This window comes from Eschrichtius robustus, chromosome 16 (assembly GCF_028021215.1).
Source record: "Eschrichtius robustus isolate mEscRob2 chromosome 16, mEscRob2.pri, whole genome shotgun sequence".
Lineage (NCBI taxonomy): Eukaryota > Metazoa > Chordata > Mammalia > Artiodactyla > Eschrichtiidae > Eschrichtius > Eschrichtius robustus.
Window position 1 is genome coordinate 1713949 of NC_090839.1, and position 137126 is coordinate 1851074.

At 60.2% G+C, this 137126-nt stretch overlaps 4 protein-coding genes across 8 annotated transcripts in view; 2 read left to right on the plus strand and 2 right to left on the minus strand.

Moving 5' to 3' along the window:
* The first annotated feature begins 10863 nt into the window (after nucleotides 1-10863).
* Nucleotides 10864-64504, plus strand: LAMA5 (laminin subunit alpha 5). Its single transcript, XM_068524934.1, is given in 81 exon segments — nucleotides 10864-11056; nucleotides 11058-11180; nucleotides 15633-15785; nucleotides 25421-25538; nucleotides 26295-26413; nucleotides 26504-26674; nucleotides 26786-26883; nucleotides 31065-31180; nucleotides 31575-31693; nucleotides 31863-31953; nucleotides 32170-32304; nucleotides 32501-32563; nucleotides 39114-39254; nucleotides 39336-39473; nucleotides 39564-39698; nucleotides 39782-39916; nucleotides 40002-40139; nucleotides 40638-40690; nucleotides 40917-41022; nucleotides 41168-41220; nucleotides 41311-41416; nucleotides 41817-41916; nucleotides 42078-42234; nucleotides 42387-42525; nucleotides 42698-42840; nucleotides 42922-43028; nucleotides 43125-43278; nucleotides 43837-43997; nucleotides 44099-44207; nucleotides 46013-46110; nucleotides 46198-46399; nucleotides 46587-46713; nucleotides 47320-47459; nucleotides 47999-48114; nucleotides 48193-48404; nucleotides 48730-48934; nucleotides 49137-49281; nucleotides 49472-49612; nucleotides 49722-49883; nucleotides 50048-50149; nucleotides 50254-50337; nucleotides 50932-51162; nucleotides 51683-51796; nucleotides 52019-52146; nucleotides 52366-52446; nucleotides 52550-52764; nucleotides 53198-53298; nucleotides 53572-53752; nucleotides 53837-53986; nucleotides 54369-54520; nucleotides 54590-54700; nucleotides 54894-55005; nucleotides 55494-55664; nucleotides 55840-56036; nucleotides 56216-56332; nucleotides 56450-56604; nucleotides 56898-57039; nucleotides 57138-57240; nucleotides 57856-57966; nucleotides 58774-58953; nucleotides 59053-59201; nucleotides 59280-59450; nucleotides 59550-59686; nucleotides 59772-59925; nucleotides 60089-60222; nucleotides 60296-60458; nucleotides 60530-60652; nucleotides 60747-60895; nucleotides 60983-61115; nucleotides 61189-61335; nucleotides 61439-61569; nucleotides 61663-61827; nucleotides 61914-62052; nucleotides 62132-62277; nucleotides 62362-62554; nucleotides 62641-62805; nucleotides 62913-63075; nucleotides 63203-63336; nucleotides 63410-63503; nucleotides 63672-63791; nucleotides 63951-64504. Coding segments are annotated over 81 exon segments (11061 nt in total). The 5' UTR covers nucleotides 10864-10903; the 3' UTR covers nucleotides 64082-64504.
* Nucleotides 64505-64777: 273 nt separating this feature from the next.
* On the minus strand, nucleotides 64778-70756 carry ADRM1 (ADRM1 26S proteasome ubiquitin receptor). Of its 2 annotated transcripts, none has more exons than XM_068524364.1 (10): nucleotides 70672-70756; nucleotides 69670-69883; nucleotides 68828-68944; nucleotides 67416-67539; nucleotides 67018-67104; nucleotides 66338-66419; nucleotides 65985-66106; nucleotides 65480-65637; nucleotides 65231-65333; nucleotides 64778-65016 (listed from the first exon to the last, which is right to left on the minus strand). In XM_068524364.1, exons 2-10 carry the CDS (start codon nucleotides 69880-69882, stop codon nucleotides 64910-64912), a joined length of 1113 nt encoding a protein of 370 aa, XP_068380465.1. In that variant the 5' UTR covers nucleotide 69883; nucleotides 70672-70756; the 3' UTR covers nucleotides 64778-64909. The 2 variants fall into 2 exon arrangements, with proteins under 2 accessions (XP_068380465.1, XP_068380464.1); XM_068524363.1 differs by having other exon boundaries at nucleotides 65874-66106.
* A 7084-nt stretch (nucleotides 70757-77840) lies between these two features.
* OSBPL2 (oxysterol binding protein like 2) lies at nucleotides 77841-118468 on the minus strand. Of its 4 annotated transcripts, none has more exons than XM_068565614.1 (14): nucleotides 118390-118468; nucleotides 102673-102844; nucleotides 97921-98029; nucleotides 95720-95795; nucleotides 91257-91391; nucleotides 90538-90635; nucleotides 88011-88193; nucleotides 86192-86299; nucleotides 85409-85498; nucleotides 83551-83674; nucleotides 81590-81718; nucleotides 80069-80192; nucleotides 79379-79469; nucleotides 77841-79142 (listed from the first exon to the last, which is right to left on the minus strand). In XM_068565614.1, the coding sequence occupies exons 2-14, from the start codon at nucleotides 102707-102709 to the stop codon at nucleotides 79040-79042; spliced, it is 1407 nt and encodes a 468-aa protein (XP_068421715.1). In that variant the 5' UTR covers nucleotides 102710-102844; nucleotides 118390-118468; the 3' UTR covers nucleotides 77841-79039. The 4 variants fall into 4 exon arrangements, with proteins under 4 accessions (XP_068421715.1, XP_068421714.1, XP_068421716.1 ...); XM_068565613.1 differs by having other exon boundaries at nucleotides 97921-98065; XM_068565615.1 differs by lacking the exons at nucleotides 97921-98029; nucleotides 118390-118468 and having other exon boundaries at nucleotides 102673-102841.
* Nucleotides 118469-134384: 15916 nt separating this feature from the next.
* HRH3 (histamine receptor H3) overlaps nucleotides 134385-137126 on the plus strand; it is a 3444-nt gene continuing 702 nt past the window's right edge. The window contains exons 1-3 of the mRNA XM_068524193.1: nucleotides 134385-134634; nucleotides 135678-135844; nucleotides 136893-137126. The exon at nucleotides 136893-137126 is cut by the window's right edge and continues 702 nt beyond it. Of these exons, the coding sequence (XP_068380294.1) occupies nucleotides 134385-134634; nucleotides 135678-135844; nucleotides 136893-137126 (651 nt within the window). The remainder of the gene's footprint in view (nucleotides 134635-135677; nucleotides 135845-136892) is intronic.

Genomic DNA, 137126 nt, shown 5'->3' on the forward strand with positions numbered 1-137126 from the left:
AAAGCCCAGGTGGAGAGTGACGGAGTCCAGATTCCTGCCCCGCGTGAGCGGGCCCGGCCCGGGCTTGTCTGGCACAGCCCGGCCCCACAGCTCCTCTGGGCTCTGGGCAGCTTCTCCGCTCCCCGCCCAGCTCCACAGGCGCTCTGGGACTCTGAGGCCCCGGGATGTCCAGCAGGGCCCGGCCAGGAGGTGCCGCCCCCCACCTGCTGTGACCTCGCGCAGGTGGCTGTCCTGGCCCCCGGGCAGGATGGGTGATCCCCGTCCTCAGGGAGCTCCTGGCCTGGGGGAGACGACAATAAGCGCCTCATCTCGGGAAGGTCTGGGGCAGTGGGTCTCATCCAGGGACGGTTCCCCCAGGACATACTGACTGTCTGGCTGACTGTCATGCCTGGGGGAGGGGAGGGTGCTACTGGCCACTCGTGGGTGGAGACCAGGGATGCCGCTCAACACCCCACGGTGCCCAGGAGGCCCTGCAGGGAGGCGTCCGGCCCAGGATGCCAGCGGGGCGTGGTGCAGGGCTCTGAAGGGCAACGGCCCGTCTGAGGGGGCCGTAGGTCGGGTGGTCAGGGAAGGCCTCTCTGAGGAAGGGACGCTGTCACGCAGGGACCAGCCCTGGGAGGTGCCACCCCTTCACACTGGTCACCCCAGAGCCCCTGCAGCCTGCGGAGAGGAAGACCAGGGGCTCGCTCTGCGGTGGGGGCAGGGAGAGGCAGGCGGGGACCTGGTGCCAGGCCTGGGATTCCAGAAGGCGGAGGGAGGCCTCTTACCCACCCCCCAGGCTCCCTGCTCCCCCTAACCTCAGCCACATTCCTCCCCCTGGGCGGGCAGGGGATGGGGGCTCGGTGCATTCCGGTGGAGATACAGGAGGCCCTGAAGGCAGCCTGTGCCAGCCTCCTGCAGGGCCCAGACAGCCTCCTGGCAGGCTCTGCCCCGCTCGGCTTCCCGGGGCTGGGGCCTCGCTGAGGATGCCTGGGGTCAGCTGTTGCTACAGAGCATGTGGGCACATGTCCAGCCAGGAGCAAGCCCTCGGGATGGGGACTGAGCACCTTGCAGATAAGGTCAGGACTGACCAACCCGGCAGCCTCCTGACCCCTGACCAGCGGGCTGGGTCGCACAGTGCCTCAGGGTCACAGCGCTGGTGACAGGCAGCGTCCACATAGCCCCTCTGACCCCTAGTCTCCTGTCTGTAAAATGGGCTTTTGTGAGCATCAGATCAGGCGCCCGCCCAGCGCCAGCGCAAGGGCACCAGAAACGGCAGCTCCCTAAAGCCCCACTGGGTGTGTGGCACAGAGACATGGTGGCGCTGAGGGACTGGGGCCAAAGACAGGCAGGCGAACACGATCAGCCCCATCGGCTCGGGCCCAGAGAGGTTGTGCCTCTGACCTGAGATCACGCAGCAAGCCCCGGATGGAGCACGGAGGCAACAGGAGACCGGGCTCCGAGGGAGGGGAGGACTCTCAACGCCCAGGCTTCACCTCCCTCACTACCACCCCCGCGGGGAAACCCAGCCACAGACCCCCCCAGGGCCCCTCTGAGAAGGAGACTGGGTCCCTCACTACCACCCCCGCGGGGAAACCCAGCCACAGACCCCCCCTGAGCCCCTCTGAGAAGGAGACTGGGTCCCTCACTACCACCCCCGCGGGGAAACCCAGCCACAGACCCCCCCCGAGCCCCTCTGAGAAGGAGACTGGGTCCCTCACTACCACCCCCGCGGGGAAACCCAGCCACAGACCCCCCCAGAGCCCCTCTGAGAAGGAGACTGGGCTCTCCGGAGACCCTACCACTGCCGTGCTCACGAGCCTTCCAAGTCCCACGTGTTTACATTCCTCTAGGCAACGTCTCCCCAGAGGAGCCGAGGACCAATGTTTTGTAAATGTTGAAACTTGAGGCAAACAGAGGCCTGGAGCTGAGCCCGCCCGCCGTCCCTACCTCTCCACACGGGCAGAGGAGGCCCCAGCGGGGGTCCTGGAGGGGACCGCCTCAGCTGGCCCACCGCCTCTTCCCCGCCAGCCAGAACGGAGCCCTGGGTGGGCGGGATGGAGGCCCAACCGGTGGTCCCTCTGCGGCCCCACCTTTCCATACTCTCAAGCCCTCCTTTTATGAAATTGGGGTGACAGGAGACGGAGGTGGTTGGGTGTCACTTGTATCTGAAGCACTGGTGGCCCTGGGGGAACCCCAGTACTTGGCGGGTTTCGCGGTCAGGCCCTGAGGCACGAGCCTGCAGGCTGAGCCGTGTGTGACCCAGGGCCGCGTGTGACCCAGGGCCCCGTGGACTCTCGGGGCAGACAGGGTGAGTCAGTCTCTCGTTTAAGGTTGAGTGTCTTGGGCTCACCGCAGCCCTAAACACGGGCCTGCGCCTCCCCGGTGCTCACGGGAAGCACGGGACCAGCTGGCTGTGTGGTGGGAGCGGCCCGGCACCCAGAGGCAGCCCTGCCTCCACCATCTCCACCTGCCGTCACCCACTCCCGCCTCCGCTGCGCTCTGCCCGCTCAGCCGAGCCTCGTGGCCCAGGCGCACCCCAAACTGCCGGCTCCTGGTTCCAGCGGCTTCTTCAAAGAGTCCGCCTGCCAGGCTCGGAGTTGCAGCGGGTGTGGACCACCTCACTCCCGCTCACCCACTGATGGGCACTGGGCTGCTTCCGCCTTTTGGCTGCTATGGAAAGTGCCGCCACAGACATTCGTGCACGGGATCGGTGTGGATGCACCCCCAGAGGTGGGGGTGTGGACCCGCAGGGACGCCGTGTTTCCCCTCAGGAAGCACCACGCTAGGTCCACAGGCGCTCTGTCTGCGTCCCCGCCAGCAGCGTAGGGGACCCGACTCCCTTCATTCTGGCCCGCACTTGTTACTGTCTGATGCTTTTACTCTGCGCTGTGGCCCTCAGGCCGCACGAGAGAAGCAGGGGCCTGGGCGCTGAGCCCTCTCCCCGTCGGCCTGCCCTCCCCCACCCGGGGCCTCCAGGCCAGTGTGAAGGCGACGCGACGGGGCACAGGTGTCCCAGCATCCAGCCACAACTGCCCAGCACCTGCTCGGCACGGGGCTCGGGACATAAGGTAAATAATAAGATAATGAAATGAAATAAATAAAAATATTAAATAGTCGTTGAAGGAAGGAAGGAAGAATGTACCCCCGGAGCTGGGCTCTGTACGGTGGCCCAGAGCTGGGTGGGAGAAGATTCCTAGTGGAAGGTGTGGCTCGTGCAAAGGTCCTGTGATGCGAGGGGGCACTTAGACTTTGTAAGGAGGCCAGTGAGGCTGGAACGCTGGGGGCAACAAGGGGGCGAGGGGCAGCTGGACGCCCTGGAAGCTGCAGGGGCGGGGGGGCACTGGAGAGTCTCCAGCAGAGGCACAGCAGGGCAGTTTGCCTCTGAAAAGCCACCTGAGGTGACGGAGAGAGGAGGGACCCCTTGTCACAGCTGGGGGCCCCAGAGTGGGTGGTTCTCAACCCCCGGGCAGCGTCCAGGCCAGGGCTCCCCGGGGCCCCACCTCACCCCCTCCCGCTCGGCGCTGGGGGAGATGTCGCGGGCTCCCGCCAGCCCGGGGGACGTGCCAGTCTGGACCACAGAGGACGGACAGGGCAGGTGCTGCCCCAGGCCTCCTGCCCCAACCCAGCCCCGCTGGCCTGGCAGCCCTTGCCCTTCCACTGCATCCCCTTGGAGCACATCCTGGACAGACAGACAGCTGTCGACCCCTCACCCTGTTGCCTCACCCTTCCTGGGCCACAGCACCACCCGAGCCTCAGTTTCCCCGAGAGCCTGCCGGCAAGGTGCGCGCACGTGGCAAGGGCCAGGGGCCGCCACGCTGTCCTCGGGCCTTTGGCTCAGGGGAGGCACAGAGGGTGGTCTGGGCCCACCCCGCCTCCTCTGCTCACCTGAACAGCCGGGTGACAAGAGTCCCTGCCCTCCCACGCTGGTCTGAGGAGTGGCTACACCCAGCGCCATGTGGGCCCTTGTCCCCCTCTGCCCGTGGCCTGGGGCCTCCCCAGGCTGCAGCCCTGACGTGCAGGCAGTGGACCGTGGTGCCCCCTGGACGAGGTAGACTGCACCTCCACTTGCCGTGTCCCAGGGCCGTGTGGCAGCTCAGGAGCCCAGGAGAGCTGTGTCCTCCCCAGCCCGGCCCGCAAGGGCCACCGGGACCCTGCGGCCAGAGCTTCCCAGGTGGGCAGACAGGCCTGGCAGGCAGGCAGTGGCTCTGCCACCACTGCTGCTGCAAATCCTTCTCCAAAGGCCCCAGGAGACACGGGGGAGGGGTGCCCTCGGGCTGCCCAGAGTAGCGGAGCTCAGCAGATCTAGGGCAGCAGATGGCAGGAAGAGAGACAGAGACACCGAGAGACCCAGACAGACGGACAGAGGCAGGGAGACAGACGGACAGAGACGGAGAGAGGGTAGCCAGAGAATGAGAAGCCCAGAGGAGAGAGTCAGAAGAGAGAGAGGTAGGGGTGGTGGAGGGAGAGGAGGAGGGCTGGGGAGCGGAGTCAAGGCAGGGAGGTTGAGTCCCAGCGGGGGCCCGGGTGCGGCGCGGGGACCCCGGTGCTGCTCTGGGTGGCGGGGGGCCGCTGATGCCGGGCCGGGCCGGCCCGGGAGGAGGAGGCCACTTGCTGAGGGCCAGTGGCCTGGCTGGTCAAGGGCAGAGCAGGGGCTGCTGGCCTTAAGCCCCAAGGGCAGGGAGAGGGCCGTACCTGGTGCGGTTTGGGTGGTGCCGGGCAGGGCAGGCTGCCCTCGAATCTCACGGCTCTTGCCAGGGCCCCCAACCAGATGTCCCAAAGTTGGCGAGGGGGTCGGACTCATGTGGCTCCCTTTTGGGACTGTGGGCCCAGGAGGCTGCGGCCATTCGAGCCACTCCCCGTGGTGGGCCTGCTCTGGCCCAGGGCACAGCCCCGCACCCCTGCCCTTCCCATGGGATCAGTTTCCGCCTGGGCAGTGAGTCCTCCTGGCCATATAAGGCCGTCTGTGGGCACCTCTTGGGGAAGCTGCAGAGCCTTCACCCCGCGGGAACAATTTGGCCAGGCCGCAGGGGAGGGGCCTGCTGGAGATGGGTCCTGTGAAGGAGGAGGGCAGTGGCGGCCCAGGCCTGCAGGTGCCACCCCCTCCCTCTGTGCTGGGCACCCCCCCCCCCCGCCCCTCACCTGTTTCCCCCGAGGGCTGCCCAGTCCGGAGTACAGAACAGGGAGGTGGTGAGCATGGGGGCAGGGGAGTACTAGGGGCCAAAGGTCAAGTAGGATAAAAAATGACACTGCAGAAATGTCGGCCCCATGGGTTTCCGATGTGGACGCTGCAGTCCCGTGTGGAGGATGCCGTGATTGATGCAATCTGTCGTTACCGTCTTCCGGGGTCCCCCCACGTGCTCCCCACCACACATCTGGGATCAGGAAGCCCGGACCCCCAATTTCTCACCCCAGCAAGGTGCTGGGCGGTGCCCTGATGGTGTCCTTCCTCAAGCGAGGTGCCTGGGTCTGGGGTCCTAAGAGCAACCTCCTGAACCAGCCCCTCCCTTTGCTCTCTGGAGATGGTTGGATCTCCAGGGAGGTCCCAGGCCCCCTCCCCGGGGGTTCCTAGGGCCCCCTCCCCGGCCCACCCCCTCCACTGAGGCTGGGGCCTGAGATTTGCTGCTGAGCTTTGCCCCTCAAGCCCAGGGCTGGGTTGGGGGTGTCCGGTGAGCCAGGGAGGGGAGTGATGTCTTGCAGGGCTGCAGACACCTGGGCGCATCACACTCGGCAGCCCCTCCCTACACCTCCTTCCCCAGCAGGCGCTGCCTCTCCTTCCAGCTCACAGACCCTGGGCTGGGAAGGGGCCCTGGGGCACAGCCGGGAGGCTTCTCCTGGGAACCCGAGGCTTCCTCCAAATGCCTCCCAAATTCACAGGGCCCTTCACAGCCTGGACGGACCTGTGGGGGGTAAACCCCAGGGGCCATTCCCTCAAGCAGTGGGCAGTCTCTGGGCACCTCCTCTTCGCCAGGCCTGGGGCTAGGGAAAGGCAGGACACAGGTGGGATTGGATTTAATAAAATGAATGCACCTGAGAAAGCAGGCCAGGCGCATACCTGATGGCTCTCTGGGGCAGTGCCTAGAGGCCCAGGTGGTCAAACAAAGGGGCAGGGGCTCTGTTGTGTCCTGGGCAGAGGGAATAAGGCCAAAGTCCCCATGAGACAGAGGGGGAGGGAAGGCTGGAGGCTCTGCCGACTGGCCAGACAGGCGGGGCGTAGTTGGGAGGCCCCACAGGGCCCGGGGAGCTGCGGTAAGGGGTCTGGCTCTTACCCTAAAACAAGCAGAAGCAAGTTTGGCCTAGGAGGAGGCAGGGGGAGGCACGTGTGCCAGCCAGCGCCCAGCCCCAGCAGGCACCCAGCACCCGTAGCTGTTACCGCAAGGGTTCCAGCCCACAAGGTGACTGGCCGGTTCCTTCCAGCTTGTGGTGTACTTCACAAAGCCTGGCGTCCCCATGTCGGCGGGGCGGGGGTTCCCCTACGCTCAGCGGGAGCCCCATCAGGGCTCTCTGCTCACTGACAGCACGCTGACCGCCCCAGGGGGAGCCACGAGGCCCCACGTTTCTAAGCATCCTGGGTTCATGTGCTTTTTATAGGGCCAGGCCTGCCTGTCTAGGACACCAGTTGGGAAGGAGGTGAGCTGAGTGGGAGACAGGAGCTTTGGGGAACCTCCGTGGAGAGCCCAGGACCCGGGGGGCTGGCCAGCCTGGGTCTCATGACACTGGGCACACCTAAGCCTGTCTGTGCCCCCTCCAGGATGCAGTCCCCCCATCAGGACACCCGAGGCTCAGGCCTGCAGTGGGCACCCTGGGGGCTGGCCTGTGAGCTGGGCACACAGCAGGCAGAGGTGGACCCTCCGGAGCTCCAGGCTCAGAAGGCTCCCAGAGGGGGGCCCTTGGCTGGGCAGCATGGGGGTCAAAAGCATCCATTCCTTGTTGGTGTCAACCCAAAGTCTGGTGGCCTCCGAGCTTCCCCAGAGCTCATGCCCTAGAGGCCTGGAAGAGCCCAGAGGTGGCCCCGGCCTTCTGGTGCGCGTTCAGCTCATCGAGGCCTGTCCTCTGCCCCCCGGCCTCCAGCCCTTCCAGGGGACCGTGCCAGCCCAAGGCCGGGGAGGGTTCTGGGCTGAGCGATGGCCCAGAGGCCCGGGAGCTCTCCCGGCCCCAGACCTGCTGGGTTTACAACCGTCTAATGAGCCCTCCTCTCAGCTGTGGCGCCCAGATGTGTGGTGGGGAGCTCAGGGCGCCCAGCTGGGCTGCGTCCTCCCCTCCGCAGGACTGGGCTAGACCGGGGCTGCCAGGGCCCCCAGCGTCAGCCTTGCCGCCTGCCCCGTGGATGGACGGATGGGGGGACACGTTCTCACCAGCTGGGCTCCCTGGAAGGTATCAGAGCAGCCCTGGGGGAGGGAATGCAGCCTCAGATATTCCAAACCACAGCCTAGCTTCTCCTGAAACCTCTTCCTGCTGAGACAAACCCTCCCAGTCACGAGCAGAGAGCTCGGGGCTTCTTCCTCCCACGTGGCTGCACAGACCCACTTCCACGGCGCCGCTTCTCCCAAGAGAGCGGGCTCCGGGACAGGCGGTCAGGCACAGCCATCGGTTATGATTGTGACACGAAGATGAGGCTTGAGTGCAGCGAGGGGTGCCCCACGCAGCTGCTCCCCGAGAGGTTACAGTTAGGGCTGAGGCAGGTGTGCCCATGACCTGGCCTGCTGGTCCCCACAGCTGCCCCGCAGATGGGGCTGAGCAGGGGCTCCTGGGGATGCCGTAGGAGTCGGGGCAGCGGCTCAGGTGAGGGCCGCTGTCCTGAGGGCAGGCTCCCCTGGCCCAGGCCACACCGCAGAGGCCATATCCCTGGGCTCAGGGGGAATTGGCCAGACCCCCTACCTAGGTCCAGGAGCACCTCTTCTGCTGCCACCTGTGCCCGACCTCCCACAGGTCCTGGGGCTCCTGTTACCCTGGGGCTGGGTGGGAAGGGGCTCTGGGTCTGGGGTCCGCCCGTGGGGCATGTCCAGAGCCTAGTAGGACAGAGGCGGTCAGGCTGCCTCCATGGCCCTCCCCCATGAGCTGATCCCACCCACTACCCACCTCCCACCTCCCAGGACTGAGCATCCCTCTCCTGGATTCAGGACACAAGGCTGGGGCAGCCTGCTTGGGGGCGGGGGGCACTACATCAGGGACCCATACCCAAAAGGTGCCCAACACGTGTGGGAGGAGAAAATGAATGCCAGTCCAACTCCCTCTCCCTTGCTAACCAGAGGCTCTTGACTGACCCCCGGATGTTGGAAACTGACCCCCAGTTTCCTAATTCATAAGTAGGAAAGGCAGCTGGGTGGCCCAGGAGTCAGAGCAAGATGGGAGACGCACTCGCTAGGCCATTTGGAAATGACTGGCTGGAAATGTGACGTGGGAAATGGGTCTCCCCCTCCAGACCCGCTGACGACCTTCCCCTAGAACCACCACCTGCCAAGAGGTCAGTGTGTAGCCCGGCTGGAATAACACCTCCATCCTCCATGCCGCCCACTCCTGCCCCAGCTGGGACACATAAGCTGGCCCAAGGTGGGGGCAGAGTGGGCACCTCACCCAGCCCCTTTCACCACATTCTCCTCTGCCCACTTCACCCACCCCCTCCCCCCAGGCCCGAGCCACCAGTTGCTCTGGGGCAGCTGTCTGCCAGGAAGCAGCTCGCCCAGGATTAACCCTCCTCGTGCTGGGCGGTCAGGCTGACTCAGCGCATTCTCGGGCAGCAGCCCCTTCCTCCCGCCTGCTCTGCGCCCTCGACGGCGGAGGCCTGGTCCCTAGAGGCTCAGAGGGCCCCCACCCCTCACCTCTGCCCGCTGGTCCCTCCACGGGGGTTGGGAAGCCGACCTGGGGGGGGTGGAGGGTGGGAGGTTGCCAGCCCCAGTCCCCAGGCTGACAGGTCCCCAGCTGTCAAGGGGGTGCCGGGGGCCAGAGTGCACTGCTGTGATGTGTGTGACAGGGGACCTCTGGGCAGTAGGGAGGGTGGGGCGGGGGCAGGTCAAATCCCCCATCTGGAAACCCTGCTACTGCCCAGAGGCGGCTCTCCGGCTGCTCCTCCCACGGGATCATAAATTAGCTGGTGAGCTGGCCCGTCTGCGTGGGGGACTCAGGATTCCAGCATGGCCTGTCGCCCCTCCCCCACCATCTAGGCCAGCCCCTCCCCCACCCAGAGCCTCTCCAGCAGGGAACCACCTCTCCTCCCCCTCCCCCAGGTGGAGTTACAGAATTGCCCGGGAGCAGAGGGACAGGAGAGGGGAGAGGGGAGGGGAGAGGGGAGAGGGGAGAGGGGAGGGGAGAGGGGAGAGGGGAGAGGGGAGAGGGGAGAGGGGAGGAGAGAGGAGAGGGGAGGGGAGAGGGGAGAGAAGAGGGGAGGGGAGAGGGGAGAGAAGAGGGAGGGTCATCTTGCTGCATATTTCTCAACTCCTAGAGAAGCGGCAGTCCAGCCCCTTGGGATTCGGATTCGCAGGAGGCCAGGGACAGCCAGGAAGATGTGGCTAGTGGCGCAACCTTCCGGGAACAGCTGCTGGGGCAGAACGCCCACCAGGACCAGCTGGCTGCCACCCCACACATTTACTCAGCTCCCCAGGACTGTCCAGGGGGTCTCAAGTGGGACAGACACCCAGCTGGCCTGGCTCACAGACCAGGGGGAGCTGCCAGCCTGGCAGCTGCGCCTACCCCATCAGGGCTTCCCTTGAGGCCGATTTGGGCCAGGAGCTGGAGGGGAGGAGACCCAGTGGCCGAAGCCACCCAAACGCAGAATCAGCTGGGACACAATCCTGAGCTCAGGCCTCTACGTCCAATCCCATTTCCCCAGTGTCCTTGAGTGCCTGCCCTGAGCAGGAGGGTTCGACTGGCAGACAGAGATGGTGGGGTCCACAGTGCCCCAAAGCAGGGACCCCCCAGGCACAAGGGTTAGCGCACACCTGGCCCTGCGGCCCCAGCCCCCGTAGGTGCTCAATAGATGTCCTCCTTCACAGGCAATCTTCCTGGCACCGGCGGAGCCCTGAGTATCCTCCCTTCACTGCAGGGGGCCCCATGGGTCCAGTCCCTCCTCACCCACTTCCCTATTTTAGAGTATTTTTAAGCCAAACCCTGGGTAGGTGGGAGTCAGGTGGGATGGAATCTGACATGGCCCCCCCAGGGGGTCTCCCTGTCCCTCTGCAGATCGGATTCCCCCGCTACCACCGCCACTCACAGCTGACAGAGCGCACCTTCCCACACACCTGCTGGATGGCGCAGATATGGGGGGCCAGTATGAGGGGTGAAAAACCAAAAACCGGCCGGGGAGAGGCGGCGAGGCTGCGCTGCGCTCCGAAGTTCACCCCCTCAATCCCGGGGGGACCCCAGCGACAGGGCTCCCAGGCTGCGGTCGCTCGGGTCGCTCTGCTAGTTCTGGGGTTGCGGGTGGGGCCGGGCCGTGGATGGGGCAGATGCCGGGGCTGGACCCGGGGCGAGCGTGCCTGACTCCCGGCCGCGGCGCCAGACCCGGGGCAGCCGGGGGCGCTCGGCCGCCGAGAGGTGCCCGAAGTTAGGGAAACAAAGAGCGGAGCCGCTGGACGGGGAAGAGCGGGCCGGCGCGCCCGGGGCCTGGGTGCCCGAGGGCGCGAGGGGGCCGCTTTGGACCGGGAGCCACGCCCCGGGGGCCGCCGCGGCGTCGCGTTCCCACGGCCCGGCCCGAGGCCAGCAGGTGTCCCTTCCGAGAGGCCGGCCGGGCCGGGGTCCCAAGGGTTAAGGCGGCCGGCCGCCCCTCCCCCCGGCCTCCCCCGCCCCCTCCCCGGGGCGCGGGGCTCGGGCGCCCAGGCGGGCCGGGGCGGGGCCTGACGTCCGCAGGCGGAGCGAGCCGAGCCGGGCCGGGCGTCGCGCTGCAGACCCGCCAGGCTGCAGCCTCGCCCGCCGTCCCCGGAGCTGGAAGATGGCGAAGCCGGGCGCGCGGCCCCGCGGTTCCCGGGGCCCAGCGCCGCTGCTGCTGGCCGGGCTGGCGCTGCTGGGCGCGGTGCGGGCGCGGGCGGCAGCGGGCGGCAGCTTCAGCCTGCACCCGCCCTACTTCAACCTGGCGGAGGGCGCCCCGCATCGCCGCCTCCGCCACCTGCGGCGAGGAGGCCCCGGCGCGCGGCGCCCCGCGCCCCACCGAGGACCTCTACTGCAAGTTGGTGGGGGGAGCCGGCGGGGACCCCAACCAGACCATCCAGGTGAGCGCGGGCCGCGGGTCGGGCGGGGCGGGCCGGGCCGGGCCGGGCCGGGGTGGCGGGGCCGCCGGCGCAGGGCACGCACCGGGCTCGGACTCCGGAACTCCAGCCCGACTCGGCGAGGAGCCCCAGGGGCCGCGGAGAAGCCAGGTACGGACCGCGGCCCCCGCCGCCCGTCTCTACGCCCCGGTTCCGCCTTTCGGCGGACGGAAGGGGACCCCAACTCGGCCCTTCGGGCTCAGCCAGAGAAGTGCGCGTGCCTCCGGGAAGGCGGCACGCAGCGGACCCGGGCGCGGCCGGCACCGCTCGAGTTCGGCGGCGGTGGCTGGCCGGAGGGGAGCGGCCGGTGCCTGGTCCCCGGCGGCCCCAAGTCCCGGGATCCCGGCGAGGGCGGGACTTGGCCTCCCCGGCCGGCTGCCTGTGAGGTGGGAGCGGACCACTCCGCCTTCCCCCGGGACAGGCTGGAACCTGCTGGCGACGGGATGGGACGGGGACGGGGAAGGGGATGGGGCGGGAGGGGCCAGATACAGCTCTCTCTCCCGCGGGTCTAGGGAGTCGGTGGGACCCTCAAGGTGGGAGGGGGACAAACGGAGGGATTTTTAACTGAGAATGGGAACACAGACCGGCCGCCGCTCTGCCTGGGGCGATAGGGTCTGCTCCAGAGGCTACCTGACACCCCGTGCTAGGCCCATCCTCCCACCCCTGCCAGACCTGAGGGAGAGTCTGGGGGCCCCAAGGCTGTTGTAACCTGAGCCTCAGCCTCCGGGGACTTGCTGCCACCTTCCCGGTAGGAGAGGCTGGGGGAGGGAGGAGGTAGTTGGAGAGTAGAGTGATGGGGTGGGTGATGAATGAGGGAGCCTCAGCTGGGGCCCCTTCACTGCCACCTGCCCACTCCCCTTGCCCCCCCCCCCAGGGAGGGAGGAGTGAGAGGGGGCCCTGGTGCAGCAGAGCCATCCGGGACAGAAATGTCACCTCCCGCCGGTTCCTGGACACACTTCTCTGCACCCATGCTCTCCTCAAAGCCCTGTACAGCTGAGCAGGAGGTCTCAAGCCCACGTTTCAGGTGGGGAAACGGAGGCCTGTAAAGCCCCAAAGCCAGACTAGGATCTGGCTGGGGTGAGCGGGGGCGACCTGAGACCCCACTACGGGCCCTTAGTGCCTCTGGGTGACATCAAAGGGGACAGGTGGAGGGGAGGAGCTTGTGGGGGGGGGGTCTCCAAAGCTGCTCAGAGGGCCTGGCTCAGCCCTGGCCACCCCTCCTAGATGCTCAGCTGGGATTCCGCAGCTAATCGGCCCAGGCTCCAAGCCATCTCCCTGTTGGAGAGAGGCTCCGTGTTGCTCACCTGTGCTGCCTGGCCCAGGCCCTTGAGGAGGGGCAGCTGCGTGGATCCTTGAGGGAGGGGCCATTTATTACCACCTCCTAGTGCTTAAAGGAGCAGCACAGGAGCTGGTGGCCTGGGGTCAAAGGCCTTCTCCTTAGCTGTGTGGCTCCGCCGCCCCAGCCTCAGGCTCCTCATCTGTAAAATGGGAACAACACGAGGGCCGGCCTCACCCGAAGTTGTGAGTTTGGCCTGAGGGGCCGGGGAAGCTGTCTGTCACACAGTGACCACTTGGCAAGTGGCAGTGGCTGTGCGTTGCAAGTGAGGGGGCCCTGAGTGAGAACTTCAGCCCTGCCCTCCCAGCTCACAGTTTAGCAAGTTAGAGCTGAAGCCTCTGTTTGAAACTCTGTAGCGCTCAGCCATTGCACCCCTGTGCTGAGGCTGCCAGGGCAGAAAGACCAGCCAGAAAGACTGAAGGCCAACCTTGGTCAGGTTGCTGGACCCACTGGAGCCTCTGCCCTGTCCTCTTGGGGGATGGGATCTGCTCACCGCCCTGCCTTCCTGCTGGGTTGGTGTTTGGGCCTTGCCCACAGACACTGGAGCTGAGTGGCCAGGCGCACCTCTCTGTCCCAAGAACCCAGGCTTGTGGGTGGGTCAGGGAGGACGTGGGCCCAAGGCTGCAGGCCAGCAGCTCCCAGGGCCCCCTGGGGGAGATAGGACAGAAGCTGGCCGGGGGCATGCCACCCGGGGTGTGGGGTGAGCCATGCTGGGCATCGGGGCAGCTAGGGCAGGCAGAGGGCACCTTGGGAGTCCGGCCCTGCAACTTCAGGTGGGCAGCGGAGGAATTCTGGGCTGGCCCCAGCCCCGCAGGGGAAGTCGGGGGCTCGGCTGCCAGCGTGGTGACTCACTGGGAGGGGAAGTCCTTATCACTGCTCCTTGCTTCCTTGCTCTGTTCCTGGCAGGACCCTCTGCAGCAGAGGGGCGGAGAGAGGCTGCTTTCCCCAGCCCCATCCGCCAGGCAGGGAGGTCGGCAGTGACCACGTCACTGAGTGGTCCCGCTGCGGCCACGTGGGGAGTAGAGTCATCTTCCCCCGATTCTCTGGGTGGACCTGAGCAGACACGTCCCTTGGCTCCCTTGACCTTTGACCAAGGGAGCCTTCTTTGGAAGGCCCACCCCAGCCAGATGGCCCTACCCACCACCTCTGAGAAGCCGCCCGGCTCCGCCAGGCCCCAGACAGCCCACACGCACGTGCTTAGCGCTCTCGGTGAGCCTCTCTGAGCCCCTGCTCTGCTCTCCCTCTGGCAGCTCCCACAGGTCTGGGAGCCAGAGCCCAGGTTCCAGTTTGGGGTTCAGCATTTGAGCTGGTAGTATGGCCTGCACAGATGGTGCCCCTTTTCTGGGTGTCGTCCATTGCTCCAGCCCCTCGGCGTGGCACCTCTGGTTGGTGGCCTCAGGGATGCAGTTAAGAACGAGGCAGGTGCGCCTCCCCCCACCCCCCAGGAGGCAGTAAATGGAGAATTGCTAATAGCCAGACAATTCCACGTCTCCTGTGGTAGAATAAATAAAGCACAGTGATGGGGCGGGGGTTGTCAGGTCAGCCTCTTGGGTGGTCTGGAGCTCTGGGGCTCTGCTGAGGAGGTGACAGCTGAGCTGGAGGACAAGAGATCAGGGTGCCAAGGCCCCAGGCAGGAACAGGGTGGAGATGGGGTCAGCCAAAGCACCCAGCACGAGGGGTCCTGGGAGCCCGCTGGATGGGAGGTTCGGTGCCTGGGTCTGCTGCCTTCTGGTCTCGCCATCCTGGGCGCACCGTGGAAGCCAGGAGCACGTGTGCCCGCGCCATGCGTATGTGGAGGCTTGGGGGCTCTCTGGCTGCCGGGCCTGGGAGTGGGGCAGGGCATCTCCCACGCTCCCACCTCTGACTCCTAGGACAAGGTCTGGCCCCCTGGGAGGCTGGGAGGGGTGGAGCGGCCGCATTTCCCAGACGTGGCCTCTCTGGGCCTCAAACAATGCCAAGTCTCCGAGGGCCGCCTTTGTGTGCAGAGGGACAGCAGGTCTGGTTTCCTCTGGGGTGGGAGGTTGGGCCTCCAGTGGGCCAGCAGCCAGGGCCCAGCTCTGCCTCTACCCCCGCCCCCAAAGCTTTCAGCACCTATTCCTCCCCCACGGGGACAGCAGGCCAGGATGATGCTGGGAGCCCCCTCTCCCCCCAGAGGACAGGGCCCCGGCAGGTGGCTGGGCCGTGACAGAAGCAGCTGCCAGGCCCCGTGTGGGATCCATTAATCCTACAGTGGCCGAGGCAGGTGCCAGCGTCGCCCCCACTCTTCACACCGGGACGCTGAGGCTCAGCCGCTGCCATGACCTGGCCCAGTCCCAGGGCTCGGAAGTGGCAGAGCCAGGAGGTCCAGGCCTCGTCTGCTGGCTGCCCATGTGCCTCCACTCTGGGGCCTGTCCCCACAGGCCGCCGAGATGGCTTAATTCCGCCTCTCTGGAGACCCTAATCCAGATGGCTCTGGGTGAGAGCCTGGTGGGGAGGTTTGGGGGATGAGCTGGTGGAGGTGGCGAGGGGCTCATGTCGCGCCTGGGCCTTCCGGCTGTAGCCCCACCTTCCTTCCTCTTTAGATCCCCCCCAGGCCCCATCCTGCAAGAGCCCTTCTGAAGCCCCCCGCAGTGGCTGGTGGTTGGGGGGCAGGGGTGGGTGAGAAACGTGTGACTTGCCCCTTGACCGGGCTCTTAACCCCTCAGCTCCAGCTACATTGGCCTTCTTGCTGTTTGCTCCTTGTTTGCTCTCCCTGCCCCAGGGCCTTTGCACAGCCAGCCCCTCTGCCTGGAGCACACCCCCCCCCTTATGGTGTAGGCCTCAGATGCCACCTCCTCAGGGAGGCCCGCCATGTTTTCCCACCTGCAGCGGGTGCCCTGCTCCCTCCTTGCTCTCCTGTTTCCTCTGTAATGGGTGTGCTCATCTCTCACATGAACCGTATCCCAAGTTGAGAATGTGTATTTGCTCTCAGTGTGTATTTGCCAGGTGAATGAGTGACTGGCGCACAAGGGTCCACCGATCGGGGGTGCGGCCAGTGTGATGGGGTGGGAGGGTGACCAGAGGGGGTAAGGGGTCCCATCTGACCGCCCCCTCCCCTACAGGGCCAGTACTGCGACATCTGCACGGCTGCAAACAGCAACAGGGCGCACCCTGTGAGCAACGCCATTGACGGCACGGAGCGCTGGTGGCAGAGCCCACCACTGTCGCGCGGCCTGGAGTACAATGAGGTCAACGTCACCCTGGACCTGGGCCAGGTAGAGTCCCTTTTTCGCCTGCTGCAGCCTGACCCCTATGTCCCTGGCCAAAGGGCTCACCGTGGGGCGAGGACCAGAAGGCGAGGTGTCCACCCAGAATGAGCTCGGGAGGCTGGGCAGAGGCTGGGCACAGACGGGCTGCTGGCGGCAGGCCCATACGGACGGAGGCGTGGCACTGGGCACCTTCCGTTTGTTTTCTCAGCATCCTCGTGGTGCACAGGGAGAGAGGGGTGCCGGATGGGGGGCTTACCAGAGGTCACGTGGAGAGTTAGGGTGAGGGGCGCTAAGGGGACAACACGGAGGTGGGGCTGAAATGCTGTGAGCCCTGGTGTTTACTCTGAGGAATTCCTCTGCAGGGAGCCAGGCTCCACTGGTGGGAGTGGGAGGGGCTCCAGGAATGCAGAGGAGGCCAGAGGAAGTGGACATTCCTAGGATACCTGTGCTGCAAAGGCCACCGAGGGGTTAGGTGTGCCCGCCCAGGCCCCTGCACAGGCAGGGGTGGGGGGTGGGAGCCAGGCGTTTCGCAGTGACAAACGAGCCCCCCCTTGGTGGACCTGGGCTGCGTCCCACTCCCCATGTGACATTGTTAGGTGCCGGGCCTTGGTATCCTGGCCTGTGAAATGGGCCAACAGTCCTGATGCCTCCTTGGATGGGGTTGGGGGAGGGGGAGGTAGATGAGGCCAAGCCCAGAAGCGGCCAGCTCTGGGCCTGCCTGGGAGTTGGGCTACAAGGTCGATCCTGCTAGACCTCACCTCCACCCGCTTCCCTGTTCATGGGGCCAGGGAAGGAGCACTAGACCGTGAGTCCAGGGACCTGAGTTCAGGCCGGCTTTGCCACGGTCCCGGTGTGTGACCTGGTGGGTCTCTGCTCCTTGCTGAGCCTCCATCCCGCTGTCGTCCTGAGGGCATTCGAGGAGAGGTGGTGAAGCATCTCCTGTGAGCCTGGCTGGAGGGGCGGGCCCTGCGGGCAGGTTCAGGGGACAGTGTTGGGTGCCTCTTGCCCCAGCCCGGAAGCCTGCCGGCCTGGCCTGGTGGGCAGGTGGGCAGTGAGGGTGTGGGTTCGAGTCCCAGTAAGTGGCCGGGGATTTCCGGGGGGGCCATGGGTTATCTGTTAGGCCCTGGGAGGGGCTGCCCATCGGGCCCTGCCTGCGGCTCCAGGGCTGGTGGTGCTGCCTGGCCCAGGTCTGGGTGGGGCTGGGCCGATTTCGCTTCAGCTCACTGGGCTTTCACCGCATCTGTGCTCTCCTTCCCCCTCGAGGCTGGGAGGGACCTCAGCAACCCTGTGTGCCCCCCGGGTGCCCCTCTCTCTGGCACTGCCACGGGTGGGGGGGGGGTGCCCGTGGGAGGGGGAGGGGAAGTGGGTTCTGCCCCTGCCCCAGGGTCAATCGGGGGAACTTGTGCTGAGCCGCTGGGCCCTTCTCGCCCCTCCTCCCCCGTGGACAAGCCTGGCCAGACTAGGTCAGGGCAAGGGCCCTTGCTGGGGCACAGTGGCCTGGTCTCCGTGACAACCCCAGGGTGGCCCGGAGCAGGTGGGCACAGCGCCCTCCCGAGGTGCAGTGGATGGGGCCGAGGAGGAGCTCGGGTGGCGCTCAGCTCCCCCGGCTCTGTGGCCCCTGAGGCTCGGTGTCCACAGGTAGGAAGTGGGCCAGCGAAGCAGGCGGCACGCGGCACGTCTGCTTGGTAGACCGGGCCTGGGCCGGGGAGAGGGTTTCACCATGTACACCCTGGTCCTCCAAGCCGCGGTTTCCCCGACTGTAAAATGACGCAAGTGTGAAATGACTCAAATGACTTTGTAGACTGGGCCTGGGCCGTTTCCAGCCCAGTTTGTGGGGGAGATTGACCCATCCATCCGCCTAGCCATTCTTCCTCTCTCCCTGCCCCCCATCCTTCCTTCCTTTTTGCCACCCACCCATCCACTCATCCATCCACCAGCCCATCCACCTAACATCCATTCATCCACCAACGCTTCTTTCAATCTGCTCAACCCTCCCTCCTCCCTTCTCTCTTCCTTCCCCCCTTTACTGACTTCCCAAAGCCCCCATCTTGGTTGGGCCAGGGGGCTGCCAGCCTTGGTTGGGGTGGGAGCTGGTGAGCATGGGGGGTGCCCACCAGTGTGCTTTAGAGTTGGGTGGAGCGGCAGGGCCCAGTTTCCAGCTCTGTGGGCGAGAGAGCTCTCTTTCCGGGGCATGTTTCTGAGCCACTGTGGAATTTCAGGGGAGACTTCCGCATTCACCAACTTTCCCTTTCGGAAAAGGAGCTTGTTGCCCCTTCCTGCTTTGGCCACTGTGTGACGACTGGGTCCCTTCAGGGTGCCCTGCGCACGGGGCTCGGGGACAGAGACGAGGTCCTGCGTTGGCCGAGGAGCCCCACGTGGGGTAGGCGGTAGGGGAGGACAGAGGTGGCGCGGGCTGGAGCACTGGGCGGGAGGCGTCTCGGAGGAGTAGGCCTGACTCGTCCGGCTGGCCCTCATAGGGGCCCCGGGGCCTGTATCCTCAGGGGCCCCCAGGTCTGGTGACGGCAGCAGCTGGGCCCCGCCGTCAGACAGGATGTCCCCAGGCAGGGCGGGACCCTCTGAGCACACCCCTGGGGCAGATGGGGAGAGAGGCCGAGCGGGAGGGGCCTGGCTAAGCCAGTTCAACCCTGGGAGCTCCCTTGCTTTGGGGCTGGGCCGTCGCTCGAGGCGCAGGTCCTGGGGTGGGGCTGGGGCTTCTGTGAGGAAGCGGGCTGAGTGGGCAGTGGGGCTGGGCACTCCCAGTGCAGTGGCTGCCAGGGGCCTTTGTTCTGGGAGCTGGAGCGGATGCCCCAGGAAAGCGGGGCGGGGCGGGGTGGGGCGGTGGGGGCAGCTGGCCCTGGGCATCAGGAGGACTTCCTGCCCCGGGGAGGACAGAGAGGGCTGCGTGCAGCTCCTCCTCACCCCTGGTGGGTGGAGCAGGGCTGGGGCCTGGTCCCTGCGGCGTCCGCCTGTGCTGGGGCCTCGGCAGCCTGCTTGCTCTCTCTTCCGGTCATGCCTCATCCCGTTCTGACCTTCCCCGTTCCAGGGTGGGTGAGGGCCGTTGGACCCTCTTCCCCCCATTTTGCAGATGGAGAACCAGGCCCCAGGAGCAGAGACCTGGCGGGAAGGGCACGGAGAGGTCTAGGCCTTTGCTCTTGCCTTGCTCGCCATGTGGGTCTCGTCTGGGAACCCTCAGACCTGAGAGAACTGAGCTGTAGGTCTGAGGTTTGCGGGATGCTGGCCTCGGAAGGGGGTTCTCCAGAGCGGGAAGTCTCCACGGCTGGTGACTGAGGGGACACTTGCCCGAGTCCCAGCAGTGGCCTGTCCTCCTGGGGGGCGCAGCGGGTTCTCGCTTCTCTCCTGAGTCCTGCCCGCCTCAGCCTCCCCATCGCGGAGCCTCACCTGTCCACGTAGCCCGGTGGTCTTAAGGAGCTGGGCAGGGCTAGGGCTGGCCCTGGGGGGCGTCCCCCACCCTCTCCAGACACCCGCTTCCTGGCTTGGCCATGGGGAGGGGCTCTCCCCAGCAGCCCCCGCCCCTCACCTGCGGGGGGCCGCAGCCCTCATTCCCCAGATGCAGGTGAGGAATGCAGATCCCCTGCCGACGGACCCTGGGCTGTGTTTTCTCCTTGCGCCCTGGGTGGGGTGGCCCCTTGTCCCAGCCCTGAGAGGCCGGGGCTGGAGGGGAGTGGCCTGGAGACCAGGTTGGGGGATACAGCGGGGGTGGAGGGGGTGAGATGCGGAGCCCGGCTGGGCTGGCGATGGAGTGTAGGCTGGGGGAGTTGGGTGTGAGTCCAGAAAGTGTTGGTTGGGGAACTCTAGAAATGCCAGGGTCGGGGGTCTGCCCTCCCTGGGGGACAGCGGGGAGGCAGGCGGGCGCCAGCTGCCCCCCAGCACGTGGGGGTGTGCGCAGCGCCTGGGGAGACAGCGCCAGTGTGGAGGAGAGGCCGGGCTTGGCAGGGCCAGGCCGTCTGTGCCTCGGTTCCCTCTTCTAGGTGTGGGCGCAGAGAGCACCTGCTGGGGCCTTGGCGCTGCGCCGAGGGCCCTGGACGTGCTGGCTGTTTTATGGCCGGGATGCCCCGTGCAGGTCCGCCCTGCCCGCCCCGGTTCTGGGCCACGCACCCTCCAAGCTGGCCTGCTCGGTGCTCCCCGGGCGGGTCTCCTGGTCCTGGCATGCCCGCCAGTCTGCTGGGTTATGAGGTCATGGTCACTGGCCTGGCTGTCCAGACCTAGCTGGGCACTCGGCCACGTGGCCAGTGCCCCAGGACGGTCAGTGGGGTGGCTCGAGGGAAGCGGCAGGAAGTGTGGCTGGGCTGGCCAGGCTCTAGCTGCAGGGCCCGGCAGCCAGGACAGGTGCAGGGGCTGGGCCGGAGGTGGCCCCTTGAGCTGGGCTCCCGTGGTGGAGAGGGCGGGGTGTCTGGGAAGGCCTCCCCACCGAGGGTCCTGGGGCCGGCACAGGCCCCACCTCTCCTCGTGGGAACCGCGAGACCCTGCCTCTCTCTGCTTGTCGCTTTGCTCGGAGGATGCAGGGCCGGAGGGGCCACCCATGCCCGGGGTGGGGGGCCGTTCGTCCTCGGTCCCCTGGCTATCCTGGCACACTTGTCTGCTCACGCTGGGCAATACACAGACACCCCCGCCACCCCACACTGACTCCCCCAGGCTCTGGTGGCCCCCAAGGCTTCTGTCCTCTGCTTTTTTTTTTTTTTTTAATTTATTTATTTATGGCTGTGTTGGGTCTTTGTTTCTGTGTGAGGGCTTTCTCCAGTTGTGGCAAGTGGGGGCCACTCTTCATCGCGGTGTGCGGGCTTCTCACTATCGCGGCGCGCAGGCCTCTCACTATCGCGGCCTCTCTTGTTGCGGAGCACAGGCTTCAGATACGCAGGCTCAGTAATTGTGGCTCACGGGCCCAGCGGCTCCGCGGCATGTGGGATCTTCCCAGACCAGGGCGCGAACCCGTGTCCCCTGCATTGGCAGGCAGATTCTTAACCACTGCGCCACCAGGGAAGCCCCCTCTGTCTGTTTTTAAACAAACGCCATGGCGTTGGTTTCTGGCCATACAGCTCACACCTGAGACTAAACTGTTTGGGTGTCGGGGTCCCCTTGGAATAAACTCCACTTCCTGCGGCCTGGGACTGACCATCTGGCCTGACCTGGGCCAGGCTGTAGGGAGGATGGGGTGGGGGCAGGGCCTAAAAACCCCCCTTCAAGGCAGGAGGCCCAAGACAGCCCCTGGGCGATCGTGGCGGGGGGGGGGTCTCTGAATCTCCCCAGGCCCAGCTCCGTTGAGGTGCTGGGCCACATGGGCATTTGCCCTTCACTCTAGCTGGTGAACTCCTACAGAGCCGCCGGAGCCCTTCCACCCCCACCCAGCCCCTGAAAGTCCCCCTGCTCTGCTCCACACACCTGTGTGTTGGGCTCCCGGCCCCGCAGTCAGGGTCCCTGGGGCCTCTGCCTGCCCTCTCTACATTTCAATGTTTTATTTTTCTTTCCAGCAGTGGCTCTTCCACTCCGGGAGTTGCATCCACATGTGGCCTGTTTTCAGGTTCCCATCGTGTGGGTGGCCATTCTTATTTACCCAGTTGGGGGCCTGAGTAGACACGCCTGCCCAGCCGGCCCCCCTGCTGCGGCGTTCCTCTTTATCGAGGCTTCCAGATGGGGTCTCTGCAGAGAGGGCCAAACCTGGGGGTGCCGGGTCAACTGGATTCAGCACACAGGGCCCTGAAGGCCAGCCCAGCAGTCTGGGGTGGGGGGGTCCAGGAGGGTGGGGAGCCGGCCCGGACGCCTCATCTAGGAGGGGCTTCCTGCCGCCGCCCAGCCACGGCCTGGGACCCTGGCCCGTCCCCGGGAATCGGCACGGGGCCCTGCTTCCTGCGGGGCCAGGGCTGAGTCACACGCTGCCTGGTGATTCATGCCGCCTGGCCCAGTGGTTGGGGGCTGGGCCCCTCCTTCCCCAGGCAGGGGCACAGGGCCTGGCCTGGGGCTCCCCAGCCCTGAGATGGGCCAGGGCAAGAGGGGGCATGTGCTGGCCCTGATGACCTTGTGCTCCCAGGTGCTCCAGCCCCAGCCCAATCCCTGGGACGTAGGTGTCTGAGCCCAGGAGGCTGCCGACCAGCGGTCACCTCCTGCACCCCCATCCCTGGGGCTACAGAGACCCTCACGGGGTCTGCAGCACCGGTTTCCTCTCTAGCCCTCCCTGTATTTTCTGACTCCAGCCCCGCCCATGTTCGCTCCCCTCCCCACACCTCTGCCTCTGGGCACCAGTGTGTGTGGTGTGGCTCTGGGTGGTGCCTCTGCGGCATCCCTGCCAGGTGGCTGCCAGCTTCTGCTGGCCTCTTCCCTTTCAAGACTTTCAGAGCCTTCACACCATTTTGAAAGGGCCTCACCCTGAGCCCTGGTCTCTGACTTCTGCTGTGTTTGTCCCACTGCCCCATGCCCACCCAGGGCCATCTAGCCACTGAGGCCTGGGACCCACCCTGGGCCCCCAGCTCTGGCCCCAGGGCTCTGCAGCCTCCTGCCACCCCGCCCCCGCCAGGCAGCGGCCACGGGGTGGATCCACTCCCGGCGAGCCCTGGCCCTCCGAGGTCAGGCTGCGTGTGGGGGCCGTCAGGGGAGCCGTGGCCGAGAGGCGGGTCCGGCTGCTGTCCTGGAGACGTGCCTGCCCCAGAATAGCCAGATTTTTAAAAATAACTCAGGAGGCTTTTGTTTGGCTTTTGCTTTAAAAGACTTTTTTTCCTTTTGCACAGAACTCTGTAGCAGCGGGAAAGGTCAGCCGGCGTTGGCAGCCGAGTGGAGCCGAGTGGAGCCGAGCGGGCAGGGGTGGCATGGGGAGGGCCGTGTCCAGGGAGGCCAGGGGTCTGCTCCCGCTCCCGGGTCACGCCCAGGGTGGCTGTGTGGCCCTGGGAACCAGGACCAGGTTGGGGACAGATGGGGAGAGCTGAGCGCATGCCTTCCCGTCACTCCAGCCTGGGCCGGGGCCCCTGTGTGACAGCCAGATGACCAGGTGGACAGATGGAGAGAAGGCAAGGGTCTTCCTTGGAGCACACCCAGCGTGCCGGCCTGGGGGCGGAAGTTTCCATACTGCCCGTGTCCTGCCCGATTAGCATCTCCGAGTCAATATTTGTGCAAGTGCTCTCAGCTGGGAAAAATGCGACCGGCCCGTCGACCTGGGGGAGGGACAGAGCTGGCCAGCGGAGGGTGCAGCCTGGTGGCCTGGCTCAGGGAAAGGCGGGGGTGGGCCCCAGGAGGCTTGGCAGGAGGCTTTAATCTCCTTGGGGGCCTTCAGTGCGGGCCATGCTGCCGCCCCCAGAGCAGCCTGTGTCCACGTCCACTGCACACCCAGGCCCCCCATGCCGCCATGCCCCCCTTTCTCACGAAGACCCCTCCTGGCACAGGGGCCATCTGAGATCCCCAGGGCTCCCTGGAATGCCTGAGAGTTGGCCAAATTGCCTGCCGGGTGTAGGGTCCATCCCCCCAGAGGCTCGAGCCCCTCCCCTGACCGGGCAGGGCAAAGGGGAAGGTGACCTCAAGGCCTGGCAGTGGGTGAATAGGCGCTCATCCCCCCCAACACCCAGGGAAAGGCCACTCTTGGCCTGACTTGGGCCCCTTCCTGTAAACGCCAGGCCTTCCGGGAAGGGCAGGACTCAGACTGGGCGTGTCTCAGGGTCCCAGGACCTTACGCCCCGTGCCCCCCGCCCCACCCTGCCACGCCTGGATTCTTAGCAGGCTGGCCTCCAGGGGGATGGGGCCACGAGGTGTCCATGCTCCCTCCACTGTCCCTCGAGGGGGTCGTCACAGCGGCTTCAGGCTGACCAGGGGTAGGGGGTGACTGTGTGCCTTGGGCGGCCCTGGAGGGGATCCCCGCTCTGCCCCATGTGGCCATAGGCTCGGGGCCTGGCTGGCTGACCGAAGATCAGCTGGTCCGGGGCAGAAGTCCAGAGCAGTGGACACCAGGAGGGAACCTGCTCGCCTGGGCTGGGCACTGAGGGGACGGTGGGCGGCCGGAGGCGTGACGTTGCCCTCAAGGCTGGTGGGCAGTTCAGAGCCCACCTGGGGGTGCCCCTGTGAGCAGGTCTGGCATGGGGGTGTGAGCTGGGGGTCTCCAAGGGGGGCACAGGCGCCGTCCACGGATGGCGTGCTCACTAGCTGTGTCTCTGCCCCTCATCTGGGGCCCCCACTCTGCCCGTGTGCAGGGCGGGTGCCCGGGTCTCCCACTGGCTCTGCCCGGGTCTCCTTGGAGCCCAAACTTCACGCACAGAGACCAGCCTGGACGATGGCCCTGTCCTCGGCTTTGGGGCGGGGGAGGGGTTCACTGGCCCTCAGAGCTCTTGAGGTCTGGAAACCACAGTCCCTACCCTGTGGTCACCGTGTAGGGCAAGCTGAGCTGGGTGGGCACCAGGGTGCTACCCCCAGATGTGTTGGGGGGGGGGCACAGCCGATGTGCGCTCTGCTCACGTGCCCACCCTCTCCGGGGTCTCAGTGGCTTATCATCGAGGCCACAGGCAGGGCAGGTGCTTCTGCCTGAGCCCATGGGCTGTTCTCAGCGGCCCCAGAGCCCTTTCCTCGGGCCTGTGCCAGGTGGGGCTGGGGGCCCCAAGGCTAAGACCTGCCAGGCTGCAGGGCCGGGGGGCAGTCAGCCAAGGAGGGGCCCCACCAAGCCCCCAGGGGCACAGGACACGGGGACATCCAGGGATGCTGACCTCTGGCCAGGAGGAGAAGAGAGACGAGGGATGGGCCCCTCCCTGGGAGTGAGGTCAGGCCGGGACCCAGGGAGAGAGCAGCAGGTGGGCCCTGGGGGGTTCTGGACGCCTCTGGAAGCGCAGCCTCCCCGCTCCCTGGCCAGGTGCGCCCCCAGCAGGCCGGGGCTGAGTTGGCAGGGTTTCCCCACGCCAGCTTTGGGAGGGTCCGTGTTCGTCTCTCCCCCCGCTGGGGGCTCCTGACAGCTGGGGGCTGCTGACAGCGGCAGGCAGAGGCTGGGCCCTGGTTGCTCCATGCTGGCTGCCCCTGCAGGCCGGTCAGCGGGTGAAACGGGCGGGTCCTGAGTTGGCTCTGAAGATGATGGGGGTGGTGGCCAGGGTGAGGCCGTGACGGGGGCCCCCCCATCCCAGGACAGGGGTTCACTGGCCTGCTGTGCGAGGAGGCCAGGCTCCTGGGAGCTTGGGACACTGTCTGGCCATCTTCCCAGGCCGGCCACCAGAGCTCTGGGGACAGTGGGATGAGCTCCTGCCTCGGCCTTGCCCAGCCCCACTGCCCGGGCCCAGGAGACAGGCTGCCCGCGTGTGCCCCGTCTGACTCCAGCTGCTGTCAGGCCTGTGTGCAGCCTCACAGCAGGGCTCTCCGAGCTCCTGGGGTGGGGCTGGGCCCTAAGGCACCCCCAGGCCCAAGAGGGGAGCCCTCCGGAAATGCTGGGTTCCGCCGGTCACTTCTGTGTCCTGGTGCAGGCCTCAGTGGCCAGGGGCCGGCCACTAAGCGAGGGGCTGTGCCCTGAGCCAGCCGGCCCTCTCACCTGGGTGTGCCTGGCCCTTGAGGGCAAACACACAGATGTCCACTGTGAGCCCCGCCTCACGGGGTGGGCCTGGCCCTCCAGGTATGGGGGGCCCAGGTGGCATGGAAGGGATCTCAGGGGCGTCCATACACTCACTGCCCCGCAGGTTTTCCACGTGGCCTACGTGCTCATCAAGTTTGCCAACTCGCCTCGGCCAGACCTCTGGGTGCTGGAACGGTCCACGGACTTCGGCCACACCTACCAGCCATGGCAGTATTTCGCCTGTGAGTCTCCCGGGGCCAGGGGTGTCCCCTGGGGTGGGCCGCATGCTCTCTCAGGGCTGTCGGGTGCATGTCCCCGAAGGCTGGTGGGGGTTCGGTGGCTTGTGTCCCTGAAACGGGCATGGCTGGGTCCAGGGGCCCTCGGTACCGGGAGTCTCTCGTGCCATCTCCAGGTTCACTCTGGACTGGCCTTATGCTCCGGCAGCTCCTGAGGTGACAAAGGCGGCCAGCTGAGCTGCCCGCTCAGGAGAGCACGGGAGCCCTGCACCCCTGCTCACTGGCTGGCCGTTCCATGTGCCACCCTGACAGATCATGTCTATGGGGACGCTTCGATTGGGCGGGGCTGGGACACGTGTCCCCCCCAAACTCCAAGGCCCGAGAGTGAGTGCGGGGCGGCCAGTCCTATAAAGGACAGTCAGGAATGGTCCCCCAAGGATGGGGATGGCAAGGGCCACCCAGGGAACACACTTGTTCTCTGCAGAGGGAGGGACAGGCAAGGCAACCCGGGCTTGGGGCAGGGGCAGGCTGAGCCCTGGCCTTGCCCTCCTGAGGAGCTCCGCTGTCCTCCCAAGTGCCACAGTCGTCAACAAAACCTCGCGGGTGGGCGGCGTTCCCGCCTCAAGGTTGATGCTGCCTCCCGGTTGAGGCCGTGAGGCCCCGGGGAAGTCCGGGCACGCAGGGCAGCCGGGCGCTGCCGTCGGGCCTCCTCCGAGGGCTTCCCTGGAGCCCTGCGCCCTCACCCTCCGGCGGTTCCCGCAGCCTCCAAGAGGGACTGCCTGGAGCGGTTTGGGCCGCGGACACTGGAGCGCATCTCGGGGGACGACGACGTCATGTGCAGCACCGAGTATTCGCGGATCGTGCCCCTGGAGAATGGCGAGGTGGGCGGGGCGGCGCGGGGGCGGGAAGGGGGTGCGGCCGGGCGGTCCCTGCTGGAGCCACGCCCACGCCTGACCCGCGCCCCTCCGCAGATCGTGGTGTCCCTGGTGAACGGGCGCCCAGGTGCCATGAACTTCTCCTACTCGCCGCTGCTGCGTGATTTCACCAAAGCCACCAACATCCGCCTGCGCTTCCTGCGCACCAACACGCTGCTGGGCCACCTCATGGGCAAGGCGCTGCGGGACCCCACGGTCACCCGCAGGGTGAGCAGGCAGGCGGGGCTTTGGGGGCTGGTGTGGGCGGGGCCACGTGGGCTCGGGGCTGGGATCTGGGGGCAGGTGTGGGCGGCCGCTGACTTACCCGGGCCGGCGCAGTACTATTACAGCATCAAGGACATCAGCATCGGCGGCCGCTGCGTCTGCCATGGGCACGCGGATGTCTGTGACGCTAAAGACCCCACAGACCCCTTCAGGTGAGACCTGTAGCTCCCTACCCATACCCCACATCCCCTGCCCAGCCTGAAGGAGAGGAGGGCTGGTTCCATTGCCCACCATGTCCCCTGCCCTTGTGACTTGCACTGGCCCCTCACTGCTCGGCCTCAGTTTCCCCGTGTGCACTGTGAGGTGGAAGGGCAGTGCCTGGAGCCTGGCTTGGGCCTGTTTGCTGTGCTGCCGGCAGAGGTGGAGCCTTGCCTGGACCTGCAAGCCAGCTGCCCCTCCACCCAGCTGCCCCCAGCAGAAGCCCCCGGCCCTGAGAGAGGTAATCCGCCTGAGGCTGCATGTTTCTGTTCTCCGGGATAGGGGAAGCTCCCCCGCCTTCCTTGAGAACGCAAACAATAACACTCCCTGCTGCCCCCAGCCTTGATCACACCCCATCGCAGGCAGGGGCCAAGGCTCAGGACAGGGAGTAGCCCAGAGACCCCCATCTGACATGGCCAGTGCTCCTGCAGCTGGGACAGCTGAGGGCTCTGAGCCCCACCCAGAGTCGGCCAATAAGGCAGGGCCCAGGAATCTGCATCTTTAACAAGCTGCCACTAGACGCTACGTGCCCAAGTGGCTCCAGCCGCCCCAAATTCAGCGGTGAGCACGCGGCTCAGTTATCAGCTGGAGCCTGGCGCTGAGCCAGCCCTCCTCCTGGCTCGCAGCCTCGGCGGCGGCGGCGGGGTTTGTTCATTTGCTCGTTCCTCCCTCCCTCCTTTTTCCCTTCCCTCCCTCCTTTTTCCCTTCCCTCTTTCCTTCCTTCCTTCCTCTCTCCCTTCCCTCCTCCTTTCCTTCCTTGCTCCCATCCATCAGCAGCTGTGTGTGGCGCTCACACATGCTGCCCCAGGAGCACCTGTTCTGGGCAGGCCTGTGCCCAGCGCAGAGGTCCCGGTGGGGCTGAGTGCGCTGGGGGTCTTAAAGCAGGTCCAGGGCTGGACCCGAGGTGCTGGGAGAGGAAGCAGAGCCTGCGATGGGGGGCCCGTGACCAGGCTCTCCCAGCCCCCGCCCCCCAGGGGCACCTCCAGCAGGGAGCGGGCGAGACCCTCCTGCTGCTTCCCTCGCCTCAAGATCATGCAGCTCCCACTTCTGCTGGGGTTTTATTGCTGTGTCCACACCCCAACTGATAGGGGAGGCAAATGAAGCCCGGACAGGGTAGGAGCTCACCCCCGCTCTCACTGTCAGAGCTGCACCAAGAGGTGAGCCCCAGACCTCTTCAGGCATGGCTGATGGGTGTGAAGGTGGAAGAGGTGTGATCGCACTCCCTAGAGGACTCAGGCAGGCCCTCAGGACCCACCTGGCCTGTCCAGTCTCCGCACGGGCCCCAGGCATGGGTTCCTGCCCGCAGCTTCAAGCACTGAGCTCGGGCGCAGCTAATTGCTCTGGGAAATGAAGTGCCAAGTGGGAACTCGTGATGGTTGGGAAGGGCGCCTGCCGGGTGGCCAAACTGGCTTCAGAGGAGAGGTGGGCCTGCCCTTGCCTGTTGGGAAGGCATTGGCATCCACCCTGACTCACCTGCACCTGGACGTGGACGGAGCTCAGCTCACCCTGCAGGTGGGGCGTCTCCCCCAGAACCATAAACGCTGACACCCCTCACACACAGTGTCCTGCAGTATCAGCCTGCCCTGCCGCCTCTGCCCCTTCTGTGAGGGCTCTGCCCCGCCCACTGGCCTGCCTCTGTCCCTCTGCTTCCACCCCGCAACCCCGGAAGCTCTCTCCCACCTCCGTCGCCACGGCCATCGTTCTGAGTGCTGACTACCTGCCCAGTCTGTACTGAGTCCCCCATTCATTCTCCCCCATCCCTTGGTTTGGAAGTTGCATGTTTTGTTTCTGTTGGTGTTTTAGTTGAGTCAGGCTAACAAAATGCCAGAGGCTGGGCGACTTACAAACAACAGAGATTTACTTCTTGCAGTTCTGGAGGCTGCTGAGGGCCCCCTTTCCTAGTTCATAGATGGCTGTCTTCTGGCTGTGTCCTCACAGTGGGGAAGGGGTGAGGGAGCTCTCAGGGGTCTTCTTATAAGGATGCTAGTCCCATTGACGAGTGCCCTACCCTCATGACCTAATCACCTCCCAAAGGCCCCGCCTCCAAACACCATCGCTTCCGGGGTTGGATTTCACATGTGAATTTTGGGCAGACACGAACGTTCAGTCTGTGGCAATTGGTGATCCCCCTTACATTTCTTTTCTAGTTCTGTTGATTGCAGTGGTAGCCCTCGCTCTTCAACAGGCATACTTGACCTCGCCAAATGCAGATTTAACTAGTTGTCTCCCTGATGACCCAGGGCCCCGGAACACTAACCCCAGGCACGGTACCTGCACCCAGCAACGGCTCCATCACCTTGACTCACAGTTCCTGTTCTCTGTCCTTCCTTGGCTCCCAGTGCATCCCTGGGGACTCAGTTTCCTTTAGTACTTTCCATGAGAGTCTGTTAGTCACTGAATGGCTGTTGTGCCCTCACTCTTGGGTGATAGTTTAGCTGACTGTAGAATTCCTGGTTGATGGCCGGCCGTGTCTCTCAACACTTGGGAAGTGTCATTTCAGTCTCTTGGCGTTTTTCGGTGGTTGGGAGAAAGTGCTGTCATCTGCACCATTGTCCCTCTGTGGGTTTTGTGCCTCTTCTTGGTGTTTCTGTGATCTTGCCTCAGTGCTCTGCAGGTTTACTCTGCATTAGTGAGTAGTGGACATATTTCCTGTTGCTCAGGGGTTGTGCTTTTTGAATTTAAAAATATGTCTGTTACTTTAGGACCATTTTTGGCCGTTGGCTCCCTAGGACTCTCAGCTCTCCCCTCGCTCCCTCTTTTCTCTTTCTGGAATTCCTGTTATACAGATGGGAACGTGGGTGGTTTCCTTCAGTCTCAGGACTTCTCGTATTCCCACCTCTGCCTCCTGAGCTGCTCTCTGGATGGCTTCTTCAGTTCATTGAATCTCTCTTCAGCTGTGTCTGATCTGCTGTGTAGCCCATCCTTTGAGTCTTTAATTTCAATCATTTTATTTTTCATTTATAGAAGTTCTGATTGGTTCTTTGGTCACATCTGCCTCTTTTTCGTAGCATTGTGGTTTTTATTATGTTTTAGATTCTTTGGGTTATAATCTTTAAACACTCTCTTTTTATGGTTTCTACTCAGTTGCTCCATTAAGTGAAGCTCCCGGGGTGCAGCCCTGCTGTTGGTTGCGTCGGCTGACGCTCTTGGGTCGTTTCTCTGCAGGCTCTTCAGCAGGGCTTCATCCGTGTGATGGCCGTGTGCCCTGGATTGGGAAGAATCCCTCCAGCGTAGCTTTTCAAGGGCTTTTGACAAACACCCCACTTTTTGTGTTAATTTCTTGGTTTTGGGGTGCCCTGACTATGTAGATTCTTGAAAAACCAAACACCGGCCACAGGCTCTCGGTTACAGATCCTCGGCGCTTCCTGTGATGATCTCTCTGTGGCAGGTTATTCCTGCTTCCTTCCTGAACACCAAGGAGCAGTGGGGCCGAGTCCCAGGGCCCTGCAGCCCCTTGTGGGGGAGGGGCTAGAGCGTGATTTGGAGCTCTGGGTCTCTTCTTCTTGGACTGGCTCCTGGGGGCTGCTCAGGACCTGCACAGCACCGCAGCTGTGGTGCTGACCCGGGACCGAGGGGCACACGGCCCGGGGACGGGGCTGTGGTTCCTGCTCCCCCCTGGCTGAGCTGTGGAGGTGTGTGCCGGAGATGGGGTTCTGTGCAGTAGGTGGCTGCAACCTCGGCCCTCAGCTGCGGCCAGCCGTCCCCCCGCCCACTGAGCCACCGGGAGCTGCTCTCCAGGACAGCAGGCAGGATTCCAGCTCTCTGACTGGTGTCCACTCCCGGCTGGAAGAGGAAGCCGTTCTTGGCCACTCGCTCCTGGGCAGGTGCCCTGGATACATGGGGGCGTCTGGCTGAGCCCAGGGCTGCCTGCTGAGCGAGACCTGGGACTCAGAGCTGGCCCAGGAAAGCCGTAGACTTGGCCTTGGGTCCTGGCCGTGGTGGAGAGGGCATAGCTAAATCCTGAAGGGCCCAGGGCTCCAGGCTGACCTGCGGACAGGGGCCACCTGCGCTGACCACTCAACACCCTGCCCCAGCTCCCACCCTCCGTGAAGGCCCTGCACAGCCCCGCCTTTCTCATGTCCCTGTGGGTCCACGGCGGGTCTGAGTGCTTTCCGTGCCCGCGTGCCCCCCACAGGCTGCAGTGCGCCTGCCAGCACAACACGTGTGGGAACTCCTGTGACCGCTGCTGCCCCGGCTTCAACCAGCAGCCGTGGAAGCCGGCAACCACAGACAGCGCCAACGAGTGCCAGTGTGAGTGCCCCCGCGCGTGCTCACACGTGCGCTCACACACGCACACACGTTCACACAGGCTCTTGCATGCACGTGCTGACGCCCACACGGAATGCTCACACGCACACACGTACTCACGTTCACACATGTACACTCTCGATACTCAGGTATACGTGCATGTGCTTGCACACGTGTATGTGTGCATGTGTGCTAACAATACGTACAGGGCTCACGCGCATTCACACACGCTTAAACACGCTCACATGCATGCTGTTGGCACACGGGCAGTGTGGCACGTTCTGTCCCCTGAGCCAGGCCACGTTTGGGGTCGCCCATGGCTTGCGGGACGTGCCCCAGGGGTCCCAGTCGGGCGGGGTCACGGAGGCCGCCTGACAGCTGAGCCCCCGCTCTCCAGCCTGCAACTGCCACGGCCACGCCCACGACTGCTACTACGACCCCGAGGTGGACCGGAGCAACGCCAGCCAGAACCAGGACCGCGTCTACCGGGGCGGGGGCGTGTGCATCGATTGCCAGGTGGGCCGGGGCTGCTGCCAGGCCGGCGGTGGGGACGGGGGCTCCGGAGACCCAGGTCTCTCGGGTGGGCGGGTCCGTGTGAGGTCAGGCGTGGGACTCAGGGTGCGGTCGGGTCCCTGGGGCTGGGGACGGGGCTGCCGCTGGACTCCGCGGCCCTGCCCCAATGCAGCATCACACCACCGGCATCAACTGCGAGCAGTGCCTGCCCGGCTTCTACCGCTCCCCAGACCACCCGCTCGACTCGCCCCACGCCTGCCGCCGTGAGTGGGGCCGGCCCGGGTGGGGTGGCCTGGGCGGGGGCATTCCAAGGGGTGTCCAGGGGCAGGGTCTGCCCAGGTCGGGGTGTCCCGGGGCCTTCGCGGCTCTGGGAGGCCCCGGCTCTCGTCCCACCTCCCAGGCTGGGGAGGCAGACGCTGCCCCTTCGCGGGGCCCGCAAGCCCTGGACTTGGGTTCCCCTGACTTCCCGCCCCGCCCAGGCTGTGACTGCGAGTCAGACTTCACGGACGGGACGTGCGAGGACCTGACGGGCCGCTGCTACTGCCGGCCGAACTTCACGGGGGCGCGATGCGATGCGTGTGCCGAAGGCTTCAGCGGCTTCCCGCGTTGCCACCGTGAGGGCGCGGCCTGGGGGTGGGGGCAGGCCCTGAGGCCCTGAGCATCCCTGCCTGCTGGGCTTGGGGCCAGGGCGGGGGGCGGGGGACCCCAGGGGGGACTCTTTCGTCCTGCCCGTACCTCCGGTGATGCCGAGAGACACGGGCGGCTGGGCACTGAGCCAGCCTGGCTGACGCTTGCTGTCTCCTTCCTCAGCGGTGCCCTCCTTCTCTCACAATGACACGGGGGAGCAGGTGCTACCGGCCGGACAGATTGTGAGTAAGTGTCCCCCGAGGTCTCCATCCTGGCCTGGGCCCCACTGGAGCTGTGGGGCAGGAGGGGCCACACCCAGGCCCACAGAGAGCGGGTATTTCCGTTTTGTTCACCATGTCTTGGCTTCTTTTAATTTTGTGCAAATGTTACGTATTTATGTTAGAAAACCTTCAAAAACATAGGTGAGCGGAAAGCTAAAGAAGAGAGTTGTGCAGAATTGCACCTCCTGCTAACAACCCCTCCTCCCTCTGTGTGCGTGCTGTTTTTATAAACATCCATGTGCGCTGTGCACGCTGTTGTGTAATTGCGTTTTCCACCCACACCATCCTGTAAACACATCATTTCGTGTCCTGCATTGTGCAGACAGATGTAGCTCTTGCTTAACCTGCTCTCAATTCTTGGAAATTTAGGTTCTTTCCAGATTTTATAAAAAATAACACTACAGTAAACCTCCTTGCAGCTAAAGCTTTCCATGAATTCTTAACTACTTCTGTAGCACACTTTCCTAGAAGAAGGCTCTGGGTCACTAGACATGCATGTTCAGGGACATTCTTGGCTGCAGGTTGCCAAACCGCTCTCCTGACATAAAATCGTCTACCGGGTGGAATGGCAACGGCCGTGTCACGTGTGTTAGGCGTTGCTGTCACTACAGGGCAACATTCTTTATCGCAGAAATCTTCTCATTGGTTCACTTTCCCCCTTTTCGGTTTTCCTGGAATTGGGATGCGCCTTTCAGTTGACGGCTTATTGATGTCTAATTGGCCGGCGTTTTCCTTTCACAGCAGCACAAAATAGTGGTGTGTCCTATAATTGGTTGTGTCTTAGATCAGATGGCATTTGGCATTTCCTTGGTTTTAGCTGTGTTTCTTTGCCTCGTTTGCAAGGTTGAATCTTCCTTTCTTTTTAAACAGGTAAGTATTTACTTAGGAATATATTTTGTTTATTTATTTATATATATATTTTTTTCGGCCGCACCACACGGCATGTAGAGAACTTCCCCAACCAGGGACCAAACCCGCAACCCCTGCAGTGGAAGCACAGAGTCTTAACCGCTGGACCGCCAGGGAGGTCCAAGGTTGAATTTTCTCTTGCGTTTCTTGACTCCTGTTGCTTTCGCTTGTGAATTTCCCATCCGAGGTTGTGGCTTAGTTTTCTTTTCACTTGTTTGCTGCTATGAGATCTTTCTGTATTAACTATATTATGTGTTCCTCATGCGTCATGTGCTTTTCTCCCAGTGGGTAATTTGCCCTTCCTGTTTTTTTTTTTTTTTTTAATTTATTTATTTATTTATTTTTGGCTGTGTTGGGTCTTCGTTTCTGTGCGAGGGCTTTCTCTAGTTGTGGCGAGTGGGGGCCACTCTTCATCGTGGTGCACGGGCCTCTCACTGTCGTGGCCTCTCTTGATGCAGAGCCCAAGCTCCAGACGTGCAGGCTCAGTAGTTGTGGCTCACGGGCCCAGTTGCTCCGCGGCATGTGGGATCTTCCCAGACCAGGGCTTGAACCCGTGTCCCCTGCATTAGCAGGCAGACTCTCAACCACTGCGCCACCAGGGAAGCCCCGCCCTTCCTGTTTTTTCACGTGAATCTGTTGACCTGGTTCTTCTGGTGTCTGACTCAGTCATATCTCAGTGGAGGTCCCTAAACCCAACTATTCACATATCTCTTGGTTCTTTGGCGGTTTTCTTTTTGACATTTAAATGTTTAGTTTTTAATCATGGGGTAAACCAGGGGTCAGCAGATTTTTTCTGAAAAGGGCTGGACAGTAAATGTTTTAGACTTAGAGGGACGTGTGTTCCCTGTTGCAAAGCTTCATCTCTGCTGTTGTACGTTGCAGCTTGGAAGTGGCCATGGAACGTGTGCAAGTGAATGGGCGTGGCCGTGTTCCAATAAAACTTTATAAACCATGCACAGGCGCCTTGGACTGAAGTTTGCCAATCCCTGGTATAAACTGTTGAAAATCCCTCCTTTCTCCACTGGCCCTTGGTGAGCACTCGGTGATTGTGCTGGTGCGGCATTTCACTTTTAATCTGTGAACTGTAGGATGAATTCTACTAATATCCTTCCTACTGTGGAGCCAGCATTGAACATAAACATTTTGTGTCTATATTCGTGAGTGAGGCTGGGTGAAAGCCTTCTTGTTGTTTTTTTGGTACTGTCTTGTTTTGGTTTTGTAATTCATCTTGTAGAATACTTGAAAAACAATCCAGACTTTGTTATGCTCCAAAGCAGTTTAAAAATCACAGGAATTATCGGGCTTCCCTGGTGGCGCAGTGGTTAAGAATCAGCCTGCCAATGCAGGGGACACGGGTTTGAGCCCTGGTCCGGGAAGAGCCCCCATGCCGCAGGGCAACTAATCCCGTGCGCCACAACTACTGAGTCTGCGCTCTAGAGCCCGCGAGCCACAACTACTGAGCCCGCGTGCCACAACTACTGAAGCCCATGCGCCTAGAGCCCGTGCTCTGCAACAAGAGAAGCCACCACAATGAGAAGCCCATGCACCACAACAAAGAATAGCCCCCTCTCGCTGCAACTAGAGAAAGCCTGCGTGCAGCAACGAAGACACAGTGCAGCCAAAAATAAACATATAAATTTATTTATTTTTTTAAAAATCACAGGAATTATCAATTTCTTAAAAGCTTGTTAGAAGTTACTTAAAAAACCATCTGGTCCTGATACCTGTTTTCCCACGGAGAGCTTAGATGATGGTTTTCTTTTCTTTTATTATGTGTGTTTATTTTCTACGTCATTGTAAATCAGTTTTGATTATTTATATTTTCTTAGCAAATTGTTTGTCATTTGGATTTTAAAAGGTATTGGCATAAAGTTATGCACGACATTCTGTACATGATTTTTAAATTTCCTTTCATTCCTTTTGTCTATTTTTATTTTCTTTTTTCTTTTCTTTCCTACCTTTATTACACCTAACAGAAGTTTGTTGAATTTATTGGTGTTCTCAAAGTGCAGCTTATTGATAAGACCCGCTGGAGTTTTTCTCTGTTTAGTTTGGGAGAGAGATTTTACTTCCTAATACGGAAAAAAAAAAATTTTTTTTAAGATTTTTTTTAAAATTAATTTATTTTTTGGCTGCGTTAGGTCTTTGTTGCTGTGTGCGGGCTTTCTCTAGTTGCGGCGAGTGGGGGCTACTCTGCGTTGTGGTGTGCGGGCTTCTCATTGTGGTGGCTTCTCTTGTTGCAGAGCACGGGCTCTAGGTGAGCGGGCTTAGTAGTTGTGGCTCGCGGGCTCGAGGGCACAGGCTCAGTAGTTGGGGCGCATGGGCTTAGTCGCTCTGCAGCATGTGGGATCTTCCCGGACCAGGGCTGCAACCCGTGTCCCCTGCATTGGCAGGTGGATTCTTAACCACTGCGCCATCAGGGAAGTCCTAATATAGAAAATTTTGAACTAAAACCATCTTTCTTTCTTTTATTCATTGCAGTATAACTGGCATACGTTATTATATTAGTTTCAGGTATATAACACCACGATTTGGTTTTTTTTTTTTTTTAATAAATTTATTTATTTATTTATTTATTTTTGGCTGTGTTGGGTCTTTGTTTCTGCGCGAGGGCTTTCTCTAGTTGTGGCAAGCGGGGGCCACTCTTCATCACGGTGCGCGGGCCTCTCACTGTCGCGGACTCTCTTGTTGTGGAGCACAAGCTCCAGACGCGCAGGCTCAGTAGTTGTGGCTCGCGGGCCTTGTTGCTCCGTGGCATGTGGGATCTTCCCAGACCAGGGCTCGAACCCGTGTCCCCTGCATTGGCAGGCGGATTCTCAACCACTGCGCCACCAGGGAAGCCACGATTTGGTATTTTTATATATTGTGAAATGATCACCACAGAAAGTCTAGTTAACATATGTCACCACACATAATTACTGTTTTTTTCTCATGATGAGTACTTTGAAGATCTAATCTCTTAGCAACTTTGAATTATGCAGCACATTATTATTAATTACTGCCGCCATGCTGTACATTACATCGCCATGATTTGTTTATTTTATACCTGGAAGTTTGCACCTTTTGACACCCTTCACCCATTTCACCAAACCCCCAATCCCCACCTCTGGCAACTACCAATCTGTTTTCTATATCCGTGAACTCGATTGTGTGTGTGTGATTTTTTTTTGGGGGAGGGGAGGCGGGGGGTTTAAGATTCTACATATAAGTGATATCATACAGTATTTGTCTTTCTGTACATTTTTTTGATTTATTATTTTTATAGCTTCTTGAATTAATTATTATTTTTAGTCTCTCTTAATTATCCACAAAAGGTTTAAAGGGTTTTCTCTCAATCAGGGGTGATTTTATTCTGCAGGAAAATGTCTGGAGACTTCTTTGGTTGTTATAACTGGGGGATGCCACTGTCACCTAATGGGTGGGGGCCAGGGATCGTGCTAAATATCCTACAGTGCACAGGACAGCCCCCATCTGCACAATAAAGAGTTATCCAGGCCAGAATGTTACTGGTGCCAAGGTTGAGAAACCCTGGGTTAAAGCTATAAATTTGCTTCAGAGTGTAGCTTTGGCTAGCTGTCCCATAGGGTTGATATGCTGGGTTCTCACAGCTGTTCCTTTCTAAACAGTGTATCATTTCAGTTTTCATTTTCATTTTTTTGTTAACATCTTTATTGGAGTATAATTGCTTTACAATGGTGTGTTAGTTTCTGCTTTATAACAAAGTGAATCAGTTATACATATACATGTTCCCATATCTCTTGCGTCTCCCTCCCTCCCACCCTCCCTATCCCACCCCTCTAGGTGGTCACAAAGCACCGAGCTGATCTCCCTGTGCTATGCGGCTGCTTCCCACTAGCTATCTATTTTACATTTGGTAGCGTATATATGTCCATGCCACTCTCTCACCCTGTCACATCTTACCCCTCCCCCTCCCCATATCCTCAGTCCATTCTCTAGTAGGTCTGTGTCTTTATTCCGGTCTTACCACTAGGTTCTTCATGACCTCTTTTTTTTTTTTTTTTTTTTCCTTGGATTCCATATATAGTGTTAGCATCATTTTCCTTTTGATCCGAGTTGTTTAGAACAGCGTTTGTCATTTCAGGTGGTTAGGTTTCCATTCCATCCTTTTTTTGATGGTTCAGTCCTAGTTTTACTGCATCATGGTCAGATTTTATTTATTTATTTTTAACTATTATTTTTTAAAATTTTATGTATTTATTTTTGGCGGCATTGGGTCTTCATTGCTGTGCATAGGCTTTCTCTAGTTGCGGCGTGTGGGCTTCTCTTCGTTGTGGTGCGTGGGCTTCTCTCTCGCTGCGGTGGCTTCTCGTTGCGGAGCACAGGCTCTAGGCGCACGGGTTTCAGTGGTTGCAGCACGCAGGCTCAGTAGTTTCAGCACTCGGGCTCTAGAGCGCAGGCTCAGTAGTTGTGGCGCATGGGCTTAGTTGCTCCGCGGCATGTGGGATCCTCCCAGACCAGGGATTGAACCCATGTCCCCTGCACTGGCAGGTGGATTCTTAACCGCTGCACCACCAGGCAAGTCCAAACCCACTCTGCTGTTAATTTTTGTCACATTCTGGGAATAGTGTATTCAGTTTTTCTATGACAATGGTTTTGCCAAATTCTCCTCCCAATTACAATAGTTTTAGTTTTCAGCACCCCCTGGACCATATGTATCCTGCTCTTCGAGCTTTGCGCATGCTGCATCTCTTGGGGCAGGTCCTTTTTCTCAACACACAACATCCCTCTTTGTCTCCGTGAATGCTTGTGCCTTGGGCTCACCGCGCTCCGTGCTCCCCTTCTCTGTGTCTGTGCCACCCACTCTCCCTTCTGGAAGCTCTTTGTTTCCTGTCCAAATCCTTGGTTCAAGGTGCATTCTTTCAGAAGGACATGACTGGATTCTCCTTCAAGAGTCCAGCCGATGCCTTTGGGTTTATCTCGTGAGAGGAGATGTGGCCTGGCAGAGGGACTGTGTCAATTTGGGCTCACAGCTGCCCCAGTTGTACCATTTCTCACATTCTGCTTAAATTTTTCCTTTCCCGACTTTTGCTGGATTTACCAACAAAACGTGTTGTGGTTGGTTTGTGTTTTCTTCTCCAAGGGTTTGCAAGTTCTGTTTCTGTCTTCTGGTCTGGCCCGAGGTTACCCTTATGCTTTGACAAATACTGAGCCATTATTCCATGTCAGTAACAAAAATTAAATAGTATTACCCCCTTTTTGTGCATCAGTTAAGACATTTAGCACACTTTTTCTTTCTTATTCCTAATCCCCAGAATTATTTATAAAGAGTAGAATTTTCTTTTCACCTTGTTATGATTTTTTTGCATTTTCTCTGGTTGAGTCAATGCCTGCAGTTGACTTGGTTGCTACATTATGCACAACTAATTATGTGTAGTGGTCCTGATTTCACCACATGCCACTGTTTTCCCAAAACATCAACTTTCCCTTGTTGGGATTTTTAGTCTTTTTTGTTTTGCATGAGTGCAGTGTCAAGTGTAAGGAAAGGAGTTTTGTGGAGAAGGGAGGTTTTTTTGGGGGGGAGAGGGTGGGTGGCTGGGGTCCACGGGGCCTCTGAGACTCCTCCCCCCCCCCCCCCCCCCCCACAGACTGTGACTGCAGCGCCGCCGGGACCCAGGGCAACGCCTGCCGGAAGGACCCACGGGTGGGGCGCTGCGTGTGCAAACCCAGCTTCCAGGGCACGCACTGTGAGCTCTGCGCGCCGGGCTTCTACGGCCCGGGCTGCCAGCGTGAGTCCGTCCCCGTCCCCGTCCCCGTCCCCTCGTGTGTCCCAGGAGCCCAGCCCCTCTGTGACCACCTCCTCCCTGCAGCCTGTCAGTGCTCCAGCCCCGGCGTAGTGGACGGAACCTGTGACCGCGACTCGGGCCAGTGCACGTGCCGGACGGGATTCGAGGGGGCGGCGTGCAACCGCTGTGCCCCTGGCTACTTCCACTTCCCCCTCTGCCAGCGTGAGAGCAGCGCCCCCGGTGGAGGGTGGGAGGGGGGCCGGGGTCCCGGCCTGCCTGGCTCAGGACCCCGTGCGCCTCTCGGCCCTGCAGTGTGCGGCTGCAGCCCCACGGGGACCCTGCCCGAGGGCTGCGATGACGCTGGCCGCTGCCCGTGCCGACCCGAGTTTGACGGCCCCCACTGTGACCGCTGCCGCCCGGGCCACCACAGCTACCCCGAGTGCCACGGTGAGCAGAGGGCCTCAGGGGCCCCGGGCGGGGTGGGAGGGCCACCCGCAGGCCCCCAGGGCCTGATCCTGAGTCCTCTGCAGCCTGCGCCTGCGACCCCCGGGGTGCCCTGGACCAGCTGTGTGGGGCGGGCGGGGTGTGCCGCTGCCACCCCAGCTACGCGGGTGCCACCTGCCAGGAGTGCAGCCCAGGCTTCCACGGCTTCCCCGACTGTGCCCGTGAGTGCCCTGGCGGGAGGGGGGGGCGGGGGAGGGCGTGTGCCCACCGCGTGCTCACACCCCGCTCTCCTCCCCCCTCCCCCAGCCTGCCACTGCTCCCCCGAAGGCTCCCTGCACACAGCCTGCGACCCCCACAGCGGGCAGTGCAGCTGCCGACCCCGAGTGACGGGGCTGCGCTGTGACATGTGTGCGCCCGGTGCCTACAACTTCCCCTATTGCGACGGTGAGGCTGGCGCCGTGTGTGTGTGTTGGGTGCTGTGCATGTCATGTGCTGCGTGTTCCCGTGACCGTCTCTGTGCTCTGTGTGCGCTCGCGTGTGTTCATATGGTTCACATGAGTGTCCGTGTGTTGTGCATGTGCGTTCACGTGCTGTGAATGTCCACGCATGTCTCCACATGGTTCTTGGATGTGCCTGTTTACTCGCATGTGGTCATGTGCTGTGTGTCGGTTCATGCTTGTTCACGTGCTTTGTGCATGTGTGCTCACATGACTGTTCACACGTGTGTGCCTGTTGTGTGTGCTCACTGCATGTTCATAATCACGTGCTGTGTGGTGGGGGACTAGGGCATGTAGGCACACGTGGTGTCTTGCCTGTTCACACGTGTGGGAGGCGTGTGTGTTGGCTCCCATGGAGCCTCGGGTCCTGGCCAGGCCTGGGGAAGCCCTTGGCCGTCAGGGTCAGTGACCGAGTAATGACGGCGGCCTGGGCATCTCTCCACAGCTGGCTCCTGCCACCCTGCTGGCCTGGCCCCAGCCGATCATGATCTTCCTGAGGTGAGCCCAGGTCAGCCCTCTGGGGCCGAGACCATCACTTCCAGAGGGACCATCACTTCCTCAGCTGCTCGGTTGCCACGGCAACCTCAGAGCCCATTTGTTCGCTTGGCTGCTCCTCTGTCCTCACTGCAGGGTCATGCCAGAGACGGGACAGGGCTCCAGGGTTGAGGGTTTGCGGGTAGGAGGGCAGGGACCCACTCTGACCCTCAGTCTCATCCTTTCCCAGGCACACATCCCCTGTAGGTGCCGGGCTCACGTGGAGGGGCCGAGCTGCGATCGCTGTAAACCTGGGTTCTGGGGGCTGAGTCCTAGCAACCCTGAGGGCTGCACCCGTGAGTCTGCCCGGAGTGGGTGTCGGGGTGCTGGGGGAGACCCCTGGGGAGGGGGAGGGCTGGCTCCACAGAGCCGGCGCGGGGATGGAGTCCAGGGCCTCCTGCCCCCTGCTCTGATCTCAGGCCCACTCTGCCCCTCCCCCAGGCTGCAGCTGTGACCCCAGGGGCACAGTGGGTGGAGCTGCTGAGTGCCAGCCGGTGAGTCTGAGGGCCCAGATATTGGGGGCTGTGGGAGCCGCACGTAGGGACCCTCCCCTGCCTGGTCCCACCTTCTCCCTCGGCCCCCAGGGCAACGGCCAGTGCTTCTGCAAGCCCCACGTGTGCGGCCACACCTGCGCGGCCTGCAAGGACGGCTTCTTCGGGCTGGACCAGGCCGACTACTTCGGCTGCCGTGGTAAGCGGCTGCTTACGCGGCCCTCGGACCACATCCCGGGGGATGCTGAGGCCCAGAGAGGAACAGATGGGTCAGGGACCCAGCCAGGGCCTGGGCACGGCATGGCACTTGCCGAGCTGCTTCTAGGTGCCCGGCCAGACCCGTGCTGGGCGTGGGAGTGAGGAGGCAGGTTTCACCCCTCGGTGCTCCTCCCCTCCATCCCTTGCCCCTGGCGGCAGGCGTCACTGACTGATCCCAGGGCCGTTGCCCCTGGACTCAGAGCCTCTGTTGTCCAGGGACCCAGGCAGCCCCTGGGGGAGGTGAGGCGGCCTCCCAGCCGAGCCGCTCTTGGCAGAGGGTGGGTGGAACACTGAGGCCGGGTGGGGGCCAGGCCGCATTGACTCGCTCCCTCCCGCCGCAGGCTGCCGGTGCGACGTTGGCGGAGCTCTGGGACAGGGCTGTGAGCCGAGGACAGGCGCCTGCCTGTGCCGCCCCAGCACCCAGGGCCCCACCTGCAGCAAGTGGGTGCCCCCGCCCCGGCTGGGCGGGCGGGCGGGCAGGGGGCTGGGGCGGCAGCTTGTCCCCCGGGCTTCTCCCTGGGGACCCTGGTGAGCGGGCAGGGCCAGCGCCCGCCCTGCCCAGACCGGATGCCAGCCGCCCTGACCGGCCCTGCCGTGGCCAGGCCGGCGCAGGACCACTACCTTCCCGACCTGCACCAGCTGCGCCTGGAGCTGGAGGAGGCGGCCACGCCCGAGGGCCGTGCCGTGCGCTTGGGCTTCAACCCTCTCGAGTTCGAGAGCTTCAGCTGGAGGGGCTACGCGCAGATGGCACCCATCCAGGTGGGTGCGGTGCTGCCGCATTCTGGGGCTGGGCTGAGTGCCCTCCGTGGCCGGCGGAGTGGGTGGGCAGGCCCCTGCGGTGGCAGGGCCGGGCTGGGGATGGCCAGGGAGGAGCAGCCCCGACTTCCCACGCCCACCCGTACCCACCGCAGCCCAGGATCGTGGCAAGGCTGAGCGTGGCCTCCCCTGATCTCTTCCGACTGGTCTTCCGATACGTCAACCGCGGGCCCGCGAGCGTGAGTGGGCGGGTCTCCGTGCACGACCAGGGCAAGTTCGCCACCTGCGCCAACTGTGAGTGCGGGGGGGCTACCCCCTGGGCCCCGCCCCACTCACGCCTCGCCCCAGCCAACCCCACCTCGTCCCCGCACGTGGGTGGGAGGCCCGGCCCTTCCCGCTGGCCCTGGGGGAGGTGCGGCCTGGGTGGGCATGCTGCGTCCAGGAGGCTTGCCGTCCCCGCCCCCAGGCACAGAGCAGAGCCAGCCCATGGCCTTCCCGCCCAGCACGGAGCCTGCCTTCGTCACCGTGCCCCAGAGGGGCTTCGGGGAGCCCTTCGTGCTGAACCCTGGCGCCTGGGCCCTGCTCGTGGAGGCCGAGGGGGTGCTCCTGGTGAGGCGGGGCTGAGCGGGCTGGAAAGGGCGCGGGTCGGGGGCCACGGCACCTAACCTCCCCCCCCCCCCCCGCCCCCAGGACTACGTGGCTCTCCTGCCCAGCGCCTACTACGAGGCGGCCCTCCTGCAGCTGCGGGTGACCGAGCCCTGCACGTTCCGGCCCGACGCGCAGCACTCCGGGGACCAGTGAGGGCCGGCCGGTGGGAGAGGGGGCGGGCCTGACCCTCGCTGTGCTCAGGCCGCCTGCCCCGTGCTGACCAGACTGTGCGCCCTCCCCCCCAGCTGCCTCCTCTACACCCACCTGCCCCTGGACGGCTTCCCCTCCGCCACTGGGCCTGAGGCCCTGTGTCGCCATGGCAACAGCTTACCCCGGCCCTGCCCCACGGAACAGCTCAGCCCCGCTCACCCGCTGCTGGTCGCCTGCCAGGGCGCAGATGTGCGTGTCCCCGGGACCCCACGGGGGTGGGCGGGGTCAAGACTTGTGGAGACGTGCCCATGGCCTGGGGGGAGGGGGAGTCCACGTTGCAGTGACAGGACCCAGGCGCAGGGCAAGAGTGATGGTGGGCAGAGCATGGGCGGCACAGCTGGGTGCTCAAGGCCAGCCTGCCGGCTCGGGCAGCACCTGCTGCCTTCTGGGCCTCTGACCTTGGGAGTCGGTGCCTCGGGGCCTCATCCGTACACGGGGTATGGATGGCCCAGCCCTCCAGCTTATTGTGAGGAGGTGGCAGGTCGCTGGTTCACTTCAGGCACCAGACACTCTACAGTGATGAAGCTGGCGGGCCACGGGTGGGCAGGGGGGGGGGCTCGGAGCGAGCGGAGGTTGGAAGCCGAGTGGCCGCGGGAGTGCCCCAGGCAGCAGGGACGGTGGGCACACAGGCCCTGAGGTGGGGGACGAGGCTGTGCGGGGAGGGGATAGGAAGGGCCGTGTTCAGGAGCGGCCTGTTCTCTAGGGGGGGCGCTGGGGCGGGGGCCTCACCTCGCCCTGTCCCCCCAGGTGGACGTCCAGCTTCAGGTGGCGTTGACGCAGCCAGGCCCCTATGCCCTGGTGGTGGAGTACGCTAATGAGGACGCCCGCCAGGAGGTGGACGTGGCCGTGCACACCCCCCGGCGGGCCCCCCAGCAGGGGGCGCTCACCCTCCACCCCTGCTCATACAGGTGTCTGGGGAGTGGGGAGAGGATTCACACCTGGGGGGCCGGTGGAGGGCTCCGGGCTCCAGGGCTGCCCTACCCACTGACCACCCCTGCCCGTCCCCCAGCACCCTGTGCCGGGGCACCGCCCTGGATGCCCAGCACCATCTGACGGTCTTCCACCTGGACACGGAGGCCAGCGTCCGGCTCACGGCCGAGCAGGCACGATTCTTCCTGGTAAGGCCCCGACCCCCTCACCTGCACGGGCCCCAGGACCCCACTGTGGGGTTAGGTCTTTGCGAAGATTTTAAACACACGAAAAAGTAGAAGAATGTGATGAGCCTGGGTACCCATCACCAGTGCCATCTTCAGCTGACATCGGGTGGAGGTTCTTCCAGAACCCTCCTCCTGCAGGGTTTGTTCCCTGTGGGTATGAAATGTAAATTTGTTTGTAAATAATGCTCACGGTCACATAAGGGGGCTGTGATGTGCTGGAGGCAGAGTAGGAAGAACAATCTTAACGAAAGGCTGCTTTTTGGTATAATTTACAAAAACACAACACCTTGTGGACCCGAATTAGGAAGCGGTCCACACAGCGTGGGTTCTGAAGCTTGGGATTCACTATCGTTGTGGTAACTTGCTTCTTTTTTTTTTTTTTTTTAATTAATTAATTTGTTTATTTATTTTTGGCTGTTTTGGGTCTTCGTTGCTGCACGTGGGCTTTCTCTAGTTGTGGCGAGTGGGGGCTACTGTTCGTTGCGGTGCGCGGGCTTCTCATTGCGGTGGCTTCTCTTGTTGTGGAGCACGGGCTCTAGGCACGCGGGCTTCGGTAGTTGTGGCACGTGGGCTCAGTAGTTGTGGTGCACGGGCTTAGTTGCTCTGCGGCATGTGGGATCTTCCTGGACCAGGGATCAAACCCATGACCCCTGCATTGGCAGGCGGATTCTTAACCACTGCACCACCAGGGAAGCCTGTAGCTTACTTCTGTGTCAACTTCACAGAGTTGAAAATTAAATCCCAAGGCTAAACATTCTGGGCAATATTAATCGTTAGTTTGATGCCCGGAACCAAGCATACGTATTTATTCAATAAGTGACAGAATGGATGACGTTGTTCTCATCAGAGTATTACCTAGTCTCACTGTTACGTTTCCCTAGGTCTTTAAAAGTTTTATCAGAGTATCATACGCACATATTTTTATGAAAGCGTCAAATATTGAAAACAGACTTGCAACAACAAAGCGTAATCGCATGCCCCATCTGCGCGTCTTCTCATTCTACTTTCCGGAGTCAGTCCGTTTCTTCCACGTTGCTAAGTAACGCACGCTACGTTGCTTCCTCCTAATTTTCCGACGTCGCAACCCCCGCGGTTCTGTCCTCATGCACACGCGGCGCTGTAGTCGTGGGCTGGGACACTTTAGACTCTCCATGGAGCTGTACCCACAGCCCAGTACCCAGGCCAGGAAGCAACATGGCCCCACCCCCGACGCCACTCAGGCCCCCCGCCCACCGGGGTAACCGCCTCCAGACACTGACAGCACCGCCTAGTTTGCCTGTTCCGGAACTTTCTATAATTGGAGTCACACAGGTGTTCCTTTGCGCTGCCTCTTTGGCCGACGCCATGGCAGGGAAGGATGGAGCTGTCGCTGTGGTCACGCGGTATTCTGTCTTCGCTGTCGGGTTTTTCTAGACACCCTGAGATATCATGTTTTACCGTATCCGTCACACACGTTTCTTCGCCGTGGTAGACGGTACAGGACGGAGATGCCTGCTCACGAGCCCCCGCTCGCTGAGCGCCTGCCTGTGCTGGCTCCCCGGCCCTATGACCACAGACGGCGGTGGAGTGCAGTGGGAGGAGGAGTGGCCTCGGGGGGAGCTGGGAGGTGCTCCAGGCCCAGAATCCACAGCCGAGGGCTGGGGTCTGTGCAGCCGGAGGAGAGGCAGGCGGAGTGGGGGTCAGGGGCTCGGTGCAGAGAGCAGGACCGGCCTGGGTGCGGATGGGCTGCTCCTGCCGCCACACCCACACCTGTCCCCTGCCTGCAGCACAGTGTCACCCTGGTGCCCGCGGAGACCTTCAGCTCAGAGTTCGTGGAGCCCCGCGTCCGCTGCATCAGCAGTCACGGTGCCTTCAGCCCCAGCAGGTAGCGGGGCCGGGGGCGGGAGCCCAGAGTGGCGGCAGGGCGGTGGCCGGGACTCGGGGACTCACCTCTGTGTTCCCCACCCCCCAGTGCCGCCTGCCTGCCCTCCCGCTTCCCGAAGCCGCCGCAGCCTGTGGTGCTCAGGGACTGCCAGGTGCTGCCGCTGCCGCCCGGCCTCCCGCTGACCCGCTCTCGGGAGCTCACGCCGGATGCACCCCCGCCCGGGCCCCAGCCCCGGCCCCCCACCGCTGCGGACCCCGACGTGGAGCCTACCCTGCTGCGCCACCCGCAGGTGCGGGCCAGGGGTGGGGGGGGGCCTGGAGGGGCCGGGAGGGGCCTGGAGGGGCCGGGGCCAGGAGGGGCTGGGGCAGGAAGGGCCGGGGGGGGGCGGGGGGGGCCGGGGGCGCTGGGGTGGGACTTGCAGCCCCTGGTACCCCTGCATGTCTGCCCACTCACCGGATCCGCTCCCCCCGGCGCAGGGCACCGTGGTCTTCACCACCCACGTGCCCGCCCTGGGCCGCTACGCCTTCCTGCTGCACGGCTACCAGCCGGCCCACCCCGCCTTCGCTGTGGAGGTCCTCATCAACGGGGGTCGTGTCTGGCAGGGTAAGCGGAGGGGCGGACCCCGGGGCGAGGAGGCTCTCGGGGGTCTCGTCCACACGGCCCGTCGCGTGATACCACACGTGAAGTGGATGGGGCACGTGCTGGGTCCACAGCTCACAGGGGCCGTGGCTCGGTGCCCGCTGCCTGGCTGTGACGGGGCCACGTGCCCCATCCTGCCCTCAGCTCTCACATGAGGTGCCCCAGGGCCCACTGTGGGTGGCAGGCCCTGCCCCTCACATCTGTGCTGTGACTCAAAGTTCACCCCGTCCTGCGCTCGGGTGATCGAGGGCTCGCTGTGGGACCCGGGTCCGCACACGTCTATTTCATTCTGCTCTGACGAGCCCGGGGACCTGCGCCTCGTGGGGCCTCGTGTGTGACCACGGCCGATTCACGTAGCACAAGTGGGCCCAGCCACGTGGGTCTCTGGGCGGGTCACACACGCGTGTCGTGTTCAGGGATGCACGGTCCTCGGTGGTGGGTGCTGCCGTTGGGATCCTCTCCTCCCTGGTGACTCCAGGAGTGTCCCAAGCCCGGGGTGAGGCCGTGAGGCCGTGGGGCGGGGTGCTGTGCGTGTGCTGGGGGCACTGACCTGCCTTTCCTCACCTCCAGGCCACGCCAACGCCAGCTTCTGCCCGCACGCCTACGGCTGCCGTGCCCTGGTGGTGTGTGAGGGCCGGGCCGTCCTGGACGTGACCGACAGTGAGCTCGCTGTGACCGTGCGTGTGCCCGAGGGCCGCTGGCTCTGGCTGGTGAGTCCTCGGGCTGGTAGCCGTCCTCCACCCGTCGTACCGCTATTGGTCGCTCTGCCAGTGTGTACCCTGCTTGCCGCGGCCCAACCCCGAGCTAGGTGCCAGGGGCGGCAGCCTCTGGGGACCTCCAGGCCCGTCACGAGAGGCTCCTGAGGGGTCCAAGAGCCAAGATGTTGCCCAGCAGCTCCCTGGGGCCCTGCTGGTCAGAGTGGCCTTCCTGGAGAGGGAGGCTTCCGGCAAAAAGGGATGGACGGGGCGCCAGGAGCCTGGGCCCCTCCTCGCACTCCCCAAGCTTCCGTGTGGCCACAGAGGCTGGCCTCCCCTCTGAGTGGCCCCGGGAGGGACCCAGCACCTGGCAGCCTGGCTGGGGCCCCGGACCAGGGTGTGATGTCACCACCGCTGTCTTAGCTGCCCGGCCAAACCCTGGCCTGTGGCAGAGAAGCCCTGGCGTTGGCCCCTGCCGGGGGGCTCCGGCACCCACCCCCGACCTGGACTCTTCTCTGGGCCCACGGGAAGGTAACCAGGCCTTGATGCTCTAGGAGTACGTGCTGGTGGTCCCCGAAGACGCCTACAGCCCCAGCTACTTCCAGGAGGAGCCCCTGGACAAATCCTACGACTTTATCAGCCAGTGTGCCACCCACGGTTACCACATCAGGTGGGCTGGGCTCAGGGCCGGGGGCAGCAGGGTAGGGGCCAGGCTGGGAGCTGGCCTCACCACCTGCCCTCACCCCAGCCCCTCCAGCTCGTCGTCCTTCTGCCGCAACGCCGCCGCCTCCCTCTCCCTCTTCTATAACAACGGGGCTCGGCCGTGCAGCTGCCACGAGGTGGGCGCCACGGGCCCCACGTGTGAGCCCTTCGGGGGCCAGTGTCCCTGCCGCGCCCACGTCATAGGCCGTGACTGCTCCCGCTGTGCCACTGGCTACTGGGGCTTCCCCAGCTGCAGGCGTGAGTACCCCAGTCCACGGGAGCTCCGGGGGGTGCCTCCAGTAGACAGTGGTCAGGAGCACGTCCTGGAGCCTGGTGGACCAGCCCTGCCGTGTCCTGTCTGCGGCAGCCCGGGCCTTGCAGGGTTGTCCAGGAGGTTCCGGGGACTAGACAGCAGTTCTGACCAGCTGACGCCACATCAGAGGAGCTGCCTGGGGCTTGGGGCCCGGAGCTGGGTGGAACCAGGCTGGGGGTAGGGTGGCCTCGCCCCCCACCCCCCACCCATGCAGTGTCCCCAGGTCTGCTGTCGGGTCCCCTGACCGGGGCCTGTGCACGCGCCCCACAGCCTGTGACTGCAGCGGCCGCCTCTGTGACGAGCTCACGGGCCAGTGCATCTGCCCGCCGCGCACCGTCCCGCCCGACTGCATCGTCTGCCAGCCCCAGACCTTTGGCTGCCACCCGCTGGTCGGCTGTGAGGAGTGTAACTGCTCGGGGCCTGGCGTCCAGGAGCTCATGGACCCCACCTGCGATGTGGACAGCGGCCAGTGCAGGTGAGCACCAGGGTGCGGGTCCCCGTGGCCTCGGGGCAGTCCCGGGTCACCTGCCAGTGAGCCCTGAACCCACCCACCCCCTGGCAGTGTCCCCGGCGCTCAGGGGGGCACCACCTTGGTGGGGGGCACCTCTGGCCTCTTGTGTCAGTGTGAGGGGCCAGGTGGAGGAGAGGCCCAGCCAGCTCCTGATCCCTCACGGCAGGTGCAGACCCAACGTGGCCGGACGCCGCTGTGACACGTGTGCTCCCGGGTTCCACGGCTTCCCCAGCTGCCGCCCCTGCGACTGCCACGAAGCAGGCTCTGCACCTGGAACATGCGACCCCCTCACAGGCCAGTGCTCTTGCAAGGTGAGGGCGGTCCGGGGCCAGACCTGCCGACCCCACCCCGTCGCTCGTCTTGCCTTCTCAGCGGACCTTCGTTCTCTCTGGGAGGTTGGAGCTTCCTGGCACCTTTGAGCCAGTCAGCCCAGTTGTGGGGTGACAGCCAACACGGGCACACGGCTGACCGCCCTGCCCTGTCGTGCCCTCCTGCCCCCAGGAGAACGTGCAGGGCCCGCGGTGTGACCAGTGCCGCCTCGGGACGTTCTCCCTGGACGCCGCCAACCCCAAAGGCTGCACCCGCTGCTTCTGCTTCGGGGCCACAGATCGCTGCCGGAGCTCGGCCTACGCCCGCCGGGAGGTGTGCGGGCAGGACGGGAGGGGACTCAGGGAGGGGGTCTGAGACGTAGGACGGGGCCCTGTGATACGCGAGGGCATGCGCCTGTGTTACCCACCCACGTGCCCTGCAGTTCGTGGACATGGAGGGCTGGACGCTGCTGAGTGGTGACCGGCAGGTGGTGCCCCACGAGCGGCAGGCGGAGGCAACACTGCTTCGCGCGGACCTGCGGCGCGCGCCTGAGGCCTTCCCCGAGCTGTACTGGCAGGCCCCGCCCTCCTACCTGGGGGACAGGGTGAGCAGGCCGATCGGCCCCTGGGAGGGCACCTGGAGGCCTGGGGGGGCTGGCAGTGAGGATGCTGGTGTCCAGGGAGGGATAGGGTGCCTAGAACCACTGCCGTCGACTCTGGGCCCGTGAACGGGGTCTGGCCAGGTCGCATCCCTCTGTCCGGCCTCCAGGTGTCGTCCTACGGCGGGACCCTCCACTACGAACTGCACTCAGAGACCCAGCGGGGAGACGTGTTCATCCCCACGGAGAGCAGGCCAGACGTGGTGCTGCAGGTGGCCCACCGGGTGGTCTTGGCAAGGGCGGGCAGCGGGCACAGCCGAGCCGGGACCGTGGGCAGCCCGATTCCCGGCCCTCATCCGCCCACACGCCTCCCCAGGGCAACCAGATGAGCATCACGTTCCTGGAGCCAGTGTACCCGGCACCCGGCCACGTTCACCGCGGGGAGCTGCAGCTGGTGGAGGTGAGCGGTCGTCTCTGGCCCCCGAAGCTACAGGGGCTGCTCTCCGTGTCAGAAAGCAGGGTCCCGGAGCAGGATGGGGCGGGCCCCTCATCAGCACGCCTCTTCCCTGGTCCCCCGTGGGGGTAGTGCTCCTGGGCCGAGTGCGGGCTTGCAAACCCCTGATCCCTGACGGGTGGGCAGCTCCTCCAACGCCTGGCCCTGGGGTTCCCTCTGCAAGCCACCAGCTTGTGTCTTTCGTCCATTTCCTTTCCAAGGGGTTTCGTGTTCTTCTTGACGTTCACCCTGTGTCCTGGCTTTAGAGCTGCGATCGTCTTCTCTTAGTCTGTACTCTTGTAGCCTGTGTGTTTTTCTGTAAGATCTTTTCTGATGAACAGACGTTCTTGCATTTGATGTACTCAAGTCATTCATTTTTCATTTGCAGTTAGTGTTTTCGCGTGTTAAAGTCTTTGCCTCTCAGATCAGAAATCACTCACCTGTACCGCGTGTCCCCCCCACGTGCCCTGCGTGTCCCCATCCCCCACGGGAGGGTCTGTCCTGGGCTCCTGCTGCGCCCCATGGCGGCGGCCGCACTGAGGCCCTGTCGTGGCCGCGCAGGGCAATTTCCGGCACGTGGAGACCCACAGCGCCGTGTCCCGCGAGGAGCTCATGATGGTGCTGGCCGGCCTGGAGCAGCTGCACATCCGCGCCCTCTTCTCACAGACCTCCTCGGCCGTCTCCCTGCGCAGGGTGGCGCTGGAGGTGGCCAGCGAGGTGGGCGGGGGACCTCCGGCCAGCAACGTGGAGCTGTGCATGTGCCCTGCCAACTACCGCGGGGACTCGTGCCAGGTGAGGTGGCGGGGGCAGACACCGGGCTGCCGGGCTGCCGGGCTGCCGCCGGCCGGTCAGCCTGCCCCGCGCGCGCACGTCCACCCTCCCCCGAGCATCCACGCCTGGCCTCCGTCTCCGTCTCACCCCACCCGTCCTCCTGCCAGCTGGGTGTCACGCTCCCGGCAGCTGACCTTCCCGCCACAGGCTGAGCCGGCCACGTGCTAATCCGCTGTCACCTGCCCCCTGCCCGGCCCCCCGTGCACACAGCTGCTCTTCATCTGTTCAGTGCCCAGCGCGTCCCACGTCCACGGTTTACCCAGACAGCATCCACCGAACCCCCCTCCCCTCCCTCCGCCCGCTTGGAAGAGGTGTTTGGAGGAGAACAGGAGGTGGTCCCCTGAGCCGAGGCATCTGCGTGGCTTTGTGGGCTGGACTTTGTGCCTTAAGCGGTCAGGCTCAGGAGCATGGTCCCCGGCCTGCCCCCATACCAGGCTGGCCCCGCCTCCTTTCCTGACCGCTGATGCCCACCCACCCCTAGGAATGTGCCCCTGGCTACTACCGGGACGTCAAAGGTCTCTTTTTGGGTCGCTGCGTCCCCTGTCAGTGCCACGGCCACTCAGACCGCTGCCTCCCTGGCTCGGGTGTCTGCGTGGTGAGTGGGGCCCCACAGGGGAAGGCAGCCACCAGAGGCGCAGAGTAGGGAAGGCCGGGGGCCTTTGGTCAGTAGTTACGGGTACGCTGAGGTCTGGGGGAGGGGAGGTGCCCTGGGCAGGGCGCCCGCTGGCAGTGGGCAGAGTCCTGCAGGGCTGGGGTGGGGGAGCTGGCGGGAAGCGAGGCCCCCGCCGTCGGTGCTGATCTGTCCCCTCTGCCCCAGGGCTGCCAGCACAACACCGAGGGTGACCACTGCGAGCGCTGCCAGGCCGGCTTCGTGCGCGGTGGATCTGAGGACCCTGCGGCCCCCTGCATCAGCTGCCCTTGCCCCCTGGCTGTGCCTTCCAACAAGTAAGCTGGGCCAGCCCCTCCAGGGCCCTGACCCTTGACTGGTGGACCAAAGTCCTTAAAGACCCGGAATGGAATACCACCACCCCCTACCTGGTTGGGTCAGCACTGCCCTCTGTGGAGGCCGGGGCATCCGGGGTGGGCCCATGAGGTGGCGACCCGCCCTTACCTGGTGCTCACCTGGAGCGTGCTGGGGTGTAACGGCCACCTCCGTCTCTGCAGCTTCGCCACGGGCTGCATCCTGCGAGGTGGCCGCACCCAGTGTCTCTGCAAACCCGGCTACGCTGGGGCCTCCTGCGAGCGGTGAGCTGGGCGGGCGGGTGCCTGACTGGGGCGGGGTCTGCGTGCGTGGCCCCGGGGACGCTGCGTTGCCTGCCAGCACCAGCCACTGATCCCGCCCCACCAGGTGCGCACCCGGCTTCTTTGGGAACCCCCTGGTGCTGGGCAGCTCGTGCCAGCCCTGCGACTGCAGCGGCAACGGCGACCCCAACATGCTCTTCAGCGACTGCGACCCCCTGACGGGCGCCTGCCGCGGCTGCCTGCGCCACACCACCGGGCCCCGCTGCGAGAGCTGCGCCCCCGGCTTCTATGGCAACGCCCTGCTACCCGGCAACTGCACCCGTAGGCAGGGCGGGCGGGGCTGAGGGGCCTCTGGGTGTCCCCCCCAGAGCAGGCTGTGTCCCGGGCCGGGCCCAGCGTGGCCAGGGTGGACCCGACCAGGCCCCCAGGACTCACGGTCGGGCGACCCCACGGCCAGGCTGAGGGTCATGTGGGGACTCTGGCCTCTCCTGGGGGAGGGCGCCCCGCGAGGGCTCTGGCAGGTCCTCTGGCTGAGCCCAGGCTGCAGGGGAGGCGGACACGATGGGCCGGTGAGGCGGCTGCATGGTCTGGACCTCGGTGGAGCAGGGAGGTGACGAAAAGCGAGGGTCTGGGGGCTTCACTTGGGGCAGGATGGAGATGCATGTGGAGTAGGAGCCCAGCAAGGGCTTCCCAGGGTGGGAGGGAAGAGGCCGGGGTCGGGGTCGGGGCTACTGTCACAGCCACCCTTCTGCAGGGTGTGACTGCTCCCCATGTGGGACGGAGGCCTGTGACCCCCACAGTGGGCATTGCCTGTGCAAAGCGGGTGTGACCGGTCAGCGCTGTGACCACTGTCAGGTAGAGCTGCCTGGATGGGGCGGGGCCTTGATTTTGTGGGTGGGGCCTCGGTGTGGGGGCGGGGCTTTGTGGTTGTAGGGGGGGCCTTGGTGTAGGGGTGGGGTTTGTGGCTGTAGGGGCGGGGGCCTTGGTGTAGGGGCGGGACTCGGAGCCAGAGGGGTGGGGTATGGGTGTAAGGGCAGGACGTCGTGGCTGGAGGTGCAGGCTCTCAGGGCTGAAGGAAGCTGGGTCTTGAGAGCTGTGCAGAGCCCTGACTGCAGTTTGTGCCCCCAGGAAGGACACTTCGGCTTTGAGGGCTGCGGGGGCTGCCGCCCATGCGCCTGTGGACCAGCTGCCGAGGGCTCCGAGTGCCACCCCCAGAGTGGGCAGTGCCACTGCCGGCCAGGGACTGGGGGTCCCCAGTGCCGCGAGTGTGCCCCCGGCCACTGGGGGCTCCCTGAGCAGGGCTGCAGGCGTGAGTGCGGGCCGATGGACACCTCGGGGCAGCGAGTACCCCAGGGCCCTCAGCCGGCCACTCACCCCACCCCTCCCACCCCAGGCTGCCAGTGCCAGGGCGGCCACTGTGACGTGCACACGGGCCACTGCACGTGCCCCCCGGGGCTCAGTGGGGAGCGCTGTGACACCTGCAGCCACCAGCACCAGGTGCCCATGCCAGGAGGGCCTGGGGGCCACGGCGTGCACTGCGAAGGTGTGTCCCTGCCCTCCCCACTGCCCCCAGCCGCCTGACCACACCCGGCTCCCCCGACCCTCCCGACGCCACCTGGGGTGGTGCCGGTCCCGGTCCCGTGCTGACTTGGTGACCCCGACGTTCACCTCCACTTCCAGATCAGTTCTCTGGTCCCAGCTCTCCTTCTCAATTTTCTGAGAGACCCCACGGCTGTCCTCCTGTTGACCCTGAGACCCCCACATTGACCTCTGACACCCACTAACCTCGTCACCCTCAGCCCAGCTCAGTACCCCGTTCCATCTCCGTGACCCCTAGTGACCTGCTTCTAGCTCGCCGACCCCATGACTCCCCGGTGGCCTCAGGCCCACCCCTCACCCCACGCCCACCTGCCCCCTGCCCACAGTGTGTGACCACTGTGTGGTCCTGCTCCTGGACGACCTGGAGCGGGCTGGCACTCTCCTGCCCACCATCCGGGAGCAGCTGCGTGGCATCAATGCCAGCTCCGTGGTCTGGGCCCGGCTGCACAGGCTGAACGCCTCCATCGCCGACCTGCAGGTACTGCCCGGCCCGGCCCCCCAGCCTCCCCTTCCCAGGTCGCAGGCTCTCACCTTCCCCTCCCCGCAGAGCCAGCTCCGGAAACCCCCTGGCCCCCGTCATGAGACTGCACAGCAGCTGGAGGCGCTGGAACGACAGACCTCAAGCCTCGGGCAGGACGTGCAGCAGCTGGATGGCCAGGCAGGCCCTTGGGGAGCCCTGCCCCAGAACCCACCCTCTGGAATGCTCCTCCTCCGGGAAAGCCCTTCCCCGGGACCTCGTCCTTTCAGCAGATCCCTCCCCAAGAGGCCTCTCTCCCCAGGCCCCAAACCATCCAGCGTCACCCCTGACCCTCAGCTCAGGCTCGAGGCCTGATGGGGTACTTCATCCACAGGCCACAGGGGCCCGAGCCCAGGCCGGCCAGCTTCTGGGCAGCACTGAGACCACACTGGGCCGGGCACAGACACTGCTGGCAGCCGTCCGGGCTGTGGACCGCGCCCTGAGCGGTAGGGGCTGGCCCACCTGGGCAGGGCGGGGAGAGTCAGAGCAAGGGGCCTGCCTCCAGGGGGCTCGGCCTTGAAGAACTGGCACGTTTGGATGTTTAGACAGGGAGATGGGCCTCAGCCGCGGAAACAGCGGGTCCGGGTTGGGCGGTGGGAGAGGCGGCCCATGTGGCCAGAGCGAGAGGGCAGGTGGGCCCCGCAAGACAGGCCAGTGCCCCCCACACACAGGTTGAGCAGACGGCAGTGGTGGGGATACCGGGGTGGGGGGCGCCCTGGGAGGTGAGGGGGTGTGGGCGAGAGGGCCGGGCAGGCCTGCAAGTCGCGGCCTGGAGCCAGGAGCTCTGGGGGCCATCCAGGGCACGCCCGGTTACATGGGGGTTGTCTGAAGATGCTCGGCTGGGCGTTTCTGGCTCGGAAGCTAGTGGGCAGAGGTGTGCCCGGGCAGCAGGCCAGCCCTGGGCCCTGACAGCCCGCTCCCCAAACCCACACAGCGCTCGAGTCCCAGACGGACCGCCTGTCACCAGCCAACGCCTCAGCCCTCTCGGGTGAGCTGCTGCGCCGGACACTGGCCGAGGTGGAACGGCTGCTCCGGGAGATGCGGGCCCATGACCTGGGCATTCCGCGGGCAGCCGCTGAGGCCGAGCTGGGGGAGGCCCAGAGACGTGAGTGGTGTCAGCCCCGGTAGGGCGGAGACAGGAGGGGTGAGGACCCGGCTGGGGGCTCTGGGGCTGAGGTCGGCCTGGAGGGGCATTTCATCAGCTTGGGAGGGTGGGTGGGGACTGGGAGGCACCAGGAGCCACTGCCCAAGTGACCGTTCCTACGCGGGGTCTCGGCCAGTGCTGGCCCGTGTGCAGGAGCAGCTGACCAGGCGCTGGGAGAGGAACCAGGCGCTGGTAGCACGCACCCGAGACCAGCTGGCCCAGCACGAGGCCGGACTCATGGACCTGCGGGAAGCCCTGAACAGGGCGGTGGGCACTACGCGGGAGGCGGAGGAGCTCAACAGCCGCAACCAGGAGCGGCTGGAGGAAGCCCTAGTAGGGAGCCTGCCCCGCCGGCCCCGCTGGCCCCCCCAGCCCCGCCCCCTCCTCCCCCCTGCCCCTCCCCCTCCCCTTTCACCCTCATACTCATCATCCGCTAGCCTGTCACCCCACCCCTTTATTTTCCTGCCTCATCCTTGTTCTGTCACCTCCTCCTCACTCCCCATCGTCTCCAGCAACAGAAACAGGAGCTGTTGCGGGACAACGCCACTCTGGGGGCCACTCTACAGGCCGCCAGAGACACCCTGGTCCGGCTCTCTGAGCTTCTGCGCAGCATGGACCAGGCCAAGGAGGTAAGCAGCACCCCCTCCCAAAGGGCTGCACGCTGGGCGCGGGCAGGCACTCCCAGATCAGGTGGGGGTGAGTAGGGGACGGGGACGAGGGTCCCACCTAAGCCCACCCACCCCCAGGAGTACGAGCGCCTTGCTGCCAGCCTGGACGGGGCCCGGACGCCACTGCTCGAGAAGATGCGGGCCTTCTCCCCCGCGAGCAGCAAGGTGGACCTGGTGGAGGCCGCCGAGGCCCACGCGTGGCAGCTGGACCAGCTGGCGCTCAACCTTTCCAGGTGCGGGGCCCAAAGAGGGTGCCCAGGGCGGGGTGGGCGGCAGCCAGGGCCTGGAGGTGGCATAGCTGGTCTGGGAGGGCTCTTAGAAGGAGAGGCCATTGTCCCTGCAGGGGCCGGGCGGAAGTCTGGGCCCGGGTTGGCAGGAGGGAGCAGGAGAGGCACACAGGGCGGTGCAAGGCCGGGCGTCTAGAGCCGCCAGGCAGGCCATCCCGGCAGCCAGGCAGGCGGAGGCCCGTGAGGTGGGCGGACCCCCCCCACCCCCACCCTTGGATCCTGCCCGCTTCCCCTCACAGCATCATCCGGGGAGTCAACCAGGACCGCTTCATCCAGCGGGCCGTCGAGGCCGCCAACGCCTACAGCAGCATTCTGCAAGCCGTGCGGGCCGCCGAGGGTGCCGCCGGCCAGGCGCAGCAGCAGGCGAGCCGTACATGGGCGGTGAGGCCCTGACGCCCCCCACAGCCCCGGCAGGAGCACCTGTTCCCTTGCAGCTCCACCGGGCAGGTGTGAACCGCGTCCTGTTCCTGTGTCTGCAGGTGGTCGTGCAGCGGGGCCTGGCGCCCCGAGCCCGGGAGCTGCTGGCCAACAGCAGTGCCCTGGAGGAGGCCGTCCCTGGGGAGCAGCGGAGGCTGGGCCTCGGTGAGTGCCGGGTCCAGCTGGGTGTCCGGGCTCTGTGGGGACCCTCACCCTCCGGCCATGTGGGTTGTCACCGTGTGAGTCAGGGTCGCGGCTGCCCTGTGGGGGCATTTTCCCCACTGCTGAGCAAGTCCGTCCCTGGGAGCTCTGCAAAGGCCCGCCACCCACCCTGGCTTCGTGACAGGCCCCCAGGACGTGGAAGGGCCTGGGGAAGGGGACGTGGGGACCGGCTGACGGTTTGCCTGCTGTCCTGGCTGGGGGCCGTGTGTTTGCCAGGCCGTCGCGGAGGAGCAGGTGGGGAGCGGGGAGTGGGGTGCGCCCTCTGCCGCTGGCACCTCAGGGCACTGGTGGCCGTGAGCAATGGCTCGGCTTTTCTGAGCCTCCATTATTTCACCTGTAAAATGGGAATCATTGCCTTGGCTGTGGGCCCAGGAGGCTGCCCCAAGACTTGGGTGCCAGTGCCACCACCTGAGCCGAGGGCCCTCGTGTCCAGATGTCTCCATCTGACTGTGTGTGTGTGAGCCTTAATCCTCCCTGGTCAGGAGGGAGGACTGAAATGGGCTGCACCTGTACCCTGGGGGCGGGGGCTCCTCGGGACTGAGGCTGCCTGCCCCGCAGCGTGGGCCACCCTCCAGGGCACCGGGACCCAGCTCCGCGATGCCCGGGCCAGGAAGGAACAGCTGGCGGCCCGAGTCCGGGAGGTGCAGGCCATGCTGGCTATGGACACAGGTAGGGTGGGTCTCCTTCCTGCCCCCGCCCTCACTGCTTGTCCCCAGAGCTGAAGAGACACCTGCCCGGATAGACATCAGCCAGCCTGTCCCGTAGGCTCTGATGGGGGACATGTTCACACTTGCGCCGTCCAGAGCGGTGGCCGGGGCAGCTGAGGGGGGCCCCTGTGTGGGCAGCTCCAACCCTGGGGACCCTCCCCAGCCCTGGGGATCCGCTTCTGGTCGGAGACAGACGCCAAGCGAACGTAGCCCCAGGCAGCAAGTGAAAACGGGAAGGGGCAGGGAGCGCGCGGAGAGAGGTGGCGCGGGGCAGGCGGGAGTGTGCGGCAGGGACCGTGGGGCATCTGGGGGAGGGGGGAGGTGGAGGCAGCAGCAGAGGCCAGAGTGGCTGGAGCTGAGGGCTCAGGGGCCAGGGGGGCGGGAGGGCTCAGGGCAGAGGAGGGATCCCTGCCGACTCGAGAGTCGACCTTCCCTACAAGCCTGGGTTGGGGCCACGGGGACTCTGGGAAGGGGGGGCGCTCGGGAGAGATGGTGTTGGCGGGGGTGGGGGGTGGCCATGGGGAGGCGGGGCTGAGCCGACACTGGGTGACCCAGCTGTGGCGAGAGAGGCTGGCGCAGGAGGGGCCGCCTGGGAGAGGACGGAGGGTGCGTTTCCACCGCCCTGAGGCTCTCACGAGATCGGGGGCAGGAGTGACATCCGTGTTGCTGGTCTTGGCAGGGGGGTCTTAGTGGTCTCCCCAGATGGGGATGAGGCCCCCCCGATGGTCCTCGCTTGCCCCCCGCTGAGCCTGCACACGGCTCGCCGCAGACGAGACAAGCAAGAAGATAGCCCACGCCAAGGCCGTGGTCACCGAAGCCCAGGACGTGGCCGCCCGCGTGCACTCCCGGCTTCAAGACATGCAGAAAAACGTGGAGCGGTGGCAGGGCCAGTACAAGGGGCTGCAGAGCCAGGACCTGGACCGGGTGGTGCTCGACGCAGGCCGCTCAGGTGGGCCCTGGCGCGCGGTGCCCTGACAGAGGGCGGGCCGCGGTGGGGAGGCCAGGGGCTCAGGGCTGCCTCCCCCCATCCGCTCCCCCCCCCCCGCAGTGTCCACCCTGGAGAAGACGCTGCCGCAGCTGCTGGCCAAGCTGAGCCTCCTGCAGAACCGTGGGACGCACAACGCCAGCCTGGCCCTGTCGGCCAGCATCGGCCGCGTGCGGGAGCTCATTGCCCAGGCCCGGGGTGCTGCCAATAAGGTGGGTGCGAGTGCCAGGGCCAGGTGGGCGTCTGGGAGACCAGGAGGCAGACGCTGATGGGCTGTGCACCCCCCACAGGTCAAGGTGCCCATGAAGTTCAACGGGAGCTCAGGGGTGCAGCTGCGCACCCCTCGGGACCTCGCCAGCCTCGTCTCTTACACCGCCCTCAAGTTCTACCTGCAGAGCCCGGAGCCGGCGCCCGGCCAGGTCGCCGGGGACCAGTTCGTGCTGTACATGGGCAGCCGGCAGGTAGCGGGCGGGCTCGGTGGGCTGGGTGGAGCCGGGCGCCAGGTCGGAGCGGGCGGCCCACACCGGGTCCCTGTCCCCCTGAGTCTCCTGCCACTACAGGCCACCGGCGACTACATGGGTGTGGCTCTGCGTGGCCAGAAGGTGCACTGGGTGTACCGCCTCGGGGAGGCGGGCCCCACGGCCCTCAGCATCGACGAGGACATTGGTGAACAGTTCGCAGCCGTCAGCATTGACAGGTGGGAGGCCCGGCCCCCACGGTGCTCCCCCCCCTGCCAGGCGTGGCCGCGTGTCCACACCTCCCTCTCTTATCTCTGCCCTCAGGACCCTCCAGTTTGGCCATATGTCTGTCACAGTGGAGAATCAGATGGTCCAAGAGACCAAGGGTGATACGGAGGCCCCTGGGGCCGAAGGGCTGCTCAGTGTGCAGCCTGATGACTTTGTCTTCTACGTGGGAGGCTACCCTGGCAACTTCACGGTGAGCCCGGTGCGGCCTGGGTGCGCGGCCACCCTGCCCTGCACCCCTGTCCGAGGAAGTCCTGCTCAGGGTCTGGCTTCAGTCCATCGCGCTGTAGCCCGAGTTCCTCCCCTTGGGTCTGTCCTGGGCGGGGAGGCTCCCTGACCGTGGGCTGTGCCCGCAGCCCCCCGAACCCCTGCGCTTTCCCGGCTACCGGGGCTGCATCGAGCTGGACACGCTGAACGAGGAGGTGGTCAGTCTCTACAACTTCGAGAAGACCTTCCAGCTGGACACAGCCGTGGATAAGCCTTGTGCCCGGTATGTACGGCCTGAGCCCCCCTCACCCCGACTCAGCCCACCCTCGGCTGACCCTGCCCGCTCTGACCTGCAGCTCCAAGTCGACCGGGGACCCCTGGCTCACGGACGGCTCCTACCTGGACGGCTCCGGCTTCGCCCGCATCAGCGTGGAGAGCCAGCTCAGCAACACCAAGCGCTTCGACCAGGAGCTGCGGCTTGTGTCCTACAGCGGCATCATCTTCTTCATGCGGCACCAGGCACGTCCTCCGTCCTCACGGCCCGGCCCGCCAGCCCGCCCGGCCCACGCTGACCCTCCCCTCCTCCCCAGGACCAGTTCCTGTGCCTGGCCGTGCGGGAGGGCAGCCTCGTGTTCCTCTACGACTTCGGCGCGGGCCTGAAGGAGGCCGACCCGCTGCAGCGCCCGCCGCCTCTGACCACGACCAGCAAGGCGGTAGGGCCGGCCTCGGGGTGGGGGCCCGGCGTGGGAAGGGGCAGGGGGGTCGCAGCTCGCCCTGAAGGTACCAGCCCGCGCTGGCGCTTCCCAGATCCAGGTGTTCCTGCTGGGGGGCAGCCGGAAGCGCGTGCTGGTGCGCGTGGAGAGGACCACGGTGTTTAGCGTGGAGCAGGGCCACGCGCTGGAGCTGGCCGGTGCCTACTATCTGGGGGGCGTGCCAGCCCCCCAGCTGCCCCCGAGGTGAGCCCCGGCCCCGGCGGGCGGGCGTGGCGGGCAGGACCCGGGGGAGGCCGCCCCTGACGCTCGTCCCGCGGACCGTCCCCGCAGCCTGCGGCGGCTCTTCCCCTCCGGAGGCTCGGTGCGCGGCTGCATCAAGGGCATCAAAGCTCTGGGCAAGTACGTGGATCTCAAGAGGCTGAACACGACGGGTATCAGCTCCGGCTGCACCGCCGACCTGCTGGTGAGCCCCTTCCCTCCCCCAGCTGCGCGCCCTCTCCGGCCACCGCGGGCCCTCACGGTCGCCTTGCCCGCAGGTGGGACGGGCCATGACTTTCCATGGCCACGGCTACCTGCGCCTGGCGCTCCCCAGCAACGCCGTGCCCGTCACGGACAACGTCCGCTCCGGCTTCGGCTTCCGCAGCAGCCAGGACAGCGCTCTGCTCTTCCACCGAGAGTCCCCGGTGCGTCCGCCCGCCCCCTCTGGGGCAGCAGGGCGGGGCTGGTGGCCCGAGGGAGGGAGTCTGGGCCCCCAGCCTGGCCCGCTGACCCAACCACTGTCCCCAGATCGGGCCATGCGAGGTGTCCCTGCAGCAGGGCCACGTGACCCTCCGGCTTGCGAGGACTGAGGTGAAAACGCGACGGGGCTTTGCCGATGGGGCCCCCCATTATGTCACTTTCTACAGCAACGCCACGGGGTGAGTCCGGCTTACCTGGCCTCTCCAGGGAGGGGGCGCAGTAGAGCCGGGGGGTGGGGGGCAGGGTGGGGGAAACACTGCTCTCCCCGCCAGGGTCTGGCTCTACGTGGACGACCAGCTTCAGGAGATGAAGTCCCACCCGGAGCCGTGGCCCCAGCTCCAGCGTGAGGGGTCGAGTCAGCTCTTCCTGGGGGGCTTGCCCAAGTCCGACGCTCTCCGTAACTTCAGTGGCTGCATCAGCAACGTATTCGTGCTGCGGTGAGCTGAGTGGGCCTCGGGAGGGCTGGCGACGACCCGCTGGCCCGGCCCAGCACTGACCCGCGTGTACCCCCTGCCCTCCGCAGGCACCTGGGGCCGCAGCGCGTGCTTGACCTGCAGCAGAACCTGGAGAGTATCAACGTGAGCTCAGGCTGCGTCCCGGCCCCTCACACCCAGGCCCCAGAGCAGAGCCCGCGAGGACTGCGGGCCACGGTGTCTCGGAAGGTGGGGGCATGGGGCTGGGGTAGGCAGAAGGTGGCCTCCATGCATTCCTGCATTCCCTCATCCCCATCCGACCCCCCAGGCCTCCCGCCGCAGCCGGCAGCCCACCCAGGACGCTTCCTGCTCGCCAGTCTCGCCCCTCAGGGCCGTACGAGACGCCTACCAGTTTGGGGGTCCCCTGTCCAGTTACCTGGAGTTTGCACACATCCCGCCCCCCACCAGTGACTGGTAAGGCCAGGGGCGGCGGTGGGGAGAGGGGGCTGCTGGGGGGAGGGGGGCAGCCCGAGGCTGATGCCCCCGCCTGGCTTCCAGGTCGCAGCTTTCCATGCTCATCCGCCCGCATGCCCCCCGAGGGCTCCTGCTCCTCGCTGCCCCGCTGACGGCCAGCAGCCCTTCCCTAGCCCTCTTCCTGAGCCACGGACGCTTTGTCGCTCAGACCGAAGGCCCTGGGCCCCAGCTCCGAGTCCAGAGCCGCCAGCGTTCACGGACTGGCCGGTGGCATACGGTGAGGGGCTGGGGAGAGGGGACGCAGGGGCGGGGCGGGGCGGTGGCCCTGGGAGCTCCCATCCTGATGTGCCTTCCCACTCCCAGGTGTCTGTGCGTTGGGAGAAGACTCGGATCCAGCTGGTGACGGACGGAGTCTGGGCCCAGAGCCAGGAGGGGCCGGGCCAGAGGCACCAGGGGGAGGAGGGCCCCCGGCCACACACTCTCTTTGTGGGGGGCCTCCCTGCTGGTGGCCACAGCCCGCAGCTCCCGGTGAGAACCACCTCGCCCCAGCTTCCCACCCCTGCCCCGCTGGACACTCTCCGCCCTCCTCAGCACCCCAGGGACCTGACCCAAGTCACCCCTCTGTGCCCACACAGGTGGCCATCAGGCGCTCCGGGTTCAGCGGTTGTGTGAAGAGACTGAGGCTGGACGGGCAGCTCCTGGGGGCTCCCACCCGGGTGGTGGGGGCCACACCCTGCTTCTCAGGTCCCCTGGAGAAGGGCCTGTTCTTTGCAGGCAGCGGAGGAGCCATCACTCTAGGTCTGTCCCCTGCTGGCGTCCCCCAGTCCCCTACGTGCCTGGGCTGGGGTGGGAGTGATGCCCAGAACGGGGTGGGTGGGGGCGCCTGGGGCCGAGGCCTTCCTTCTCTCACGGCCCCTCTCTGCAGACACCCTGGGGGCCACACTGCCTGACCTGGGCCTGGAGCTGGAGGTGCGGCCCCAGACAGCCACCGGCCTCGTCTTCCACTTGGGTCGGGGCCTGGCGCCCCCCTACCTGCAGCTGCGGGTGCTGGGGAGGCAGGTAAGCAGGTTGGGCCGCAGCCTCAGGGTGAGATTGGGGTTGGTAGGGCCCTCCTGACCCCCTGCCGCCCCAGGTCCTGCTGCGGGCAGACGATGGTTCAGGCGAGTTCTCCACACTGGTGACGCTCCCCGAGGCACTGTGTGATGGGCAGTGGCACCGCCTAGCAGGTGAGCTGGGCCCTCCTGACCCCACCCCCGCTGGGGGCAGCTGCAGACCCCTGGGGTTGGGGGTGCGGGCAGGGACTCAAAAGCCGGAGCAAAGGGGCAAAGGGCCCCTGGCCCTGTGGCTGGTGAGGGGTCCCCCCGCCCCGGCCACAAGGAACCTGTGCCCGGCAGTGACCAAAGGCGGGAACAGGCTGCAGCTGGAGGTGGACCTGCAGAGCAACCACACCCTGGGCCCCGCGCCGGCCACCTCGGCTGACGCCCCGGTGCCGCTGTACCTCGGGGGCCTGCCTGGTGAGTGTGGCCTTGGCCTGAGGGCAGGGGGAGGGAGGAAGGCTGCCCCTGGGGACCGGACACCGGGGTCACCCTGCTTTCCAGCCCAGCGGGGAGACCGAGGCCTGGTGGGATGCCGGCCTCTGCTCCGACCCATCTCCCTCCCTCCCCCACCCCCAGATCCCTGGACGCGGCCTCCCGCCTACCGCGGCTGCATGCGGAACCTGGTGGTGAACCAGGCCCTGGTCTCCTGGCCTCGCGCTGCGGGCGTGCAGGGGGCAGTGGGGGCCGGCGGCTGCCCAGCCACGTAGCACAGCTGCCCCTCTGGGACCCCAGCCACCAGCTGCAGCAGCCAGGAGAGAGGGTCTTCAGAGCCCCCAGGCCCGGAGCCCCCAGGCAGGCTGCCCCATCGGGCAGGGTCCTGCCCCCGGAACCCCCAGCCCCTCCACACAACTTGCTGACAACACCGCCCTCGGCCGACTTTTTAGATCAAGTTTATGTATGCTTGTTTATGTAGACTCCAGATTCTCCGGGCGATGAGTCTTATTTCTGGGAATGGTTTAAATTATGTCTGACTTTCTAAGGGAAAGGGTAAAACACTGCAAAATGGGGGTTTTATACTTTTTATCTTTCAGTTTAATTATGAAATTTCCCTTCCACCAATTTTTAATGGGAGATCTGTAAGTCATTCGTCCCTGCTTCTTGAAACAAAAATTAAAGTCACTTCTGTGTAACCGAGTGTCGACTTTAACTGGAGGAAAAGCAAAGCAGTCCAGCGGGTCTGGAGGCCCGAGGCGAGCAGGGCACTCACGTGGGGAGCCCCTCCCTCAGCACGGCTGTCCCTCAAAGTCAGTCAGTCAGTCAGAACCGGGACCTGGAGGGGCTTCCCGCACCAGCTCCCGTCTGGCTGATGGCTGACTGACTGATTGATGATTGACTGACTGATGATTGCTAGGGGGACGGACGGGGCCGTCGCACCCCACCCCGGGCACGCAGACAAACCAGAGTTGGCAGATAAAAGAAAAGACTTTTATTGATTAGCAAGTTGGGACAGAGGGGAGCGGGGTGCGATCACTAACGCCGCTACCGAGGCCGCACGAGCTGGAACGCCGCCCTTCCGACAGTGGCGACCGAACCTCTTAATCTAAGCTCATGTCCTCCTCCTCCTCCTTCTTGCCCTTGCCGTCGCCCTCCTGCTGCTCGGGGCTGGCACTGTTCTGCATGGCTTTGGCAAAGGCTTCCACGTCTAAAACGAAGTGAAAAGCACGGGGTGACCTTCCTAGACCCTGGCTTGGCCCTGCTGACCGGGGGGGCTGGGAGGTGAAAACCAGATGGAGGCCAGGGCCAGCGGGACAAGCCGCCTCGCGCTCCACAAATGGGGAAGGCCTTTGCTTTCAAATGCAAGGAGAAAACCACCTCTGCCTCAACGGTGGCAGAGAGGCGGAGGGGCAAGTACTTACCGCCCTTGTTGGCGGCCTCCACGGCCTCTGCGGGCAGCCCAAACTGGCACATGAGGGGGCCCAGCTGCCCCGAGGCCAAGGCCGCGCTGAACATGCCCAGGGCCTGCAGGGGAGAGCCAGGCGCCTGAGTCCATGCAGAGAACTGGGGGAGCCGCAGGGGCAGGGGCGCTCAGCGCTGGGGGACCGTGCTGCAGTGGGCAGTGTCCCCCACTCCGAGCGCACAGCGGGGCACCCGGGCCACGCGTCTACCTGCTGGAACTGGGGCGAGGTCAGCGTGTTTTGGATCTCCTCCGCGGTCTGCGGCAGCGACTCCCCGGACGGCAGGTAGGGCAGCAGGCGCTCCTGGACATCCGCGTTGGCAAGGATGGGGGCCATGATCTCGGGCGTCAGCACGCTGGCCAGGTCCACTAGGGCACAAGCAGGCGGCCATCAGCGGCTGGGGGCCAGCCCAGATGCCCACTCAGGAGGACAGTGACAGACTCCAAGCTGCAGAACTGCCGGGCGTGGCGAGGTGAGGTGAGGAAGAGGTGACACGTGCAGGGCAGCAGCTCGGCCCGGGGACATGCTTGGGCCCGTGCCTTGGAAGGGCAGGGGGCAGCAGGCACCTTCACCCCCCAGCCTGGAGCCGAGGAGCACGTGTTACCTTGCTGGCCGCCTCCTGGCCCGGCCGGCACGTTCATAGTGGCTAGAATGCTCTGAAGGTCGCTCAGCTGGATGGGCTGGGTTGGGCTGGCTGCCGTGCTGGTTCCATTACCTGAACTGGGCGCGGGGCTCGGGCTGGTCGTTGAGGCAGCTGCTGGAGCGGAGGGGGCTGGGGTGGCGCGGGTGGAAGAGGTGGTGGAGGACGGGGTGACCGCTGCCGACTGGCTCCGGGAGCTGGGAAGAGCGAGGCCAGCACTGCAGCGGCTACGCGCCCACCAAGGCGCCACAACGCGTCGGTCCTGCCCCAGACATCCTCGTGCTGCCAGGACCCCAGGAAGAGCCTGAACCACGAAAAAGGATGGACCCTCCCCAGATGCCTATTTTGTCCTTCGGCACCTCCTACGTCCGGCCCCCGTGAAGGAGGGGACACTCGGCCACGCCAGAGTGCGCGGGCGTGAGGCTCACCTGGACGAAGAGCTGCTGGCTGGAGGCCCTCCGCTCCCCAGTAAGCTGGCCAGGCCCGGCCCCGTCAGCGCCCCCAGGCCACCTACCAGGAGCAAGGAGACGCAGCTCAGACACCACGCCCAGCCGGAGAGCCCTGCACCCCCGCCAAAGAGCAGAAAGGCCCCGCACTAAAGCCAGCGGGCGAGCAGGGGAGGTGGTGACCACAGCGGGCCTGCGGGGGCCCAGGAGCAGCGACTACTCAGGTGCGTCCTGGCCGCTGAACCTGCTAAATCAGATCAATTCTCCATCCCGTGACCCTACTAACGCACCTGGGTTCAAGGTAACATGGAGTTCAAATCCCGTACAAAGTAACCAGCGTTTCCGAAGTGTCCCAGAAACACAACCCGAGCCCGACAGGAGCTGGCGCAGGCAGGCCAACCCAGGAGACCAGGGCCCCGAGCACGCGTCCTCAGGCCCGGCACCTCAGCCAGCCGTGCTCCCCTGAGGTACGGAACTGGCTCCTCCCCGGGGGTCCTGGAAGGCCTTGCCCACCCAGCTCCCAGGTCAAACCCTAAGGCAAACCAGCCCCCTCCCCAGGGAGGCCAGGGCACAGAACATTCACAGGCGTCGCTCAGAACCGATCAGAAGCTGCAAGTTGCCCAACTGCTAACAGAGGCTCCCGCGGGCCCTCGGCTCCTTACCCAGCCCTCCGAGGCCGGCGGGTCCGATGAGCTGCATGAGCTGGCTGTGGCTCATGTTCCCCAGCAGGCTCTGCAGGCCGCCCTCGCCTGGAAGACACGAGGCGCTCAAGCCCGGGCCTCCAGCCGTGCGCACGCCCGCCGCCACGGTCCAGGCGCCGGCCCCCGTCTCGGCTGCCCCGGACTGTGCGGCGAGCGTCCCCCGACACGAGCCAGCACAGCAGGGCTCGTACACCGCTTCACCACGTGGAGATGGGAGCACCGAGGGGGAACTGCCGAGAGGAGCTTCTAACCTGGACACCTCTACGTCCGTTTAAAAGCCACCGGCCCGCACCACCAGGGATCCACGCGGGCGGAAACCTACTCTGCCCTCACCGCACATCCGGGAAGGTGACCATTACCGCCCAGCGCAGACAGCTCGTGGCCTCCGCTCCCACTCGCCCCCAGGGCTCCGGGCATCGGCGGGTTGTTCAGATACTCGTTGACCTTCCGGCAGTGCTCCTCGTCCTGGTCCGTCTTGGGCTCCTGTGGGGAGGACACGGCAGCAGGCGCAGCTGAGCGGCCCACCCAGCAACAACCATGCTGACGAGGGGCCTGAGGCCCGGAGAGGTGGCCACCCGTCCGCGGTCACAGCAAGGAGAGGCCCCGGCGGGGTGCACGGGGGCAGCAGCCCGATGTGCCCGCTGGGGCTGTGCTAACACCCGTTTTACAGGTGGGGAGACGAAAGCACTAGGAGCGCTCAGCACAGGGCAACGCCCTGACCCTCCAGACGCGGTCCTTTCCGCGACGCTCTAAAACCGCAAATCCTTCAGCACGTGTACTGCCGTGAAATAACCCTGCTACCACGCCGCTGTCCACCGGCCAGCCCGTGGCCCTCCAGGGTTAGCTGGGCACTGACTACGGGCACCCCCAGAGCTGCGAGACGAAGCACCCACCACTCACTTCTCCAAGAGTCACCGAGCGTGTGTGCAGGGGGCCTGCAGGGTCACGGGGCGGGGGCCGGGGGAGGCACACAGACACAGCCCTACGCTCAGGGCAGAGGGGAGCAGAAGATGCAGTGGGTGGTGTGAGTCTGACAACTTTTCTTGGCGAAACTGTGGAGAAACAAGCTCTACACCAGCGACTGGCAAACCACGACCCCATCTGTGTTTGCAAATAAAGTTTTACTGGAACATCGCTGCGCCCATCCATTTCCTTCCTGCCCAGGGCCACCGTCACACGACTTCAGCAGGCGCGACACAGCCCATCCAGCCCACAAAGAGGAAAACCTTTCCTGCCCTGTTCTAGAAGGTGCTGGCGGGAGGGCAGCAGTTCAACCTCTGTCAAAACTACAAACGCAGGTGCATACCCACTGCACGAGCAAGTCCACTTCCAGTGGGTACGAGGACGGCCTGGTGCACTGCCACCCAGAGACCCCCAGAGCACACCACGGGAGAAGAGGCAGGACAGGGACACCACACGGGCTCACCCCTGCCTTTGGTCCAGGCTGCTCATGACCCTGGGGGGAGGGGCCGCTGGGAGACGAGCAAACCACAGGCAGAGACAGGACCCAGCTCGGACATTACTCCTGGCGGTCAGCCAGGGAATTCCATCCTCGAAAGGGCACCCAAAGCCCAGCTACAAGTGTCCGGACTGGGGAGCCTGTCCCCAGTGCCCCGCACCACAAGGCGATACGCTGGAATCCTTAGGTTCCATGGCAAGCGAGGTCAGCACCAGCTGGTCTGTGAAAGCCAATTCTACCATCCGGTGAACAAGCTTCTAACCTAATTTTATGACAGGAAGAAAAGACAAAATGCAAACAAAACCTACTTACCTGCATCCAAAAGAAGAGCCGTTTGGACCCTGCCTTGAACTTGAGCACGTAGACCCTCCCGCTGGGGCACTGAGGCACGCGCTTGAACTCACAGTCGTCGGGGAAGATGATCAAATCCTACAGAGAGCAGCAGACGAGCAGAGTCAGCTCCACGAAAACAGCACTGCGGAGCCCCAGAACCTCCAGGAAAACAGGCTGGACCCTGTGCCTAAGCGCGTGCGGGTGGGGGGAGAGGACACGGGACACAGACGGCAGCAAGTCGCCAAGCCCGTCACCAGCAGGGTCTCTGCAGGGCAGACAAACGAGGACCTGAGGCACCGCACGAAGGTCATGAGGGCCAGGAGAGGGGCTCGGTGCTGAACAGGGAAGGAGGGCTTCTGGCGCCTGAAGGATTTTTAACAGAGACGTTTTGGGAGCAACATTCCAAGATGAATTAAAAAGTCAACTCTGACCTGCTCTCGAACCTAACGAGAAACGATTTAGTCTGCAGAACAAAGAACACTAAATAAGATGACTGCTAAAGAAAGCTTTCTGGAGGGCTGTAATAAAGGTTAGGATTTTTACGTGGTTTCTCCAATTCTAAGCACCTAATCTTCAGTTTTAAACATACATACACAGACGGGAGAAATCTATATAATCATTGAGACTAGGAAGCCCCACAGGCAAAAGAAAACAGCTGATGAGGGCACTAAACTAATGGATCCACGCATCCCACCAACACACTCCAAAGTGTGAAACAGCTGCTCTGTGCCCAGAGCATGGTGCCCTCCTGTAAGAACCACGCTGTCCTGACGACCCGGACGGGAGTCCTTAGGACGAGGTTCAGGCTCCCAGACACTTACGTCTTCCACATTCCCCGATGTCCTGTCTTTCCAGCAAAAGTGAATGAGGGAGTCATCCGTCTGCTGAATGTACACAAGCCCTTTCCGTTTATCTGGGGTGACCGTAGTTCCTTTCAATGACATTTTTCCGGCCCGAAACTCCACCAAATACTTGTTGGAGGACCCACGGGAGCCTGGCACCAGGCTTGGAAACAGAGCGCCTGAAGTCGTCATCCTGAAAGAGGGACCAGCATGCAGAGCCGGTCACTACCGTGGACCTCCTAACTACGGTCGCTACCGTGGCACCTCCAGATGCTACGCTGGAACTGGAACGGGCAGAGGGAAAGGGCCTCTCTCTGAAGCCCAGGCTGTCCCCTGCTGGGAGCAAGGGGACAGGCCTCAGCCGCCCAACAGCTGCTGCCGAACTCCTCCTGGGGTGGACCGACCCCACGGTACCTGAGCCCGTGGAGCCAGGTCCCCAGCTTCTCGTGGTCCTCAAACAACGAAATTTACCTCTGCATCTAGACCCCATCACAGTGGCAGACCCTCGCCAACACCACCTTCCGTACTTTTTAAATAAACTGTCCTTTAACCTGCGGCTCCGAAAGATTCAAAACCTCTAGCTGGGCAGGCACACCACTAACACACTGAATGGGAGACCACACTCGGGCCTAAACCTAGTTTCCATCGGACACACCGCCGGTAAACTGCAGCGCGGCCGGCTCGCTCCCTTCGGAGAGAAAACCCGAGCACCTGGGGAAACGCAGACCCGCGGCCGGCCGACCCGCTCCCACCCGCAGGCCCCACCGCCCGACGCCCTCGGCTACGGCCGCGGCAGGCCCGGGGCGGCGGCTGAGCTGCCCGAGAGTCAGGCCCCTAGAACGCCCGCCCGCGCTCGGCCCCCGACCCGGTCCCCAGCCTCTCCGGCCCCCGCCGACCCGGCACCCGCCCGGGGGCCGCCGAAGGCACAGGCCCCGCCCCTGGCCGCCTCCGTAACCGTCCCCGCCCCCGGCGACCCCGCACCTGGGCCGCGCCGAGACTCAGCAGAGAGGCGCCGTCACGGATTGCTCTTCCTCCTCGGCGCCTGCCGGGCCCCGCCGGAAGCCCCCGCTTGCCCCGCCCCGCCTACCGCTCTCGCCGCCGATTGGGCCCCTTCCGGTGAGGGACGGGCGCTGGCCCGCGGGCGATTGGCGAGGGTGGCCGCCCATCGCGCCGCCAGACCCGCCCCCGTGCCGGCGGCTCTCTTCCGGCGGAAGCGCGGGCCGGCAGCGTGCGGGCCAGAGCGGCCTCTATTGTTGCTGTGTCATAGGGGCGCGGCGGCGGCCCCTGGCGGCGGCGCCGGGAACGGCGAGGCGGGCGCGGGCCGAGCGGTGGGCATTGGACCCGGGACCCCGGGACCGCGGGACTGGCCGAGCGGGGGCACCTGCGGGGAGCGGGGCGGGGTCTCTCAGGTTCGCGTCCCGGGGGGAAGGTGACCGACTGCAGTCCCGGACGCTGCCGCGTGGGCCCAGCGCCCTCCGGACGAGCGGTGGACTCGTGGGGGCGCGTGCGGCGCACAACGCGGGGCTTAGGCAGTGGTCCGGCCCCGCGCCCCCAGACCCCGCTCAGTAACTGCCCCCCATCCTCCCCGGGTCCTGGGGGTCCCCCAGACCCCCTATAACGGTGACGACATGGCTGCCCCCCTATCGTCCCCTGGGCCCTGGGGGGGGGGGGTCCCCCAGCCCTCCCCCACAGAAGTGATGACATTACTGCCCTCCATCCTCCCCAGACCCACCTATAACAGCGCCGTCGCGGCTGCCCGCTCATTCCCTGTCTGATGTGTGCAGTCAGAACAGAGTGAAGGCAGCTGCCCTCCACAAACCTGGACTAGATAAATGTAAGGCGCTGCCCTCCCACTGCTTTTGTTTTCCCCATCATTTACATCTCTGTACATTTCTGCAGAGCAGAACACACACACCTGGAGCAATGTGCCCTCCCAGCCCCACACTGACAGTGACACGTGACTCCCTGCTCCAGGAGTGCCTGATTTACTATCAATCTGTGTGTACGTAAAATTTGTTTTTAAGCTTTTTATGAAAGGTATAAAAGTGAAAAGTATTCTTTTATGCAACATTGTTTTTTTTATTCATGTTGACACATGTAGCTCTAACCCATCCATTTTAACTCCTGTATGATATTCTGATGGATGGAATACCACAAGTTCTGTATCCATTGTTTTGTGATCTAAAGACTCACTAATTTTTTTTTTTGTTACAGAAAATCGAGCTGTTTTTCATTTTAAAATATTACTTGTGTTAATAAGAAATGCGTTTGTTATTTTTAAATTAGTTAATATTTATTTTAAAATGTCTAATGTGGTAAATATCCATAGATAAAACCCACATAACACAAAAGCTCTGTGGGGTTCTTGATAATTTTTGAGAATCTAGAGGATTCCAGAGACCAAAGCGGTGGGAACGGTGAGCGTGAAGCAATTCTGTGACCTGTGACCACGGTCACCACCCCCGCAGCAATACCGTCCTGGGCCTTGTGAAACCAGGCAAGAAAACAGTAAGAAAACCAATCTGGCTTCCCTGAGAAGGGGCCAGCAGGCAGGTGTCACTTGTCCAAAGTGTTGAAAAGTTAAAAAGCTGCCACCAGAGGCCACAGGGAAGCCAACCTTCCAGAACCTGGAGATGGTGCTTCCCTTCCGGGCAGTGACCTCAGAGGGGCCCCAAATGCACATCTCCTCTCCCCGAGCCAGGGGAGCCTGTGCCCTGGGAGGGCTCAAAAAACAAAGCTTTATACACTTTCACTAGTTTCTGTGAAAAATCTACAGTAAGGAAACAAGCTACAGGTAGACGGGCATCATGGGGGCCAGTCCGAGCGCCCACCCCAGCGTGGGCTCTGTGAACCCAGCCTGTCTCCCTGAGCCTCAGCGCCTCCCTCAGGTGAAAGGCAGGGGGTGCAGCGACTGCGGACACAGGGGTGGCAACAAGGAAGCTGGCAAGGACGCGCCCAAACGTCTCATAAGGAAGGTGTACAGGTGGCCTGACATGCAGGAAAGGGTGGTGGACGGCATTATTCATAAGGAAAACGCAAATTAAAACACACCTATTAGAATGGCTAAAAAAAAAAAAGGAAAAAGAAAAAGAAAATTGACAATCCTAAGTGCTGTGGAGTCTGGTGTTGGAAATACAAAATGGCACACGGCCACTCGAGAAAACAGTTTGGCAGGTGCTTTTGTTGTTGTTGTGTTCTTTTTCTTTGTTTAACAATAGATTTTCTTTTTTAGAGCAATTGTAGGTTCACACCAAAACTGAGCAGAGAGTATAGCGTTCCCACACGACCCCACAGGCCTCCTCACCATCCACATCCCCACCAGAGCGGTGTGTTTGCTACAATCCATGCTCCTATGTGGACACCTCATGTCCCCAAGGGTCCCGAGTTTGCATCAGGGTTCATGCTTCGTCTTGAATCCACGGGTCACACAAATGCTTAGTGACGTGTGTCCATTATAGCATCCTACAGGGCATCTTCCCTACCCGGAAAATCCTCTGTGCTCTGCTTTGTCCTTCCCTCCCTCTTCCGTAACCCCTGGCGACCACCGATTTTTTTTTTTTTCCAATTTGTTTTTATTGTGGTAAAATAACACATAACAGAAAATTTACCATCCTAATCATCTTTCAATGTACAGTTCAGTGGTAGTAAATACATTCATGGTGCTGTGAAGCCATCACCACCATCCATCTTCAGACTTTTCATTTTGTAAAACTGAAACTGTCTGCATTAGACACTGACTCCCCACCCGCTCTGTCCCCAACCCCAGCACCATTCTACCTTCTGTCCCTACGAATCTGACTACCCTCAGTACCTCCTATATATGAAATTGCACCGTACTTGTCTTTTTGTGACTAGCTTTTTTCACTTAGCATAATATCCTCGAGTTTTATCTGTGCTGTAGCACATGTCAGAATTTCCTTCCTTTTTAAGGCTGAATAATCTTCCGCTGTATGTACGTCTACCCCACATTTTGCTTATCCATTCATCAGTGCATGGATGCTTGGGTGGTTTCCACGGTTCAGCTATTGTGAATAATGCTGCTATGAACATGACCGAACAAATATTGCTTCAAGGCCCTACTTTCAATTTTGGGGGGCAAATACTCAGAAATAGAATTGCTGGATCATATGGTAATTCTATTATTAATTTTTTGAGGAACCGCCATACTGTTTGCCACAGTGGCTGTATCATTTTATTCCTACGAACAGTGCACAAGGGTTCCTGTTTCTCCACATCCTTGCCAAAACTTGTTTTCTGGATTTTTTGGCTTTTTTTTTTTTTTTTTTTTTTTTTTAATACTAGCCATCCTAATGGGTATGAGGTGGTGTCTCGTTGTAGCTTTGATTTTCATTTCTCTGATGATTAATGACGTTGAGCATGTTTTCACATGCTTATTGGCCATTGGTATATCTTCTTTGGAAAAATGTTTATTCAAGTCCTTTGCCTATTTTTGAATCAGGTTTTTTTTGTTGTTGTTATTGAGTTTTAGGAGTTCTCTATATATTCTAGGTATTAATCTGCTATCAGATGTTTGATTTGCAAATATTTTCTCCCATTGCCTTTTTACTCTGATGCTAGTGTCTGATGCACAAAATGTGTTTAAATTTTCATGAAGTCCAACTTGGCTATTTTTTTTTTTCTCTTGTTGCCTGTGCCTTCGGTGTTATATCCAAGAAATAACTGCCAAGTCCAAATTTGTGAACTCTGTGCTCTATATTTTCTTCTAAGAGTTTTATTGTTTAGGTCTCACATTTAGATCTTTGATCCCTTCCGAGTTAATTTTTGTATATGGTGTGAGGTCAGGATCAATTCTGTTCTTTGGCATGTAAATATCCAGTTTTCCCAACACCATTTGTTGAAAAGACAGTCCTTTCCCACTTAAACTATATATGTTGATTGTGACGATGGTTACGAGATGGTATGAATCTGTCAACTGCACACAAGGATGAGTTTCACTGTAGGTCAAGGTTTGAATTCCACGTCCTCTACTTACCTGCTCTGAAACCTCAGGCAAGCCCACCTTCCTGCGCCTCCCCTTCCTCCTCGATGGGTCAGACTGGATGGTAATTGTGGAGATTAAGCACCCAGGACACCAGGCCCGGGCTCTGGCAGGGCTGATGCTCTGTGGTCCCCACAGTCGGACACCATGGCCATGGTGGAGCCCCACATCTATGCAGCTGGGCATTCCCAGGACATTAAAGTCGTGAGGACAGTCTGTCCCTCTGCCAGGAGCCACCGTGGCTACTGGGATCACCACCTCCTCTCAGCTCACCCTCCTGGGAAGCGCACAGCTGCTGGGCACCTAGGGCAGCAGGTCGGGCACAGGGACCTCTGAGTCAAGCGAACACTGTGTTCTGGGCATTCCGTTGCTTCCAGCAACAGGCTCCAATCCCCAGGAGGGAAGAGAGTCCATCAGAGATCCTCGCTGGCCAGAGAACCAGACCCCTTCATCCATCTCATGTGCCCCTGAGCCCCCTCTTCGCTGTAACAAGCAGTTTTCTGAAACAATCCGTTAACTGGGCCAGTCCTACAGAACACACAGACCGAACGTCTGACGCCTGGTCTCAAGGACACATCCACAGCTGATCTGCAGTCCTTTCCAGAGAGGCCAGAGCAGCAGACAGTGAAAAATTGTTCAGTACAAAACAAATGTCAACTACCACCCATTTGCAAAGAATCTCTATTCAGGGCTAGGGTTTAACATTTATCTCCACAGATCTGTCCGGTCCTCCCAAAAAATCTGAGAATGGTTGATTCTGTTTATATAGAGGAATATTGACAGTTATTACGTATTATAAAATTATAACAATAAATCCATTTCACTACGTGTTTTCTTGCCTGACGTTTTCGTGCTGCACGGATAGAACAGTGTTCGTGGGACAATGGAGGAAGGACCCTGTCTGTGCGTTGTCACCCTCTGCAGAGACCAAGCAGCCCTTCACCAGACGTTTGGCCCAGGGTGGTTGGTTCACAAAGACGGAATGGAGTAGTGCATCCAGTTGAGGGCTGACGGTCCAGGAAACACGTACCGAGAAATACCAAAATGGCATTTTCACTTTGCGAAGAAACCGACACTGAGAACGTACAAGATAGGCCCAAAGATGACGTGTATTGAGAGAAACACCACTTGATGTCCTGCAGGTCTGGTGACAGGCCCTTTTATCAGGGGACCCCAATCTTCGCACCCACTTTGGACATAGGAAGATCCTTTGGAAGATGAAGCCAGGACCAGCAGGAACTCTCTGTTGACTGAACTCTCCTGCAGGGCCGATAGCTCCACACAGGACGCAAGGCTTCACCAAGCAGCCCCCTCCCCTTCTAGCGTGCAAGGGTCGACAGGGGGAGGGCTATCCTCGCTTCTGATTTTTGGAAGCTTATTAGCATTTTAAACGATGTCTTCATTTCATTGTTCTTGGTGGATACGTGAGACTTGCCAAACCTGTAAATCCCCAGCTCCGCGGGGAGCACTTTTTCCCAGGAGCAGGTGTCCTGAGAGGCAGCTTCTTGCCCGGGGTGACCCGGAGGGCTGGCTGGCTCGCGGGAGACGCCCGGCCCTTCTCTCGTCCTGTTCTGATTTCCTGGCCTCAGGTCCTGACGAGGACCCAGCAAGCAGATGGCAACGCCTCCAGCCGGACAGCTCCACGCTCACTGGCACAAGTGGCCGGCAGCATCGGCCCGGGCGCCCAGAGGCCGTCGGCGCTGTACTGGGTTCTTCTCCCCGTGTTTCGGGAAGATCCTTCCACGAGCCCAAGCATCATCCTTGGGGACAGAGTATGACAGGGAGACCGTGGCCAAGAGAACCATCGGAGCTGGTCCTCAGGGGCCCTGCCTGGGGCCACTGCCGGCTTCCGTTTCCTTGCGGAGGCTCTGCCGCTGCCCTGTGAAGACCCGTGAGCCTGTAAAGGAGCAGAGGTCCACCTGGCACCTTCGTTTCACCCCTTCCAGAGCCACCATGCTATACCCTGGAGGGTCCTGGCTTTCGCGGCAGCCCGGAGTGGCCGAACGCGGTGATGCCCGTGAGGGCCGGGGCCTGCTTCTCCGATGCCTTCTCACGACCGGGGCCCGCAGCTGGCCGGTGCTGGGGATGCCCTGACCCTTGACCCCGCCGGGGAGAGAAGCACCACTCCCGGGACGGACCTGGGTGGCACAGCGACCCAGACGCGACCGTCGGTCGCCCACAGCAGGCGGCCTGTTAAATCAGGCCAGCACCGGCGTGCACATGACAGTTCTCTCTTCCATGAAACATACTCTGAGACGTCAGCGTGGCTACCTCTCCAGTGGCTCTCAGTAAACGTGCACTGAATCGATGGACGTGTGGCTGGCTCCTACCTTCAAGGGGGAGCAAAATCAAAATGCGAAGTTCTTCGGGTAAAGCGTGCTCTACTTTTCATCCCACGAGGACGTTCTGCGTTACGAGACGGCTCCAAAAAGCACCCGGGCCCTACCTCAAAGCCACCGTCGCAAACTGGGGGCCAACAACAAGGCCACGACTTTCCACACGGGCCAAACACATCGGTCGTGGGAGGTCGTCCTTTGAAAAGCAAACTCCACTGAAAAGCTCTTTACTAGAGAGAAACACCCAACATCCCAGCGTGTCACGGCGGCCAAGTTGAGGGGGCAGCTCTGGTGGGTGTTAGCATCTGTGGACACAGGGGTTAAAGGATCGTAACGGCCATGCTTTGAGGTCATCGGCCGTCCTGCCCTTTCTCCTTTTGACTCTTGAATCGGGTGCGAAGGAAGCGGCTACTGGGGCCACGTGGAATCTGACCTCAGGGAGGACCTAGAGGTGCAAACCTTACGGTAAATTACTGGAGGTGGTGAGACATGGGATCGTCCACGGAGGTTGTCAAACTGCCCTAAACGCTGTTGCTCTAAATGCGCCCTGGGTCCCCCCCACGTTCCCTGGACAAGGAGCCCAGCCCCGCCGCCGCCGCCGCCGCCTCCCGACCAGAGGCACAGGGCTCCCCATCCTAACGACCAGGTGTGTCAAAACCTCCGCTCCGCACGACGTCAAGACCACACATCCTCGGGGGCTTCCGCGCGTCGCCGGCGGCCCCGCTCGGGTCCCCTCGAGCAGGGGCGCTGGGATTCGACCCCGATACCACGCCTTGGGTTTCCGAAGCTACAGAATCAAGCCTTCAGAGCGAGGATTTGCTTTTAAAAGTGTTTTAATTACAAACGTGATTCTGAAGCTGGGACACAAAATGCCGACACCCTCTCACTGAGAACCCACCACTGCGTACAGGTGCGTGTGTGTGCGCGTGCGTGTGCGGGTGTGCGTCTGCGCACACAGCAGATTGTCTTCAATTCAAAGAGCTCTGCAACGACCGGTGGTGTTGGCTTCTCTACAGAAAGTAAACAGTCACTGGTGCAGACATGTGCAGAGATGGACACACAACGGTAATGACACCGCTGGAAGCAGACTGCTCACACCCCCCCCCCGCCCTCGGTGCCCCCTGAGGCGGGTCCCTCGTATTTCACACATGCAGGACAGGAACACAGGTGCCGCAGGGACAGGCCAACTGTTGTGACTCACTCTGTGACGTGGGTGTGGCCTGCAGTGACAGGGGAGCCCTGGGGGCCGGAGGCGGGCTCCCAAACCTGTCAGGGCTGGGAGCCGTCTGGGGACTTTTTGTCAAGGTTTCTGGCCACCCTCGGTTGTCGTGGTAATGCTTCATTTTGGACAGTGTACACGTGATGTTAATGCCTGTCTTGCTCTTCAGCAAAATATTATTCAAGTAGTTTGAACTTAAATATCTTAATTATCTTTACATTATTGAAGATTGGTAAAAAATACAGACTCTGACAACTTTTCATTTCATTCAATCAGATGCTTTGAAAATCTTCACTTTTGCGTTACTGTAATCTAGAAAGCAATTCCTGGCCTTTATAAAAAGCTCTTGGTGGGACTTTTTTCAAGATCCATCTTTTCCTGTTACTGGTTCAAATTTAAAATACTTTCAGAAACACTCTGCCACTGCGTTATAAGGAGGAATGTGGACCCCGTCCTGTTACTTCCTTTATTTATAACTTTTGTAATTAAGAGGGTGCTGTAATCTACACCAGCCCCAGCTCTGGTTCTGTCCCATAAAAGGGAACTGTAAAGAATTTTCCTTTTCAAACCTTAATGGAAACATGACGATCCCAAGTGAAGCTTTATGAAGAGACTGCAACGGTAGTAAAATGTTGGGCAATCAAGTTGATTAGAATTAAATCCTCAACCAGGGATGGTGCCATCTCCACGAACAGCCGTTAGAAAAGCTGGCTTCTGCTGTGACTGAAGCTCAGAGCAGCCACTTGACGGAGTCTAGCCTCTCGGGTCTCCGGGTCCGGGGGCTGGTCCGGTCTCTCAGTAGATGTCTGGGCAGCCTGAGAAATCCCTCTCAAAGTAGCCCCCCACGTACAGCCAGTCGGGGGTCCCAGTGTACGGGTTACTGCCTCGGTGAAACCACCTGCGACACAGAGCAGGCGGTCAGGAGGCCAGTGGACAAGACACGGCCGATGGTCTTTTCTTCCCCCTGGGATCGTGGCCCCTCTAACTAGGCCGCATCACATCACACGTCAGTTTACACGCAGCCCAGAGCTGCTGGCCACCATCTCACAGGACACGGGGGAGCCTCTGCTCAGCCCCGGTGGGTGGGCGGCCCCCTCCCCGCTTCCTCGCCCTCGTGGCCACCAGGCGTCTCACCTCGTCTGCCACTCGGCCTCCTCCCTGGCCCGCTCCCTCCGGGCCTCCCTCTGCTTCTCCTCCAGCCGTTCCTTCTCCTGGCTCGCCAGATCTGGGTGCAAGCACAGGGGACTGGGTCAGGGCTCAGGGTGACAGGCAGAGCTGAGGGCTGGGAGGGCAGATGCTGGAACAGCCCTCACACCCGACCCCAGATGAAAAGTCACACTTGGGTTAGCAAACCACAGACAGTAAAGGCCGTCAGCGGGAAGGCAAACCCAGGCACGAGCGCACAAGTGCACGGCCAGCTCCGGACCCCAGCGCAGACCCCAGTGCGGCCCAGCCCGAAGGCAGAGGGGCCTCGGGGCTGGGCAGGCATGGGGGGGGGGGGCGCCCTCCAGCCAAGCGGCTTTTAAATAACAATGTGTCCAGCTTCTGAAATGTAATCTCACTGTCTGTTGAACCTAATAAGAAGACAGGGTACTTGCATTTTGTATGTATTCTTTTTCATTCCATTTTCCTAGTAATTTAATCTTATTTTATTTAGAGAAGAATTGGGCTGCAGCAAACTAGAAATTTTTTAACCCTTTCCCCACAGACGGTTTGAGAAGCATGATCTAGAAGACGCGAAGTGTGGTTGGTTAACGGTGGGGGGGGTGGGGGGGTGGGACGCGCTCCCTTCCTGCGCCCGCCCGCTCAGCCGGGGCCACGCACCCATGTTGCCGTTCTCCATGCCTCGGATGTCAGGGCGCAGCCGGCAGTCGGTGGGGGCCAGGATCTTCTCCATGCCCGTCTCCAGTTCATTGAGACTAACCGTGAAGCTCGTGAAATTATACATCTGGGGAGCAGGCACAGAAATCGTGGCTATAAATGGCGCTCTCTTCTGCGCACTCTTCCCAGCTGGGGGCCATCGACACTCTAAACCCCTTCAGAGCAGCCAAGTGTCACCGGCTCCCTGGAGACACTGCTGTCAAGGTCACCGGGGCCGGGGCTCCTTCCCTGCCCTGACACGCACTCGCCTGGGGCTCCTCCTCTCCGCCCCCGCGGGGGGCACCCAGACCCTCACCCTGACGTCCCACCCTCACGTCTGCCTCCTCACATCCTGGGGGCCGGACGGGAGTCTCCAGCTCAGCTCCTCCAGGGGGGCTGCTGCGCCCACGTCCCCCCAGCCTCTGCCTCCCGACAGCCCAGACCTGGGGACTCGCCTCCAACCTGGCCTCCCTCCCGCTCTGGCCCCCGAAGTCTATCTCCACAAGCGGCCAGAGGGGCCCACCTGGTCCCCTCGCTGCTCGAACGACCCCACATCACTCAGAGGAGCAGGGGGGCTCGGGCCCCGGCCGCCCCCCTGCCGGAAAGCAGCTGGATGGCCACGTCCTCCGCACCCCCGCCTCCCCCAGGTCCTGCTCCACGTCACCAGGGCCCCAGGAGGCCCGCCCCCAGCCCATCAGGCCGGTCGCTGTGCTGTGTAGGGCCGGGGTCCTTGCCTGCCCTGTCCTCGGGCTCTGCTCCCGGGGACCTGGGCCCACCCGCACCGACTCAGGAGGTGCTCACTGAACCAAAGGGATGAGTGTTATTTTTAAACATGAGCTTTTTTTGCTATTATTTTATACTAGTTTGTACTCTACTAAAATTATAATAGTGGCTGTGTTGAGGTAATGTATTTACCGATGAATGTTTTGTTTTGTTTCCTTTGTTTTGCACATGCTGTGCTTTGCTTATAGGATGTGACAATACAATAAAAAATCTTATAGTATGTTGTGTATGTATTTTATATATAACTAACATATAACTTATAATATATTAAAATAAAATATAATTTATTACATGTGTTACAGTTATCATGTAATTATTTTTACATATTATACATTACTGTAAATATAATATATTTATATTTAAATTAAATTATATTTAATTATAATTGTACTTACAATTTTGCATTACATTTAATAAATTTATTATATGTAATGCAAATTATAAGCGCAATTTTCAAAAACAAACATCAAAATGCATCTAAGCACCTAAACTGACGAGTCAGAAAAATAATCTCTCGAAACTGGTTTGGAAACCCTTTTGGTAAGACGCACCCGGTGTAGACTCTGAGGGCTCGCAGTGTAACCCGGGTACTGTGATGTGTGCACACAGTGTTGATGTGTTGGGGTCAGGGCTTGGAGGGCAGGGAGTCCCTTGGGTGACAGTGGACGGCTGGGGGGCCTGGCTGGGGCGGGGGGCGCGGACCTGGGCGGAGTTGGGGGGCCGGGTGTTGACCCTCCAGAGTAGCTTGCTGCCCGGAATGACCTGCACCGTCTCCTGAGCCTCCGGCACGGCGTCCACCACGTCGCCGTCGGCCTTCTCGGGGCAGTCGTCCTGAAAGACACAGCACCTCGGTGCTCCCAGAGCCCCTCCAGACCCGCCCGGAGCCCCTGAGACAGCAGCCAGGAGCCGCCCTCCTTGTGGGGGGAGCCCGTGCAGCCTTCTGGGTGTGACTGGACGGGGCGACACCTCCTGAGGAGGCTGAGGGTGCCTCTCCCAGATGGTTATTCCCCCACGAGCTGCGCTTCTGCCCTCAGTCGAGACAGGGTTCGCACTTGGTGATTTCAGGGTGTCTTAGCGTTTCTAGACTGGGGATCACGTCTCAATAAAAAGGTACAACTGCTACTTCTTTTTCAAAATCAACAGGACGAAGGGGAAGAACAGAGTGGTTATTCAGGCAGCTGTGAAGGGAGACACTTAAACCACGAGAAGCACAGCCTTGGAGTCCTCCCCCACCCGCAGGTTATGTGCTTTGGTGCCAGAAGCTAAATAAAGACACAGCTCAGTGACAAGTACCCACACAAAACACTCCCTCCTTGTGAGGTTCCCCAAAGGGGCGACAAAGCCACGCTAACGCATTAAAACACATCCCTAAACGGATTTAACATTCCACTGTATGGTCTTTAAATGGAACTTTACTTTTTTTTTTTAGTTTAAAAGAGCATTATTAGAAACGATGTCTAATAGCACCCATGAAATATCACAATATAAAAAACACTAACGGCGGACTTCCCTGGCAGTCTAGTGGTTAAGACTCTGAGCTTCCACTGCAGGGGGCACAGGTTCAAACCCTGGTCAGGGAACTAAGATCCCACATGCCACATGCCATGTGGCATGGCCAAGCAAACAAACAAAAAGCACTATCAATCCCAGTGGCGGCTGAATATCTTGTTAAACAAATATTGAACACCTCGGGTTTGGTACAGTCTAATTTATCACCTAGAAAAACGTGACACCTCTTTTGAACTATCACTTCTAGTTTTAAGCTCAAGAAGAACTAGTCTTAAGAAAATCAGTATTCCAGGGCTTCCCTGGTGGCGCAGTGGTTGAGAATCTGCCTGCCAATGCATGGGACACAGGTTCGAGCCCTGGTCTGGGAAGATCCCACATGCCGCGGAGCAGCTAGGCCCGTGAGCCACAACTACTGAGCCTGCGCGTCTGGAGCCTGCGCGTCTGGAGCCTGTGCTCCGCAGCAAGAGAGGCCGCGATAGTGAGAGGCCCGCGCACCGCGATGAAGAGTGGCCCCCGCTCGCCGCAACCAGAGAAAGCCCTCGCACAGAAACGAAGACCCAACACACCCAAAAATAAATAAATAAATTAACTAATTAAAAAAAAAGGAAATCAGTATTCCAAAGCTCCAAGGGGAAAGTATCCTTGTGAAAACTTTCCAGCTGTTTGGTATGTTACCTGGTACTCAGAACTAGAAACGCAGAAGTGACATCCACTTGCTTGTTTAATGGGTCTAAGCTAACAAGGTGCAGGGAAACAGGAGATTTATGAAGAAGTATCCAGAAGAGGGACTTCCCTGGCAGTCCAGTGGTTAAGACCCTGTGCTCCCACTGCAGGGGCCCAGGTTCGATCCCTGGTCCGGGAACTAGATCCCGCATGCCTCGCAGTGTGGCCGAAAAAAAAGAAGTATCCAGAAGAAAACGGAGGTGTCCTCTGATTCCGCCAGGCTCGGGGCGGGTAGAGGCACGATTGGGACGCAGGTGAACTCCTCCCCCGTCCAGAATCAGAAGACAAGCAGCTTTGCTTGAGAGACAAGTTCTGTGATTCACCCTCTGCAGCTGGGGCCACAAAGGCACTGTGTCCCTCGCAAGCGGCAGGCCCGGCCAGGCTCCACCCACCCACCCCACCCGCGGGGGATGCCGCACGGAGCCGCTCACCAGCTTTGTCTTCCGCAGGGAATCGGTTCTCCTCTCCTGCTTCTTGAAGGACTCGTACGCAGCAGGGTCCAGGCCCCACAAACACTCCGTCCATTTGCCATAGATCATAAAGAGCTTCTTTTTGCTGTAGTCAAAGGGAATTTTTTAAAACCAAGTTACCAATTAACAATTATAAACCATTCATCTAAACGTGCAGCACCTTAATTGTGACCATGGAATAAATTCTCGTTCTGGCATGTCTTCTTATAAATTTTAGGGATATTGTTGGGTGTAAATGCAAAGATGAAAAGTTTCATTTTAGCATCTCTTACTCGTGGCTTTTGAGACTAACTATTCACACTCCTTCACGAAAGCAGAAAAGAGAAAATGAAGGTACAAAAACCTGAAGGGCGAAAGACAGGCCGCAGGAGACGTGATGATGTGAGAACAAGCGTACGACGTTATTACGTTTAACACCCTATGCACCCGATTGTTATTTTTGAAATACATTACATTTTTATGTACCGTGTGTCCTGCAGCCCTTTTTCTATAAACCACATAAACAACCCTCCCCATATTCAGCTGATATGGTCTGCTTTACCTTCACAATCTCAAGTCAGACACCCCTGTCACTGTCTGCCCACATTTTTCATTTAGTAATAACCTCGACAGATCTTTCTAGATGAGCCACCAGAGCTCTCTGCCTGATTCCAAAGGAACAATGCCAACCGTGTTGGGCCCTTGTTTTTCTTTCTCACGTCCTCCTCGGGGGAGAGCGTACAGTTGGCCACGCGCTCCCTGGAAAGGCTGCCCCGCCCGCCGCGGGACGTGCTGGGAGGGCCAGCAGGCAGGGACACGTGGCCAGTCCTCACTCGGCAGACGGCCTGGCGGACACTCTCTGTCTCCAAGAGATGTAGCGTTAGGAAAGAGCATCCAGTGTAGGGAGGAAAACCAGAAACCCAGAACAGGACTGGCACGGCTCACTGAGTGCCGGTGGGCGTCCGCTCCCGCGGCCTGTTTCTGTGGATGAGCTGACCACAGGGCGGGTCAGTGCTATTCCCACTAACAGGACTGCTGTCCCGTGAAGTCCACACACCAGGTCCTAACTTACGTCAAGGGGCAAAGTGGTCAGAATCTTAACGTCTAAAGGTATTTTAAGGAATTAGAACAGGTGAATTTCTGGTACCCAGTAGAGTGGGATGGAGCAAAAGCACCCACTGCTTTACACTGGAAACTTCTTTCTACTTGAAAATGTATATATTTTAGGAGCTGGAAGGAATCTTATGGCTGTTATACGGCCCAAGTTACTTATTGAAAAAAAAAGAGAGAGAGAGAAATTGAGACCCAACACATAACGTGGGGGAACCCCCCCCAAAATTTGTTAAAATTACTACTGGCCATTTTTCTGCTCACAAAAACTTTAAAAGTCCCAAATTTCCAGATTGGAATGAACAAGTCACGTGAGAATGATGCTCATAAGCTAGTGTTTGGGTTTTGCCTGACAACCGCTACGGATGCCAGGAGAGAGAAGGAAACACGTGGTCAAGTTCTAAACTCTCAGTCCTGTTTGCACAACTGCAGTTTTATCTCTCAGTGAAAACGTTGAACTTTCTCACATCCATTTTATCAAAAGAAAACAGACCCAGATCTTCTACCCTCGAAGAAGGGGAAGCCGGGCTCCATCAGTCACCACCCTGAATGGTGCACTTAAAACTCGTCATTATCTCCTTCTGTGCTCAGTAATGAAATGCTTCTTCTAAACAAGAAAGAGTCATAACTTGTCCTCCCCGGCAGATGTCACCGGCACAACTACGTCTTTTGCAGAGACACACACGCTGTCCAGGCGCACCCCTGTGACCCAACCCACACGTGGACCTACTTTTTGTCTTGAATGTACCCTTCCACTTTGTGAAGTTCTTTTCCAAACAATCCACACGGTTTAAAGTGAAGCACACACTTATCTCCAGTTCTGCGGGGAAAACAAACACGGGCTTCTGTTGTAGACATGAAACATCCAGGAAAGAGAGAGGGAGGGAGGGAGGGAGGGAGGGAGAGGGCGGGCAGACTGGAGGCTGCCCAGGGCGGGGCAGCACCAGGACCGAGTGGACAGCACGGGGATCTTTCCGGGGGATGGAAAGCTTCGAGCACTTCCTTGTGCCGATGGTTGCACAACTCAGTAGATTTACTAAAAACCATTTGAGCGTCCACTTTACATGGTGGGTTTTATGACATGTAAATTACATCTTAATAGATATAACAAAGCCTACCAGCCATGAGCTTCTAGGAATAAGGCCTGACAGACTGGACAGTGGACAAGATTTGAGAATGGTCACTCTATTTGCATCGGGGAATCACAGCATCCTTCAGTGTAGTTTAAAATTTCAAAATAAACTCACTATTGTGACTAAAAACAAAGAAATATCAACAAAGAGCAGTAGTGATGACTTCGATCAGTGCCAACCAGAATCAGATCCAACCACCACCACGTGTGGGGCCTCCCAGCCAGCAAGGCCCGTCTGGAGGCCGAGGGGCACGGGGGGCCAGGGAGGGGCCCGGAGAAGCTGACCGCAGCGTGACACCACGGGCTGAGTGCCAGCTGGTGCTCTGGGTGCTGCACCGCCACCCTGACTTTGACCGCTGCATGACTGTCAGGGGCCGTTACCTGTGGTTTACAATCTCCACCGTCCCGTACTGCTCTATCCAGAGTTTCCCGATAATCACGTTGTGGACACAGCAGGTAGGGTTGGTCCACGTGTAGGCTTCATTATGTCTGAAAGACACCAGAGAACAGCAAGTCAGAGGCCAGCGAAGCAAAGACGCCGTGCGAACTCAAAAGCAAAATACCAGACAGAATCAAACCGTAATTGACTTAAAACCTGCAGAAGAGCAGAATATCGCTTTGAACTCCCTGAACAGGGGCTACTTCTTTAGCATTCGTTTGAACTGTCCTTCTTCTCTCCTTTGTAGCAGCAACAAAGCTTTCTACTTAAATGTCGAGACAAGTTAATAAGCAAGCAAAGGCTGAGACAAAGGCAAGAGGTTTCCTGTGAAGCCCCCAACAGAACAGCCCCGCCGCCCCAGCCTGCGGGAACCGCGAGGTCCCCAGCGCGTGGCCCTGGCCGTCTGGGGACCCGCGTGTGGCGGGGATGGCTCCTGGGGGTGCAAACACCTTCCCGTCAGTCAGTCCTCATCCTCCCCGACTGGCCCTCTCCAAGGAGAAGAGAAACCCCACAAGCGGGTGCTGAGCAGGTGGCCGGACGTGTGTCTCAAGGGAGGCTGTGTGAAAGAGCCACAGTCCAGGGCAAAGATCAGCTCAGCGCACAAGCATTTCATGATGAATATTTGGAACTCCTTGAATCTCCCAGGAACCCAAAGGTGCTAATTGACAAGGTTTGCGACCTTTCAGTTCCCCGTGCCTCACCCGAGAAAGCCAAGAGCACGGGACAGACGGGACGGGCACCCTCCCCAGGAAGGGGCCGCCCTCACCGCGGCCGGGCGACCTCGTCTGCCGAGGTGCAGGGGTTGGGGGGTGGGTACTGGGAAGACCACGCCCCTCCAGCCCGGCGGGGCCACAGGAAGTGCAATGGCATCAGATGCTTCCCATGGGGGCTACGGTTAGCGAGGCTCACAGCCCAGGGAGCCGGCTGCACCCCTCGGCCTGGACCACCCGCCGTGGGTTTGCAGCGCCGGGCGGTTGCTAGAGACTCAGTTTCTGCTTCGAGGGTCTCTGATCACCATCGGATTGGGCGCGTTTGGATTTAGGCTTAACGGTGCTCGGGCGTCCGGGAAGACGGCCCCTTCCTTCTCACCTCCTGGCGGTCAAGCCCGACCTCCCACCCTGCACGCTCAACCAGGGCTGGCCTGCGTGACCGGCAGCACGTGCACACAGGGCTGTGGTCACTTCTGAGGTCAGGTCACAGAAGACACCGCCGGTCCTGTCCCGGTGGTGGTCTGCCAACCGCCCCGGGCCCCGGCTCTCGGGGGTGCCAGCGCCTCGGCTGCACAGCCGTACGGAGCAGCGGGTGGCAAGGAACCGAGGTCTCCTGCCAGCGGCCAGCGCGGTGCACACGGGAGCAGAGGCTCCACCCACTTGCCTTCAGGAGGCCGCCCGGCCCGCATCCCGGCTGCGCCCGCACAGAGCCCCCGCACGCTGCGCCTGACCTCCAGCCCCCAGACACCGTGGGAGGACAGTGTCGTTTCACGCTGCTGAGCTGGGCTGTCACGCAGCAGGAGGTGATGACCACGACCAGGGACCGAACCGCAGAGATCAGGGGAGAGAAGACGGGACCCCACACAGTCAGACGTGAGGAGGACCCCCAGGAACAGCCAGCCCGCCGCGGTCTCCAGCCTCCTTAGAGCATGTCCCTGCCGCCGGAAAGGCTACCTGCCCGCAGAGCACGCAGGGTCCCTCCACCAGAAGGGAGGAGTCTTCCTCCTAAATGGAAACGGATTTCCCTTCGGATGCGCGGCCGCCCACTCACTTGAGAAGCTCCAGCGTGATGGTGCCACGGGGCTCCGCCTCCACGCTCTTCCCCCAGAACTTGAGCTTCGGGTAGATGGAGCCGTGAAACAGGAAGTCCTGATGGAGGCCCTCCGAGTAAAATGCACTGATGGGGGGGTGGTGGCTGACCTGCTCGGATATGAATCTGAACCCCAAGTCTTCCCTGGGGACAAAACGAGGAAAAGAAGGGCGGGGGCAGGAGGGACAGTGAAAGGGCCTCATCAGTGACAGCAAAGCCCAGAAAGGTCAGCCCAACCCGCTCTCGGGGGCCCGCAGCTCAGCGCTTGTGGCGCTGCAGGACCTCACGGCCACCCGGACCCCACGTCTGTGAGGGGCGCTGGGATGAGGGGACCACGCGTGCTGTCACACGTGGCAGAAATATCCGACACGGCTCCCTGACGTCACACTTGGCCTAAAGCTGACCACACGCAGAGCACACGCACACGCAGAGCACACACAGCACACGCACTGTGCCTCCAGGGCCAAAGTCAGCACCACGCAGAACAAGCGACAGTGCAGAGAGGCCTGCCGCCCTGCACACAGGTGCACAAGGAGCTCTTAGAACCAGCGACTCAGAGAACTGACAGCAAACTGTCACCTTAGTCCTCGAGGGACGCCCACTGCCCAGTAAACCCAGAGTAGGACTTTCCAGCCTCCTTTCAAGGCTCCTGGCATTTCTGTGATGAAATGTCTTATGCCCAAGATATTCCTGGCCAGGAAACAGAATTTTTAGTACACTCTCTTTTTCAATAAAAATGTCAGTTTTTAATTGTTCCAGAACTCTGAATACACCTACAGCTGTAGTCATTAAAAATTATAAAAGCTCAACCACATAATTACTAACTTAACTGGAATCAGAATTTCCAATCATTACAGAGGAAGGAAAGTTGAAAAATTAGATTTTAAAAAGGTTGCCTACCAAGGTATGTAATTTACAAAATGAATACTTGTCTAAGAAAAGAAAGTGTTATTTTTAGTTATCCACGAGCAATCTCTAAGGATGAAAAGACACTGGTGAATGGCCAGGCTTAGTTATGTTGCCCCCCAAACAGGAAGACGGCTCCGTCTCACACGTGTGGCACGCGGCAGACACCGCAAGCGTGACCTGGAAGTTAAGGTCCGACACACAAGTTAAGAGAGAATGTCAGTGTTTCCCAACAGCCTGTGAAACTTTAATTCAACCCCTGAACTACGTTCATGAAAAAGATGAACGGTTAGGGGTGTCACTCTGTATTCAGCGTCTTGGGGGGTTCGTATGCTTTTAATCCATCTGCTTATTTTCCTTCGTCTGGAACTTTTATCATATTACGCTTTGATTTCTCTTTTCAGATATTTCGATGATGCTTTTAATAAACAAAAATGCTAATAAGAATCTGACAGCTACATAAGGTCAGGATCTCGAACCCTGGACTAAAGCAAACTAACCGGAGGGAGGGAGCTTTTGCTCGAGAGAAACATCTAAGAAAGGAGGAAACTCTATGTGAATTCAAGACAAAAATGTCCCCTTAAGAGTGACCCTCGGGGCAAGCCTTCCCCTTGCCTGGGCCTCAGCTTCCTCGCTTCTAAAAGGAAAGGGCTGTGCCTTATGGCCCCGCTGGCTGTGAGATGCCATAGCCCAAGGTCACCTGCTGAACCCCTGTCATTTACAAAGCCCCCCGGCAGCACACATCACGCTTTCTCCCAACTCGTCCAGCTTTCTCAAGGGCAATGAGATGTGGAGAACGGCTTCTCCACCACAGGTCAGTGCCAGCCGACCTCTAAGCCACACTAAAACCCCAGGGGGAATTCCCACTCCAGCAGCGTGTGGAGAAGGGGCCGCTGCTGAGCCATCCAGGACGAGCCAGGAACAGTGGAATTTGAAACTGACATGAATCTTGCTTTCCCAACCTGGGAAGTGACGTGTGTGCAGGTGTGCAGGCCGCCCGCATCCCTAAGATGACAATTCCTCCCCAAATGGTCGGAAACCAGTGCAGATACACATATCCCTGCCCACACGCTTACACTCTACAAACCTGAAGAGTGCCCATTCTAAGCTGTCCAACATCCCCAAATCCCACCATCATTTACTCACCATTGGAAAAACTCAACCATTAATAACACATATGCAATAAAGGACCCAAGAACCAGGAGTGTGTGGTTCTTTGAATCCAAGATGCATCGGTCACATAACACGCCACTGGTTTTATAAAGATGCTGCAAATTAAACCACACCTCGCAGAAATGCCCAAACACGAGCACCCAGCAATCCGACACCCCGTGCTGCACGCCCCCGGGCACCCCCGCTCCATTCCTGAGCCTAACGCGTTCTTCCGTTCTCAACTCGGTTTTTCACCAGGCTTCTGTTATGTCATTAACACAACAGCTCTCGTACGTGCACCATCTTCCCGCCTGCAGTAAACCCCTCAATTCAATCAGCCTGGAGAAATCCATGCTGGACAAGCAATCACCCTTGTCCGTCGCCAGAAGAACCTCACGCACGAGACGGTCACGAGGGCCTGTCCCCTTACCTGGTTAACTCGTATGTTTCCCCCAAGAGTGGATTGAACGGCTTGCCGGTCCTCTCCCACTGGGAAGCCACAGCCGAAACCGCAAAGGCCGCTACAGACTGGAAACAACCACAGGCTGGTGAGGGGCGGCTGTCCATCAGGATGCGGGAGCCGGGGCGGTGAGGGCGTCCCACTCACTCGCTCCTGGGTGCCTTTTCAGTCTCCCACTTGTAACACGTTTGAAACTGCAGAACTTCCGGGGAAATACTGCTTATCACCCGCCACTTCCTCACAGTCACAGAAAGCAGGAACTCTGCCGCCTTCCACCCCCAGCCCGGGTCTGCCTCGCAGGCCCTGTCTGTCACACACACGTGCACACACACACGCGCACACGCACACTCACGTGGGGTGATGGTGCTGAAAGGGCCCAAGAGGAGCCGAGGGCCGGCGCCGCCACCCGCTGCAGCCCTGCAGCCCTGCAGCCCTGACCACCAGGCAGCCGAGACCACGCCCGCACAGAACGTGCCCGGGACAAATGCCTCGGCCTTTGGGCAGGACAGCACCCCAACATCCGTGCGAGCTGCGCTGGCCCTTCTCCCAGGTGTCCCACTGCTGAGGTGCCCGGGTCCCTGCCGCCACATGGCCAATCCGATGGCGTCACGTTCATTAAAAGCTACGGTCTGCACCCAGCCAGGCTGCACCCAGCCTGGCCCTCCCCCCGAGAGGAGCCCGCCGCCCACCTGCATCCTTTCCAGGGGCTGGGGCTGGCAGGAGGCTTTGTGCACGAGGTACACGTGTTCCATATACTCCGTGATCCGCTGCAGGAAACTCAGAGGCTCGTTGAAGGCAATGGGCATCGTGATCTTGGACAGCTCCTAGGGGGAGCCGGTGAGGACCCGTTACCGCCACCGCCACCGCCACCGCCACCGCCACCGCCACCGCCACCGGCGGCTCTGCCCAGACACCAGCGCCCCCGCACCCGCCCCTGCTCCGAGCGTCACTCCCTTGGAGCCGCAGCCGCCTGCGCAGGTCGAGACTGGAGAGGCCCTGTGGGAGCCCGGCCTGGGAGACAGAGCCGCTGCCCACCCGCCTGCGGGCACCGCGCCCACCACCCCACCCCGCGCTCACGGCACACACGAGCCTGCGGGTGCTCCCAGGCCACCAGCTCCAGTGACGACCCAGCTCCTGTGTGTGCCCCGTGCCACCTCCAGCTCCACGGTCCCAAAGCATCGTTCCAACCCGTCACCCCAGGGTGACTTGGAAACTCCTCGGCCTGGCAAGTGAGACCCCCTACCGCAGCCCGCCCTCAGGTACCGTGCAGGCAGAGCAAGTGTGCAGCCCCGGTGCAGGGCGAGGCCAGGAAGGCGCTCGGGGATGCATGCTGCAGGGGGCACCGAGGGAGCCGGCATCTAGGGAGGGGGCTCCAGTGGAGGCCCTTCCCAGAAGCACGGCTGAGCAGCGCAGGATGGCTTTGTCAAGGGAGGAGCAGGGCTGGGCAGGAGGGGGAGGGAAGAGGAGATGGGGGGGGAGGGGAGGGGAGGGGAGGGGAGGGGGAGGGGGGAGGGAAGGGGGAAGGGAGGGGGGAGGGGAGGGGAGGGGAGGGGAGGGGGAGGGGAGGGAAAGAAACGCTGCTGGCCCAAAGCCAGCAAAGATGCTGGCCTCGCTCACGTCAGGAGAAAGGAAATGAAAGCACATGGAGAGTCCACTGCACACCCAACACAAGTGGCAAACCCCCAAACCTCTGACTCCCGCCTGTTGGCAAGGCTGGGGGGAACCAGGCCACCCACATCTGCCGGTGGGAATGCAAAATGCGGCAGCCTCCGGAGAGGAGGGGACCCAGCCACGCCCCCCGCTCAGCCTTTGGTCCGGCGGCCCCACGTGCAGGAGACTAACCCACAGTTCCTCCATCAAATACGCAGCAAAAGGCCAGAAACAACGCAAACGTCCAACCACAGGGCCACAGTCACTCAACTGTGGGGCAGCACGGCGCGGTGACCAAAAGAATAAGAAGCAGCTCTGCCCTCGCAGCTACACTGCGGAGCGGAAACAGGCGGAGAGGAGCCGACCGTCTATCTGAAGAACGGGAGGAGGCCATGCAGCCGGCGTTCTCACACGTGGCAAGAGGGACCAGAGCGTGTCCTGATGGTCACCTCCAGACTGCAGGGAGGGCACGGGGACCGGAGGCTAAACGCTTGGAACACACCTTGTCTGAGAGATGCGACTCTGGACTTACAATTTTAAACCAAAATTAAATTTAGAAAAGCCATCTCTAAACACCATAAACAAAACAACACAAATGAACCCACACAACCTCCCTGGGGGCACAATGACCCAGAGGCGCGCAAGCACAGGGACTGAAGAGTCACCCTCGGGGCAAGAACGACAAATGCCACAGACGGGCTCTCCTGAGCCGTCACGTGTGTGGGCGCAGCAGCGGGTCACAAGCTACACGCTGCGCTAAATCCCTCATCTCCTGTGTCGTGAAAAACTGGGACTGTTGAGGTGGCGGAAGAGAGACACAGACAGAAGACAGAAGAGGTTAGATAAATCCTGTGGCCTGGAATTTGAAGCATCGTTGAAACAAATCAAAACACAGGTCCTAACTCTGTCCCCTGAAAAGACCTAGAAACAAGACCAATCCAGTAGCCTCCCCCGGGCCCAGCTCTGGTCCTGAGCTCTCTCTCTCCCTGGACAATAAAGGTACAGGAGGAGCGGGGGCATCTTTTGTAAAGGAGTGCGGGCCGGTGTGAAGAGGCTCTCACAGCCCGAGACGGACACGTGTGCCTGGACGCAGCACAGGGCCAACCCCGTGGGCTGCTTGGTTAGACCAGTTACGCTGCCAGGGAACCAAAGACATCATGCGAACACCTGGATAGAGAATCACTCACTGATCCCGACTGTCTTGTGCAAACCACATTCACAGTAGAGGAGGGGACTTTCTCATCACAGAAATATTCCAGGTAACGAAAGAAGGGCAATCATTATCAGCCTGGCTCCGATTTGCAACTCCTGATGAGCTAATGGGTCTGGGCACCAAGCACCAGCAGTTCCTAAATTCAGAAGAAGAGCAACAGAAAGGTCTTGTGATGGAAGGACCCAAACGAGTCCCGCACACAGACTGCAAAACACACACAGGAGAGCCACACTCAGACGACTGGAAATTTGAACACAGAGTGGGTATTTGATGATGTTAAAGAATTATGTTACTTTCAAAAGTAGGATAATAGTATTGTGGTTGTGTTTAAAAAGAATCCTTATCCTTTAGTGATACATAAAACATGTTCACAAATGAAAAGGTGTTTGGAATTTGCTTCAAAATACCAGGGGAGGAGGGGAGCGGTGGAGGGGCGGAGGACGCATGATTAGCCCCGAACTGGCAGTGGTGAGGGCTGGTGATGGGCAGGGGTCTTCATGAGATTCTGGCTACCTCTGTCGGAAACTGTTGTGTTCACTAGTCTGTGGCTGTTTCAATGAGCTGATGGGCAGTGAAGAGAGGTGTGTCACCTCCCTGGAGGTGCATCCGGAGAGGTGAGTATCTCACGGGGGACAGCGGACGGATGCTGTGAAGTGGGACAGTGCGACCAACCCCGAGTGTTACATCCAGCCTTACTCGGAATCCAGCCTACGGCCAGCTCCTTGGGGAACGCAGTGCAGTGATGTCACTCTGTGAAAAGAGGCTTTTGGTTTTAGACCTCTGAAGAGTCAAGACCGAGTGGCTTGCTGAGTTCGTCACACCCCCAGACAGACACTTTTGTGAAGACCTGAATTGTGCACACAGTCGAAAACGCAGGAGAGGACAGTGCTAAAAGAAAACAATCCTGAACATGTCACTTTAAAAGATCACAGATGTGTACAGATACACGCGTGTGAGCAAGCAGGGGTCAGCGTGCACTCTTAGGTTTTCCAGCTCTGTCTGCTGAGAGGTCTGGAGCAGTGACACCCCGGGAGCCATGAGCACATCCAGCACCCAGGTCTCGGTTTCTACACACCATCCTCTAATAAAAGGTCATCGGTGGGGGCTTCCCTGGTGGCGCAGTGGTTAAGAATCCGCCTGCCGATGCAGGGGACACGGGTTCGAGCCCGGGTCCGGGAAGACCCCACATGCCACAGGGTAACTAAGCCCTGCGCTCTAGAGCCAGCATGCCACAGCTACTGAGCCCCTGCGCCACAACTACTGAAGCCCTTGGCCTAGAGCCCGTGCTCTGCAACAAGAGAAGCCACCGCTCGCCGCAACTAGAGAAAGCCTGCGTGCAGCAACGAAGACCCAACACAGCCAAAAATAAAATAAGTAAAAATAAATAAATTAAAAAAAAAAAAAAACGGTCATCGGTGGAAAAACTGGGGAAAGCCCAGTCAAGTATGTGCTGCTGTTAACAGTAACGCCCCAGTGTGAGTGCCGTGGTTCTCATGTGAGATGCTGTCATCACAGAAGGCTGGGTGAAGGGTAAAAGACTCGCTATCCTGTGACTCTTCTGTAACTTTCTGTCAGTCTCAAGTTATTTCAAAATAAAAAGATGAAGTCCCCTCTGGGAAAAAAGAACTGAAATGGATACGGGCAAAAAATAAATGCATTAGAAGACTGAGCTGAAGACCATCCGAGAAGCAGTGAAGTCATTTTTTGTAGCTCACGTAGCCCGAGTATGAGTCACCAGACGTGGCCGCGGCTGAGCACGCTGCAGTCTGCTCGAGGCAGCGCTCTCCCCTCCTGAGAAGGACCAGCTCCGACTCTCACAGTCAGGAGAGACCATAAAAGGAAAGGCCTACGACTTCTGGACACTAAGTATCCAACTATTTTTCCTGTTACTCTGCCTGCAGCCCAGGGTGGGTGGGCTGGGGGACACAGAGCCTCGGTCCCTTGGTGTGTGGGCCAGGAACCCCACCAAAGCCCCCCAGTTCATGAGGATTATCCAAAGCCAGCTGGCTACAGCACATCATGAAACACCAAGGTAAGTGTAAACCCATCTGAAGCTCCTTATGTCAAGAGATTAACCTACAGAATGGGTGTCCTACTGTCTATTAATACTTCAGCTTTTGTTCACCTCTTCCCCTCCTGTATTTGTTCCTTTCCTGTTTTATTATCTTCACATCATGCTGTTTATAACTATGCAGAGTGCATCTTCTTAAACTACCAGTAGTGCAATAAATTCACAGGAATTAAAAATGTGTAAGATTCACACTTCAAAACGAGTCCATCTGAACTTACCAAGCCAATGCACTTTTTCAATATACTCCACACGCTGAAATCACTTCTGGTAAACATTGGGGCAGGCAACGATGTCCTGTAAAGGGGTAACCAGAGTGACATGTATTTATTCAACCAATGTGAGAGTCACTTATGACTGATGGTTTTGCGCAATGACCGTGTCTTCCTTTAATCTTTCCAAGCATTAGCATTTCTGTATGCTGGCATGCCTGCAGAGGAAAAAAGGACCAGACTGCTGCTGAAGTCCCAAAGAAAGCTTTCTGCATCGATCTTTGGAGGGCCTCCTAGGAAGCAATCATGGCCACACAGGCGACTTTCCTCCACGGAGCTGGGGAGACAGGTCGCTGGGTCCCCCCGGGCAGCCATGTGCCAGCCGCCTGGGGCAGCAGCAGGGCCACAGACGGAGGTGGAGCCAAGAGGACCCCAAGAGGGAACTGCATTACGAAAAGCTCTTCAGGGGCTTCCCTGGCGGCCCAGTGGTTAGGACTCCGTGCTCCCAGTGCAGGGGGCACGGGTTCGATCCCTGGTCGGGGAACTAAGATCCCACGTGCCGCGCAGCATGGCCAAAAAAAAAGAAAGAGAAAACCTTTTCAGAAACCAGCTCTTAAACCCCTTTGAAGCCTGTGCTTGTCTTTCCTGAGGTACCTTCCTCCTCAGGTGTCTTCCCGCCGATGCCAGGGAAGCCCGGGCACAGCAGACCCTGCTCACAGTCAACTGGGTCGGGGGACCATGGGCCCGGGGGGGGGCAGGTGGGAGAGGAGGGCAAGGCAGCGGGAGACGAGATGGGAAAGAAAACTAACATTCACGAGGCAGCACGTGGCTCCACTCTGCCAGCTCTCGTCTGGGGTCCCGAGCGGCCACGGCAGGACGGGCCCCCGCTGTGAGGGAGCCACGAGGAAGGAGCGTGGCTCTGTGGAGGGTGGGAAAGGGGTCCAAGGATGACCCTGGGGAGGCAGGAGCTGAAGAGATGGAGGTGGAGGAGAGGGCCGGGGCCAGGGGCGTGGAGCAGACGGAGCCCCGACGTGGGACAGGCCAGGTTCACCGAGGACCCCGAGAGGCGGGGGCCACAGACACGGGAGGGGCCGCCCCTGGAGAGAGGTGAGGGCGCAGGTCCTCGTCCTAAGAGGAGAACCTTACTGTTCATGGCCCAAACCGCCACTTCAGAGAGGAAAAGGGGCCGCTGTCCCTGGCACTCGGGGCCACATGCGCCTTGCCCGGGAGTTTACGAGGGGGAAGGCGCACAATCAGACCTGTCCTCTGAGACGGCTGGAAGGAAGGAGGAGGGGCGGAGCAGTGAAGAGGTGCCTCCTTGGGGGATTCAGGAGCAGCAGTGGTGGGAGGGGGCCGTGACAGGAGCGGGCAGGGTGAAAGCATCCAAGACGCGTCCGTCCGGAGGCTAGCGTGTCAGGTCGGGGGCTGGAGACGGGAGGGAGGGGCGGGCACGAGGGCGGCCTGAGCCAGATTCCCGCCTACAGGGTGCGGGGCGCTGACGGCAGAGGTCCAGGCCACACGAGCAGGCAGGAGGTGCTCTGACAGCTCCGGGGCCCCAGGTGGGCACTGGGTGCCAGCTCAGGGCAGAGATCTGGGGTGAAGCTGGGCTCCCCGGAGCCGAAGCGCAAACGGCGCGGGGAGGACAGAGGCTGCCACCTCCACCCACCTGACTCACGGCCGTCCCGCCTACGCCCCCCCTTCTGCTGGTGAAGGCTTAGCTCACTGCCATCAGAATCTGCTTGCATGAGAATGCAGCGCTGGTGGGGAGAGAACGGACTGTGGTCCCGCTGCACTGAACAACCCTCCGAAACTCACCCACGGGGTGAGAGGTCGACGCGTCAAACGCAGGCGGCTCTGCGTGAAGCTAGCAGTTGGGTCTGATACCAGTAACCTCTGGCTCTGTGCCAGGCCCCCTGCCAACGCTAGGGCGCCCACGGAGCTCAGTCCCCCAGCAGCCCCAGGGCAGGGACGGCCGCCCGTCCGCTTACGGACGGGGGTCACGCTGAGGAAGCGCCATCACTGATCTCCAGGGGCCACGCAGAGGGCCAGTGGGTCTCGGGGTCTTTGGCTGAACAGGGCCCTGGGTCTACCCAGGGGGCAGGGCCCAGGTGACACGGGACGGATGTTCCTCCAGCTCAGGGCCCGCTGCAGACGTGGGGCGAGGACAGGCGCGCTGGGAGACTCCAAAACGTCCGTGTGGGATGACATACCTGTGCTTTTGAATTCCATTCTCTTGAGGAGGCCTCTCCCCAACTTTTCCAATCCCATTACTTTTGCTGGTGTCCACATGAATCACGCCAGTGACTCTCTGATTTGCCTCTGAAAATTCCCCAGAAGAGTTATCAGAATCAAAGCCTGTGCGAGACAAGCAGAGTGGTAACTTCTGCAGGACTTGGAATATGGAAAAGCCTACCTCTAAGAATTCTCACACTGCAAGCAGGCACCTGAAGCTCGAAAGTGCTTTTGATTGACACGTTCAGAGTAATGAACTCTGCTTCCCAAGAACCGAAGGTCGAGGCGGAGAACGAGAACCGCTCCCGGGGGTCCCCGCATGAGGCCACCACCCTGCCACCAACGCCACACTCTCCAGGTCCTTACGTGGGGGGCGGCTCCCGGGCACCAGGACAGGTTTTCCCTGTTGTCGTCAGTGACCGTACCCTCTGGGGCGGCCACCTCTATGGTGCTCACACCTAACTCAGGCTGTAACCCCTTCCTCCTCTGCACAAGTTGCGGTCAAGCTCCACATCACGTCCTGAAACACAACCTGCTGCGGCGTTTCTAAGACCGAGCACCGCACAAACCCACCGCCAGAACCTACCAAACCGACCAACGGCAACCGAAACAGCAGACGACGGGTGCGAACGCGGAGGGCACGCCACGTACGTGGAAACCTCGGGGAGAGTGAACTATTAGGACTTGTGTGAAATACAGTCATGCGGTCTCCTGGCCCGTCCCATCCCCCGAGTAAGAGTAACACCACCCTGGGCTGTGCTCCGTGCCCCTTCTGCATCGGGAACGCTTTCTCCCAAAGCGACCAGTGGCTATAGGGAAAAGGAAAATGTGTTTCCTCTCAACTCAGCCAGTGCAATCCACTGAAATACTCAAGTTCTGCTCCAGAGCAAGCCCGGCCGGGAGCTGTGGCTGCCAGGGCAAGTCCTTCCAGCTGGGGTGGGGAGCTCCTGACCACTGACTATCGATGACCTTGACTACTTCAGCGAGGGCACAGCCCACGAGGAGCTCAGGGCTCCCATAACAGCCCCTCATTTCCGAGAGGAAGGCGAGGCCCAGGGTGACAGGCCAGGCGGTGACTGTGGTCAGACACAAAACATAAACAAACCTGCTAATAAGCCTCCTTGAGAAAACGCAAAAATAACCTTCCTTCGTATTCTTCTATATTGACAGATGCACAAAATATAGTAGTATTGAGAATTATTACACAATGAATTTGAAAGGATATATTAAAAATGAACCTCTTGGACTTTCCTGGTGGCACAGTGGTTAAGAATCCGCCTGCCAACGCAGGGGACACGGGTTCAAGCCCTGGTCCGGGAAGATCCCACATGCCGCAGAGCAGCTAAGCCTGTGCGCCACAACTACAGAGCCTGCGCCCTGGAGCCCGTGAGCCACAACTACTGAAGCCCACGTACCTAGAGCCCGTGCTCCACAACAAGAGACGCCACCGCAACGAGAAGCCCACGCACCAAAACGAAGAGTAGCCCCCGCTCGCCACAACTAGAGAAAGCCCACGTGCAGCAACGAAGGCCCAACACAGCCAAGAATAATAATAAATTAATTAATTTTTTTTAAAATGAACCTCTTAAATAATCAATGCTTTCTGAAATAGCCTGTCACATCTCGTTTTTGTTAACTATCCCCAAAGCAACATCTACTAATCCCCAGTCTAAACTTAGCCTGAAGCAGCCCCTGCTTAAGGATGCCCAGTCCTATGGACCTGGTGTTACCCTGCACGGGTGTCCCTATCTCCGAGGACCTCCCTCAGGGCTGAGATTCTGGGTCAGTGTCAAGTAGAAAGTTCGCTTAAATCACAACCCTGGTGTGCGCCCATGAAAACAAGGCAGCTCCTCCCTGACAAGTGCATTGAAGTCTTGTCTCTGATGAAGCCAACACTACGTAACAGTTTAAACATTTTAATGTACAACACATGTTTACTATAGAAAAAGAAAATACAGACAAGCAAAGGAGAAAGTTGAAATCATCTGTAATCTGATCACTCAGAGATACCCACCTTTGACAGGTTAGTCTGACTTTTTACAACCCTTAATCTGTACATATTTTTCATGTACTTTAAAACCTTTCAATTTAAAGGTACTGATTCTTGGGCTTCCCTGGTGGCGCAGTGGTTAAGAATCCGCCTGCCAATGCAGGAGACACGGGTTAGAGCCCTGGTCCAGGAAGATCCCACATGCCGCGGAGAAGCTAAGCCCGTGCACCACAACTACTGAGCCCACAAGCCACAACTGCTGAAAATAAATACATAAAGGTACTGATTCTTGTAGGAAGTAACTGCTTATCTTTTTAAAATTTATTTATTTGTTTATTCATTTATTTTTGGCTGTGCTGGGTCTTCGTTGCTGCGCACGGGCTTTCTCTAGCTGTGGCGAGCGGGGGCTCCTCTTCGTTGCGGTGCGCGGGCTTCTCACTGCGGTGGCTTCTCTTATTGTGGAGCACGGGCTCTAGGTGCGCAGGCTTCAGTAGTTGCGGCTTGTGGGCTCAGTAGTTGTGGCTCACGGGCTTAGCTGCTCTGCGGCATGTGGGATCTTCCCGGACCAAGGGCTCGAACCCGTGTCCACTGCATTGGCGGGCAGATTCTTAACCACTGCACCACCAGGGAAGCCCCAGTAATTGCCTATTGAAGGCATTCATTTAATAACTGCTGGGTTTAAATACTTTTTAAATTAGAGTCACAAAGTAAGACTGATTCTATAAACAGGGAAGTAGTCACTGTCTGGGTATTTCATTGCATTGGGAGACTTCACATTTTTCGTCTTTCTGTTATTTGCTTGGGAACCAAAGGGCTGAGGTGAGGAATTATTTTCACCTAGACATCTGCCTCTTCCGCCTGCATCTCAGGGACACGCGGAGAGGTCCCGCCGTGCGGAGAGGTCCCGCCGTGCGGAGAGGCAGGGATGGGGTCACCTACACACCGCACTCCATGCAGTTCAAGCCCTCTCTGGGGAAAGACCTTCCAGAGTATCGGTTACACTGGTCCCAGGTGACAGGGAGCTTCCCAGGGGGCTCCCGGGTGAGAAGGCCACGCCGAGGCCGGGCCCACTTGGTCTCAGACGTGGTCAGCCTGCGAGGGCCAGGCGGCCCGAGGGCGTGACTCCCTGACAAACACCCCGCTTGGTGGGAATTCAACTGCGAAAGACTACTGATGCACGTGCGGGTTAAGCAGACAAGCACGCTTCCCAGGAACACACGTCTACAAGGGCCACAACAGCTATGAGGTCACGCAAGATAAGATGACTCAGCAGGTCAGCCTTTGAAAACAGCGATGAGCTCAGGGCCTGCTCCTCCTGGGCTTCGGACAAGAATAAGTCAATAATCTCAGGCCGCCCATCCCTCAACCTGCTCCAACCCTTCACTCAGGAGAAGCACGGCCGGCGAAGGCCCGGGAGCGCAGGACAGGGCTCCTCGAGACAGGAGGCAGCAGGGACGGCAACGGCGTCCAGGGCAACAGTGACGGCGCCCAGGAAAGAGCCTTTTGTCGTGCTGGGCACCACGCTCTCCTGGCACTGATTACGGAAGTGCCCCTCTGACTGCCCTAGGGAGGGTTAGCACTGACAAACCCGGCGGCAGTAATACTTCAGAGCTGCTGTTTCTATGTTCCCACACCTGAGAGGGGGGCATGGGCTGGAAGAGTCTCCTGAAGTCCGTCTCCACCAGGAAGACCCCTCGATAGAGAAAGCAAAGTGACGCTCCCCCTGCTGACGAGGGGGGTGCAGGGCAGACAACGGGGGGCGCCTTGAACGTGAGGTCTGGGGCCCCCTGTGGTCACCTGTCCCTCGGGTGGTAACAGGAGGAGGAGGGGTTGTTCCAAGCAAATGTGAACCAACCCAGCCGGCCTCTCCTCCCCCTGCCACCCCGCCATGCTCTCTGCCCACCGGGCTGTGTACCAGCACTCACAGGGGTGTGTGAAAAGCGAAACAGAACTGAACGCTGACACAGTAAGAGCTGCTGTGAAAGCAGGTAAATGTACTATTTTTTGGTAGACTTTAAGCAGTGCAAAACACGATACAGTTATAAGACAGGACAATACGTTTTTCATCATTAAGTATAAATAATATAAGAATGCCGGGCTTCCCTGGTGGCGCAGCGGTTGGGAGTCTGCCTGCCAGTGCGGGGGACGCGGGTTCGGGCCCTGGTCTGGGAAGGTCCCACATGCCACGGAGCGGCTGGGCCCGTGAGCCACACCTACTGAGCCTGCGCGTCTGGAGTCTGTGCTCCGCAACAGGAGAGGCCGCGGTGGTGGGGGGCCCGCGCACCGCAATGAGGAGTGGCCCCCGCTTGCCGCGGCTGGGGAGGGCCCTCGCGCAGAAACGGGGACCCAGCACAGCCATAAATTAATTAATTAATTAATTAAAAAAAAAAAAAAACATATACGAAAGAATGCTGACCATCTCACTTAGGATCCAAATAAAAATATTTACACCCCAGGGCAACTCTTAAAGACTAAAACACAGTTGCCCTTTCTTGTTATCTTTAGCGGTCCAAAGTTGATGTTTTCCCCCAAATCTAGGATAGGACACATGCTTTTACTGAAGGCTGGTGCCTGGGGACATGTCAGCTCTCTCTCTACACGGTTTTCCTGGGCCGTCCTCACGTCCCGGGGCTACGTCTGAGGCCTGGGTCCGAGGGCTTCGTGCTCACGACACAATCTCTGAACCTGCCTCTCCCTCCGCTCAGACACAATCTCTGAACCTGCCTCTCCCTCCGCTCACCTGTGACGGCGTCGAAGAACTCCTCCTCTCCGTTCATCCTTCAGGGCCAGGCTCCTCCGCTGCCTGATCTGTAGGGTCTGCTACTGAATCATTGTACTGGATCTACATCGACAGTGTAAGAAACTTCACGCTATGAACTTTTTAAGGTAAAAATCCAATAGGCACTGGAGATCTAAAGGGAAAAAAAACCACCACATTTTGGTATACTTAGCTTTCAGAAGTTGTATGGTTTAGAAACATTTAAAAATACCCATTCACCATTCTTGAGGTCAATCTCAATTACATCTGAGCAAAGAAGTAAAAGGAGTGATCTCATACAAGAGGAAACAGTCATAATATCCGCATCCATCAACGAGTAGCACGTCCACAAGTAACCACTATCTGAAGTTACTTTAAAAGCCACTACACTATATAAGGAAGCAGTGAAACGACTAATCTGGGGGTCACGTGGACAGTTCGAGAGGCAGGTTAGCTAAGGTGAGGCATCCACACGCTGGGGCCCCACCACACCTCCGCTGACGGCCACTGCAAATCTTTACCAGAAGCTGGAACAAACGGTTATAAATAAATTCAAAGTTATGTGAAAACATTTATTTCACATCAACCTGAAACCAATTTTCAATTCTAGAGAATTAAGACTCCTGTGTAAGTTAGTTGTTATCAGTATAAACTGTAATCAACTTAAATTTTCTCAAAATTATTTTAGCTCAATATTTTAGTAGAACTCATGCATATTAACTTCTCCCATCATGAAGCACAGTATTTCATAAATGGCAACAGACTGAAGCAAAAGGTCAACCTTGTCCCAAAAGGTTTGACTTCTTATGAAAATAAGCAGAGACCCATATTTAATTGTGTGAGCCAGGTAGCGACGGGACCAAGAGCTCTCCTCCAGTTCTGAGAGCAGTGAAGGAACAGGTGGTCCCGAGGAGGGATGCGTCCTCTGTCCTTGGAGTGGCCACACGGAGCTTGGTGACACCTCCAAAGCGCTCATCTCTGGGCTCCATCCTGAGCACGTGTGAGCGTCTACATCATGCAACAAACTGGCATTAGGTCGTTCCGCTCTTCCTTCCCCAAAAGGCTCTTGCAGAGTTTCCTTTTCCTTTCCCAATCTCCCAACCAGCCGGCAGAACCGGACACCTATGCACCTCCTGGAAACACCCATTCAAAGCCTCACTCAGTAGTTGATGGTTGGGTTTTCTTTGGCAAATTAGAGAAGCTGTTAATGCTTCTGATTCCTCTCTGATATGACAGGTCCCGTCTACAACATCCTGCAATATATTTGACCTCTAGAAGCCACTAAAAGGAACCAGTGTTCCCTGGAGGAGAAATGGCTCAGTCCAGGGCTCGAGTCCCTCTAGAGGCAGCAGGAAGCTGGCAGGACTACTGGAGTCAGGTCAAAAGGCTCAGTCGAACCTACAGAGGTTCCCACTGCGACAACGGGACAATGTGAGCCCCGTGAACAGCCAGACGGATGGAACACATTCCATACATTTAAGTCCCCGAGTTCACAGAGATGCTGAAAAAGAAATTAACTGGTCACCACTGGATGGATGATGCCAACACAGTCTTTTGAAAACCAGGACACGACAGGGAAGCGTCAAGCCTTTCAGCTGCCTTCCTGTACAGACTCCCTGTCCCACTTTAGTTATTGATTTATTTGGCTGCATTGGGTCTTAGTTGCGCATGTGGGATCTTTCATTGTGGTGAGTGGGCTCTCTAGTTGTGGCACGGGCTCTAGAGCGCTCCGGCTCAGTAGTTGTGGCACGCTGGCTTAGTTGCCCCTCGGCATGTGGGATCTTAGTTCCCCGATCAGGGATCGAACCCACGTCCCCTGCATTGGAAGGAGGATTCTTAACCACCGGACCAGGGAAGTCCCTCTCTGCCCCACTTTTTAGAGGCGTTCCTGCCGATCCAGGAAGGACTCCGGGTGTGTGGCGTCCCCGTGCACAACCCTGACGAATTCCCACGTCTGGTCACTGACCACCCACAGCTGTGCTGTCACAGACCCAGATGTGCTGTGTGACTCCTCTGAAGGGGTCCTGTCGAGAAAAGCAAGCCAAACCCCGGCCCTCCTCCAACTGTAACTATCAACTGAAGGAGCACGGAGCACAGAGGAACACGCTGAACTCCAGCGTCGGGACACGGTGGGCAAAAGCCAGACTCCGGGGAAGTCTACAGGGCAAAGCCCAGCTTCTTCAACCAATAAGTCACAAAGGAAAAAGAGAATGACAGGTGAAGGGATACTCTGCTATCTCGACTGAGGTGACAGTTTCATGGGTGTAGACATAGGTCAAAACTCACTGTACACTTTAAATATGTGCAACTTAACTGTATGTCAATTATACCACAAAAATGATACTTTAAAAAAAGGCACAGGTGTCATAATTGCATTTTTTAAAAAGAGCATCGGGACTTCCCTGGCGGTCCAGTGGTTAAGACTCCGTGCTTCTAATGCAGAGGATGCAGGTTTGATCCCTGGTCAGGGAACTAAGATCCCATATGCTGTGTGGCACGGCCAAAAAACAAAAAAAAATTTTTAAATCTATTTTAAAAAGAGGCCTTATCGGGGGCTTCCCTGGTGGCGCAGTGGTTGAGAATCTACCTGCCAATGCAAGGGACACGGGTTCGAGCCCTGGTCTGGGAGGATCCCACATGCCGCGGAGCAACTAGGCCCGTGAGCCACAGCTGCTGAGCCTGCGCGTCTGGAGCCTGTGCTCCGCGACAAGAGAGGCCGCGATAGCGAGAGGCCCGCGCACCGCGATGAAGGGTGGCCCCTGCTCGCCGCCACTAGAGAAAGCCCTCGCACAGAAACGAAGACTCAACACAGTCATAAATAAATAAATAAAAGAACGTGAATTTCTTTAAAAAGAAAAAAAAGGAAAGGGCTTTCTTTTTTAAAATCAGCTCTTCCTGGTCAGCTGCTTCCTTTTCTAACTCTAGAGAAAAACACGGAAAAATAAGCTTGTGCTGGACATCTTCACTGGCCTCCGGGGCCCCTCCTCCAGCCCCGCAGCAAGCGCTCCCTCCCGGCCTCTTCAGGGGACACCAGCCAGGGCGCCCCGCCGCTGCCAGGTCCGCACAAGGTGCCTGGCCCCCCACAGGGCCCCCCGGCTCTCTTCAAGGCGCCCACGCCGACCACGCTGCCCCGAGCTCCCAGGACCCGGCTCCAAACGCAGTGTCCACCGCCACGTACATGAAGACCTGCATTCAAGTCTTACAAACCCACCTTTACATTTTCTTAGAAAAGCAGACCCAGCCACTGAGGAATAAGTGACCAGCTAAGGGACCTGGGGGTTAATCTCCACCGTCAACTCACTAGAGACTCGAATTGCGTGTTTACTTCTCTTTCTCAATAAAAAACGGGCAAGGCAACCTAGATGTGATCTTCAGAAAGAAAGAAAAGCTCACCAATAATGTGAAGATTCTATAGCTACTTTTGCGGTTAAATATCAATTCTGAATTTAAATTGTTCAAAATAATATACATTTTATTTAGTAATTTACAAATACATTAGCAAGCATCAACCAGATAGAAGATAAATAAAGAAACAGAGGACTTGAACAACACAATCAACCAACTAGATCTAACAGACGTATCCAGAACTCCACCCAACAACAGAACACACCTTCTTCTCAAGTACACATGGGACGTTCTCCAGGATAGACCATATGTTAGGCCACAGATTACTTCTCAAGAGATTTTAAATGACAGATATACAAAGCATCTTCTCTGACCATAAGAGAATGAGTTAGAAATCAGTAACAGGTACTATGTATAAAATAGACAACTGATGGGAACATACTGTGTAGCACTGGGAACTCTACCTAATGCACTGTGGTAACCTAAATGGGAGCGAAGTCCAAAAGGGAGGGGATATCTGTATGTGCATAGCTGAATCATTTTCTTATGCAGTGTAGGCTAAATACAACATTGTAAAGCAACCATACTGCAATAAAAATTAATTTAAAAAAAATCCGTAACAGAAGGAAAAATGGAAAATTCACAAAATTCTGGAAACTAAGTAACATTCTCTTGGGAATTCCCTGGTGGTCCAGTGGTTAGGACTCGGGCTTTCACTCCCGGGGGCCCGGGTTCAATCCCCAGTCAGGGAACTAAGATCCCGCAAGCCTCACAGCACGGCCAAAACAAAACAAAACAAAAAATTCTCTTAAAAAACCAATAGATCAAAGAAAAAAGTTACAAGTGAAATTAGGAAATCTTTAGAAACAAATGAAAATAAAAACACAACACACCAAAATTTACGGGATGCAGTGACAGCAGTGCTAAGGGGAAAATTTATAGCTACCATCACTTACATTAAAAAAATAAGGACTTTCCTGGTGGCGCAGTGGTTGAGAATCTGCCTGCCAATGCAGGGGACACAGGTTCGAGCCCTGGTCTGGGAAGATCCCACATGCCGTGGAGCAACTAGGCCCGTGAGCCACAACTACTGAGCCTGCGCATCTGGAGCCTGTGCTCCGCAACAAGAGAGGCCGCGACAGTGAGAGGCCCGCGCACCGCGATGAAGAGTGGCCCCCGCTCGCCGCAACTGGAGAAAGCCCTCGCACAGAAACGAAGACCCAACACAGCCAAAAATAAATAAATAAATAAATAAATAAATAAATAAATAAAATTACAAAAAAAAAAATAAATAAGGACTTTCCTGGTGGCACAATGGTTAAGAATCCGCCTGCCAATGCAGGGGACATGGGTTTGAGCCCTGGTCCGGGAAGATCCTACATGCTGCGGAACAACTAAGCCCGTGCGCCACAACTACTGAAGCCTGCGTGCCTAGAGCCCATGCTCCGCAACAAGAGAAGCCACCACGATGAGAAGCCTGCACACCACAACGAAGAGTGGCCCCCGCTCGCCACAACGAGAGAAAGTGCGCGCACAGCAGTGAAGACCCAACACAGTCAAATAAATTAATTAATTTTTAAAAAATACCTCATTTTCTAAAAAATAAAAACAAAAACAATTCCGTTTACAATACCATCTAAAACAATAAAGTACTTAGGAATTAACCAAGGAGGTTAAAGACTGTACAATGAAAGCTAGAAAACATTACCAAAAGAAATTAAAGACATAAGCAAATGGCAACACATCCCATGTGGCCTGGAAGACTGAATATTAAGATGTCAACACTTACTCAGCCATAAAAAAGGAACAAAACTGGGTCATTTGTAGAGATATGGATGGACCCAGAGTCTGTCATACAGAGTGAAGTAAGTCAGAAAGAACAAAACAAATATCGGATATTAACGCATACACGTGGAATCTAGAAAAGCGGTACAGATGAACCTATTTGCAGGGCAGGAATAGAGACACAGACGCAGAAAAAGGACGTGTGGACATGGGAGCGGGGGTGGGACTAACTGGGAGATTAGGATTGACATACACACACTACCCTGTGTAAAACGGATAGCTAGTGGGAACCTGCTGTATAGCACAGGGAACTCAGCTCGGTGCTCTGTGACAACCTAGATGGGTGGGATGGGGGGTGGGAGGGAGGCCCAAGAGGGAGGGGATATATGTATACATATAGCTGATTCATTCACTTCGTTGCACAGCAGAAACTAACACAGCATTGTAAAGCAACTGTACTCCAATTAAAAAAAAAAGGAAAAAAAGATGTCAGTACTACAAAAAGCAATCTACAGATTCAATACAACCCCTATCAAACCCCAATGATGTTTTTTGCAGAGACAGAAAAATCCATTCTAAAATTCATATGGAATCTCGACCCTGAATAGCCAAAACAATCTTGAAGAAAGGAGAACAAAGCCAGAAGACTCACACTTCCTGATTTCAAAACTTACTGCAAAACTACAGTAATCAAAACAATGTGGTACTGGCACAAAGACCAATGGAAAAGAAGAGGGAGCCCAGAAATAAACCCTCACATATACCATCAAGTGATTTGTGACAGGTGTGCCAAGACCATTCAAGAAGGAAAGGGCTGTGTCTTCAACAAATGGTGCTGGGAATCTGGATATCCACATGCAAAAGAATGAAGTGGGACCCTATCTTACACCATATACAAAAATTAACTCTAAATGGATCAAGGACCTAAATGTAAGATCTAAAACTAAAAAACTCTTAGAGGAAAACATATGGCAAAACCTTTACAACTTTGGATTTGGCAATGATTTCTTGGATAAGACACCAAAGGCAGAGGCAATTAAAGAAAAATTAGACAAACTGGACTTTATGAAAAATTTAAAAATCTGTGCGTCAGACACTATCAACAGAGTACAGAGGCAACCCCAGAATGGGAGAAAATATTCGCAAATCATACATCTGACAACAGATTAGTATCCTGAATATATAGAGAACTCCTAACACTCAATAACAAAAAACAAACAAGCTGATTCAAAAATGGGCAAAAGACTTGAATAGACATTCCACCAAAGAACATATATACAAATGGCCAATAAGCACATGAAAAGATGCTCAACTCATTAAACATCATGGAAATGCAAATCAAAGCTATAATGAGATACAATCTCACACCCATTAGGATGGCTACTATCAAAAAAAAAAAAACCACAGAAAATAACAAGTCTTGGTGAGGATATGTAGAAACAGGAACCCTTGTGCACTGCTGGTAAGAATGTAAAATGGTACAGCTGCTGTGGGAAACGGTAGTTCCTCAAAAAATTAAAAACAGAACTACCATGTGATCCAGCAATTCCACTTCTGGGTATATACCCAAAAGAATTGAAAGCAAGGTCTCGAAGGGATATTTGCACACCAAAGTTCACAGCAGCATTATTCGCAATAGCTAAAACATGGAAGCAACACAAGTGTCCATCCACAAACAAAAGGAGAAGCAGAATGTGGTCTAGACATACAGTAGAATATTATTCAGCCTTAAAAAGGAAGGAAATCCTGTACTATGCTACAGCATAGACGAACCTTGAGGGCATTTTGACCAGTGAGATAAGCCAGACACAGAAAGACAAATATTGTGTGATTCCACTTATCTGAGGTCCCTGGAGGAGTCAAATTCATAGAGGCAGAAGGTAGAAGGTGGTTGTCAGGGGCTGGGGGAGGGGGTGGGGACTTGGTGTTTAATGGGTAAAGGGTTTCCCTTTTACAAGATGAAAAGAGCGAGGGGGATGGACGGTGGTGATGGCTGTATATACAACCACTGAACTGCACACTTAAACATGGTCAAGATGGTAATTTTTATGCTATGTGTATTTTACCACAATTTTTTAAAAAATACGTTTTCTCACTTTATTTTTATTTATTTATTTATTTTTGGCTATGTTGGGTCTTCATTGCTGCGCGCGGGCTTTCTCTAGTTGAGGCGAGCGGGGGCTACTCTTCGTTGCAGTGCGCAGGCTTCTCCTTGCAGTGGCTTCTCTTGTTGTGGAGCACGGGCTCTAGACACATGGGCTTCAGGAGTTGTGGCTCGCGGGCTCTAGAGCGCAGGCTCAGTAGTTGTGGCGCACGGGCTTAGTTGCCCTGCGGCATGTGGGATCTTCCCAGACCAGGGCTCAAACCCGTGTCCCCTGCATTGGCAGGAGGATTCTTAACCACTGCGCCACCAGGGAAGTCTCCAATTTTTCAAATTGGAAAAAAATACATTAGCAAGTAGGACAAACAAGAAATGAACAATTGTGCACAGAGCTCCACGCTCTGGGTGCCAAGCTTACGCAGCAGTACTCTGGAAAGGAAAAGTTCCACTGGGAACTTTGATACATTCTCAAATGACAGACTCTCGCTAAGAAGGGCCCAAACCCCATCCAACACTCGAACCTCAGGGTATGTTTCTCCTTCTAACGGTTCAATGTAATGCAGCATAAACTTTGCAGCCCATTTCCACCAGGAAAGGCAACTGGCCGAGTGAGATCAGGGAGCTGCAGAGCTATGAGGGCAGTGGCTCAGGGCGGGAGGCGGGTTTGGAACCTGAGGAACAGGGCGTGGAAGAACTGGCCAGGAGACCCGCAGAGAAGACCCCACGAAGCCTGGTCCCACCCCCTTCCCCCACAGAGGTCACACTCAGAGGGCGGTCACAGAGCAGGTGCCCCCAAAGAACTGCAGGCGAGACATGGCCAGGGCCTCAGCCAAGGGGCAAGCTTCACTAACCGGACACTTGCTCAACCCACCGGATGCAGAAAACTGGGTTTCCATCAAGAACGAGTCAGAAACAGAAGCGAGCAAGCAGCAGCCTTCAAGAGCACGGTCCATCCGTAAGGCTCTCACTGCCCCACAGCTCTTAAGGTCAAGGACAAACCTGTCCCAGAAGCAGACGGGCCCGTGCACAGTGCAGACAGCAGCGTTGTGCCACGGGCCAGTGACAGAACAAACCAAAGGCACTGGCGCCTCCCCACGGGCCTCTCCTCCCAGGGAGCGGCCTGGGGCAGGGACCAACCCGGCCACGCCGCCTGAGGCTGGCCTGCCAGACCCCAGAAAGATGCTATGGTGACGTGTAATGCTACCAGAGCGCGCAGGCTGGGGTGCCCACCAAGAACGTGGAACCAGTGTCACTTCTGAGCGTGAAAACCACAGAGCTTAACACGCAATGGACACACTTATCATCAGGAGGAATTAAGAACTGAAGGATGGGGATGGGAAAATTAAGCTGGGAAAAGTGAAGCCGAGGCTGCTAGGTGATGGGAACACACCCTGAGGACAGCGCCGGCCTGCGGAGGCTCTCCCAACCCGGCCGCACCCGAGACAGGCTCGAGGCCCGGGGCCACCAGCAGCCCTGGGGCCTCCAGGAGGCCTCACCCTCTCCACGGGGCAGTGCCACTGAGGGTGGACGGTGCTGCCTGGCCACACCACCTCCACGGTCACTGACTGTTTCAGTGTTTCAGTTTTGAGATGCCCACTTTGCAAAGGAAGCCCCCCTGGACGCCTAACGACCCCTGTCCTAGTCACGCCCACCCTGCCACGGTGCCCACTTTCTTTCTTTTGTAAAAGAACAAAACTTACTGGAAACAAACACTCAACCTGTACAGATTCCAGAGCCGCGTGGCCGTGCTGGAAACGCTCGGATCTGCTCTGCCCAGGGCAGTGGCCACTGGCCGCGGGTGACCTTGAGCACTTGAACCACGTGGAGAGGAAGCCAACGTTTCTTTCTCTGTGATGCGACCCGGCTGAATTTCTTCCACTTCAACGGCCCACCTGGCAGGTGGCGTCCATCCTGGACAGAGCGCTCTAGGGCCTCACTGGGCTGGCACACCACGGGGGCCCTAGGAAGCTCCAGTGGCCCCACCAGGCAGAGGGAGGAGCATGGGAAGGAGGCGGCAGGCGGAGCCGGCAGTGCTTGGCCTCCGTGCACATGTCCAGGCGGCGGCAGCAGGGCTGGCCCAGTCTCCACAGCCTTCCACAGCCAGCCACGGATGGAGCGCAGAGAAGGGCATCAGGCCAAGCCTGCCCTGTATCCTTATTCCCAAAGCCACCCTGGCTTTCTCACCTTGTACTCACTGAATGTGCATTTTGCTAGCTGCTGCAGAAAGATCAGGCCTTCACAATCCTGTGGCTGTAAAAGCTTAGGGGTGGAATCAAATAAATGCCCCACTCTATTCCAGCAAAGCCTCTTGAAAGGGTGACCATCCTCCGCAGAGCGCCCGCACACACGTGTCTCGGTGACCACAGGGAGGAATCGAGTGGCCTTTCGGATGCCGGCTCCTGATGCTCGAGCAGAAGCCGGTTCAGCCCAGGTGTGCACGAGGCTCCTTCAGAGCGCCATTCTGAGGGCGAAACCAGTCAACGTGTGTTTTCTGTCTGTGTAGCTTTAACAGCACCGGCCTTCTGCAGGGCTGCGTGATCTTCATCACAAAATCAGCTGCCTGATGCTTCAGGGAACTTAAAGCTTCTTCCCTGAGGGTGGGTGCCAGCGTAGGGGGCCGGGGCAGCCTGGCCCCAGAAGGCCTCCCGTCTCATCCACGCCGGCCAGCAGGTTACAGTCAGCACACAGACTGGCCGACGCGCTCAGGGGTTCAGGCAAGAAGCGGGAAGTTTCCAGACCTGAGGAAGGTAAAGGAACCTCCCTGCTGTGTAAACAACTGCATTCATCGCCCACTGTTTACCCTACTCCACCCCAACCGGGAGGCCTTGAAGGGCAGGCACAGGGCAACCAGCCCGGCCCCAGGAGTGGCCACGGGAGCCACACTTCCGGCTGGGACTCGGCAGGAGCCTGGAGCCCCACCCACACCCTCGCCCACGACAGAGTCCCTCCAGTCCCGTGCCACGCCCCCGCCCCAAAGCAACTGCTTCCTATGCAGCAGTGAGCACCGAAGACGTAGCACGCGCGCGTCGAGGAAAACGCTTTTACAGCCCAGCACAGGGCACGGCAAACAAGCACTGCATGAGATGAATGGATGTTCTTTGGTGCAGACGCGTTTGTCGGAACCAATCTCATCATTCTGGAACCCAGAGTAAAGCAGAGTGGTTTGAAGGCAGCCCGGGGAGTGGGTGAGAGAGCTCTGAACAGGGAGCCCGTCCATAGCCTCTGGGGCCGTGTTCACAGAAAACCACAAAAGCGGCAGCCACACCAGAGGCAGCGCGCTGAGAGCCGCGGAGAAGGCAGACCACTGAAGTGCCCCTCCCCACGGCTTGGCCACCTCTGCTGAGGACCAAGGGCGCGAACGCAGTGGGGCAGGATGCTTCAGGTGCCACCTCCATCACAGGGCAGGGTCTGGTTTGACATCCTCGCCCTTTCGCCTCCTTCCCTCTCCTGTTCCAGGTCCTTCCCGTCGGCTCTCGCCCAAGTAGGACCTGCTCGGCCCCTGACCGGTTTCACCCTGCTGAGAAGTGTATCATCCGGCGTCGCGCCTGCCCCTGTCACCCCTAACCATGCTTCCCGAGCACTAACGGGGTGGGTGTTTAAACCAACGTCAGGGAAGTCCACGAATTTCTAACCACCGACCCCCCCCCAAAAAAGAGAAATAAAAAGCGAAAAATTGCAAAATTCTGTTTGTGTTCATTTTTCCCCAGGAACATGACTCAGACTCTTCATTTGGTTCTCAAAGGAGGGGGTCCCTGATGCAAAACAGGTTAGCACCCCATGGTGGGACCCAAGCTCTGGCGAGCACACCAACCACACTGGAATCATGGGAGTGTGCCCCCCCCCCCGCCCCCACACACACACACACGGCCCTGGGCCTCCCGCCTAGAAGCCTGGATCCAGGAGATCCGGGGCTGGGCCTCGAGCCTACACTTTTTACAGAGTTCCGCAGGTTTTTCTGGTGAGAAGCCTCAGCGCTGAACCCACAGCGCCCTACCTCTGAGACAGACCCCAGGGCAGCGCTCTGGAGCCGCCCCCGCCCCAGGACCCCCCTACCCTCTCCCTCGTGTGTTAGAACACACCCCACGGTTAAAGTTTCTTTAGCACACAGGCACTGGTGCCTCACTGGTGCCAAGTCCGGGGCAGGATGGCTCTGGTTCTCGCCCCTCGCGTGTCCAACAGGGCGCCCCGCGCCCCGGTTCACATCTGTCACCGCTAGAATTCTTCGTGGTGCTCCTTTTCACCCTCAAAGTTTCACAGTTTGGCCATCAAATCACACGCTTACCTGGTTTAAAGTGACAGCGGAAGTCACTTTCCAGCCAAGCACGGTGGTACAGGCGCCAGGTCACAGCTGATCTTTTCTCACAATCAGCCTTTCGTTTGTTCAGTAAAACACACAGCCTCCCCTGCCCCCATGGCGACCATCGTCTTTCCTAGAACCTGGATTCAGGACGACTTCCCTACAAGACCATTCCTCACGCCAGGCTGTCCCTCAAGAACCCGCGTCCTGCCTGGAACAGGTGCTTCCCTGGGCACTTGTTAAGGCCGGTGGTCCCGCCCCTCTGGTAAAAGTACGAGCTCAGAGGTCAGACAGGTCTGCCCAACCCAAAGCCACACAGACCATTCCCTCTGCTGATGTGACCCTGGCGCCCAGGGCTGCGGAGGCTTCCTGAACAGACAGGGAAGCTGTGTGGGGGTGGGGGGGGTTGGTGCCCAGGAGAGTGCCAGGCCCTGTAAACCCTCAACAGTGTGCACCTTCCCACCAGGCTCCCAGGCTACAGGGCCAGGGCCGAGCCAGCCAGCACTGACGTGGGAGTTTGTGTCTCAAAAGAAATCCTGCAAGAATTCCACTGATGAAATGAAAAAGCAAAGAAAGAGACACACAAACATCAGGCAGAAGTCTCCAGACCTCCATGTTTCTCAAACACAGTCCCTTCTGAAGGCTGACCTCCACTGGTTAGCTCATTGCAGAGATTACAGTATTTGCACCACCGGGAGATCCAGCTGAAAGATGGTGATGCTTTGAAATTCTGCCCAATGACCCTGAGTTCTTTTCTGAATTTGGAAGGAAAAGGAAATAAGCGCCACAAAGTTCATGGACACGTCGAAGTGACCATTTCATTACGTGTTTGTTAAGGGGAGCTGCAGGGCTGGGCCGATACTCCACACACGCTTCCAGCCAGAGTGTGATACGGCTGCAACGCCAACGCCTGGGATTTATCAGCAAAAACACTTTGACTGCAGCAGAGACACAAATTAATCACTGTACATGGAAACTGCATTTAAAGTGCCAAACTAGAACCTAAAATATTAAAAATTCTTAGGATTTAAGTATTTGTAAATAATCAATAGTGTTCAAATACTAACTTCCTTCCAGTCTCAAGAAGCTATCGTTCAACCTTAAAGCGCACCAAGTTTCAGAAATTAAACCTCGCCCCGCTGTCTGCGTGCCGTCCTGAGTCCTCAGGAGAGGAACTGCACGGGTCCAGGGGTTTTTTTATAAGACAACCCCACTTGAATAGTCATAACTTAGAAGTGTTACTGTAGCTCATTTCAGTAGAACTGCAAACCTACCTACCAAAGATTTCCTTAGCTTCACTTCTGCACTGAATTTGTTTGTCGGTGTCAGTGTCGGGTGGGGTCAATTTCAGTGCTCTCAGGTCTGGGACAGAAGGTCTACTCAGCACCTATTACAATACCAGAGCCTCTCAGGTTACATTTTCACATATATTCCTGGCAATAACCCACTTTACAGGCCAACACCCTTGAGGCAAGAGCAGATAAGTAACTTTCCTCCCATCAAAGTTAGAGAGAGATGGGGCCAAAACCTGAGAGCCCCAGGCCACCTCCGGAAAGATTCTTAAACTCTCAAGTGGAACACGTTAGCCACCTGAGGACCGTCATCACAGCTTTCGCTCAAAGATGCAAGCCCTGCACACCTTATATCCGCCAGAGCCAAACTCCTAGGAAAAGATACGGCCTTGGCTTTTCACAGGAATACTAAGGAAATCATTTGAAGATAGTATAAGAATACATAAAATGTTTCCAAAATTTCGCCACCAAAAAAAGAATTGTCACTTTCGCAATTAGCTGAATGTAACAAGATTTTAAAAGTCGACCTAGTTTTAAGTACATATCCAAGACTCATTTGCTAGCATTTCCTGGAAGGCACGGATAAGAGGCATTAAGACGAAGGTCAAGTGGCACTTTTCAAACACTGAAATAACACTGCTCATCAAAATGTTAAACCAGAGCTGACCCCTCTGAATGCACATGGGAGGAGAAAGGAAAGCCCTAAGTACATGGTTTACGGCTTTAAGTTCACCACATTAAGTTCGCTCAGAAATGAATTCAAAATCACAACCTCGTGCTTTACAGTGTGTCTATCCATCATCACCCCTCCTCCGCCAACGCGCCCTTTTCACACCGTGAACATCAACGACTTCCCTACTAACCGGGGAACGGGGCAGCAGGTGGGGTATTTCAGCAAAATCTTGGATAGCCAGATAGAGAATTACTACTTTATTTTAGAAGAAATAAAATGGTTTTATAAACATTCATGCTCACCCAAAATGAAAATCTATCAGTTATGTGTGCTGCAAGAAACAAAGTTCTGACACACAGTAATGCAGCGCAACTAAATGTTCCACAGAAAAATGCTGAGGGGACCTTGTAAATGAAAATGTTGGTTTCGAAAGGCAGGAGAGGGAGGTATTTAAGGGCGTAGACTCTGGAGCCAGACTGCCTGGGTTCAAATCCCTGCTCCATAACTAACTACTGTGTGATTTAGAGTAAGTTACTTAACCTCTCTGTTCCTCAGCTTCCTCATGAATAGACAAAGGATAATGGAGCTAAGAACAAGTCTTGTAGTTTGTTGTGAAAACCACATGAATAAAGTGAATATAATGTGCTTATAGCAGTCCTGGAACAACACTTGTCATGTATTACTGTCATCTTAGATAAGAGCTGTTATTAACAGAAGGACAGGTGAGGCAAACGGGAAAGGTAAATTCTAAGGAGATTCAGCCATCCGTGTACTAAATGACAGCACCCTGCCAGGCGCTGTGCTGGACAAGGGGGAAGTGCAGCCTATAAGGTTCCCGTCCTCATCAAGGGGGATGGGAACGAACAATTTGGAGCACCTACCACATGCCAGGGACTGCCGGAGACAAGCATTTCATCTGCTGCTCTTATCGGCCCTGCCAGGTAAACGGCACACGTCGCAGAGGAAGGAACTGAGGCCAGGAGAGATGGGAAAACACTGCCAAGCGCACAAAGTCAGGAAGGGCCTTCGCTCTGCCACCAGGGCAAGGAGCCACGAGGACGGGGGTCCCACGGCACCTCTGCTCTCCAGCTCCAGTGGATGGAGAGGTCCCACAGCTTGCAGCCAGGCATGCAGCGGGCATCCCAGAAATGTCTGTTGAACTGAACTGAGTGAGACCACGTCTCCAGATGTGCACGGGCAGCCCCAGAAAAGGGACTAGTGCAAAAGCTGCTGACTGCCGGTCCAGAGCTTGTCCTAGACTGACTCGTCAGGATAAAAACCCCAGGGACAGGAACACAGCTTCCTGGGAGGTGACCCTCACACTCAAGAGGGCCAGGGACATCGTAACACCACCTGGCTGCTTCTCCCAGAAAAACCCGGGAAGACTGATTGGTGATTACCCAACAGTCTTGTTCTGGGCTTATAAAGTCTCAAGATTTATTCTGCTGATTACTGGAATGTAACTGGAAACAGAAGGAAGCTTTTAAAATCGATTACAAATCTAACTGATCTAACATATGTGTTAGGTAAAGAGCTCTCCCCAGCAGGTACAGTCTGCTAAGGTTGACAAAAACAAAATGAAGAGCAGGGGAAGGGGTGGACACGAGCACAACACCTTGCAGGGTCGAGACAAACCCACAGGTGGTCGCCCGGGCAGGGGAGCGGGGGGAGGGCTGCACCGCGAGCGGGGACACTGACTCTTCACCCTGGGCCCTTCCTGACTGGTTGACCGCGGGCGCCGGCTACCTTAGACACAAGGGAAAGTCGGGGGTCCCAGCGCCCCTGCCCAGCGCGCCCTCCGACTCATCCCTGCCGCTGAGAGGGGCTGGCGGGTGCCCGGGCCAGCTCTCCAGCCGACTTCCGGGTGCGGTGTCGGGCAGTGCGGCCCCGGGGCCGCAGTTGCCCGGCGACGCGGGGTCTGGGCGGCCGCCCGGTACCCAGGCCCGCCGCCCCCGCCGCCGGCCGCCAACTTTCCTCCCAAGTTTCCTCCGGGCCGGGACGCGGCCGGCGGGCGGGCGGGCGGGCGGCGGGGGGCCGCCCGGGCCGGGGCCGGGGTCGGGGCCTGGCCGGCGCGCGGGGGGCACGGGGCTCCGGCTCCACTCGTCCCGGCCCGGCCTCCCCGCCGCCCGCAGCCCAGGCCCGCCCGCCCGATGCCGGGCGCCGTTCCCGGGCGACGCGGGGTCGGGGTCCCGGCCGGGTCACTCACCTGGACCGCGATCCCTCCAGCGCCGACCGAGCTCCGCTGCCCGCCCCGCCCCCGCCCCGCAGGCCCGCGACCCACTGACACCAAGGCGGAAGTGCGGCCGGCTGCCCAGTCGACTGACAGCCGGCGCCCGCCACTCGCTGCGCCCGGCGCCGTCGCGTCGGCCGCCGCCCGCCCAATCAGCGCCCGGCCCGAGGGCCGAGCCGGGAGGCGGGACTATGCTAATAGCGCCGCCGGAGCGGCCCCGCCCTCCGCCCCTCGGGAGTCCGGCCCACGCGGAGGAGTGACGACTCGGGTAACCAATCAAGGAAGGGAGAGGCGGGGATATGCAGATATTGACCCGAAAGGGGCGGGCGGGTGGGAGGAAGGGGCGTGGCTGGCTGAGCTGAGTTTACAAACAACGAGTCGGGTGTCCCGGGTGCGGGTGCTCGGCGCGCTGAGGCATCTGCGCCTGCCGCTCCCAACCCCCGGGGACGGGCGGAGGCGGGAGTCACCCTCCTAAAAATGCCTTCCTCAGCTCAAGCATCTTTCAGGGCTTCCCACCGTCCACCCTCCGTGCCGTGCCTTTCACCACTCACCAAAACCCGGCGCCAGTGTACCCTCCGGCTGCATCCCTGACCATTCACTCCCTTGTTTAAAACCTTTGGGGGCTCTTACTGAGCCGTAGTGACGCCATGGTTAAGCCCAGAAGCTCTGGAGTCAGACCCGAGCTTGCAACCTTACCAGCTGTGTGGCCGTGGGCAAGTAAACTAACCTCTTTGAGCCTATGAGTACCAAGGTTTTCCTTTGCAAACCAGGTTTCTCCCACCCAATCCCATCTCAATCTTGGGTCTGGTTTGGGGTGGGTGGACTAACATGAATCAGGCTGGCTGCTGAGAGTCACAGCGAGTGACTCAGGGGTGAGCAGGTGACCCTGTCCTGGCCAGTGAAGGTCAGCCCTGGGGCTTTTGCTGTGGGTCAGAGAGCTCAGGCCAGAGGGAAAGCTGAGGTCAAACGTCTCTCCCATCTGCCCACAGACCTCCACAGAGCTGGGCTAGGTGACAGAAAGATGTATCGATAAGTCTGGGGCTACTGATGGGCATCTTGTCACCACGAGGGGAGGGGGTACCTGGGAATGAAACCAACCCAGAGGAAAGCAAGAGCAAATACCCCTGGGTCACCTGGAACCAGCTGCACCCTCAGCAAGCTCTATCCTAGACTTTTCAGTAATGTGAGTGACCACGTTTTCCTTTCTGCTTAAGCCGGTTCGAGGTGGTACCAAAGAATCACTGGGACCCTGGAGCCACAAGAGTGCTGATAGACCACCCCTGATCATATAGCACTTTCTGAGGCTCCTGCCCCTCACTGCGTCTTCCACAAAGCTGGCCCCCGTTGGGCCTCTGCACTCCCTCCTCAGAACCTTTCCTCATTGCCAGCGGGGGTGCGGGGGACTGGACTGTGGCTGCCTCTGCAGCCCCCGTGCAGATGAAGGCGCCTCCTGTAAACAGCGGGGCAGAAGCACGTGCGGCAGGGCTGCGGCCCAGGCTGCATCTCTGGGCCCAGAAAGCCAGTCATCCCCATGCCAGGGTCTGGCCCCAGCTCACTGGTGGGCCCACTGTCAGCGGGAGCCCGGAGACGTGCAGGGACTGTGAAGGAGCTCTCCCAGCCACTGTTGGAGAGAAAAGCCGGGAGGGAGGCGGGGCCAGGCCTCGGAAACAAAGGCATTGCCATGGTTACCTCTGAAGAAACTGACACCGGCTGGAGAGGGAAGGGTGCAGCGTGCAGTCTCCCAAGCCAGGACAAGGACAAGGCCGGTTGCCACGGAGACGCTCCACAGCTTCCCTCGTGCGCCTGGCCTGAGTCCAGCACAGGCCCCTCACTCTGACAAGCCTCTTAAGACTCTGAGCCCCATGCACCAGCCCAGCTCTCGGCCATGAACTCCAGGGGTGAGTGCAGCATCAGAGAGCTCAGGCCAGAGGAGAGGTGGGGATGAATGAGGCTCCCACCTGCCCACGGATCACTGAGGGCTGAGCACGGCCGTCTCTGCCCTGGCCTGAGGGGTAGGAGTGGGCTCTGATCCCAGATGGGTCCCGTGGCTGGGATGTTGGCTTATCCCCTTTAACCAGATGCAATAAACTGGGCTCCGAGGGTCAGCTGTTGCTTCCTCTTTCCTGGTCCCTGTGAATTGGGCAGGAATCGTCCTTCAGTTAGAGGCTGGAAGGAGGGTGCCTTGGGACCGATCAGGAGCGTTTTTCATGACCTTCAGTAGGTCAGGAGGCCAAGTCCAGCAAAATTCTCCAGGAATGGGATGAAAGATGGGAGCAGAAAAGCAGACAAAGAGGGTTTGGGACCAGGCAAGAATGATGACAATGGTGATGACAGCTGACATTAGCCAGTGCCCCATGATTTACGTGCCTCATCCAGTTTCATGTTTACAACCGCCAATCAAATAAATACTCTGTATCGTCATTCCCACTGTACAGATGAGCAAACTGAGCCTCAGCAGGGGAAGTGACTCACCCAGGACCTGCAATGAGGAAGTGGCCCAGACCCAGTGCGTTCCTGCCACCCAGCAGCCTGGCACAGCCCAGGAGCTTGTCAGAAAGGCAGAGCCCTGCCCAGACCTCCCGGACCAGGATCTGCATCTGAAATAGGTGCCCAGGTGTTCCTGGGACCGGTGGAGGGGGATGCGTGGCTCATGGCCATGATATCAGCTGATCCCTGCCCCATGGTCGGGAGGGGGCAGGTCATCGCAGTGTCCCCCTCCATCCTGAGCACTCGGGCCTGGCTTGGCCCCAGAGTCTGCTCAGGACCCCAGGGGTCCATCCGTGTGTGCACTCTCAGAGTTTGAGAAGTGCTGGGCTAGTAGATAACTTTTGGGGTGACTGGCCTCACCAGAACTGCTCCCAGATCAGGCCAACCTGGCAGTCATGTCTGCCTGTGACCGTCCCTCCACCCCAGGCGAGGATGACGGGAGCCTCCCTGTCCCAACTCCTTCTGAATCAGCATCAGGTGACATCATGGCCCACAAGCCCCCTGGGCAGCAGCTGAGCCTGTGGCGCGAAGCTGGGAATCCTGGGCTCTGGAGGCCCCAGCCGCGTGGGAGCCACGTACCCTCACTTTGCCCTCAGGAGGCACATTCACGTGCACCGCCCTCCTTCCTTCCATCGCATCAGAAGGCACAGCAGAGACTATTGCTCGCCCTTCAGTGGTGAAACTGAGGCTCAGAGAGCAGAGGAGCTGGCCCAGGGTCACGCGGCAGAGCGGGCCAGCAGTGCGGTGCCAGCCCTGCCCTCGGCCTACTGCTCTTTCCCCGGCTTCACTCCTCCTTTCCCAGCAGCTTTCTGAGCCTGGATGCGTCTCTGCATCTCAGTGTGCGGCCAGAGTCGCAGCAGAGCTGGGCATCCAAGGATGCCGGGTACCCGGCGTTGCTGGCCTGGCCTTTGCCCCTGGGGAGGCCCGGCCTGAGGCTCACTCCCCTCCCTGCCGCCACCGGGTCCATGGAGAGGACATTTCCCTGCTCCCTTCTGTGGAATGCTGGGGAATCTTCTATTTGGATGCAACCTGGGTGGGCAGAGGGTGGCTGGCCACTGAGGCGGGGTCCCAGCCCTCACGTGGCCCAAGCTGAGCCTTCCCCACACAGCTTTCAAGTCTCCTCTGCAATGTGACAGCGCTCGGCTTCCCTGCCGTCGGAGAAGAGTATTTTTAGTTTTGAACCCACCACGTGGAGAGAGACAAGTTATCAATAGCAGCGGCAAAGGGCTTTTTCTTTTTTTTCCTCATGGCTTTGGGACCTGAGCAATCTGCACCCATTAAATTCTGCCAAAAGAGAAAAAATGTATTCTTCTTATAGACTTTTTACCCCGCGCCCTCCTCACTGCTGCAGCTTTGCAAACCAACTCTTCCCGGGTGGATCCCACCCAACCCAGCAGCGCTCCGCTCCCAGCCCCCTAGCCTCTGCAGGAGACCACTCCGCCCCACGAAGGGACCACGGGAGCAAGTTGACCCATGGAAGCAGAAAGAGCAGGGCGGGGGCTGCAGCCCCGGAACAGGCAGGAATGAGGGGCCGGGGTGGGGTGGGGTGACTTCCATGCTCAGAGTAGATTGACATGGGCCCCGCTTTTAGCTTCAGTAGCAGCCCTAGCATTTATTGAGCACTTACTGTGTGCCCAGCCCTGGGCTGAGTACCTTTAGGTATATTGTCTCAGTTAAACGCCCTAATCACCCTCTGAAGAGTTTCCAAAATGAGGGGCCATGGAATCCCAAGGCCTTTCTGGCTGCTATTAGATGTTTCTAGAGGAAAGGGTTCCACGGTCAAGCAGGTTTGGGAATGCTGTTTAAACAAAGCCAACAAGTGTCCCCCTTCTCAGGGCCCTTCCCACTCTGGTATATGTGGGATCCTCCAAGACACAGAAGGGCCTGCTGCAGACCCAGGATTTATTGGAACTGGACAACTTTTTCTTTTCCCTATGGAATGTCTTGTATGACTCTGAAGTGGCCTCCTACCTTGCCGGGGGGACATTTGGGCCCACTTAGCTTCCTGCTTTTTAGGATTAGTTAGAGCTGCATACGTGCAAAAACCCAGAATAACAGACATCAGCAAAACAGAAATGTCCTTCTTTCTCACATGGCACAAGCCCAGGCTGTCCAGGGTTGGCAGGGTACCCAGCTCCTACCCTATTGTTTTACTCTTCTAATACTAGCGTCCATCCTCAGTGTCACCTCACAACCCAAGATGGCTGCTGGTGCTCCAGCCATCACATGCATATTTGACCAGGAAGAAGGAGTGAGGGAAAGAACAAGAGCAGAGGTGCTGAGAGGTGCTGCCCCACCAGGTGAATCAGCTCCCTTTGAGAATCTGTCCCTGAAGATATACCAGACACTTCTGCTCACATCTCACTAGCCAAAACTTTATCCCATGGCACTCTCAGTGGAACAGTAGCATTTTAGCCGAGTGCATTTCCAGCCTGAATAAAACAGAGGGCCCAGGGAAGAAGATTATGTGTGGCTAGGCCTGACTGTGGCCCCCAGGCCTCCCCCAGCGTCCTCTGGCAGGCCCAGAGATGCAGACACCTGGTGAGGCGTGGGCTCACAATAGCTGCCCAGAAAGAAGGGGCAGTGCCAGACGCAGAGCAGCGCTCTCAGCTCACAGCCTGTGTGCCTACTGTGTGCCCAGTGTGGTACCAGGCAGGGAGCCTCAGTGTTGTCCCTGGACAGAAGGCTTGGTTTCTCTCTGCCTGGCTGTGCCCTGACTGCTGAGCACCTGCTGCCCTGCTGGCCCTGCGCTGGGTGCCAGGTGCTGTCATGAGCAGGCATATGGGTTCAGGAGGCCACAGGGGACCCCCAGGCAGGCAGGTCCTTCTCTCCCCACCCTTCCCAGGGGCCCACGTGCAGCGGGAGGGGTGTGGGCGCATCTGTGCGCAGGGGACCAGTGGGGCACTTGGGAGCGGGAGGAAGACAGCTCGGGCTGGGTTAAATTTAACTTGTCGGAGCTGCCGGCCCGGCCAGGGGAGCTGCCAGGCGTGGGGGTGGGAAGGGGCAAAGTTGAAACATGCCCAGGGAGCAGGGATGCGGGTGGCCCAAAGCAGTGTGATTCATTCCTCTTCCTGGGAGTGGTCTGGGCCAGCGGGGAGGGGCTGGCGGCAGCGGCGTCACCTCCATTCTGGGCAGAAGCGAGCTGGCTCCTGCGGTGGGTGGATGGGGCCCTTGCATAAGAGAGATCCTGGCATTTGGGGTCTTTTGGAGGATAGGCGTGCTCCCCCCATCCCATCCCCGGAGAGGAAGGCAGGGAAGGGGAGAGGAGGGGGCAGCTAGCAATCTGTGCCAGGCGGTCACAGCGGGGTTGGGGGGTCTGCCCTGGAGGGTCCTACTTGGGGGGTGAGAGGTGGCCACACTGGCGGGGACAGGAGTGCAGCCTGCAGTCGCGTGGGGCTCCGCGCTCGGTTTACTGCTCGGCTGTTGCCATCTTGCAATTCTTAATTTCTGAGGAGGGGCCCACATTCTTATCTTGCACTGGGACCCACAAATTCTGTAGCCGTCTGAGGAGGGGTCAGCGCAGGAATCAGGGCCCACGGGGTGCTGCCTCTCCGCTTCCCGGGCCGCAGACTACGCATGCAGCCGGCCGGATGGCTCCGTCCCCTCCAGGTAGGGGGCAGACTGGGCCAATGGGCCAGGTTTGTTCTGGGCAAGAGGCAAAGGGGCTGATAAGAGGCCTTGTGCTGGGCGCTTGGCCAGCCCTGCCCCTGCCAAGGGAAGGCAGTCTGCCCAGGAGTCCCACGGCCCGGGGCTCGGGCCCTCAGGGCTGGTCCTCTCTGAGGCACCCCTGGAGACAGAGCTGGCCTGGCACCTCCACCCACTCGCCGGCCTTGGGAACGACACGCCTTCTGGGCTGCTAGCCGATCAGCACGTAGTAGGTGCTCGATGAACGCCCCTGGAGGCCAGCAAGAGGTGGGTGGGGGTGGGCTGGGGTGGGGGAGGAACCTGCAGCCCCACTCAGGTCCAGGTTCTGCCACTTGCTAACAGAGCATCTCTCTGAGCCTCAGGTTCCCCAGTGGTGGGGCCCTTGGAGGGCGTGGGCGTGGCCCCCCGTGACGAGCATCCAGTGGCTCTGCTCAGCATCCACCCCTGTCTTCTAGGAACAGCCCCAAATCCTCCTGTGGGACCCCCATTCACAGGCTGACCCCACCTCTGGCACGTGACTGGAACCTGGGACATCACTACCTCAACTTTGAGATAAGCAGTTAGGCCATGGGCTTGGGCAAGGGCCCCTGCATCTGCTGCCGGGGCTGTGAGCTGCGGGCTGTCAGCCTGGAGGGACCACACCAAGGGGAGTGGCTGCCTGAGAGGAGAGCAGGGCTGGGAGACACAGGCTGTGACAGGAGCAGTCGGGCTCCTGGATCCAGCCATGCCTGAAGGAGGTCCACCACCAGTGAACCATCAGATGCATGCCCTGTTGAGCCAAGATTTCCATGCCCACTTCTCCACGTGTGGGGAGGATGGCTACCTATCAGGACAGGCCTCTGGACCCTTCTTCTGCCCATCAGGGCTTCCTACTGAAGAACCTTCCAGTGAACTTCGTTACTTGTTACATGAGCACTTCCAGCTCTACATGAATCAGCTGAACAAATTTAGAAAACGTGAGGGGATTATGCAATGCCAGGAAAAGGTGGACCCAAACTGAGGTCTGGCAGGGACATGGGGAAGCGGGCATGGGTCTCACTGGGGTAACCAGCACCCAGGGCCGTGGGAGAACCCAGGTGGCCCCGCTGTGCCCCTGCAGAAGGCAGGGCTCTGGTCAGGGACCGGGGGCAGGGACTTCATGGTTCTTAGTCACAGCCCAGCGCTGCCACTTCCTGCTGGTGGCCTTAGACCAGTCTTCCAGGACAACCACCTGGCCAGCGTGTCCTAAGAAAAGCAAACGGCTTCCCAAGCAAAGCTCCCCCAGCCCCCAGGGCGAGGCCCCAGAGGTGCTGCTCCCGGGACCCCAGCCTGCTGCCCCGCAGCCCCTCCACCTGCTGAGCTTGCCACGCCCCCGCCCCCCGGCCTGGGGGCTGCCCGCTTGTTTCCGTGTTGTGATTTCTAGCTGTGTGTGCCTGTGCAGCCGAGTGACTGAGATTTGTACCCAGGCCGGGGGCGGGGGGGGCTACTCTAGAGCAATCTCTTGACCCCGGCACTCGCCCAGGACCTGGTCCTACAGTCAGGGCCACCCACGGAGGGAGGGGACATTTCTATGACCTGACCTGTCCCTACAGGGTGGGAAGGAGGACGAGTGCCAGCTTCCTAGCTTCCTTCAGGAGCCCTACCCCTGGCTCAAGTCAGAAACACACCCACAGACACACATGTATGCACATGTGCACTCGGTCACACCCACACCCACACAAAGACTCATAGACACACAGCCAGGCCCACATGGACACACACACAGACACACTAAAAAACACGAGACACACATGTACAGAGACACATACACATACGTGCACACAGACACACACACACGCATACACATATGTACTTAACCACACACGCAGACACTCGTGCACACAGACACACCTTGGGAGTTGTCCCAGGCCCCCTCCTTCCTCCTCGAGGACTCGGGGGACGTCTTCATTAACTGGATCCTGTGCCCCAGCACGGAGACGGTCAGCTCTTCCGTTATTTTCCTGACAGACACAGGCCCCCCCCCACCCCCCCAAGGAGCCACCTGAATCCTGGGGGACTCGGGGAGTAAACAGAGGTGCAACTCTGGGGCCTGGCCTCTCCTGCAGGAGGCAGCTCCCAGAGTGGGCCCCTCCTTCCGACCCCCCGAAGCAGGGTGTCAGGGCCCCATGCAGGGTGAGGGCCCTGTGCGTTTGCCTGGGGCTGGCACCGTGCATGCATGGCACACACGCCTGCACACGCGTGCACACAAATGCACACGTGCTCTCTGGACCCTAGCACAGAACAGCACAGGCAAGGTCGGGAGACCTGGAGTACCCCTGAGGGCTGGCAGGGGAGGGCGGCATGGGGCAGGTGTGTGTTTGCTGGGAAGAGAGGGAGGCGGGCTGTGGTTCCAGGGCCGGCGCTGGGCCCTGGGGACCCTGACGGGGTCTGGGGAGGGGGCTGTCGGCCTCTCAGCCTCACCCCCCGAGCAGAGCAGGGCAGCAGCCAGACAGGGGGCTCATGCACAGGAGTCAGAGCCCCAGTGAGGCCCCCAGCATGCCCAGCCCAGCGGCCACCCCGTCCCCTGCCCCAGACAGACGACCCTCCCCACACTGTGACCTCAGCTGCTCCATCCACGGGGAGGGCATCTCTGGCCCGTGTGTGGAGCACGCTGCCCGCAGCCCGGCCCACCCAGCCTCAACCCCAGGCCTGGGGTCTGCAGGATGGACTGGGGTCACCAGGCCCCGCCTGCCTCGTCTGCACTGTCACCAGGGCCACCCGACCTGTTTACCGCGAGAGGGGCCCAGCAGGGGACGGGAGGCCTGAGGGAGGGCGAGACAGGGCCGATGTACACGGGCTCTGACCTGCTGTGACAGTGGCGCTGCTGGGCACAGGGCGCAGAGCACGGACAGGCTCTGGGGGGCAGGGCCTCCAAGGGCAGGCGGATGGCAGCCAGCCACGGCCAGCTGCCAGCCAGGAGTCCAGACAAAGGCAAGGCTCAGTCCCCACCCCTCACCCTGCAGCAAAGGCTGAGGGGCCGAGTCCACAGCAGGAAGCTCCGGAGTCGGGGGCAGCTGCAGCACAGACGAGGACCCTGGGGCCGGGCTGGGCAGAGCTGGGCACCATCCCCGCCCCTGCTTACACACGCAGGCCCACGCTCCCCGCCTCACCCACTTCCACGAGCCCCAAGGCTGGGCACTCGTCAGAGCAGCCTGTCTCCACCCATGGCCAGGCTCGACCACCCCGAGGGGTTTGACGCTTACTACCCAGGGTCTGATCAGGGTCTAGGCCACAGGCCCTGGAGAGTCCTGGCCGGGACTCACAGTCTGAGCTTGGCTCAGGTCCCCAGCCCTGCTGACACATGGCGCTGCTGGGTCACAGCCACGGGAAGCCCCACCAAACACTCTTGGGGATGCAATGGAGGTTCCCAGGCTGCGGCCAGCCCCCCATAGCTGGATTTGAGGGCCCTTCTGAGGCCCCATGCCAGCTGACACCTAGCCCCACCCAGGGCTCTGGAGAAGGCACCCTGGACGAAGGTCCACCTTCACCCTTCTTTCCTGCTTCTCCATGACTTGTGCTTTTTTTGGGGGGGGGGGGCCGCACCACGTAGCATGCGGGATCTTAGTTCCCTGACCAGGGATCGAATCCGCGCCCCCTGTAGTGGAAGCGTGGAGTCCTAACCACTGGGCCGCCAGGGAAGTCTGGCTTATGCATTCTTAGCGCATGGAGAGAACCGCAGAGATGCAAGCGGTTTCATTCATTCATTCAGCAAATATCGATACTTAACTGCCAACCCTGGGAAGTGGGCACATCCAGAACCACACCTGAGTCATGCAGAGGGACTTTCTGGGGGTGAGAGTGCCTCTTTCCTTAGAGAAGAGCATTTATTACCTCTGGCCCCCACCGCAGTTGCCCCTGCGCCTCCCCGGCAGCTGTTCGCACGCCCTTAGATCAGACCTCCTGCAGGGACCCCTCCTGAGAGTCCCTTTTCTCGTGGTTAACATCTCCACTGGCACCGTCCTTAGGAGGAAAGGGCAACAGGTGAGGAAATTCAGACCCAGGGTCAAGTCCCCCCTCCCATCAGCTCTCCAATCTGTGCTCTCTCCAGCCTCTGAGGCCCTGCACCTGAGTCTCTCTGCTCCCCCCGCGTGGACACCAAGGCCCCAGAGCTCTTTTTTCTGGGGGCCACTGATGCAGGCCATGGGATGGGGGTGACCTTGCCTCTAAGCTGGCAGCACTGGCTCCAGGAGAGGGGGGCGCAGGCCGGGAGGGAGGGGTCTCCAGGCTCTGTGGTCGGACGTGTCTGGTGGGCTGAGAGCTGCCCCTCGTCCCTCACCCTCTCGCCCTCATTCTCACGCTGGGCCCTGTGCTCACAGCAGCCAGGCAGCAGAAGACAGAGATGCCCAGGAAGAAGGCCGTCTCCGCAGTCCCCAGTCCCACTGCCCCGCCTGCCCCCGACCCGTGAGCTTCATCTCGGGGGCCTCCCACCGAGCTCTCAGTGCCCAGGCCCGCTGTCCCCCCAGGACCAGGCAGGGGCTCCCTGGACACTGCCAACAAAGAAAGGCACTGCCAGGGGAAGCGGCACAGGCACACGGGACCAACAGGGGACGACTGCCCAGGGTGGGGTTCAAGTGACATTGACCACATTGCTGTAAGCTCAAGCAAAGCTGCCCCAGCTGGCCACCAAGCCAGGCCAAGGGGGCTAATTTTGGGTGCTGTTGGTAGCCCTGTCTTCCTCCTGGGGAGTGGACAAGAGCATAGGAGAGCAGCCTGGAGCTGCAGGAAAGAGATCTTAGGGGGACACTCCCTTCTGGGAATGAGGTGGACACAGGGAAAAGACAGGTGGAAAGAGAAGTTGTTCTTTGAGTTCCTGGATGCAGCTGTATCTGAAGCCCACCTCCTGGACTTTTCAGCCATGGGCAACAATAAACACTCCTTTTCCTTAGGCTTTTTTGAGTTGGTTTTCGTCATTTGCAGCCAAACCACAGCAACTGTATCCCTGGTTCTCCTGTCCTCTCTCTCCTTCCTGCCACCTGGGCCATGGGCCCAATTCAGCCTTGTCCCTAAAGGCAGGGAAATCAGAGTCAGCTTTTATTCCAAAGCGGTGACCTTGGGAGACATTCTGATCACACCTGTGCCCTGAGCTCATCAGGATGCACCCGGAGCTGGCTCAGAATGTCACCAGGAAAAGAAAAAAAAAAGAAGACAAGGAACAAAAACAGAAAAATCTGCATTCCCATATGCCAGTGAGCTCTTGCAGAAAGAGAGAAGGCAAATAGGGGTTCCTCTAAAGAGGTGTCATGGCACCAGACCCAGAATGCTGACAAGCGCTCCAGCAAATGTGCCTTGGCCATAAGAGCAGGACAGTTGCCCTGCAGCGGGCCACCGCGGCTCCACTCCCCTCGTTATTTCTCACTAGGGGGCCACGTCCCGTGCAGCAGGGTAGGGCTCCGCGGGCAGGCGCTCTGGTGAAGGAGAGGTTTCCCAGCTCAGTGGGGCAGCTGGAGGCGGAGCCCGCTGCCCCGTGACCGTGACCGTGACCGTGACCACGGGCGACCAGGACAGCCTCCTGCTGCTCAGACGCCGGCACACGCAGCTCCGTCTCCCCAGCCCAGGGCTCCTCTGGCCCCAGACCCAGAAGAGGTGAGCGGGCTGCTCCTGGGCCAGGCCTCGGACTCCAGGGCCGGGGCTGGGCCTGGGGGCCCGATGACCTCTCCCCCAGGAGGTCCAATGGGCCATCATCTATCTCAACACGCTCAAATCTGAGCACCCCCTTGACCCCCAGCCTGCTCCTCCCGCAGACCCCCAGCTCATTCGTGTCAACGCCACCCTCGAGGCATTTGAGCCAAAACCCTGGAGCCAGCCCTGACCCCCCTGTGTCTTTCTCTCACACAGCTCGTGTGTCCGCTTCGACCCAGAACCTGCCCGGCTCTCCCCTCCCCCACTGCCACCGTTGTCCTCGCCTGGAGCCTAGCAGCGGCCTCCCCACCGGCCTCTCGGCTCTGCCCTCACCCTGCTGGAGATTGTTCTGCCCTGAAGCAGGGAGGCCTGTCTCACCGTCTCTCAAAACCCTCCCGGGCCTCCCTCAGCGTCTGCACAGGGCGTGAGGCACCACATCTGCCCTCCCGCCGCCCCGCCCCCGCGGCCGCCACAGACGCACGGCCCCCCCACCCCCACCCACCTTGTCCTTTGCTCCCGCGGTCCCCTCTGCCTGGAACGCTGCTCCCTGCAGATCTCCACCTGGCTGCCTCCTGGAGGTCTTGGCTCGACTCCCTGGCCATCCTTCCAGAACCGGAACGCAGCCTGTGTCAACTTGGGTCCTCCAGGAAGCAGACGCAAAGACAGGGTCCAAGGTCGAGAGGTTAGTGGGGACACCTGTGAAAGACAAAGGGAGCAGGTGAGGAGCGTTCAGACCGCAGTGCGGGTCTGACACGTGCGCAGGGAGAAGGTAGGTAGGAAGGGGGAGCCCCCCGGGAAAGTCTCAGCCCCCCACGGGAGCCCCAGAGCAGACACTGCACACAGAGGGGTCCCACACGACAGCTGCTGACCAGACGCCCGGGAAGAGGCTGCTCTCAGCTGGGGCGGTCACCGGCCCTCCTGCCAGCAAGTTCCCTGTGGAGGGGCCTCTGAGCAGCACACGTCCGTGCAGCAGGTTCTCTGCTCCATGCGGCAGGAGGGAGGTGGGTGGGGCCCCGCCGCTGCAGCGGGTCTCGGGGCCCCTCCACTCTCCAGCCTACAGCCCTCCTCAGCTGTCACCTCTGCAGATCTTGGGGGCTGAATGAACGAATCAACTGATCAATCAGTGGATGAGCTATCTCCTGTGTGAGGGGTTTGCAGGGGATCTGAGTTCACTAATCTAGGGCTTACGTGATTGGGGCATTGCTTCTTTCTGGGACTGCACATTTTGAACCCCAAATGCTGGCTGTTTTGACAAATGGAGAAACTCGGCCCCCAGGCCACGCTCTTTGGGGGTGTCCAGGTGAGCTGAGAATAGGGGCCCACGTCCCCCAATGCTCAGCCAGCCTTTCCTAGGGTCTTGGGGCATTCCCTGCCATCCTGGGGCCTGAATACCCACTCCTTGAGACAGAGACCTCAGGGCAAGATGCCCTGTGGACAGTCACGTGGGGACCTGCCTCATTCACCCCAAATTGCCTTAGCCAAGTTGGGCCCAGCCCAGAGGACTCTAGGCTCCTGTCCCACCAAGGTCTAGGCCCCAAGAGTTAGCACATTCGCAAGGTCAGGGGCCTTGATCTCAGGGCTGGGCCAGGAGTGTAACAGTTAAGAGAGGGGCCTCTGGCCTTGTGTGATCTTGGGCAGGTAGCTTCCTGGGCTCTGTGCAGGCTGCTGGTCCTACCCACCTTGTATGCTGAATTTCGGGGGGCTGATGAGGTCATGCGTGTCAGTGCCAACAGGGGGCGCTCACCACCCTTGGCCATGGCCATCCTCAAACCTCTGGGCCAGCTGTGGCCCTCCTCCTGATGGCCTCCATTTCAAGAGGAAGGTCTCCACACTCAGAGAAATTTGGTAACTCCCCCAAGTCACCCAAGTGCCAGGGTCTGAACTGAGTCCATCCCCTGCGTCCCCCGCTCTAGCTGCTATGGGGTGAGAGACTGCCAAGGAAAGCTCGCGAACACTAAAGGCCACAAGGGCAGCCGGGCCCCAGCTTGACTGAGGCTTTAAAGGGGCTGCCCCTGCTCAGACTTCCCTCCACCCTGGCCAGGAACTGAGGCTGGGAGGGGGCTCCCAGCCAGTGAGGAGAGAGCCAGGGCCCCCCTCACTCCCCACCCACCTCCATCTCCGGAGGCCTGGGGTGGGGTGCGGGTGCGCCCTTGAAGCACTGGCTGGCCAGCGCCGGCCTTGGGGTGCTTGTGCAGGGGCGGGCTCTGGCGGGGTCCGGGCGGCAGGGAGCCGCTGGCGAGCACAGAGGACGGCCAGTCCTTGCCCAGCACCAGAGAGGCAGGAAGGCTTGGACGGTGGGAGCGATGGGGTCCAGCAGCTCTCCACCTTGGCTCGTCCAACCACCAACTGGTGCCTGGTCCTGGCAGAGCCCTGCCCACCATGCAAGCTGGGGAGCTGGGGGAGCCTGTACAAGGAGCAGGGCTTGCTGGTGGGAGGGGTACAGCCAGCTACTCAGAGAGGGCTTCTGGGAGGGGGAGCTGGAGCCCCACACCTCTCCCCCAGCGCAAGCTGCGAGAAGCCATAGAACTGTGGATCCTCTGGGGCTGGGGTGAGGGTCTGGGGTCTCCTCCCTGCAATCAGCCCTGAGGAGGGGGTAGGGGAACCCAGCACCCCTCCCTCACTCCCCAAAGTTTCTAAAGCACCTCGGGGCTAGGGGGAGCGGTGGCTCCCAGCGTGATGAGGAAGCTGCTGAAGTGCGGGTGCCTGTGTGCCCGCGCCTGGGGTCCCCCTGCAGCCCCACCCCCGCACGCAGACGCGCACTTTTCTGTCCTCTTTGAGGCTTCGGCAGATGTGCGCCGCTGGCGACAGAGCAGCGCCGCTGCTTCCCTCTCCCTCGGGCGCTGTTCCCTCGCTGTCTGCGGTCTGATGTGTGCGCGTCTAACTGCCGTTCGTGGGTCCCCAGCCCGACGCTGGGCGGCTGTTTCCCTGGTCTGTGGGAGTCTGTGTGTCTGCATGTGGGCCTGTCTGTCTGTCTCGCTGTGTGTGTCTCGTCCTTGACCCAGTCTATCTGAGCGCTTGTGCCTGGGCGGAGGGGGCGCTCCCTCCCGCCGCCTCTCCTCCCCCCAAACCCTCCCGCAAGCGCTAAAGCAGCGCGCCGCCCCGGCTGCGCCCCGAGCGCAGTGACCTCGTCGGTCCCTGCAGCACTGACCGCCCCACTGCGCTGTCCACCGGGGGGACCCGTGGCTGGGTTCCGAGCCGATGGTCGCTCTCCCTTCAAACTAGGGCCGCCTGAGCCCAGGGTAGGCACGCTCCCCTCCCAGCTGGGTCCGCTGGGTCCCCATTTTCCCTTATGTAACTCCACATCTGTCTGCGCCTTGCAGGTCACCCTGGACGCTGCGCTGGGTCCTGCCCACGGGGAGACTCAGAGTCGAGTCCCACGCATACGGGGGGCGGAGCGAACCCCTGGCTCGGGCACGGCTATCGGAGACCCCTCCCATCCTTTCTCCTCGGGAGGTTCCTTTCTCCGAGAACTGCTTGCCCGAAGCGTGAAACGAGGAGGGGTCCCGTGGGGCAAGTTCCCCCGAGCGCGGGCGCAGGTGTTTCCCCTCACCCGCACTCCAGATCCCCACAGGCGCCCCGGCTCCCGACGCGGGCCGGCCAGGGGTCACCGGGGCCGAGGGCACGGGGCAGGCCGCGCGGTCCAGAGGCTCCTGTGTGCGAGCGCAGGTTGAACGCAGGCGAGCCCCCAGCTCCGGCGCCCGCCGTGCCGGGCTCCCCGCCAGCCGCCGTGCACACTCGGGCTGGGGCTCCGGCTGCCCGGCGGGCACGCGGCGCTGTCCGTGGTGCTGCCGGCGCCGGGCGGGGCGGGGGCGGGGCGAGGGCGGCAGCCAATGGCGGGGGCGCTGAGCGGGGCGCGGGGGGCCGCGGGCTGGGCCCGGGGCTCACTCTGCTGCTCTCGGCACTCGGGGCGCACGGACGCTCCGCCAGCGGCTCGGGCTCCAGCTCCGCTCCGGGTCCGCTCGTGCTGCAGCGGTCGTGCCGCTGGCCCGATTCGGCTCAGATTCCAGGCCGGGCCCCCTCGGTGCCGCCCGCCCCGGCCGCGGTCTCGGCGCCCGCGGACCATGCGCCGGGTAACCCCCGGGGAGCCCGGCCGGGTCGAGAGCCCGCAAAGACCAGGCTCCCGGGCCGGGGTCCCTCCCGGCCGCCCGGCCGGCGGTCCGCGCCCTGCCCTGCGCCCCGGCGCCGCGTGAGCCGGCGGGGCCATGGAGCGCTCCCCGCCCGACGGACCGCTGAACGCGTCGGGGGCGCTGGCAAGCGAGGCGGCGGCGGCGGGCGAAGCGCGCGGCTTCTCCGCCGCCTGGACCGCGGTGCTGGCGGCGCTCATGGCGCTGCTCATCGTGGCCACGGTGCTGGGCAACGCGCTGGTCATGCTCGCCTTCGTGGCCGATTCAAGCCTCCGCACGCAGAACAACTTCTTTCTGCTCAACCTCGCCATCTCCGACTTCCTCGTGGGTAAAGCCCCCAGCCCCCGCCCGAGCCCAGGGGCGCCCTGCCGGGTCGGGCCAGCGGGGGTTGGAACGCGCGGACCTAGGGTGCCATTGCCTCGGGGACACGCCCCGCTAGGGGGTCCGGCCTGGGGAGGGGGCATCCGGGACTCGTGGGGAGGTGGGCACAGGCGAAGTTCCTTGCCTCCCCGGCCGCGGGACTCGGGCTGGGGAAGGATATTCCCGGGGAAGGGGTCCTAGCCGGCGGGCGCTCGGCCAGGCGCAAGGCGCCGCGGCCGCGGTGCAGCGCGGGCTCCTGCGCCGTAGCTAAACAAAGGCTGCGGAGGACTCAGGACATGGGGAGGGCGCTGGGGGGGGGAGGTTTGGGGGAGGGGACACGGAGGGGAGATCTTTAGAGCAGTGTCGGGGGAGGAGGCCATGGGGAAGGCGGGCGGGGTGGGGGGAGAGGCTCTGAGGAGCGCGCTCTCACGTGTCCGTGCGCTGCTGCCGGCTGTGGGGCGGGGCGCAAGGAGGGGGCCGGCGGACCAGACACCTGTTGGGGCTGAGACAGGCGTCTGCCAGACGCTCAGAGCGGGGTTGGCGGCGGGAGCCGCCCGCGCCCGCGTGGCAGCAGTCAAGTGCCCTTTGAGTCCGGAGAAAGGCTTTTCTGAGCTGATGAGGAAGAGCTATCCAAAGGCCAGAATAGGAGCTTGGGATCCAGCGGGGCCAGAGAGGGAGGAAATTCCCTTTCCTTCCTCTGGGCACTGGGAGGGCTGGGCAGAAGCCCAGGAATGACCAGACCAAGGCTCTGGGGCTCGTTGCGCTCAGCGGTCCCCGCACCTGGATCTTCCTCCTGCCCCCAAGTCCGGGGGACCCAGTGGGACTGGGGGCCGGGCAGGGGTTGAAGGCCAGGTGCAGTGCGAAGAGTGTGCCTACGAATGAGGCGGAGGGAGGATTGCTGGTCCCAGAAGGGCCACCGAGTGACCCTAGGTCCTGCCTGTCTCTCGGCTGGGGGTGGGGGGGTCTGAGCCCTGCGCAGCCACGGCCCACCACGGCCCTCCTCTCCCACAGGGGCCTTCTGCATCCCCCTGTACGTGCCCTACGTGCTGACTGGCCGCTGGCCCTTTGGCCGGGGCCTCTGCAAGCTGTGGCTCGTGGCGGACTACCTGCTCTGCGCCTCCTCTGTCTTCAGTATCGTGCTCATCAGCTATGACCGCTTCCTGTCGGTCACCCGGGCCGTGAGTCTGGGACGCGGGTGCCCATGTTCACTCCTGGGGGAGGGGTGGTCAGGAGCGGCCAGGAGACGCACCCTGCAGGGGGTACGGCCACTTCTGAGTGGGCAGTGCTGGGGGGGCTTGGTCCCCTCTGGCCTCACACCTGACACATTGGGCACTCTATGGCCAGCTGCCCACTCGGTAGCCATTGCTGCCAGTAGGACTGGTCCTGGTTCAGGCAGAAGGCACAGTGTGGACCTGAAGGAAGGGGGTCACTTCAGCCTCCACCCTCGAGCAGGTCCAAAGTCCCTGGAACTAAGGGAGGATCAGGGCCAGGGGCCCTTGGTGGTACCTCCCCACAGGCGTGCGTGCCTCGGGAAGACAGGCTCCACGAGCTTCCCTGGGCATGGTGGCCACCATGAGTTAGGGACCCTGGGCTGCCTGGACTTCCCACGTCGGTGTCCTGTGGGCACCGGGCTGGCGGCACTGAAGCAGAGGTCACTCCAGTGCAATCTCATTTTCTCCCTGATGGCTCCATCAGGCACCCCAGGGCCCTCCGCTGGGGCCCACACGTGTCCTAGTCCAGGGAGGCAGTGGGACAGAGTGCAGACAGCATGGGTTTCGAGCCAGCTCTGCCCCTTGAGCCGACCCACCTGTGTTCTTTCCTGCCCTGCCTGAGCCATCAAGAAAGTGGGGATCATGCTGGAGCAGTTGTGAAGGTTAAATAAGATGGTATTGAAAGGTGCCGAGCAGAGAGCCTGGCACACGGCAGGTACTCAATAGATCGGACAGTGACGTGACCCCCCGGGGGGAGCGCACAGCTGGTGGGGCGACGGCAGACAGGCAGCCCGGCACAAAGTTAGGATTCTGGGGGAGGTTCCGAGGCCGCCGTAGGAGAGTGTGACAGGGCCTCAGCCTGCCCGGGATTCATGGGGCGAGGGGAGGAAAAGGGAAAAGCATCCCTGCCGGGGAAGGCGTGCACAGAGGCCCGGAGGCTGCTGGGAGCTGCGAGCGGCAGCGGCTGACCTGGGCTCAGTCCCCTTGCCTCCTGACCCAGCGTGTCCCACCGCAGGTCTCCTACCGGGCCCAGCAGGGCGACACGCGGCGGGCAGTGAGGAAGATGGTGCTGGCGTGGGTGCTGGCCTTCCTGCTCTACGGACCCGCCATCCTCAGCTGGGAGTACCTGTCGGGGGGCAGCTCCATCCCCGAGGGCCACTGCTACGCCGAGTTCTTCTACAACTGGTACTTCCTCATCACGGCCTCCACCCTCGAGTTCTTCACGCCCTTCCTCAGCGTCACCTTCTTC

Bases quoted from the DNA above. Each gene is read 5' to 3' on its own strand.
- ADRM1 (XM_068524363.1), bottom strand. From the start codon at position 69,882: ATGACGACTTCAGGCGCTCTGTTTCCAAGCCTGGTGCCAGGCTCCCGT. The intron at 68,945-69,669 runs GTAAGTGTCTGG...TGCTCTCTGTAG, and splicing joins CATCGGGGAATGTGGAAGAC to GATTTGATCATCTTCCCCGA. The intron at 67,105-67,415 runs GTAATGGTCACC...CGTGTCTTCCAG, and splicing joins CGAGCTGTCTGCGCTGGGCG to GCGAGGGCGGCCTGCAGAGC.
- OSBPL2 (XM_068565613.1), bottom strand. From the start codon at position 102,709: ATGAACGGAGAGGAGGAGTTCTTCGACGCCGTCACAG. The intron at 85,499-86,191 runs GTAACGGCCCCT...TTTTCCCCGCAG, and splicing joins GTGGAGATTGTAAACCACAG to AACTGGAGATAAGTGTGTGC. The intron at 80,193-81,589 runs GTCCGCGCCCCC...CCTGCTCCCCAG, and splicing joins GGCCCCCCAACTCCGCCCAG to ATGTATAATTTCACGAGCTT.